This window comes from Martes martes (assembly GCF_963455335.1).
Source record: "Martes martes genome assembly, chromosome: 13".
In the NCBI taxonomy this organism is placed as follows: domain Eukaryota; kingdom Metazoa; phylum Chordata; class Mammalia; order Carnivora; family Mustelidae; genus Martes; species Martes martes.
This window is the reverse complement of record NC_137901.1, coordinates 54322066-54466244: the sequence shown is the minus strand read 5'-3', so window position 1 is coordinate 54466244 and position 144179 is coordinate 54322066. Positions and strand designations below refer to the sequence as shown.

Sequence of the window (144179 nt, the reverse complement as noted above, 5' to 3'; positions counted from 1 at the left end):
AGTGTCTGTCAGCCTAAAGAAAGAAGCGAAACAAACCAACCCCGTCTTCTGACTCCGCTTCTGCTTCCTCCTCAAGTTTGCCGGTGCCCATGTTTCTTCCCGGCTGCTTGGCTCTGAGCCAGGCTTCTTTGAAATTATGATTTGTCCAAGCAGGATGCTCATTTGGCAACAGTGATGGTTAATTTTAAAAGATTCACTAACGGATACCAAAATGCACGTTTTGACTGTAAAGACCGATGACATGAACCAAAGCTTGGCACTTGGAGCCTTTGTAAGGTTTGGTTCCTCTGTTCATTCCTTTACTTGTTCATTTGTTTATTCCACAAATACTTCTGGAAGGCTCCTCGTGAACCTGGTACTTGCTTGGTGCTAGGATGGCAGCAGTGAACAGGACAAGCCAGACCCCTCTGCTTTCCTCTTCGCCCTGTGGTTTAAGCAGGGGGACAGGCAATAAGCAAATAAATGTGATTTCTGAGGGAGATGAGTGCTCTGAAGCAGGACCAGATGACAGTGACCACATGTGTGGAAGGCTGCTTTAGGTACTGCCATTTGGGGACTTTTAACATTTTACCAGGTCCTCCTTGTTTGTACCCCTTCTCTTTAGCTGTGATGCTAATTCTCCATTGTAAGTGATCTGGGGCAGGGACACCATCTACAATCATTGCGTGTGTGTGTGGGCCTGGTACGGTGCCTCAAGGATCCCGTGTCACTGCTGAATAAGCAGCTTTTCCTCTTGCCCCCCCTTTTCCTGTGCCTTACCTTTCTTGTGATACTGCTTTGATTTGAATACACCTCCTCTTCTTTCTCATGTAAGCTTAGTTTCTCCCACTGTCGTGCTCGGATGTGGACTGTGAAACTTAGGACACTTGTGACTTAGGTTTGGATTCGTAATTTCCTAACCCTTTTTCTTAAAGAATGCTCCCCAAATTGTAAAAGCTTTAGCACTGACAAAACCTACATCCACCCCCGAGTCTGCTCCATTTTCAGCTGCCCCTTTTCTGAGGTCTGATTGTGAGTCTAGTTAACCAGAATCCAGAACCTTGACTGGGTCCCAACCCATTCCCAGTCTTCTGAAGGATCTCACAGGTGTACCTGACAGACATGCCCGAAGACTTGTGTTTATTTGCAACTTGGCTGAAAGAAGTCACCGAGCCATGGGCTGCCTGGGTAGCTCAGTTGGTTGGGCGTCTGCCTTTGGCTCTGGTAATGATTCCAGGGTCCTGGGATTGAGCCCTGCATCAGGCTCCTTGTTTGGTGGGGAGCCTGCTGCTTCCTCTCCCTCTGTCTGCTGCTCTCCTTGCTTGTGCTCTTTCTGTGTCAAATAAATAAATAAAATTCTTTTAAAAATTTAAAAAATTAAAAAAAAAAAAAGTCACTGAGCCTCTCTGAGGGAGAGATCTAAATTTGCAGAGCAACCCCCATCTTCTTCCTGTAGAATTCTTGCGATGACCAAGTGTGTGATTGATGGGAAAGCTCTTGTCGAGTTGTAAAGTTGCACACAATAATCGGCAGTCTTTGTAGGGAGTTAAGATGGCATACGTCGGGGAAAGGAGCATATTTGACTTCTTTCATCCTCCACGCCCCAGTTCTATGCCTCCATTTGTTCTCCTCACAGTGGAGTGTAAGTGTATCTTGAAGACTTACGAAGTGTCAGCATTACGCAGCTACCAACAATAGAGTGGTGAACAAAATGATCACCGGTGCCTACTCTACAGGGGCTCCATGTCATGCAGGGCACAGAGTTAAGGGATTGCCTGCTTGGCGGTGACAATCCGTCAGGACTGGTAGAGCCATGGGAGGTTGGGACAGCGAATGAGACACAGGAGGCTCTCCTACCTGGACTTGGGTGTGTGGTCCTGGAAGGAGAGGGCAAGATGTCAGACCTAAGACCTGAACAGTGACCTAGCGTCGACACATGACAGAAACAGGGAGGACCTGACTGGGTCTAGGGTAGGCTACCAGGAATGTTTGAGGTGACTGGCCCCCTCGTACAAAGGCTGAGAGGAACGAGAGAGCTAAGTCACTTGGAGAACTTGAAGGAAACTGCATCTGGCTCAGAAGCAAGACGGGACCCAGGGACAGTGGGGAGAAGATGAGACGAGCCTTGAAGACCGCTGGGTCAGAGCTCAGGGCCCCATGCTTTATGTCGCCTGGAGGAGATGTGGAGGCAAGGAGGAGTTTTGCCCTTTTGGCCCACGTGGTCAAATGTGATTTTCAGAACCGTTACTTTGGCTCTGGAAGTAATCTAGGGAATTTCCTTTTCAAGAGACAGTCTATCGATTGTAGTTAAAATGACTGGTTTTGAGTCATTTGTTTGAATGAATGAATCTGTAAACTTATTAGTAAGTCTTGACTCCACAGCCGTCTAGATTTATAACTTCGGGAAATACTTAACCTTAAAAATTTCACTTCCTTTTTCTGTAAACTAAAAATAATCATACTCCACAATAAATTAGTCCTTCCAGCAGCCCTGTGCATAAGTCCTTTGCACACAGTAACTGTCCAAGGAGGATTTCAGGGTAGTTTGGAAGTGGTGGTGGAGGTGGAGGGAAATGAATCATTGGGGAAATGTTTAGGGGGTAGAGTTTCGAGGTTTGCTGATACGTTGGGTTTGGGAGGTAGGGGAGAGGGGAGTAGCCTCACTTACTGCCCCTGAGGTTATGTCTGCTGGGGGAGGCCTGGGTTGAGGGTGGGGTTGGTGACAGGAACACAGACATCAGGAATTGGGCCCAAGGGTCCTACGGGACATCCAAGGAGAGATGTCCTGGAGGATTTACCCAGGGTTCAGCCAGCCAAAGAGGTCCAGCTTCAGGGCTGAGACACCGACTCATTACAATACAAAGGGCATTAAAGCTGGGGAACATGAGGTCCTAGAGAGGGGACTTTGGGGAAATGTGTTTCAGGAAGGAGCAGTCTCTGGGCCCCCCAAGTCTCCAGAGGATACTGTTCCTGAGACAACTTTGCGTTTAGCTGCCTCCAGGGCTGGCCAACTCTCAGTAAGGAGCTCAGAGGGGTGATCCTTCCCCCGACATGCCCCGTGGTCCTTCCAGTTCCCAGCTGTCCTTTCTCTCCCAGGCCGGGGCATCCTGAGGGAGGCGGAAACTGCAGCGGGTTAAGGAGGAGAGGAAGGTAGGGGACTAGAAGTAGTGCACGCACGTGCATGCCTGGGATACCAGGATGCTCAGAGAGAGGCTGAGAGCATGGGTGGCGAGGTATGAAATGCAGTAGGAATTTCTATCCGCAGTGTTTTATTTTTTTAAAGAAGTATATTGAGAAGCAAAGGTGACATTGCTAAAAATACCCACCCCTGTGTAGAGAAGGGGCTGTATTTAAAATTGTGACAGGCAGCTTAGTTTAAAGCACGAAGCATAGATTTGCTGCATTTTCTTTCACACAGCCCTCTTCTGGAGACTGTAAAAGGTTCTAATGGGTACTTACAGAGTGCCAGAAACGTGATGACAGCTTTTTTCGTTCCCTTAATTTGCTCCCTTTCTCCTTATGATAACAAATGATTCTACCAGTGATGAAATAGTCTTGCTCATAACTGAACAGAAATGCTGGGCCCGTCTCGTCTGTCACTCAGAGGTAAATGTCGAGGTGACCCCCAGATGGTTAAGAAAGCGGAGGATGCTGAGATAGGTTGGAGGAGATAGGACCCGGGGAGGGAGACCAACCATGAGAGACTCTTGGTCTCAGGAAACAAAATGAGGGTTGCTGGAGGGGAGATGGGTGGGAGGAGTGGGGTGGCTGGGGGATGGACATTGGGTAGGGTATGTGCTATGGTGAGTGCTGTGAATTGTGTACGACTGATGAATCACAGACCTGTACCCCTGAAGTAAATAATACATTGTATGTTAATTTAAAAATGAATTAATTACTTAAAAAAGGAATAGTGCAAAACATTTCTGATACACAAAGTGTTTGAGCCATAGTGTGGTGACCAGCTGTATAGATAACGTCCAGCTGAAGAAATCAAACATCGTCCAACGTGCTGTCTGTCCTCAAACTTCCCTCCACAGTGATGCCTGCCCCCCTCCGGTGAGCAGCCGCCCTTCTGTATTTGAGTTTTTTGTCATGATAACAATTCTGTATTCTTTTCCTTGTTACTGTTTATCGTATCACTAACTTTCTGTGGTCTTCTTTTTAAGGTTTTAAAAACCGTTACATGATATGCTGTGTATATCCTTCTGCAGCCCTTTTCATTCGGCATGAAGTTAGTGTTCAGGTACATTGACATCTGTAGGATTCCATGGTGTACTGGGAAGACCAGTCACTTTTGCCCAGGTTCCTGGCTTCTTTACTCCTCCTTGAACAGGCTTGTTCTTCCGCCTCAGAGATGATCTCCCCTCAGCCCAGAACGTTCTCCACCAGCATATTTACACAAGTTACCCCTTGTACTTAAGGCCCCATCACCCCTCACCCCATTCAACACTACCTGTTCCCCTTCCCTGCTTACGTTTCTTCATATTAAACGTATTTTACTTTTTATGTTTATTGCCACCTGCCCCACCCAGAGTATATCAGCTTTGCTTTTTTGCCATAGACCTGAGCTCTTAGAACAGTGCCAAGTATGTGATGGGTGCCCAATAAATACCTAAATGAAGGAGACATTTAAAATAGAATGGGAGACAATCCCATGCATCAGTGAAGGAAAAATCTAAGTCAATCTTTAATATTTAGTAGATCTGGTTTCGTTAAAAGTGAGTGAACTGTAAGTCGTAAATATATCCTTAAAAAGTGAGACTCCCCGCTGAGAAAGCTTGCCTGTACAGCCTGTGGGATCTTCTTGGGATGTAAAAGAATGGGTCTGTTTGCCAAGTCAAGACATACGTCACTGAGCAGTGTCATGCTTCCAGAGTGACAGTTGGGTGCCAGTCATTTTCAATTAACTTCGACTTGAGATTCTTGATGCTTGTTAGAATATAGTAATCTACCCCCTCCCCAAGAATTAACACTTCCACGTTGTCAATATCTTCCCAGACATACCATCTGGCCTGCCCCCTTTTTTTCCCCTTCCAATTTTAGCACGGTGTAAGGTAAACAGGGTTGTTTTTTTCTTACCAATGAATATTCCATTGTCTTGTAATTTAGAAAAGAATTTGTACATCTCTCATTTTCACTCTTTGTCCTGGGAAAATCAAGGAGTAGTTGGTTTTTAATTCTGAGCTCTTCAGTGAAATATCGAGTAGATAAGTGAGGTTTTGATTAGGCATGCATCTAATTAAAGAAAACTGAATAATGTTTTTCTTTTGGAATATAGTAGGAAATTACTGTGAGGTATAAAGATAGATATTTTTGTTTTCATCTATGGCAAAATCATCTATAAGTTAGTTTTAAAGAATTTCTTAGCCAAAAGAAAGTTTTTATTCCTGCTTTATTTCTACTTCTTTACAGGAAATTACATTTTTTTCTAAATGTAAGTATCATGTCTAGTCTTCAGGAGGGTAGAAATCCAGAATTTCTCCCTATTTAGCTCTAGGTGCTCAGGGTTGGTGAGGTTGAATGATCTCTCTTCATTCTTAAATTTGTTTTCAATTACAGTTGAACTTTGATCAACACTGTGAAGATCCACTTAATGCAGATTTTTTTCTGATAAATACAGTAGAGTACCATATATTTTCTCTTGCTTTTGATTTTCTTCACATTTTTCTTTTCTCTGGCTTTATTTAAAGAATGCGGTATATAGTACGTATTACAAAATATGTGTCAAATGACTGCTTATGTTGTTGGAAAGGCCTCCGGCAACAGTAGGCTACTCGCAGTTAAGTTTTGGGGGAATCAAAAGTTTTACACGTATGTTTGACTCTAGAGAGTGGTTGGTATCCCATGACCCTTACATTCCTCAAGTTTAAACTGTATATATATTTTTTCTTGGTGCCAACAGTGACTTCTTTCTTTCTTTCTTTTTTTAAGATTTTATTTGTTTATTTGACAGACAGAAATCACAAATAGGGAGAGAGGCAGGCGGAGGGGGGGTGGAGGGGGAAGCAAGTTCCCTGCCCAGCAGAGAGCCTGATGTGGGGCTCGATCCCAGGATCCTGGGATCATGACCTGAGCTGAAGGCAGAGGCTTAACCCACTGAGCCACCCAGGTGCCCCAGCAGTGACTTATTTCTGCCTGAGGCTCTAAGATCAGTGTGAGCTGGGCATGTCGGGTTGATAAAGGGGAATCGACTGATAAAGAAGATACCAGATTAGATGTTGTGTAGTTACTGTGGGAGACCCGTGCCCTCGATAATCATTCCTTATGAAGTGCATCGGTTGATGGGCCACAGGCCCAGGTTTGCTCAAGGCCTACAGGGGCTCCACTTCCTAGGATCCGTCGGTAGGTGGCTTCACAGATTTCAGGACGTCTGACAACAAACAACATGACTCGGTTTGAAGCTGATGTTCTTTAGCACGAGCACGCAGGATTCTAAGTTCCGGATCAGCAAATTTGATGTTTTGCAGCTCTCTTTTTAAAGAGACTGTGAGGACATAGGTAATTGTTTTTATGGCTTTCTGGTGAGATGGTATTGCCTGATGGAACGGTCTTGTTTCTTAGTGTTCTTTTATACTGAGAAGAGGTTGAAGTTGACCACATGTTAGTAGAAATACCAGCTTCATTATGATCCTCATAAACATTCAGTATGCATTGGCTGTTTCTCCTATAGAAAGAATCTTTTTTGGGAGATGTGCTAGGGACACTGCAATGATTTTAATGCATCTACCTGATAAAGAGAAGTTGATTGAGTGGTAAAGAAGATGTCAGTTTAGGTATCCTCTAATAATGGCAGATCGAGAAGACCTGTGTGCTCTAAGATCATCTCCTCACACCTTCAGGTTCTAAGAAGATAGATGCGAATCTTCATGTTTTGTATTAGATACATAATACCTATATAATAATCATGCACATGTATTGTGATTATACGATATACAGAACATTTATATGGGTTATAATTGTGGGAGTTTTGGATCAGATTTGTGACAGGCAGTTAGTTCTCTTTGCTTATTATACGGTCTATGTGTTTAATCCTAGCTCAGGCACTTTTTTCCTAACGGTGCAGTCATGAAAAGTTTTTTAGAGTTTCTTCACCACACGTGCGAAGTGTGGATGCTAACACTGGCCTTGGGTTTATGTGACAGCTGTGCACAGGCTAGGTGCATATCCGAAATGGGAATTGTGGTAAAGCTGACCTCATTGTGTTGCTATAAGGTTATGAATATTATTGATACTTCATAGAGTTAGGTTCAAATGGAGTTGGAGTCCATGGAATGGTGCTGATCTGCATGAAAGCTCTCCCAGGCCATGGATTTGCTCTTGGACGGACTCCTCATTGCTTTGGTTGGCTGGCCCTAATGCTCCTGGGAGGCTCCTGGGTTGTCGGGCCCTGCTCTTCTTGGGGCCAGGGAGGAACAAATGTTGAAAGGGCACAGAAGGAGGGGAACTTCTGTTACTTGGCTGCTCTTACTTTTGCATATCATTTTGAATGGAATGCAATGAAATGTGGCCTCTCTGGCCTGAAACTGGGTTTTCTGCAATGCATGATTACCAGTGAACAGTTGGAATAAGCCAGACAAGTGATCTCACAGCGTTAACATTTGTTGTGTGCCTCCTTCAGTCTGACCAGCACCTGCTGCCTACTGCTTTGGAGAATTGCTGACTTCTTTCTTGTGACTGTTTGGGGCCACCAGTACACGCTGCCGGCTTCCTGGTGGTTGCCTAGGTACCTGGGCCTTGTCAGTCTCTCTTCTCCATCCCAGCTGTGCGATCCAGGCCAGTTCAGCAGATCCTCCCTGGGACTGGTCCATAGATAGAGTGAAGGGGCCTTAACTATCTGAGTGATTGAGATACAAGAATGTGGTCTCCTTGCTTGGCCCATAGAACATGATGTCAGAGGAGAGATGAGTTTGTTTTAGCAACATAGAATCCCTGATCTGCCCTGTTTCCTGAAAATGACCGATGGAAGTCTTTTACTTATATTTGTTAATTAAGGACAATAGGAAAGCAGCTGCTGGCAGGATAATATAGTAGTGAAGAGCCCAGCCAATTACTGTCTGTATGACCAGAGAAAAGTTAAAACCTCTCCATGCTTCAGTTTCTTTAACTGGGAATAGTAATAATACCCACTTTATAGGTTTGTTGTAAGAATTAAGTAGATTCATATTTTTAGGGATATATGTGTGTATATGTAAATCATGTTTAAAATATGTATTTAAATATCTATTTGTAGGGCATTAAAAGCTATATGCATATTTTTAAATCTTTTTTTTTTAAACAAAAGGTTTTTAAAACCAAAAATACCTAGTAAGGACATGATCTTGGACAGCCTTTCTCAAAGAAGTCAAGCTTAAAATTAATAGGTATTAAATTTTTTTTAAGTTGAATATAGTTTGAAAATTTAGATGGAGAAGAATCACATTTTATTTTGCAAAAAGATTGTCCCTTTTTGGGTGTAATCTTTTTGGGTATAAATTTATTTTTTATTTTATTTTTTAAAAGATGTTGTTTTATTTCACAGAGAAAACAAGCAGGGAGAGCAGCAGAGGGAGAGGAAGAAGCAGACTCTCCGCTGAGCAGGGAGACTGAGGCAGGACTCAATCCCAGCACACTGGGATCATGACCTGAGCCAAAGGCAGATGCTTAAGTGACACTGAGCCACCCTGGCATCCAGTAAATTTATTTCTATCAGTTTGATAGTATCGATCTGTTTCGGATTTGGAGTGTTGGTTTATTGTTTTAATTGACCAAAAAATCTGATTTAAATAGTTTGAGGAAGGAAAAAAAGAATTATCACGAGGAAGCTGTGGTGGTCTAGAATGAGAGGAAGACATGGGAACCAGAAAAACTTGGAGCGATCCACTTTGAATATCTTCTATTCAGAAACCATTGTGGATGACGTTTGGTTCAGTAGCCAGATTTAACACCATTTCATGTTCAATAATGTCAGTTTACCAGTTTGTGAAATCTAGAACTATAGAAACCACTGCTTTCGCTGTAATTGTGGCCCTTGTATAATGTACACGGTATATATGTCTGTCCTCATGGAAATTTCAACGGAAATTACTCCTTTTGTATATCCCCATTTGCTTGATGCATATGTTTTGATACTGGGGTCCTTAATATTTCTTCTCTTTCATTCTTGAAATAGTCAGTATAATATGACTTGTGCATTGCAGTGAAATGAAGACATGTCTGTTACTTTAAATCTCTTGCTTTGCTTTGTTACATTTCATTGTTTACAACCCGACTCCTGTTAGGATGACTTTTAGGAACAATGTTAGTAGTTCATTGTTTCAGCTTGCTGAATGTAGACCTGGGTCAATAACCAAGGGAATAGATATATATTCTAAAGGCTTTAAACTCTAATGACATTTTATGGTGAACAGGCTAATGAAATTGCACTTGCGTATTTTTGAAGTAGAGCACAAAACAATGAAACATACAGTCTCTAAAAGATAGTCTATGGCGCATGCCTTGCATGGCAAATACCTTCTCTTATCCAGATCACCATTTATGTCTACAGAAATCCATTGGCTAAATTATTACTATAGTGTAACTGTAAATATCTGTTTGGCATTGAAAGGAGTAAATATTTCTGTTCTACAAAGATAACCCTTTTACTTGTGATAAACGCCTGATATGCATTGTCTGATAATGTTTAATTGCATTCTTGCTACAAAGTTAAATTCTTAATTGTTAATATTAAATAACAGGATTAAGGCTTTTAATGGCTAATGTTGAGTCTGTCAGTATTTCAACGTCTTATGATTAAGTTAATCCAGTAATGTTTTGAGTGCCAGCTAAATTATTTACATGCATTTGCTTATTGACCAAATTTTTCTTGAGAACCTGTTATATGCCAGAAACTTTACTACATAGCAGTGAGTGGAAACCAGAAAATTTCTGCCCCTCATGGAGCTTATGTTCTGCTATCTCTAAGCCTGCAACATCTTTGTTAGGTGGGTATTATGCCCAGTCCATAAGTTCTGAGTGCAAGTCTGAGCTTTATACTCTTTGAACATGGGGGGGTTGGGAGGGGGTGCATGTGTGATGTTATCTGGAGGAGAAATAAAACAAGTTTTTCTTTCTGTTTTATTTTTATTTATTTTATTTATTTTTATTTATTTATTTTAGTTTAGTTTTTCAATTCGTGTTGCATTTTCTAATTTTGTTCCCTTAAATAATGTACGTCAATAAGAGAGTTATGCTATGTAACATAGGTGGAGAGAAACTAGTTTAAATTGTTACTATGTTTTACGGCTGATCAGATTTCACATGCTAGTTTTTAGATTTTTTTTTTAAAGTAGAATTTTAACCATGGAAACATTGCATTTAAATTCTTGGGAAGTATTTAATTGGAGGACAAGTTATTATAATTTATCTTTAATTTCTTATTGGATTGGCAGTGACCTCAGCAAGAAAATAATATTCATGCAGGAGATAGATTATTATACTTTGGCCTTTTCTAACCAGAACATTTTAACTCGTGGGGAGGTGCTTAACCACTCTGACCTGGCTCCCTTCCCTTCTAATATGAGCCAGGCAGTTTAATTGTCTCTCCTAGATTAATACTCTATAACTCAGAAACATATCCAACTTACACATCTGGGAAATAAATCTACTGACCTAGTTTATTTGGCCTTGATTATTTTCTCCATGATTTGAAGCATATTTCTTTTGGGGGCACATCTGCTTTGACACCTTCGAAATGTTGTCAAGTCCTGTGTATTGCTATCAGTCACCGTATCATGGAGCCCAACAGTGAAGACAGAGATGAGAAACTATGTATCATAGACAAGATCTTTGACTTGGCTCAGAGGACACAACAGTGTCACTGGGAGTGGCATTTGCTGCTTTGATCCACACAGCTGTTTTGGGTTTTGGTTGTCCTGACCATCATTTGTATAGTGCTCTAGATAATGATATTCGTCATTCTAGTGATTTCCATGAAAACGGACTAGTGTAAAGTTGTGGAGTAGGCTACTCCTGGAGGATACGTTACAATAATTACTCAGCAGAATGTACTCAAAGCGGGGAGAGGGAAGGTAAAGCCTTTCTATGGAAAAACAAAGCCTGTCTGTGTGTTGGATGGACCTTGCATTGAAAGGAAGATGCTCCTACTGTCACCTCTGGTAGAGGTTCCGCAGGAACTCAGTGAGGGGACACTGCATACGTGTCCTCAGCGGGGAGCACTTTGGAGAAGGGTGTGCACCTGTTCAGTAAGAACCAACCTTTACTCTTAAAGCCTGCTTCGCACTTGATTTACTGAGATAACAGAAATTCATGGGTATAAGCGATAACTGAGTGACTATCTCCCTGAGGATTTTTGGAAAAAGAGAAAATCGAGAACCGAGATGGACACATCAGAAGTAACTGGGATGTAGGATGGGTAGAAAAATGGGAGCGTTGCATCATAATCTATCTGTCCTCCCTTACCCAGCAGCGGTGCTGAGCCAGTGTCCTGTCTCCCGGGCGGTCCTCGCACGTTTCTGCATCTGTCTACGCTGACGGGTAGGGTGCGTGCAGCTCTGCGCCGCGTGGATGGCCTTTGCTGGGAACGTGCCGTGTACTTTCCGTGAAAAACAACTGTTGAGGGTTTGTTGTTTCAGTCATGTTTTCCTCCCTTCAAAGCTTAGCGTGAGCCGTTTTCCCTGCAATTTTTCTCTCTTATCAACCCTATAATTTTATTGTATAATTCACTGTGGGATGTCACTTGACACACATCTGAGCCGACGTCTTTGCTGAGCAAACAGATTGCCTGCTAATTTGCCAAATAAACGGGTTCAGGCACTTTTTCGTGCGCTTCCTCTTTTTAACTTCTGAGATCCTCGTACCAAACGGTAAAGCTCAAATCTTTCCCTTCTAATCCTCCTCTTCATCTTCAAATATGTGTCCACGGAAAGGGGTGTTCGTTGTGGTCCTCAGCCCTCAGCGAAACGCGGGGAAACCCTACGTGTCCGGCTCGTTTCGTAAGCATTTACATCCCTGCGCTGGCCACTGGGCAGTGTTAAATATAAGGAGATCTTTTTAGCCATCGAATAAGGAAACTGTTGAGAAATAGAACTGAAAATATGCTGCTCATTCATTAGCTCATTCAACAAATATCTACTGAGTGCCCGCCGCCGAGTGCCAGGCGTTATTCTGGGAAGGAAAGATTGAGCAGTGGACCAGCCAGTAAAAACCCTTGCTGTCCTGGAGGTTATATTGTAGAAGTGAGAAACCGAAAACCGAAAAGAAATAATACATTAGTATAGAATCTGGGAGGCCCGAGAAATGTCATGGAGCAAAGAAAGCAGGGAAGAGGAATGGGAAGGGCAGGTGGCAATTTTGGAGAGCGCAGTGAAGGCCATCCCGAGGGAGGGAGAGGGAGCTGCGTTTCAGCAGAGCCCTGCAGGGGGTGCTAGGGAGGCCATGGGGGTCCGCAGGGAGAGCACTGCAGCCCGAGTGTGAGGTGGGGATGGGCCTGGCAGCTTTAGTTGCTACAAGGATGCTCACGTGGCTGGAGTGGAGAGAGGGGGTCAGAGAAGACATGGGAACACGCATGGCACAGCCTCAGCTTCCCCTAATGTGATGAGAAGTGACTCTGGGCTTCTGAGCAGAGTAATCCCCTGACATGGCCTTATATTTTAAGAGACGAATTCTAGTGGCTGTGAGACTGTGGGGAGGAAGAGGAAGGGCCAGAGAGAACTGTTAGGAGCTCAGTACCGAGATCCATGATCCCCACAGGGCATGATGGTGACAGTATCTGGAGCCATGAGGATGGGTAAGCCCTTCAAGACTGAGTGTAGGGAGAGAAGAGCAGAGCTCCCAGGATTGAGCCCTGTTGTGCTCCAGTGTCTACAGACCCAAGAGCAGTCAGTGAGGTAGGGGGGAAAGCCAGGGGCCTGGGGTCAGGAATTCTCAAGGAGAAAGCGTTTGAAGGGGGAGGTGGTGCTGCCTGTCCCCTGTGTTGCAGATCGAACAAGCAGGGTATGAGACCATGTGTATGAGATCCTTCCCTTTGTGTAAAACAGGGGAGTTTGTACACGTAGTTGTGCTTCCCTATGCCCAGAACATTTGAGGGAGAGAGGGAGCTCAAAAACCTTGACCGTGTGTCCTCCGTAGAGGCACAGTGGGGCTCCAGTAAGGGGAGAGGGAGGCTTTCACAGTTTCAGAATCATAGTTAATTTTGGAGTGCCTATAAGCCATTTCCAATATAAGGACATTTCAGTTGAGAGCACCCACTTCCTGTCCCTTCTTTTTTCTTCCCTTGGCACTGAGTCATTCTTCCTGTGGGATCATGACAGATTCTCTCCCTGTCAGACTCTCAGCCTAGAGCTGGAGCATTCTCTCCCTCCACTCCCTCCACTCCCTCACAGATAGTGAGGGCTTAATTGTGCCAAAGATGGCTTGAAATGTTTGGTGACAGCACCGTGAACCAAATAGACAAGATGATACTGCTTGTCTTTGAGAGACACCCAGCCCTCCTCCCCCACAACTAATCCTGGCTGGGATTAAGGAGTCCCATGGATCTTAGGGATTCTCCTAAAATGTTATTCACATGCATCTGGCTTAAGTCCTCCTTGAAGCCTCACTATAGTTTGACACTATTTCTGTGAAAAATAGGATTTGGGGCTCTCAACAACCATTTTACAAGTAGCATTTTGGAAATAATTAATTGGGAGTTGGGAACTTCCCAAACTCTCATTTTAACCAGTCTGATCAGAAGATTCTGCATAATCATCAACTCTTGTTTATGTCTGCTAGTAGAAATATGTAGTAAATACATACATTTGGACTGCTGAGTTAAAAAAAAATCAAATTTGTCTCACTAATTGTTTTGCTTAGGCCAATTTTAAAATGAGTTTACATTCCTTGAATGTGTACTGACTGACACCCAGGATGATAATCTAGCCGTGTGCAGTGAAATGCAGATGCTGGAAGTTCACAGTGTTGAGCATTTTTGGTTTAAGGAGTCCTGGGAGTTCAAGAAACAGTGACCTTTCTATCAGAAATGAGTTTGTTTGCTTGCTTGTTTGTTTGTTTTAAGAGAGCGTGGGAGGGGAGGGGCAGAGAGAGATTCTCTAGCGGACTCCTGCTGAGCCCTTTGCAGGGCTCATCTCATGACCCTAGGATCACGACCCTAGAAATCAAGAGGTGGACACTTAACCAACTGACCTACCCAAGTCCCCCTCCATCAGAGATGGCTTTAGAGCCCTTTTTTGATAATGGAAGAAATAAACCCATTTAATGAAAAATTCACCTGGGAAACAACCGATGAATGTCAGGAACTAGCATGAGACATGTTAGTTCCCTGTTGACCATGTGATTTCTGGCTTGAGAAATTCTCTCACTGGTCAATAGAATGAGTCGAGTGGGAGAGCTGGTCTTTATGTCCATTCCTTAAATATTTCCTTAAAGTATCCTCTCAATTTCGTCTTAATTTTGGTATTTCAAAAGCCATGAAATAGATGAGCCCTTGGTCTTAGCTGTTACCGTGTTCTTTTCAAGTAGAAGAACATGTTCCCAGATGCAGCTAGGTGTCTGTTGCCTGGGAGGAGGGCATCCATCGGTGGTGTGAACATCCACCCCAGCCTGGGGCTCCAAGTGTGAGCCACAGACTAAAGGCATCTGTAGTTCCTGGAACATTTATTAGTAAAAACCATCTTACCTGAGGAGCCTGTACCAGTTATTAGCTCTTGGGCTATGTGACTTTTTATGGGCACGTGAGGTCTGGTTTCTTATAATTGTCATCTTTTGAGTCAGAGAAATGATTTCCTGAGGTCCAGGCTGATCTCTCACTGAAACAGCAGCGGGTCCTTCCCTGGAGAGAAGACCTGCTTCGGTACATGTGTTTCCTGTGAACCCTGGGATCAGAATCCGAGGGGTGGTGGACAGTGCTTGAAAGTGTTTTGAGAATGTTTTCATTTTCTTAAAAATCAGACTTCTTTTTGTTTTAAAGACTTACTCCAATTTAGGGGTACCTGGGTGTCTCAGTCAGATAAGCCTCGGACTCTCGGTTGCCGCTCAGGTTATGAGCTCAAGGTTGTGAAATGGAGCCCCTCCTTGGGCTCTGCACTCAGTGGGGAGTCTGTTTCAGATTCTTTCTCCCTCTCTCTCTCTCAAATAAATCTTAAAAAGAAAGAAAGAAAGAAAGAAAGAAAGAAAGAAAGAAAGAAAGGAAGGAAGAAAAAGAACTTACTCCAATTTAAAGCTTGCTTGCTTCCTCTTAACTTTTCCACTTGCTACTGTCTTTGACCTGCACTATCTTTGTGGGACTGTTGGCCTTGAGGATTTTGACAGGGTGACATCTCTGCCTGCTTTCAGTTCCTCGTTGCTGTATCATTTGGGTTCGTCCTGCTGACGGGGCCTGGGAAGAAGAATTACGTAAAAGGCGAGGAGAGCGGTTGTAACTGGTTCAATACTGATGTTCTCTGCAGCTTTAAATTAGGAAGTTTCTAGTATCATTTTGAACTTCCCCATTTTTTAATGCTTCATCTCAATTTCCTACTCCTGTGGTTGGCTCAAGAGTTCATTCTAAAGCAAACTTCATGTGTAGAACAGACCTAATCACAGCAAATGGTTGAAGAACTCCTCTATTTGCTCTCCAGCCTGATTCCCGAACGGTGCTCTTCCAGCAGTACCATCTAGAAGAGGACTTTTCAGCAAGTGCCATAAAGCAAAAAACTCTCAGTTCCACCCAGCACTGAACACTCTGGCAGCTGGAAAGTCTAATTATAGGCTGGGAAGCCCCTTAGGAATTACATAAAGTGTTAGCAGAAGGACTGCATGTAAATGACAGCTGTTTGCCTTGGGCACCAGGGAACCAAAGTGCATATAGAATAAAAATAAAGTGTCCCGTCCAGCATCTGTTGGTTTTAGATACTTGTGAAAATCACCGTACTTAGTAATAATAAATTGATGGCCAATCACTGTAATAGTGTTGGCTTAAAAAGTCCTATGAGGAAGAGAACACATATATTCCTTTTGTAGATCACAATCATGTGTTTGAAAAATCTGACTCTTTAGTGCATGTTGATGTAAAGATAGTGCAGAAATGAAATGTTGTATACCTGTAATTTGGGCTGCCAGAATATTCTGGGCGCAGCTGTGCCCTGTCTGTACTAATGGATTCTAGGACCAAGGAAATCCCATCTTCTTGTCAGAAACATAAGGCATGAGAAATCGTCCGTCTGTTTTAAAAAACAACAATAACAACAAAGAACAAAAACCAACCCTCAAGCACCAATACCAGGGAAGTGCCAGTGATTCCTCGGAATATACTTCTCAGACAGCATTTTTCATAAGTTCATTAGGAAATATATTGTTTGCATTTAACTTTCATGAATATTTTGACATTTCTTGATAAAATTATAAAATACATGAATCGTGTATTTTATTACTATGTGCATTAATAGTATTCAATGCAATAAAGCAAGGTGTGTGAACCTGTCTTTGGAAAAGGCAGAAATGACTTCCGAAATAAATGATATGTATTTACAGATGGACTATAATGCTTGTGTATGAATGGAGGAAAAAAATCTATTTCAAGAGTAATCCTTATAACCTAGATTTTCACCACTCACATCACGTGATGTCTTAGTTTAGAAGAGTAATTTGAAAATACAACCAAAGAAAGCAAAAACATGTATGCCATTCATGATTGGCATCGGATATAAAAATGCATATCAGGTTTTTTGTTGTTGCTTTATCCTGTAAAGGGAAGATGGACCTCACACCATAATCAATGGTGGGGATTATACAATATTAACAGCTGTTTCAGTGAGGTTAGGGCCGGAAGGAAGAAGTGCTCCATACTGAAATAATCATTGCATAAGGGTTGATGTCAGCTATGTTGCTGCTGAGAGTTGTAATTTAATACATAAGACATACTGTGGAAAATGCTCATTTTCTTCTACTTTTGTAACCTTATAATTATGCTTTTGCCTGTATTAACCAAACCAAAGTCATTATTATTTTTTGTTGAAGTGAATTTCAAGTTTAAAAGGCAGCTTGAGCTTTGCTCTATCGTTTTTGTCATCAGATTTCTGTTAGGAAATACAGGAAAATTACCATTATTTTCTACTTTGGATAAGCTGTTATGACTATAAGTTGATATACCCTATACACATTGGGTCTAGGAATCTGAGTATATGTGAATAATGGCTAATGTCTGTGTACTTAATATGTGTTTATATGTGCCAGGCTATAAATTATATGAATTATTTTATTTAATCTTCCTAACCTGGTGGGAAGACGCTGAGAGGTTAAGTAACTTACCCAGACTTACACAGCTGATTCATCATGGCCAGCCAAACCTAAGGTCGGATTTCTGTATAGGGTTTATGCTCTTACCCTCTCTTGTACTGTGTCCCTTATAGAGGGAGACCAATGAATGGTGTGAGCAGTTTCCTGACGTAGTCGCAGAAGAGATACTCCATAAATATTTAGATGAGAGAAAAGTCTGTCCATTATCTCGGTTGCCACCTTCAGTTTAATCTGGTCATCCTACCCTTATCTTTTTTCCAGGCCCTTCAAACACAGCCCAAACATACCGGCTTTCTCATCTCTCATTACACTAGACATGGGGCCTTTCCAGCTCAGTCAATTAGGATAGACCAAGGTTATGCTGCTATCACCCCCATCTCTGTGGTTTAAAACAGCAAAGCTTGGGGCGCCTGGGTGGCTCAGTGGCTTAAAGCCTCTGCATTCAGCTCAGGTGGGATGGAGTCCCGCGTCAAGCTCTCTGCTCAGCGGGGAGCCTGGTTCCCTTCCTCTCTCTCTGCCTGCCTCTCTGCTTACTTGTGATCTCTGTCTGTCAAATAAATAAACTCTTTAAAAAAAAAATAAAACAGTAAAGCTTCACTTCTTGCTTGAGCCATATGTGCCCTGTGGTTTGGCAAGGGCTCTTTACTCACGGTGCTAACGGAGGGACACAGACTAACAAGGACATGTGAACTTACTATGTGCCTAGGACTAGGAGAAGCAGACATACTGGGGAAAGACCACTTTTTTTTTTTTTAAGATTTTATTTCTTTATTTGACAGACAGAGATCACAAGTAGGCAGAGAGGCAGGCAGAGAGAGAGGGAAAGGGAAGCAGGCTCCCTGCTGAGCAGAGAGCCCTATGCGGGGCTCGATCCCAGGACCCTGGGATCATGACCTGAGCCGAAGGCAGAGGCTTTAACCCACTGAGCCACCCCGGCGCCCAAGGGAGAGACCACTGTTAACTCGTCAGGCACTAGGCATGTTCCCTGACCAGGAGAACTTCCTACACCGCCCTCCAATGCCCAGGCACCCTGCTTAGTGCCCTTGCGCTCTACCCACGGCCATCAGTGGAGCCCCTCTCCGTGGAGCGCACTCTTGTCCCTTTGCTGTCAGCTCTGGTGTTCTTGTTTAGGTGGGGCTTTGCCCGGTGGGATGTTTGGGAATGGGGAACAAGAAGATCTGTCTGGTATCTGCACTTGCATAGCTGGCCATTTTTAACTAAATTATTTTTTGGCACAGGGAGAGGTGGTTTATGGTGGAAGTTACAACCGATGGAGATAATGGGGGAGAGCCCCCTTCTCCCTGTCTTTCAACCCCTGGTCTCCTCCCTAAATCACTGTCTCCTCTCTAGTCACTGTAATGTGTCTAAAATACGTTACTACTCCAAGTCTTAAAAACCTCTAAATTGTCCTCCGTTGCTCTTGACATATATTGAGTTCCCTTCTTGATTGGATCCCTACTTGCCCCGTTAGCCTCCTCTGTCATACTGTCCCCAGCCATCTACCTAAACCCAGATACTCTTAATCTCCACCTTGCTATCTTCTTTGGGCCTCAAATGTTTCTTTCTCTTGGAAGGAATTCCTGGTCGGCACAGTCAAAGCTGAGTGCCCCTTCTCTCCATCTCCCAGCTTCTAGGACTTCACACCTCCTGGCACGTCTCAGCTGTTTCTGAACTAGTTGCTTATCTGTGGTCTCTCTAGACCACGAGATCTTTGAGGGTGGGGATTTATGTCCATGACTTTGTGTGTGTGATTCCATCCCTCGCATTAACACATTGCGCTGTGTTAGTTGAAGGAACAACCAACAAGGCAATAGAATCTACACTAATGGCCCTGTGGTTCTTCTTCCAAATCTGCACCTGTTTTCTTATGTTGCTGAATTTGACCAGAAAGTTCATTCTAACTCTACCTCATCGCTTTGCCTTATTGAAATCTACCCTCAAATATTACTCCATTCAGAAAACCTTTTGGAATGATTTAGGATACATGTGATTGCTTACACATTCTTCTTCTCTAGCAAGGTGGTCCTCTGTGATTGCCCAGCCCTGTCCCTGGTGTGCGTTTCTACCCAGGAGGTGTTCTGTGTATGTCTGGAAGGTTAGGGTGTTGAAGATGCTTGGAAAGTAAGCTCGGGGAATCACCACTTTGATCATTACTCAATGTTTTATATGGTAAATGTAGAAAAGAAACCCCCAAAAGCTTCGGTTTAGTATCATGAAATAGAGATTACATATTTGACCAAAAATTATCTTGTTTGAATCACTATTGAAAAAAAAAAATGTTAGTCTGGTCCAAAGGCAAGTCTCCTCTCTTCAAAAATGGGAGAGCCCCAAATTGGAGCCTTTGATTACCTTTGTAAATAAGCGAATGTTGCGTAATAGGCAAAAAGCCACAGCTATTGAAAGAGCAGAATTCTGATCCTTTAACCATCTCTTAGCATTTTTTTCACCTCTGTTTTTCTAAGGAGATATTGGAAGGAGGTCAAATTAATTCACTTGAATTTCATGTCCTTTTTGTTTTTCCTTCCTTATAATGAAGTCCTAAAGTGTATCAAACTTAACAAAAGGCTCACAGCAGGCAAGAAGAGGGAGGCACATAGATGATAATCTACTGCCTGTCTTTGGGTTTATTGGGAATGAAGGTCTTTGATCAACATAGATTATCCCATTCTTTGTACTTTCATTGTGCAACTGGTATCCCAAAACTTTCGAAATGCTGGCTGCTTTTACTTGAATGAAGTGACAACGCTACAAGTATGGTTACTTCAAACACTCTTTCTTTTTGGGGAAATGATGCCTCCAATGAATTTTTTTTTCCCCTATTGATTCCTCTCCTAAACGAATAGGCCAATGGAGCTAGCATTTAAGTAAAAACTACTGTTAAAAATTTAATTATCTTTATCAGATAAAATTTGAGGGTAACAGGGCATACCATTAAAATATAACTACTAGATACATGTATTCTGTATACATTTGTTGAACAAGTATGTGATCTATGTGCTAGGCACTGGAATACAAAGCCAAGAAACTGCTTGCTCCCTGCGGAAGGAGAACCTGTGGTCAGTTTGGATGGAAAACAACAGGGCAGTGGGCCTCCTGTCTAAGAATGCGAGCACTGCTCCTGAGCACAGATGCTCATTTGGGGCTCCCTCACTGCCTGAGAATTGGTCTTGGCTTTTTGTAAGGGATCCATGTTCCACCTGGGTCCTTAAGGAAGAGAACTGGCACCTCTGGGCGCTCTTATGACCATGACTAGGCCCAGTGTATCAGACCACACCCCTTTGGACTGCAAGACCTGGGGGCCATTGATAGACCAGATATCCTATAGATGGTAGAGGTTCTCTAGGTCCACAATCCTAGCTCCGTAACAAAGTTGTTTCAGTACATGTGTAGTCATGTCATTTTAATGGCTTTCCAGATGTGCCAAAGAGTTCTTTTTCAGAAGTACAAGCCTTCAGGTATTATTTTAAAGCCAATGTTGCAATACTGGTCTTCCCCGATTTCCGTATTGAAATAATGCATCTGAGGTATGGCAGGCATATGTATGTTCTAGGAGGACAGGTACCTCCTGACCTGGGTCTCCAGGCTGATGTGAGCTGTAAGTCACTCATTTGTATATAGTTAGCTATTTTAATAATGACAGTGTATAACATGCTGCTCAGTGGTGCAAATACAAAGTAAGGCCCAATCAAAAGTGAGCTATCAGAGTCTCACATCCTCGGGACTCAGCCTATAGCATATAGATGTTACTGAATGATGGATCAGATGAATGAATGGTTATGAATCAAGGGTGATTATAAAGAGGAAGATCAGAATACTCTTTTTTTTTTTCCAAAGATTTTATTTATTTATTTGTCAGAGAAAGAGAGAGCGAGCGAGCGAGCGCACAGGCAGACAGAGTGGCAGAGGGAGAAGCAGGCTCCCTGCGGAGCAAGGAGCCCGATGTGGGACTCGATCCCAGGACGGTGGGATCATGACCTGAGCTGAAGGCAGCCGCTTAACCAACTGAGCCACCCAGGCGTCCCCAGAATAGTCTTACATACCAAAACAAAGCAGAATAATGGCAAACAACGAAAATCCTCTAAGAGACATTTATTTAACAGTGTTTGGGGGAAGAAAAAGGCAAAGCAGAACAGTTTGAGAAGGATTCCAGTTCCTTTGTGTGAGGTTGAAGCACATTCAGTTCGAGGCCTGCAGACTTAACTTTTTGATCTCCTTCAATGTAACCTTTTAGATTAGTGTGATTCTAAGGTAGCAAACCGTGAAATAGGAAAATTAATGTCTTCACTCTGGTTTCAGTTTCCAACCGTTCCTTTCTTCCTACCAGATTTAACTCTCTTCCCTCAGATGACAGTTGTCCCAGGCAGCTGCCCCGGATGGGTAAAGTCACCAGGAATGGGCGTGGTGGCCCTTTAAGACTGCCCTCAACTCTGGGAGATGATGCTCACCCGGGGAGGTCATGAGGGCGCTGGTTTGGGCCAGGTGAGGACCTGAGCCCACCCGTGCCGCAGGAGACTACCTCCTTCTCATAGGTTACTCCTAAGTCCCCTTGTGTTTATTTTCTTATCTCAGTATTAAAGCAAATTCTCAGGCAAATGCAAAACCAGTTTAAGCACTCATGAAGAATTTCACAGCATCATACAGTGTCTGATTATGAAAACTGTTGCTTTTCTTACCTTCCAGTGTGTTTGCCTGATTGAGTCTGAAGTCTGACCTCTTCTAGGGTGGTCTTTGTGACCCTAACAGGAGAGACTGCTCAGCACTCCAAAGCTGATGGCTTTGAGCAGAAGTCTCTAAATATCGTCTTTGTTCTCGCAATTAAACACAGTGTGCTTGGGTGGCTCAGTCGGTTGGGCGTTTATGGGGCTTTGGGTGTTGGCATCAGACTTAAGTAATAAACAGATCAAAGAGCTGTGATTCTGATTAGATGCTGTTATGCATAAGAAGCAGAGACATGGTGATGGGGAATAAAGGAATATGTGGAGAAAATAAAAAATGAAAACAGGAGTGAATAATTTGTAAAAGTTTTAGAATATACAGAAGATACTCCGGTGAGAGGTAGATCTTCTGTACTGGATAATATTAATATAGAAATCTTACTGTAGTTAATTGTTGTCTTTTTCCCCATCACCAGAGGAAGAACAGAGTTTGGAAAGTAGAGGTGTTTTTTTTAGTCATTTGTTTTATGCCTTTTGAAAGATAAATAAAGAATACAAAATATTTATAGGATCAGATAAGGATTAGGCTGTAGTAATTATGATTTTATACTCATGGTTCCTTGATCCCCAGAAAACTTATTTTCACCATCTTCCTGGCTAACCAAGGGCATCATTGTTCCATGTAACCTTTGTCTGAACTCTTTTTCCTCATCTCCCTCTTGAGAGAGCCCTGGAATGAGATAATTATCTCACAAGCTCTGATTTTCAACAGAGTTCCCGTAAGCACGTTACTGAAAATGGCAAGTCCACAGATGCGGTAGAGGCTGATGTGAGTTTTCTGACAATGGGGCAAGGAGTGAGTGCAACCTGACCCTTGATTTGGTTTATTAAATATGATTATATTCACACTGGCGGTCCTTAAGGCCAATAAAGCTCTAAAGGAGGAGATAATATTTGATAAGCTTTAGGAACTTTGCCCAGATCCTCACTGGATCTTTATCCTGATGTTTATTTTTTCCACTAACATTAGAATAAATTCTAGCCAGGAGATAGTAAGGAGAGGGATTGTTCCACTGGTTTAAAAATAATCATGGTCCATTTCTTGATGCCTCCTATGTGTGCTGTACTCCATTAAATGCTATCCTGTGTGCATTATTTTGCTTAATTTTCAACTATCATAAGAGGCATTTGAACTGCATTTTACAATCGATAAAAATTTATTTTCAGAGAGTTGAGGTAACTTCAGTTCACGGGAGCTGGTAAGTGACAGCTGAAGTTCAGCACTTTGTAGGAGATGCGTGACTGATACCAACTGACAAAAGTGACTGATAGCTCTTATTAGGGTCTCTCATAATATCTTTACAAATAATGTCCTTTTGGCTTTGTTAGGCCCCCTTTCGAAAGAGACAAGTCTCATGACAAATTATTAATGCTCAACATAAGCCGGGGAGGTTAACTTAGGCCTCTTGGCTCTTCCACTGTTTCCCTGTTCCTTGGTTGCCCTGTTATTTGACAAGCTTGGACAAGCCGTAGCATAACCTCCTCATAAGGGAGACACCGGCAGGCGCATCAGGGTCAGGAGAGGGGCTGAAGTGCTTTTCTGGGTAATGGACAGTTTTGCCTTTTTGATTTGATGCCTAATGGAGTGTTCCTCTTTGATCGATGTGGAGTAGATGTGTTCTGCATGAGATCAGGGAGAAGGTAGTGGTGTGTAAGTACTTGGAATTCTGGCCCCCCTCCTGGGGTGTGCTTGTGGTCTGGCTTCATTCAGCCCCAGTATCCAAACTGCCCAAACATGCAGGTTCCATGCATTTGAGGGCCGTCCTTAGCAGTGAACTTGAGGAGGGTGGTTCACTGTAGTTCTTAGGGCCCACGATCTGGAGACCCTTACGCTCTCAGCTCTGTTCTGGAGAGACCCTAAGCGAATCTATCCCAGTTGAGGAAATGTCTGTGACCGAGTGTGTCCGGAGGCTCCGGCATTAATGCCCTGATTGCCAAGGTGTCAGATATTAGATATTATATTAGATATTAGTATCTAATAGATACTATTAGATATTAGTATCTAATATTAGATATTAGATACTAGATATTAACAGTGACTGCTTTTTCTGGTCAAGGATCTGGATGTGCCTTTTTTGCACCGCAGACCAAGCCCTCTAGATGTTTATTGTGTCTCCTGTTTTGTTAAAGAATAGGCCACATTGGGTGATTTCTCAAGAGCGTTCCAAGAAATTAGTAAGGGAAACAATAAGAAACAGTGATAATGATAGTGGTAGTTTATTGGGGATCTGCTACATGCTGGATGTTTTCTCTGTGTCCTCTCCAGCCCTCCCAAGTAGCCTTCCGAGGTAGGTGTTGGCTCATTTAAAGATGAAAAACCTGACACTGGCAAGCTCACACTGTTCAGTTAATAGGTTGTAGAGCTAGAATTCTAGCTCACACCTGTCTGACATCAGTGCCCAAGCTCATTTCACTAGGTCATGCTGTCTTTCTGTGAGAAGTGATTCTAAGAATTTTAATAAACATGTTGATTGTAGTGCCATTTTGTCTAGAATGATTGTAACAGACAGCACCATTTCAAGTAGCATTTCAAGAATTTAGCAGATGGATGTCCTAATTCAGCAAGCACCATCTAACGAGTGCCTGTTAAGTGCCTGACACTCACTGTTCAAGGGCCTAGAAATCCACAGCTGAGTCCATACATTCAACAAATATTCATCGAGCACCTGCTGGGTGCCAAGCAGTCTTCTAGACAATGGGGTTACTGGCGCTTGGAGCCTCCAGTGGAAGAAAGCAGATAAAGAGCAACATAAATCGGTAAAATATTTCATATAGTAGTTTAGTGATAAATGTTATGGAGAAGAAAAGAGCAGGAAAGGAGGAGAGGCCGTGGAGGGAGTTAATAGGGAAGGCCTCACTGAGGTGGTAAATTCAAGCGAAGACTTCAATGAGGTGGGGGAATGAGCCAAGGGAGAACATTCCAGGTGGAATTGCAGGCCCTGGAGGGGCATGTCCTGCTCTTTCAGTGGAATGATGGAGAGGTCAGCCAGGCTGGCCAGAGCAGGTAAGCGGGAGAGAAGTAGAAGACTGGGGTGGAGGGGGGGCACCTGTGGATCATTTTTTAGGTAGGCCATTATGACTGCAGTTTACTCTTCCTGAAATGGGGAGTCATTGGAGGAGTTTGAGTGGAGAAGTGACATGATTTGCTTTATTGTCCCAAAGGATCACCCTGGCTCTTGGCAAGTGCAGAGGTAGGGAGACCAGTTGGAAGGATAATGGAGTAACTAACAAGCAAAGATGGTGGGCTGGATGGAGGGCCAGTGGTGTAGGTGAAGGTGTGTGGAAGGGGGGGGGGGGGCTGTGGGAGGTAGAGCCACAGGATTTACTGAAAGGACTTAATGTGAACATCTTTGGGGGGTGCCTGGGTGGCTCAGTCAGTTGGGCATCTGCCTTCATGATGGTCATGATCCTAGGGCGCTGGGATGGAGTCCCACATTGGGCTCCTTGTTTGGCGGGGAGCCTGCTTCTCCCTCTGCCTGCTGCTCTCCCTGCTTGTACTCTCTCCCTGGCAAATAAATAAAATCTTAAAAAAAAAAAAAATGTGGACCTCTTTGTTAGATTTTTTTGCAACTGTATTTTCTTTGGCTTGAGACTTCTCAAAAGATAGATTGGCCAGTGGGGTAAGAGTCAGGGACAACATGGTTCAGGGGAGAAAACTTGGGAGTTCGCTCTTAGACACCCTCGGTTTGAGATCGACTTCCAGTACAGAATGAGAGTAAAAACCATTCCTTGCCTTTCAGACTCGTGTGTCTGGTAGCAGAGACTCTCAGAAGCAAATGTTGCTACCAGTACAGGGAGATTCACAGAATGGTGGGAATGTGCATGAGCAGAGTGGTCGTCCAGCTAAGACTGTTTCTGGGGACAGGGAGACAGCATCCAAGCTGGGGAGTAGGGTCAGAGCCAAAGCATAACGCTCAGTAGTGCTTGGGGAAAGTGGGTGGATTGGAAGCTTCTAGGGGCTGTGCATTCAAGGGCCTGGGGCTCTTGAAGAACAACAAGCCATTCAGTAGGCCATGATTGCTGAAGCTCATGTTGGGAGGATGAAAGTGAGGTTTGAGGGTCAGGAAGGCTCAGGATGTGGCTGCCCTTAGTGTGGCATCAGGGAGAAGAAAGGGATGGGGAGCTATTGAAAATACTTGATAGCACAGAAAGAAATAGCCTCTCAAGTCCAAACTTGTAACAGCCCAGCCAGGGACAAAGACCAGTAGAAAACATTAGCAAGTAGGTTATAATCTGTGGCCTTATTCTGTTGCTATTTTATATGCTTTTCATAAGCAGTGTTTCTCAAGCTATAAAAATGCTATGTTCTGAGTTCTTAGCTGGAATAGTAGATCACAGACTGACTTTGGTGAAAGGTGTCTCAGATCTCCTTGAACTCAGTGTTGGCTCTGCTCCTATCGTCCTCAGCTGTCAGGGGGGCCAGGATGAAAAGAATATAGTCACGATGTTATCAGAAAAGGATGTGACCATTTGCTTAACATCCAGGGTTGGGTAAATAAGAGATTTGGCCATGAAGGCTTTGAAAAAAAAAAAAAAGAAGATTTTGGTGTATCTATTACCTCTTCTGTTGGGTGACAAGACCCTGACTTCACTGGCAAGTGCCCAGCAGTTTTTGTGGAATTGTGTTGAAAATGTTGGGTGAGCGCTAGTCGGGTGTCCAGATGGGAGTTGCTACTAAGGCAAGAACCGAAGGTGGCCCGTGAATCATAATTAGCAAGGTTTTATTTTCCCTCCTTTCTTTCTCTCTTCCACTATTCTTCCTCTCCATCCCCAACTGTCCTCCCCTGGATGGAAACCCGTTTCATTTTAAAAGTGGTATTTCTTGGAAAGAAGAGCAAATAGGATTTATTTTTCCAACTTTGAGGAAATACAATGTTCTCAACCTCACTTCAGTAATAATCATCCCTGATAGAGGTGAATAATACTCTTTCCACCAATTATTCCTGAATATTCTATTGGGAAGAAGATTGAGCAGGACTAAGGCAGAAGTATATAAGTATTTTCAAATATAGCTGATAATGGGTATTACAGATTATTAAAGTGAAGACCTCAAAATGCAAAAACATAGTCTGCCTACATCTTTTGCATAAACCAGCAAAAACCCAAAATTGTGTGTGTGTGTGTGTGTGTGTGTGTGTGTAAATGCAAAAAACAGCAGAACCGCTGACTTGATTTGGTGACAGTAACCAGAAGAAGTACACATTGATATAAGCCTTGACCAGTGTCCGTGATTTGTTATCTACTTGTCATTTTTGTTTCCAGACACAGTCGATCCACAGCTTTGGGACTTTTAATTTCCTTACAGAGCAATGGTTAGCAAACTTTAGTGGAAGACTCCCCTGGGTGCTCATTAAAAGTGCAGAAATGCTGTCCCTTACTGTTCTTAATCCAGCCCACATTTTAGAGAATCCCAGAATAGCTTTTAACAATTACCTGTGCTGTGACCTGTCACCAGGGATTCTGGTTGAATCGGTGTGGGTGGAGGCCAGGCATCTGGGTGCCAGAGGTTCTCCACACCTGCAGCTAGGTCTGGGGAATATGCAATTTTACCAGAGCCCCAGGTGATTCTGATCCAAGTGGCCTGAGTGTCCTCGGCAACCTTAAAGCTTCACTGGGTTTGTTCCATCCACTGAGTGGTGGCACCAAGTCATAGTAGTGGAGCATATCCAGGTGCATTTCAGAAGTGTAATTTTAGAAGTAATCCTTTTTTCCTATAAAGAAATTTAAGTCAAAACATGGGGAAGTCACCCAGCTGAAAGGGTATTTTAAAGAAGTGATAAATAGGTCTTTACAAAGAGAGATTTTGTTGATTTGTTTTCTTCTGCTTCTAAGACCTACTTCTGTAGAAAACCTAAAAAAGGGAGTCAACCACCCAGAAATGATCACTCTTAGTATTTTGGTTTATCACTTAAATTTTGTCTTCTCATGGTGAGTCTGGTCGTTGAATCCACAGCCTTCCACAGTTCGTAGTTAGGGCTCCTCTCTCCAGCTGTGTGGCCTCTGTTGATAGTCCCCCGTCCCTTCCATCAGGAATAATGGCCTCCCTGCTCTCAGGGAATAGTTTAATCTGTCCTCGACTGTCCGCTAGATCAGAAATACCATTGAGTGTCCAGGGAAGCCAACTGCCCTGAATCTTTGAGACCCTTTCCAGGAAGGGAGTTCCCCTGGTCAGCATGTCCAGACCAATGTCATCCTCTCTTCTTATGGGTCCCAAGTTTGCGTTTGCAACTTGTTCTCATCTCCACCTGACTCTGCTCAGATCCACATTGGGGGAGCAGATGCTCCTCTCCCAGCCTGTTTGAGGACCCCTCTGGGCAGAGAAGTCTGAAAGCAAGGAATTCCTCTGGCTTCTTTACGGAGAAAGCTTTCACCTAGACAGTTACCTTGCTTCCATTTTAAATGGACAGGTTAAAGGATTTAAAATGAGTTTCACTGTGAGAGGTTTGTAATTAAAAAAAAAAATTGTCAACATAGGAAGTGAAGCAGGTGTTGCTGTAGTGAAGGCTTAAAAAAAAAAAAGAAAGAAAACCTTAGACCATAAAGAACCTGTAAAATTTTTCTTAAGATGAACCGCATTTCAGCCTTTCAGTTTTTCTTCAACTTTATTTTTGTCTGTAGGGTTTTAAGTTAATCTCCATTGAACTGGAAATATGTGGATTTAAAAATTGAAAGAGCTGTTTATTGGCTTAGTTGCCCATTAGAGAAAAAGAATATAAATAGAACATCACACCTGTAGCAGTTCAGTCATTTTTAGTACATTGTGTGGGAAATTCAACCCCCACAATCAGAATATCCCAAGGCAGCGCCAACCGCCCCTGCATTTTTATCTGCTGAGTCACCTCAGAGGCAGGAGGCAAGAGGCAAGATGGTAGCCGAGCTGGGCTGGAAAGCTTTCATTACACAGAATTTGAGTAGCAAATGGGGAACATTTCAGTGCTTCAGGCAGCCAGTGAACAGCCCCAGAATGAGGAATGCTCTGATTGGCACCTTCAGAGAACGAGCTGAGGCACTGGTCTCAGGCAGCTCATTTGTGTGTGTGAGATCTTTTAAGAACATTCTTTGTAGTCTTCTGCCATTACCAGCCTAGAGATAAAAGCCCATGCATTATGGTAAAAACAGAATAATTAAATGCTTGGCCTCTCATTTGTATTGAAGAATGAAAAAATTAAGTCTGTCAAAACCCCAAAATGTGGGAGGTTCCAGACTGCTAGAGGAGCTCCATTTCCATCTCTGTGGGACTTGGGATAAGAGTCTCTGAATGCTTAGTTAATTAACTGCAGGATGGCAGAGATGCCATGCTATCTATCAAACTATGGAAAAAACCAAATTCTGTTAATTTGGTTTTGGAGTATAGCAATGTCCTGGAAAATGTCAAGATTACAAAGGGAAACTGTTGAAATCTGGCATCTTCTATGTGGAGAAGCTGAGAGCTACTAACTTACGGTCATTTCTTTTCAGTGCAGTAGACAGTACGGCAAAACAGCCAAGGGCTTTAGGGGTCAGACTGGATTGGGTTTGATTTTCCCAGACCTCATTTGTAGATTTGTGACTCGGTGCATTTGTGTTCAATGAAGCTGATGTTTTCAACCATTCATTCATTTATACATTTAATGACCGCTGGGATGCCTATCAAGGTTACTTTGTATGATTGGATAAGTACTAAATGGGAACAGTAATAAAAAGAGCCTAGAATTTCCCCATATATTTGATTTCTTTTTCTTAGCAATAGAAATGCCTTCCCCCCCCCCATATTTCTTTATTGATTTGATCATATGTGATTCCTGTTGTGTGAGTCTTCGGGGCTCATCTGAAGGTGTGTGTTTGTAAACATACAAATATTTACAGGCCGCCTACCTTTCTGGGTTTTTGAAAAGTCTGTTTCCTTCTTTTTTTTTCTTTTTCTTTTTCTTCTCATACTCACCACATGTCTTTCTGTGACGAGTTTTGGGTGCCTGCATGAAGCTTGCTGTAAGGAGCAAACCCCAGGGAGAAAAGCCTTGAGTCCCTTCATGCAGGTCCAGAAACTGGACAGGCCAGATCTGTGTTCTGCCATTCCTCTGAACTTACAAAGCTCCTGGATAGAAGTGAGATGCACAGTTCTGTCTTGTATTTCTGAAACTCAGAAATGCAAACTGTTTGTTCATTCACTCTTTGTTTGCCATCTGATTGCAACAGTTTTTGGACAGACAGGGAATTAGAGGACAGGTTATTTGTTCTTGGGTCATTTTGAGATGGCCATTCTTCTTGCTCTGGCTGTCCTCACCCCCTCTGGCATGGACACCTATAAAGAGAAACCTAAAGTGTGGATTCCTGGCCGGTAGCCCCAGATGTCAGGGGCTCTCTTGCCCCTCGTAAGGTGCCAAGGTTGGAGGTTTCTGCCATAACCTTTCCCTTATTATTATTATTACTATTATTTTAAATGAGTGGCTCTGTGGGACAGAGACCCGTTTCAGAAGGAGTCTGAGAGCTGTTTGCTGGTAGATGACTGTATGGAATCTGACTGTTTTAATTTATTCACGTCTATATGGTTCACACTTCATTTCTCACAGATGCAGAGTCAGATGTTGGGTAATAGAAAAATATGCTCCTGCATTAAGTTGCCAAAGATCTCTTTTTGCTAGTACGTTCTTTCCAGAGATAGAATTGGCCAACAGTGCAGAAGAAATACACTATCTCCTTTACTCTCTTTTGATTTTAGCTGTGAAATTCTTGAAAATTTTAAACAGTGGCATTGGACGTTTATACACTTGAAACGTATGTTGCTGGCTTCTTGTCAATTTGAGGCCTTCCACCAGCAACACTTGCAAAGTTGAAATGGATTAAAATTTAGGCTTGTCCATTTGAGGCTTAAATTTAGCCACCATCAGTGGAAGGTTATAAATAGTTAGGAATCTAGAGAAGCAGAGTCAGTACCAGTCACATTTTCTCTAGAAGTGACAATGATCATTTACTTTTGGTTTTCCAGGAATAAAATGGCAACCTGGGACAGAATCCCGGAGGCTCATACTAGATTAGAAACTTCTTCTTATTAAGGAAGAAATTAGTACTGTCATTATACGTGTGTGTGTGTGTATTTAGATATAAGTAGTAGGAAATACGTCTTTAAAACAAAATATAATTTTATGGTGTATTAGTGTTTGACTTATGTTAAGTAGAAGTAAAATAGCATATTAGCAATATGGAATTATAGATGAACATAAAGAAGAATAATTATGAAAAGTCCAGTTCTGGAATAAAAAGTTAAGAGCATATTTTATTGGTGTACCCAATAAAGTCATGTGGAAGAAAGAACTTTTACTCTTAGAGGCAGAAACTCAGATTTAATGCTTGGCTCTGTGTTTATTATTATATGACTTTGGGTGAGGTAGGCACTAACCTCCCTGGGCCCGCCTGTCCTGTGGTCAGAGGTGAGTTTGTGTAAGAAAACCTAAGGAAGGAGCTTAGTACCAGGCACCTGTGGGTGACCTGTGAGCAACTTTCCTTACTTTCTCAAGCACTATACCCTGTCAATTTAAAAAAATAAGTGAAAGCACAAAAGGTTTACGAGAGCTTATTTCAGCTGTCAAACTCATGAAGATCCTACATATTTTAGAAAATAAACTCTGCTTTTAGGAAGCCATATAAGGCAGTCTTTTATAAAATTTGTGGAGTATTCAGTTGAGAAGAGAAAATGCTGTGTTTGAATTATGATATACATGTTAAGGACATAATGATAGTTTCTTCCTAAGAAAGAGTAATTTATGTTTTTAAAGATTTTTATTTTTTATTTATTTGAGAGAGAGAGAGCGCAGAAGGAGAGGGAGGAGCATACTCTGTGCGGAGCAAGGAGCCTGACGTGGGGCTCGATCCCAGGACCCTGAGATCCTGACCTGAGCTAAAGGTGATGCTTAACTGACTGACTCACCCAGGTGCCCCCAAAAGAGTGATTTATGTTTAACGGAAAGTGGAGAGAATAGTTCCTATGGTTAGCTTATTTCCTCTCACTGTCTAAGGTTTAGTTTGCCATAAAGGCTGAACACGATGCTCTTTTGTATTTCACTGGTGGTCTGAAATTTCAGTTTGGATTTAATTTTTTGCTTGAAACCACAAGAATACTATGGTGATGCCTTTGGCTAAGGGAAATGAAGTCATAATCCATTCTGAACTCTCGTTCAGGGTTAGGACATAATAATGAACTGCCATTAACACAGGTATCAGGAAACTGAATTCAAATATCCCTGTTAACTCCTGAAAATAAATAGGTATTTGACAATTTCCTATCCCAGGGACAGCTCTTAGAGTAAATTTGGTGAATATCCAATAATAAATCAAAATGCTTGTCAAGGGGCGCCTGGGTGGCTCAGTCAGTAAAGCATCTACCTTCAGCTCAGGTCATGATCTCTGCATCCTCCCTCTCTCTCAAATAAATAAATAAAATCTTAAAAAAAAAAAAGTGCTTTTCAAAGTGACAAACATGTAAATATACATGAAACACTGCCCTGTGTTTTGTAAGGCAGCTGTACAACCCAGACCAAGATAGAATTCATGGATGGACACTTTAGAAATTTAAGTAAACTCCTTTGATAGCATCAGCAGGATTCTTGTGTAAAGCCTATCAAAACTCTACTGGCAGGTCTTCAGGTGCCTGACAATGACAGTGTCTCAGTGGTAATCATGGTCAGGTTTCATGGAGACTAGAATTCTCTGCCATATTGTGTGGAAAAATAGCATATAGGTACAAACGCCATTCAGCCATCAGCTAGGCTCTCCGATCAAGTCTAGAAGCACATTCTGTACCCATAAAGACCAAAGCTTTTGCTGTTCATCTGTTTGCTTTTTTTTTTCTTTTTCTTTTCTTTCTTTTTTTTGAAACTGGAGCTGTCTCTTAGACCACTAGAATACATTCAGTTGTAAGTAAAACCAGGCTTTGCTTCTCGCCTGGATGAGATGCTTTTGGAACTGATTGCTGATGGTATAGGATTCACAGATGATTTCCGTTGCTGAGGTGATGGAGCACTGCCTAGAGGAACCATGACGGAAACCGGGCCGGATGGTTGGCGGACTCCCTCCCTACTGGGGAATACGTTCTGTGTGATCTTTACACCTTCAGGGATCCCCGTGTTTCTTTCTTTCTTTCTTTTTTTTTTTTAAAGATTTTATTTATTTACTTGAGAGAGAGAGAGAATGAGAGGGGGAGAAGTTCAGGGGGAGAAGCAGACTCCCCGTGGAGCTGGGAGACCGATGCGGGACTCGATCCTGGGACTCCAGGATCATGACCTGAGCCGAAGGCAGTCGCTTAACCAACTGAGCCACCCAGGTGCCCCGGGATCCCCGTGTTTCTAAGAGACACAAGGCTTCTAAGAGGGTTTGCCTGCCTGCATAATCCATTCCCCCTGTCTTCTCAAAGCTCCAGTCAGAGCTCTGGCTGCCACTAGACGGGTGCCTCTCCTTGCCATCTCCTCTCCTGCTCTGGCTCTCTTGCTGGGACTGTTGCCAGGGCCACTCCCTGCTCTCCCTGCTCCCACCCTTATTCCTTTGTTCAGAGGCCAGAGTGGTCTTTTAAAAGTATCGGTAAGACCTGATCATTCCTCACCTTGAAATGCTCCATTGCGTTTAACGTAAAAATCCAGCCACATAAACCGGCTTACCTAGACGGTCACACTCTGGCCCTTGCTCACAGCTTCTTTTTTTTTTTTTAATTTTTTTTTTTAGATTTTATTTATTTATTTGACAGAGATCACAAGTAGGCAGAGAGGCAGGCAGAGAGAGAGGAAGGGAAGCAGGCTCCCTGCTGAGCCCGATGCTGGGCTTGATCCCAGGACCCCGGGATCATGACCTGAGCTGAAGGCAGAGGCTTTAACCTACCAAGCCACCCAGACGCCCCTTGCTCACAGCTTCTACCACATTCTTCCCTGCACCTGCTGGGTCCCAGCTACCTCCACCTGCTTTTCATTGCTTGAAACACCAAGCTCATTTTGTTCTTCGGACCTGGACACGAGTCTTTCTGGACGGTATTCTCCAACCCCGGATGACTTCACAGGGCAGATGCTTCTTGATGTCAGCATGTCAGCTTAAACTCCCCTCCTTGGAGAAGCCTTCCCTAACTGCCCAATGTAAGCAGCCACCATCTACTTTAGATTGGATTCTCGAATAACATCTGTGTGTAGCTGACAGTTTTCCCCCCTTCAATTAGAACATAGGCTCCATTAGAGCAGACACCCATTTGTCTTTATCTGATGTGTCCCCAGGCCTCAGACCAATTATTTAGGAAATGTGTGTCAAAGGAATGTATTAATGCATGAAGAAATGATGTAGCCGGTATTTCTAAACTTAACTGATAAATTTCCCACCAAAAGTAAAGAAACTTGGTGAGTGTGGTATAAATGTACACTTCCCTTTAAAATAGCAGAACAAATTCTCAGACCCGTAAGGTACTCTTCCCTAGCCTCTGGAGTTCAGGAAACCCCATTTGGGAACTCAGCTGCTTTTGTCAGAGTGATCACAATCCAGACGTCCTAGTACGGAGCCTGAATTGGTTCTCTTGCCACTCTCTCTTATGGATTTAATTTGCAAGTGGTTTGTCCTCTCAGGAACTTGCCTCTCCTATTAGTGCTGTCCCTGAACTCTGTTCTTTGCTAACGTAAGCCTAACCTCACTCCCCCATATATATAGCAGTCAGCTGCTTCTTTGGTTTATTGAAAAGTATTTAGAGGGGTTGTGGGAACAACCAAATACTCTTGGTATTTCAGAGATACGTGGGATTTTATGCCCCGGTGTTTGACGCCCGTTGGATTAGGAAATATGATGACGTGTTGACAAGATGGACATCCTCATAATCTCATCTCTGTCCATATTCTAAATGGCATTTGTTAATTTCTCTGCTTCACACATAGGTCTAAATGTTTTTGCGCTCGAAAAGCTGAAAGCTTACCAAAAATAAACCAGGTTGTTCGAAAGTATTACATAAACGAAGAGTGTTTCCTTCAGCTTTTTCGGGTGATCTGGGTATTGCTTCAGTGAGAGAAAGGCGTAATTGAGTCAGTTTAATGAAGCCTTCAGCTGAGGGTGTGGTGGTGGGGAGGCAGGCTTTTTTGCTAGTGCCATGATTGCCTGCCCTAGTTGAGTTATGCCCTGGGGGCCCGTAGGTGAGATCAGTATCTGTCCTCTTCTTTTTTTAAAAGATTTTATTTATTTATTTGACAGAGAGAGTGATCACAAGTAGACAGAGCAGCAAGCAGAGAGAGGGAAGCAGCCTCCCTGCCAAGCAGAGAGCCGGATGCGGGGCTTGATCCGAGGACCCTGAGATCATGACCCGAGCCGAAGGCAGAGGCTTAACCCACTGAGCCACCCAGGCGCCCCTGTCATCTTTTATCTTAAAGGACAGAATTTTTGTAGATTTCATGTTGTTAATACAGCAGTACCTCTGGCCCGCAGGAATCCTAGAATTTCAGAATTTTAGAACAGAAGAGAAGACGTATGCCGTTGAGGTCACCGAGCATGTGGCCCCCTCGAGGCCAGTTTGTGTCCTCCTGGCCCAGCAGGGTGCCTCTCCTGCACTTTGTTTTATCCCTGATTTCCTTTTATCTTCCTGAAGTAGCCTGTGATTTTTTTTACTTGCACCTAACGCTTAAAACTAGTCATTTCACTTGGGACAGAAGGTTTGCGATGATTTTTCTATCAGACGAGGGTTATTTCCCGTGGAAGCCCTCTGTACCCCTGCAGGCTTGTTGACAGCCCCCTTCTCTGGGCTGGCTTCTCACAACCTGGGCGCCGTGGTCGGTTGCTTCTCGGGGTCACCTGTCAGTGTGTACACTCCTTGAAGCAGGGGACTGTGGTCTTTTTTTTTTTTTTTTTTACTCTTGTTTTTTAAATTCCCAACTCTGAATTGTAGATGTGCTGTCATGACATTTTTGTCTGCGTAAAGATGGATCTTGGTAATCCTGGAAGGTTTGCAGTCATCATGGTAAAAGTAATTTTTGAATGATCGTGTCATCTTCATAGAAATTCCAGCTTTCTGCTTCTGTAATCATGAAGCCAGCCAGTAGGAGTTGGTATGTTGGCTTATAACAGTTGAAGTTAGTATGGCCAAAAAGCTTATTTGAGAAAAAGAAAACAAAACTCTCCAGTATCCCTGCTGCTAGTCAGAAACACTCAGCATCTCAACTCTGTTGTCAAGTTTTTGAAGACATTTGGTAAGGGCCGGTCCTGAATCCCAATGTTTCGTGCTTTGAGGAGTAACTCGTCTACTGCTGCCCCCATCGAGGCCTCCTTGCTTTATCAAATTGGCCTAATTTTGAGCTGAAACAACGAAAAAGTCCAGCTGACCCCTTCTGATGTTAGTGGTCCTTGTGGCTGCCAGCGTGGTGGTCTGGGCAATGCCACGAAGCCTCTTTGGCCTGATCAGACAGCCTCGCAGGACCTGACTTCTGCCTGGCTCGTCTCATCGCCCCTCATCACTCCCTACATACCCCTTATGTTCCAGCCGCAGCAGACCGCATGCTCTCACACAAGTAAGTGCTGCTGATTTTTCACACTGCCCTTGTCTGGTTAGTAACCTCTGGATAGAACTCTCTGCTGTCTTCCTCCTTTGCGCACAACTCCAGAGGTGCGGTTGACTGGCACGGGAGTCTACATTGTAGACTGAATTGGGAGTAAGGAGAGGGGCGCTCTTCCAGTCCCTAGCAGGAGCAGCTGCACAGATGGAAACCCTCCTACTGAAGTGGGGAAGACTGCAGTAGAGCAGAGAGTGTCGGGGCATCAAGGGTTTGGAGGGAAATGTGTTCAGTTCAGGTGCCTCTGAGAGAGCCAGGTAAGCGAGGTGGGAAGTCGAATTGTATATATGGCTTTGTAGCTCAGAGAGGTTCCAAATTGAGGAACTTCTATTTTGTAGTTGTCATTATATTTGAAATGAAGTGGAGGAGCTCTCCAAGAAAGAGGGTTTGGAGAGAATGATGGGCCCCAAGAGAGCCAGCAAATTTAGAAAGAGGAAACGGGAAACAGGCCATGGAGAGGCCAAGGGAGATGAGAAAAGGTAGCCAGAACAGATAGAAGGAAAATCAAGAGTGTCCAAAGCAGAGAATTCAAGGATGAGAAGGGAGGTCACCTGGGATTTACTGGCTGGTAGGGAAGTTATTGGTAACCTTACTTAGTAAGGTGTACTAGAATAATGGGGGACACTCTGGAGAGTGAGTGGGAGGGAGAGTGTGGTTGGTGACCAGGTGGAATGACAATTCCTTCCAAAAGCATGGCTCTAAAGAATAATGAAGAGGTAGGACTCCTTCTCTCCCCGCTGGAGGGGGAGGGATGGTGGGTGCAGAAGAGTGGAGTGTAAGTGAGCCCGAGAGCAGGCTGACTTGCTTTCCTGTATTGTTGCTTTGACTGTGGTTTTTGTTTTTAAAGATGGATGGTACGAGGGCTTTTTTTTTCTTCTTCTTCTACTACTACTCATAGGCAGAATCCAGTAGAAGTACCAGGGGATAGTACCATCTTATAGTTGGCTCACAATTGATGGTGGATACTATTCTGTAGTCACAAATACTGACATTTATATACTAGCCTCTTTTCTCCTATGAATTTATATTTGAAATAGAAGAGGAAAACTTGCTTTTTTAAAAAAGTTCATCCATTTTAGTCTTAAATCCCTGAAGGCAGGTAAATAGTATAAAGAGGGGTTTTTTTGTTTGGTTGGTTTTTTGGTTTTTGTTTTTGTTTTTGCAAAGTGCTTGATTATTCAGTAGGAATCCTGTTCTATGCCTAAATGACAGATATGTACATTGAGCATTTTCCTGCACGATGTCCTTGCTAGGTTGGTGTCTTTTTTTTTTTTTTAAGATTTTATTTATTTATTTGACAGATCACAAGTAGGTAGAGAGGCAGGCAGAGAGAGGAGAGAGGAGGAAGCAGGCTCCCTGCTGAGCAGAGAGCCCGATGCGGGGCTCGATCCCAGGACCCTGGGATCATGACCTGACCTGAAGGCAGAGGCTTTAACCCACTGAGCCACCCAGGCACCCCGTAGGTTGGTGTCTTTTAATATGACTGAATTCTAGTATCAGCAAGAGAGGGAGGTAAATTTGAATAGAAAAGCTAATTAAGCAGTCATGTAGTTGGGAGATGGAGATTTTAAAATGCTACTTCTAAAAGTGGAAAAGCTGAGGATAAATTGACTTTTTTTCTTCTATAGAATAGAAAATTGGAGCTGAAAAGGAACAAAGGCGTGACCAGTTTTTATAGGTGAAACGAACTAGGGATTGGGACTGTGACTTCATTTGTACCTGCATGGATCCCCTTGGAAGCTCATCACTATTTCTTAATTTCTTAGTTATTTACTAAATCTCTCCCTGGGAGAGGCGTAATGAATACAGTGCTAGTTTCTTGAAAAATGGAGGATTCCTCTTGCCCTCTTACTGGAATACTCAAAGTTTTTACCTCAACTTTTAAGCTTCAGAGTTTCTAGTCTAAGCCTTTGTTTTTTAGTTGAGGTAGAACCCAGCTGATAATGTAAACTTAGTTTCAAGAAAGGGCAGAGTTTAAGCCAAAACATTATGTGTCGTTTCTGTTTAGAATTGCAAGCGATGGTGTTCGCTTTAAGTAACTGAAATCATTGACAGCTCCATTTAATCCAAAGTGAATATATCAGAGAAGAGGGAACGTTAGACAGTAGTAGAGTTTAGTGAGCTGGAAAGGGAGATGTGCGACTTTAAGTGGCAAAGGTCATCCAGGAAAGGGAGGAATGAGCATAAGAGAAACAAAACAAACAAACAAACAAAAACAAAGCAGTGCAAATATCCTACAAATCTGCTTTAAGAAAATGTTTTGGCATTTGGGTATAAGACTAGAAGTGTCCACTCTAAAATTATGAAAATAATGAGCTAAAGTTAAAAGTGCTATATTTAGATGCTTACATTTTTAATTCTTTGCCATTTAAAAATCAGTTCCTCACTCGCTTGTATCGGCACATGGGTAGGGAAGAAGACCTAAAAGTTTTGGAAACTGGATTTACCGATGTAGTCCGTTGATGCTCTTTACCGCTAGGTATAGTATGAACTTACACCCTTTCAGGTATGTGGAGTCATATATGGATTCTCGTGAGACTCCAGAACGAACAAGCCTTACGTTTTTAAGGTTTATTGCTCTACCATCTCTCAGCCACCATGAAAGCTTTATTTTATTACAAATAGTCAAGAAACAGCAATGATTTTCATTCATTATATTATGCATGTAGTGCTGGGGAAAATAATATGCTTCAGAAATACTTGACGAGTGCATTGGTGTTTATTCAAGGTTTGAGGTTCTGTGACTTATGTGATCTATGACAGGTAAGGTATCATATGGCATGTTTGTAGGTAGAAAATAATGGTAGGTTATTTTATTTATATAGTTGATAGGTGGTTGCTGGGTTCTGTTTTGCATTTTTATTCGGCTTTTGTAGAGTGGGCAATCTGCCTTAGGGACAAGTTATGAAATCAAAGAGAAAAGCAGGTCGCAGAATGGTTTCTGACCAGCATAATAACACTGAAACTCGAAATTGGGATGTTTTTGTACTGATCTTTCTCTTTTAGTTCATGTTTGTTTATTTATTAAGGTCATGTGTTTAGAAAGATTCCTATTTAAACATGCATTGGACAGCGTTTTAAAGTTTGGAGTGCACGGAAACGTCCACCCCAGGGAAGTCTGTGCTAAAACCACATTTGTGTAAAAACTTCTAATGTTTGCAAAGACAAGGAGACTGAAAGAAGGTAATGAAAGAGGTGAGAGACTTCTGTAAGAAGACAAACCGTAAGATGATCTCGAGTTTGGGGTCTTCCACTCCCTTCCCCACACCCACCTTACTCAGTCATCACTAATTTCCAGGCCGAACCCCTTGTTTCCTGGAAGAGGAAGCAGGAGACCAAAGAAATTAAATCTGTCATCCACCCTAACACATGACAACTCATTTGCTGCTAATTATTTTCACGTATTAGAGCTATAAAGATTGTACATAGATTTTAAAGTGAAATGAACTAAAATGTTCATATTTTGAGATGTGATTCTGGTTTTGCTTCAGTAACCATTTTGACATCTAATTATTAAGTTAGAGCTATTTGCTGAAACACAGATGATAGGGAATCTCAAATATGATATTCATAGAAAATATGAGATATGGAAGGTAGCCAACATTTTAAAAATATGATTTCTATGCAAGAACTGCACTTTGGGGAAGAAAATAAAACATTTTTTTAAGGTTTTATTTATTCATGAGAGAGAGAGAGAAGGAGAAGCAGGCTCCCCATGGAACAGGGAGCCCAACCTGGGATTTCCAGGACCCTGGGCTCATGACCTGAGCTGAAGGCAGACGCCCAACTGACTGAGCCACCCAGGGGCCCCTAAGCATCTTTTTAAAATGTACTTTTTTTTAGTAGTCATTTGCGTTTTATTTTTTCTATTTTATGATCTTGTGACTCTTTGGTTACTCTTACAGAGATTCTCTAAACCACTTAAATATTTTCTTTTTGAGTTTTTGGAAAACCCTTTGACCTGCTGGTAAAAGCATTAGCATGTGATCAGACCGAGATAGCATCTATTACCTGTAGGGAGATTTCAGCTCTGAAAATTGTAACTGAGTTCTGTTTTCCATTAAACGTAGAAAACCTACTTTTTCCTCACTTGAGAGATTTTACTGTGGCTAAAGACTATAAGGAACAGTTATTACACATTCATGTATGTAGGTGGATATGATGATAATGGGGTTGTTTTATTAGTTCTTCAAATAATTATTCAAATACCTACGATGGTCCAGGTACTGTGTTGCTACTGGTACCACATGTAGAGTAGCTATATAAAAAGGGAATGCCTCTCTCAAGCTGCCACTTGAGGAATGGGGAGTTGGCCACTTGAAGAGCAGAGGAAAGAATGTTCTCACAGAGAACACCATGTCTAAAAAACCTAGAGGCAGAAAACCTTGCTGGGCTTTGCCAACTAAATGGAGATCACGTGGCCAGATCGTTGTGGGAGAGAGGGGTAGGCAGTGCCACTGGGCATGGATCTGGTGTTGAGGCCTAGGCTTGTGCTGGAAGGCCATGGCAATTAAGAGTTTGGATTTTTCTTCAAGCACATTGGGAAGCTATTAACATGAGTGCTATGACTAGATTTATGTTTTATGAAGATCAGAATAGAGATGGGCAGGAATAGACAGGGAAGAGGAGGTTTATTAGGGAGTTCAGGAAAGAAATGATAGCTTGCATGTTGGCAGGGGACCAAGTCAAGATATAGTTTGGAAATCTATGTTTTTTATAGGTATTTGTATATGTATGTGCAAAATTATATATTTCGCAAAACTTTATGTCCTGTATTAGAGAAAGTAAGGAAAAGAAAATGTCAGGGCTGATTTCTGGAATTCTGACTTGAAGGAATGGCATTGCCATTTAGTGGAGTGAGGAAGGAGAGGGAAGAGAGGAACAGACTTGGGAGAGAAAAATCTAGAGGTACTTGTGAGCTATCAGTGAGGAATGTCAAGTGGGCAGTTGGGTTTTAAACCTCAGAACAGGGGTTCAGACCAGATGTATGAGTCTATAAGCAGTTGGCTTCTGGAAGTATTTAAAGCCCTAGGAAAGTATAGCATTCGCTGGGAGAAAATGTCAAGTGAGAAGAGGAGAGAGCCACTTGTAGAGGTTGGAAAAGAAGTAGTCTATAAAAGAGAATGAGAAGGGGCGCCTGGGTGGCTCAGTGGGTTAAAGCCACTGCCTTCGGCTCAGGTCATGATCCCAGCGTCCTGGGATCGAGCCCCGCATCGGGCTCTCTGCTCAGCAGGGAGCCTGCTTCCTCCCTTCTCTCTCTGCCTGCCTCTATGCCTACTTGTGATCTGTCTGTCAAATAAATAAATAAAATCTTAAAAAAAAAAAAAAAAGAATGAGAAGGTATAGCCTGAGAGATAGGAGAAAAGCTGGAGGATGTGGTGTGTTATGAACCCCAAGGGAGGGAAACCTGCTCACAAGGAAATTCTCATCACCTGGGCTGGGGCTGCTAAGAGGTGAAATGAGATGAGGACAGAAAAGAGTGTGTAGTCCGTGACACTGTTCACCTCAGTGGGAGTCAGACTGGAGTCCTTGCAGGGAGAGGGAAAGGGAGGAAGTAGAAGACAGTGAGGTCAACAAAATTTTTTTTTATTAATTTTTATTAACATATAATATATTATTTGCCCCATGCGTACAGATCTGTGAATCATCAGGCTACACACTTCACAGCACTCACCATAGCACATACTCTCCCCAATGTCCAGCACCCAGCCACCCTATCCCTTCCCCTCCCAGCAACCCTCAGTTTGCTTTGTGAGATTAACATCTCTTACGGTTTGTCTCCCTCCTGATCCCATCTTGTTTCATTTTTTCCTTCTCTACCCCCCAAACTCCCCTCTCTGCTTCTCAGATTCCTCATATCAGGGAGATCATATGATAATTGTCTTTCTCTGATTGACTTATTTCGCTTAGCATAATACCCTCTAGTTCCATCCAAGTTGTTGCAAATGGCAAGATTTCATTTCTTTTGATGGCTGCGTAGTATTACATTGTACATATATACCTCATCTTCTTTATCCATTCATCTGTTGATGGACATCTAGGTTCTTTCCATAGTTTGCTATTGTGGACATTGCTGCTATAAACATTCGGGTGCATGTGTCCCTTTCTCCAGCTCCTTTATGTATAGGGTTAGGTTGTATACTTGAGACCTTTCTTGTTTCTTGAGAAAGGCTTGTATCACTATATTACTTTCCACTCAGGACCACCTTTGCTGTGTTCCACAGATTTTGAACTGTTGTGTTTTCATTTTCATTTGTTTCCATGAATTTTTTTCAACTCTTCTTTAATTTCCTGGTTGACTCATTCATTCTTTAGTAGGATGCTCTTTAGCCTCCATGTATTTGAGTTCTTTCCAACTTTCCTCTTGTGGTTGAGTTCTAGCTTCAGAGTACTGTGGTCTGAAAATATGCAGAGAATGATCCCAATTTTTTGGTACTAGTTGAGACCTGATTTGTGACCCAGGATGTGATCTATTTTGGAGAGTGTTCCTCGTGCCCTAGAGAAGAATGTGTATTTTGTTGCTTTGCAGTGGAATGTTCTGAATATATCTGTGATGCCCATCGGGTCCAGTGTGTCATTTAAGGCCTTTATTTCCTTGTTGATCTTTTGCTTGGATGATCTGTCCATTTATAGTGAGGCTGCTATTAAAGTCCCCTACTATTATTGTATTATTGTCGATGTGTTTCTTTGATTTTGTTATTAATTGGTTTATATAGTTGGCTGCTCCCATGTTAGGGGCATAGGTATTTAAAATTGTTAGATCTTCTTGTTGGGCAGACCCTTTGAGTATAATATAGTGTCCTTCTTCATCTCTTATTGTTGTCTTTGGCTTAAAATCTAATTTATCTGATACAAGGATGGCCACCCCAGCTTTCTTTTGATGTCCATTAGCATGGTAAATTGTTTTCCACCCCCTCACTTTAAGTCTGGGGGTGTCTTTGGGTCTAAAATAAGTTTCTTGTAGACAGCATATTGAGGGGTTTTGGTTTTTTATCCATTCTGATACCCTGTGTCTTTTGATTGGGGCATTTAGCCCATTTACATTCAGGGTAACTATTGAGAGATACGAATTTGGTGCCACTGTATTGCCTGTAAGGTGACTGTTACTGTGTATTGTCTCTGTTCCTTTGTGGTCTACTACTTTTAGGTTCTCTCTTTAGGACCCCTTTCAATATTTCCTATAGGGCTGGTTTGGTGTTTGCAAATTCTTTTAATTTTTTGTTTGTCCTGGAAGCTTTTTAATCTCTCTCTTTTTTATTTTATTTTATTTATTTATTTGACAGAGATCACAAGTAGGCAGAGAAGCAGGCAGAGAGAGAGAGAGAGGAGGAAGCAGGCTCCCTGCAGAGCAGAGAGCCTGATGCAGGGCTCGATCCCAGGACCCTGAGATCATGACCTGAGCTGAAGGCAGAGGCTTAACCCACTGAGCCACCCAGGCACCCCTTAATCTCTCTTTTTAATTTTTTTTAACTCTCCTATTTTCAATGATAGCATAGCTGGATATAGTATTCTTGGCTGCATATTTTTCTCATTTAGTGCTCTGACTGTATCATGCCAGTTCTTTTTGGCCTGCATGGTCTCTGTGGATAAGTCTGCTGCCAATCTAATATTTCTGCCATTGTATGTTATAGGCTTCTTGTCCCGAGCTGCTTTCAGGATTTTCTCTTTGTCACTAAGAATTGTAAGTTTTACTATTAGATGACAGGGTGTCGACCTGTTTTTTTTTTATTTTGAGGGGGGTTCTCTGTGCCTCCTGGATTTTGATGCTTGTTCCCTTTACCATATTAGGGAAATTCTCTACTATAATTTGCTCCAGTATACTCCAATATTCTTCTTCTTCTGGAATCCCAATTATTCTAATATTGTTTCATCTTATGGTATCACTTATCTCTTGAATTCTCCCCTCGTGGTCCAGTAGTAGTTTGTCTCTCTTTTGCTCAGCTTCTTTATTCTCCATCATTTGGTCTTCTATATTTTAACAAAATTTTTTGAGAAGCTGTAAGTGGAAAGCAGAGAAATATGGTCTAGCTGATGGAGAATGTGAGATGGAGGGAAGGCCATTTGTTTTAATGAGATGGGAACCCTTAGAACATGACTATATTTTGGTAGAATTTTAGTCTGAAGAATATGTATTAGATTGGCCCTGAGCAAGCATAGTGAGGTTCAAGGAAGACAGAAATGAATTTCTGGAACAATCCAGAGCAGTTGAGCTGTGCTCCGTGAGTTCATCCAGGAGCCCAGGTTGGAAGTGGCGGCCTTGGCATCCTCCTGAGTTTGGGGCCTCCATGACTGAGTCTGTGGTGACCAGGTCGATCATTTTTTCCTAGCCAATGAGAAAAGGAAACCTCGAGCAAGTGCCCTTGCCTTTATGAAGATGACCTAAACACTGCAGACATATTCTCTCTTTTCTCATTGGTCCAGACCTCATCACCTGACCTTAACTTGCTGTGGTCTCAAGCTGGGTGAAGGAATACCAGCTAAAACAATGTTTAATTACAATAAGGAAGATGGAGAAAATGTATTGTGAGAGGAGTCCATTTCTTCCACTCCTTGGGGTGAGGAGGGGGGTTGGATTAAAATATATTTACTTCTGTTTTGGAGCAACTGGGTGGCTCAGTTGCTTAAACGACTGCCTTTGGCTCAGGTCATGATTTCAGGATCCTGGGACCAAGTCCTACATCCGGCTCCCTGTTCAGTGGGGAGCCTGCTTCTCCCTCTTCTACTCTCCCTGCTTATGCTGTCTCTGTTAAATAAATAAAATCTTAAAAAAGAAAACACACAACTTAAAAACATACTTATTTCTGTTCTAAACCATGGGCAGTTCTTGACTTATATTTGGCACTTAATTGAGAGTTCAGCAAGTTGAATTGACTATTAAAATTGACCCTCTCCCTTCTAAAAGGTTGAATTTGATTGTAGGCTCTGGATTACACCATAATACCACCTTTCCTTCTCTCTTTTTTTTCTGTGGACTTAACACTTTCTAGTAAAAGCATACAAAAGGGAATATAATATTTACTTTGAAGATTTGCTTAAAAATCTAAAACATAAAAGGAAAAAAGAAAATGTGTTCGTTTTATTTGGATCACTATCTTGTTCAGTGTTTGGTCTTGATATTTACATATGCTTTGGGCAACTGAGCACATGCCAAGTTGATATGTCTTTTAGTCAACAGAAAGGATGGCTGGTGATTGTAAATAGGATTGTAGATTGGAAACATGGATGTAGCATTTAGCTTATGACATAGATTGGTATTTGTATGTTCCCTCTTCTTCAAGTTATTAAACATTCTCCAGCGCGTGTTGCGAAAACAGAACGAAATGGTGATTTTGCTATGGAGTAGTATTTTGCATAATTCCATATTATATTAACGGGTGTATCATTTGCTTAGAGTGTTACACTAGCCCTTTGTTCCTGATATTTTTACCATAAAATTAGGAAGGGAAATCACATGACAGTCTGGGACATTTGTTTTTGAAATAGTTACCATCTACCTAAGATAAGAAATTACTTAAAATGACATGGTAGCCACTGGCACAGCTCCTGTCTTGCTGTTTTTAGCAAAAAACTGCTGTAAGCATAGTGGTATGCCCATTAAGAGGGGGAGGAAGGAGCCCCCAGGAAATAAGTTCTTTGGTTATGGTCAGGTTCCATTCCCTCATTTGGCACATGTGGAAACTAAGGCACAAAATACTGAAGTGTCTTGACTAGCAAACTATTACAAGATGGTGGTTCTATTTTAGAAGGTGTTTTCAGGTGTAAGAGAAGATTATTGTATATTAAGCTATGTCATGTGAATCCCTCATGAGCTGAGACAAACTCCTCTTTGAACTGTCAGGGGAAACAGGAGGAAGCCAGGAAGAAGCTGCGACTTTTCACTGGTGAAGGAGGGAGAGGTGAGGCTCCCAGCCTCCCTCCAGCCCCGCCCAGGGCTTCTTCCAGTGTGGGACCCATTCCACATCACCAGCGAAGCCTCTGTTGTCTTTGTCACTGTTCACTCAAAAAGGGCGGGCAGGATTCTGAGAAAGCAAAGGAAGGGTGCTTGCTCATGGAAGGATGGCTGGTTTCAGGGGTTCCGGAGGCAGAGCAGGGGCTCTGGGTAGCGATAGGAAGGGAGAGGGAAAGAGAAAGAATATCCATTTCTGTTATTAGATTATCCTTCCCAGATATAAATCCAGCTGATGCAGAAGATTCATTTTTCTGAAATTAAATGTGTCTAAGATATGTTGTTATTAGGCCATTACTTTAATGTCATTTTCTGGCCATCTGTGGCAAAAATCTAATAGGAGTAAAACCTGGAATCATTAAAAATAAGTGTTGACTTCTAGTTAAATGTTGATTTTTGAACCATCTTTGCGGTAAATGAACATTGTCTCTTAGGGTTGTGCATAGGAAGGATCCTGTTGGATTGCGTGCACGTTTCCCTTTTTTGACTGTGGTCCTGTGCAGCCTTTCCCGGTAGCATCCTGGTTTTGTGCCTAGTTTTTGTGAAGGTAATTACACCAAGTGATGGGACCTTGCCATTTTCTGTTTGCAGAACAATCAACCATGACGACCGAATCTGGCTCAGACTCGGAATCCAAGCCGGAGCAGGAGGCCGAGCCCCAGGAGGCGGCGGGGGCGCAGGGGCACGCGGGGGCGCCGCAGGGGCCGGGGCCCGAACCCAGCGGCGAGGAGCAGCACCAGGCCCTAGAGCAGTTCCAGGCCGCAGCACACAGCACCCCCGTGAGGAAGGAGGTGAGCCCCGGGACCCAGGCTGCCAACCGGGTCCTCGCACCTGCTGGCATCACCCAGAAAACCACTCCAGGAATGTTTACTGACCTTTGCCAAGGTCTGGGCTGACCTTGGTCTCCTAGCACTAGGGGGAACTATGAGGGGTCATCTGTTTTCCCCTTCTGGTCCCAGGCAGATGGAAATTTATGCTATTTTAAGACTTTCAGTGAATGACATTCCACAACCTTGCTTGGTAACGCCTTCATTTGATTAAAGCACTTAAATCCACACTGAAATCTGGGTGGCAGGTTATTGGTTTTATCTGGGTTTACAGGAAGGTTAGACACCACACCAATGGCTTTAATTAGCCTCCTAATTTTTATTCAGGCGTGGGGTTTGAGCTCTTTTGATTCTTCCCAGGGGTCACTGTGATCCTGATGTCGCCAGCCACTTTGACTGAATGTTTAGGTGGGTCTCCTTTCCCTCCCTTATGTGCGTGTGTGTTCAACTTTATGATTGAGTCATAGTTAAGTTGTCACATGTAATGTGACTATTTCTTTTAGAAGCTTTCATACCAAATAGTGTGGCTTATGCTTGGGCTTTGAATGAATCTATATTTAAAGTATTTTGGCTTGAAACTTCAAACCTGAAATCAACATGTGTCAGGGTACCCACTCATGCTATGGTAAGCAAATCTGGGAGTCCCTGCAAATGATTGACCTTTTTCTAAGTTGGAAGTATATGTGTCAAGCTAGAAATTATAGAAGACTTTGAGAGAAGAGACACGAAATCAGCATGTTAGTGAAATTCTTTGGAAGGCACAACACAGTATTATAACATTAAACTGCGTTTACAACCTGATTATTTCTTTTCCCCCTGGTATTTATGTTCTGCTTTTAAGAAGTATTAAAAATAACATTTATTTTCATGTTCTGTAGATAGATGCTGTGTCTGATCTAAAATGTTTCATGATGGGGAGCTGGAGGTTATCCTTCCAACTTATTTTTTTTTATTTTTTTTATTTTTATTTTTTTTTAATTTGACAGAGATCACAGGTAGGCAGAGAGGCAGGAGGAAGCAGGCTCCCTGCTGAGCAGAGAGCCCGATCGATGCGGGGCTCGATCCCAGGACTCTGGGATCATGACCTGAGCCAAAGGCAGAGGCTTTAACCCACTGAGCCACCCAGGCGCCCCTATCCTTCCAACTTATTAAAAAAAATCTAAGAAGCCGTTGTCATCATGGTTTTCCTTTACCATTTCTTTTCTTTCTTTCTTTTTTTTTTTTTTTTTTTTGGAGATGTGAGGATGGTGGTGTTTTGATTGTTTTTAAACATTCAGAAACTTAAAATTACTAGACTGGGTATTTGTCCCTCCATTCTTTCCTCTTAACTCTGAAATGAAATAAATGTGAGAGTGGGAGATAATTGTTCAGAAGAAAGAATTTCTGGCCAAGATGTGACACATGTATTTTATTTTCTGGAAGTCAGATGTCTGAAACAAAATGACAGAAATGATACTAAAGCACTGTGAGGGGAAGGTAACTGGCTGAGGAGTCAGGAGGACCAGTGACTCCTGCCTCTTCCCTCGGTATTTTAGTTATCTCGGAGATCTCAGAGAATGCGATCAGCCTCTGAGCCTCTGCTTCCTCGTTCACAAGATGAAGCGATCAGAAAAGACCGTTTTCTCAGGTTCTTCTGCTCTCAGCTTCTTTGATTCATACTAGGATCCCAGTTATGCTGGAGGTGAAATGAAGTACATTTCGGTAGTCCGTGACCATGAAAACATGGGCTTGGCCAGATTTGAATTCCAGGCTATCAGTTTTATGGGGGAATTGTGGAGACTGTGCCCTTGCCCTTTTCTCTCCCATGTGTAAATGAGGGTGAGGAGACCAGGATATCTACCTCCCAGAGCTGTCATGAGGATTCCGTGAAACATAGGAGTTGCCAAAAGCGTTGATACTGATATTTTTAAATTGTAATGAATTATGTGTGACCATAGAGGTGTCACATATTTGTGACCATGTTTCATTTGAGGTCCTTGGTCTCCTCTTCTCAGGTTGTTGAAAATAGGTACGTGAGAGGCTCAGTGATGGGTTTGTGCTTTAAGCGTTTTTGGAAACACCACCTCCCTTTGAATGTTGGTGGTTTCAGGGGTGTCTGGAGTTGACCTAAAATTAGCCCAGAAAGCTTTGTCTCATGCAGATTTTATTAGAGGAAAAATGAAATTTCATCTTCCCCAATATAGAGAAAAAGTTGATTCCAGGTAGTGAGGTTTAAATAAAAATGTAGCTTCTGTTGACTTTGCCTGGAATGAGATGAAAATGTGAATTAAAAGTGCAGAAATCTTGGGATGCCTTGGGTGGCACAGTTGATAAAACATCTGACTCTTAGTTTCATCTCTGGTCATGCTCTTAGGGTGCTGAGATTGAGCCCCCCGCACCACCACCCCCCCAGGTCTTGGAGCTTGAGATTTTCTCTCTCCCTTTCTTTCTGCCCTTCCCCCCACTCATGCTCTCTATCTTACTCTCTCTAATATAAATAAATAAACCTTAAAAAAAAAAAGTGCTAAAGTCTTATGTAAGTTAGAAGCACTTAGCAAATATATGATATAAAATTCCAAGGGTATTGCGGTACCTGGGTAGCTCAGGTAAGTGGCTGACTCTAGATTTCGGCTCAGGTCATGAAGTCAGGGTCGTGAGATTGAGTTCTGTGTCTAGTTCTGCCCTCGGCAGGGAATCTGCTTGAGATTCTTTCTCCTTCTGCCCCTCCCCCACAGGCTTGCTCATGCTTGCTCTCTCTCTCTCTAAGTAAAATAAATCTTAAGAAAAAAAAATTCCAAGGTTATCAAACTTCTTCAACTAGCTTAAGGCCAAAATTGTTTGACTTTTTTACAGCACTATTTTAATACTTGGATATGAAAGACTAATAGTCACCACCCACCCCACCCCCCCAAAGAAGTTGGACCAAGTTGGTAGAGCAGGTTTTCTTTTATTTACTTGTTTTAGCTACCTCTAGCCTTCTCAACTATTTTGGCCTTTGAAGTTGTTTTTTCAATTTTTTTTCATGGTCTCTTCACTCAGCAAATTGGTCTTTTTATTCTGAAGAACTCACAACTTTGCTCTGAATTCCTGTGTAAAGTAGTGGAGGAAGGGACTGTATTTATAATCTAGAGGGAAAACCAGATAGAAAATGCCTTTATAAGCACAGAAATTCATACCTAAAATCCAAAATAAATGTATACCAGAAGATAATTTTGTGATTAGAGCATCATAAAATTGTAGCCACTAATAAGAAAAAAAAGTTGAAGTGATAAACGTAAATAAACATTTATTTTCAAGATCATGTGCTTTTAGGGGCGCCTGGGTGGCTCAGTGGGTTGAGCCTCTGCCTTCAGCTCAGGTCATGATCCCAGGGTCCTGGGATCGAGGCCCACATCGCTCCCTCTCTCTGCCTGCCTCTCTGCCTACTTGTGATCTCTGTCTGTCAAATAAATAAATAAAATCTTAAAAAAAAAAAAAGAGATCATGTGCTTTTAGTTACTAGGAGGATAGTATGTTTATGAGAGAAGAAAATTCAAGCTCACTCAAGGGGCGTAAACTGAATTTCACAACATGTCTTTCTTTGGTCTGTCAGTGTTCATTTGCAGACTAGTGGAAATGATAGTCTGGCCCATGAGTTGAATTTGCACATTAATACCAATGATGGTTATTTAATAGAGGAGAGTATTGTATGGTGACAGATGCTAGCTACACTTGTGGTGAGCACAACATAATGCATAGGGTGTTTAATCACTATTTTGTACAAGTGACACTCTTTGTAATGTTGTGTTAATTGTACTTAATGTAATATGTGTATGTAAACACACATAGATTAAAGAAGGGAGGTATAAAGACGATCGTTGCACAGAGAGATTTCCAAGCGTATTTATTGATTCAAGGGAGAATTTAACTATTCCTTAGGACATCGTCTGCCGTTCTGAGTCTAGCCTGGACTGCGTTGTTGTGCTTTGAAAGCAGATTAAAGCTTTTGGACAGATTTGATCTGCTTTTACACGGGCTCATTACAGTGAGGGGGGAAACAGACAAAAGAAGATTACTTTGTGATGAATTTCAGTGCTGCTGGCTTCATTGAATTGATTTAGAGCTGAATCAAATATTTTAATAGTTGTAAAATTACTGAGAAGATTAATACTTGTAGTTCTCCAGGCCTTAAAGTTTATCAGATATCTTCTATGTAAATGGAGTGATGTGGGTCATAGAGTATAGAAGGATCCAGTGAATGAAGGAAATAGAGTGCAGTGGATAAAATCTAAATGATTTAAAGACTGTACTGGCTAATAATACCTTTTTAAAAAGTCAAGATTCCATTTGTATCCCCCTTTGCTTAGTGAAGTCTTGGCATTTGCTAACTCTGTGCTTCTAAATTAAACCCTCAAGTCAAACTGAAATGAAGCCCCATTGGTACATTTAAATGGCAAAAGTTATTTAGGTGAAACCATTAGCGTGATAAATATCCGTGTATACATAAATGTCCATTCACGGTCTCCTGATCTAGACATCTCTCCTGCTCTGGGAATTAGGAAAGTCTACGTCTACAGGGTTCTGCTCTTGCCCGAGCAATGCAGTGTTTATTTCCTGTCTTGCAGTGAACTCTGTTCATTGTTTGCTCTTCACAGGTCACTGACAAGGAACGGGAGTTCGCTGCTGGGGCTGCAAAACAGCTCGAATATCAGCAACTGGAAGACGATAAACTTTCTCAGAAGTCATCTAGCAGTAAGCTATCTCGATCTCCATTAAAGATTGTCAAAAAGCCTAAAAGCATGCAGTGCAAAGTGATACTTCTGGATGGGTCAGAATACACCTGTGACGTGGAGGTGAGTGCATATTTAAAATTTTTTTTTTTTTTTTGGTCTAAAATATTGAGAACTGGAGAATGTTGGTATGAGACATAGAAGATGCGTTCTTGTTTTCAGAACCCTGGAAAATTATTCAGTCCCAGGTTTTCAATGCAAAATTCTTTCCAGAGTCTCTAATAGGAAATCAAATTACCAGAAGAACTTATAACGTCTATGAAATGATACAATCAAAAGAAAAATCTTAATTAAAAAAAAAATTTCCAACACTTTACATGGTAGGAAAAAAAATGGGGGCCTTAAAAAATCAAGTTTTTCTTTAATATCTTATGAGGTATCATTTAAATGAATTTACTTTTTCTACTTGAGTAGTTTTACTTCTTCTATTCAGATAATTTCATTTTTCTATTTTAAGTTATTTAATAATATCTTTTGTACTTGCATCATTGCAACTTTTAATTGGTAGGAACTTGTAAATTTCTGTACATAGCATTGGTAGATTGGTAGGATCATTTGAACCGTGAATGTCCTCCTCTTAGAGTCATTTTTTGAATGTACATCGCGTACAACCTGAGTGTAAAAGGGTCTACTATCCTTTGTTCTTTTGCAAAGAACGCGAAAATCCCTCTCCGAGAAGGAGCAGTTGAATGAGTTTTGTCAGAGAGGGTTAGCACGGCCAGGTTAACAGAGGAGAGCGACACAAACCTATCCGTAGCAGTGGAGATGGGTGGCTTCTCCCTGTGTCATGGAGAACGCATAAAGGATGTGAACTGAAACCACAGGAGTGGGTCTGGGTGTGAGCAAGCCACGGCACCTTCTCCCCGTGGCTGGAAGGGGACAGCTTGCTCTTTCAGCAAGGTAATTCAGTTTCAGGTTGAACGTTTCCTTTTTCTTTTTATCATGTTCAGTTAGCCACTGTCCGGTATGTTTTTATCTGAAGAGCTTATGCCTCCCGCCTCAGCTGCCTGTCTGCCCTTGGCCTTGCAGAGACGTCACACAGCCCTTCCCCCCAGCTCCTCCCATCACGTGTCTACACAGGGCACCTCTTCTGCTCTGTGTGCTCTGAGGCTCTCCCAGGCGCCACAGGCAGTGTACATGTGTCATCGTGCCTTTCCAGCCCTCCAAAGACCCTGCCAGCCCAAAGCCCACCCGATTTCCCATGCTTCTCTCTCCTTTCTGCTTTCTCTGTCTATACCCCCACCTCATTCCTGTTCTGTTTCGCGTAATGCGGTCCTGCACCCAGTCCTTTTCTTGGATCATAAGATTCAAATCCATTTCATGTTGATCATGTCATTTATGGTAGGATGGGGTTGGTTTACTAATTTGCAGGAACATAGAGGAAAAAAAAATTTTGAAAAGAAATTCTTAGATCAAAAGTCACTGTATCATATATTAATTGATAGAGTTGTTGTCTCCCGGTCACCTGACAAATACCAATGGGCTGTGGCATGGAGTGCAAAGCATGTTCCGAAGGTCCTATCTAAGGCGTGCCATGCACAGATCCATCTTTGACCTTTTTTTTTTTTTTTTGGCTTTGACTTTGGCAGATTTCTGACCTCAAAGTATCCAGTTACTGATTGAGAGCTTTATTCTGGAAATTGAGAGATCCAGTGATGTACTCCCACCTGGGTTTTACTCTGAAGCCTAAAGGACTTTTGTAGCCACAAGAGAGATTGTACTTTGCCAGGGTGGATCCACTTTCTGGAAAAATTGATCTAAGTGAAGCTTTTTTCTTAATTTTGAGGCGAGTCTTTCTGTTGATCGTATTATTAATGGAATAAACAGGTTGACCTGGCCATCGTCTAGTCATGGCTACCAGAGCTTTCTAAAGGAGAATCTAAAAGTTTATGTAGTGTTTTGTGTGGGGGAATAGATGCCTCAGGGCTGATTGATGAAGTATTGATCATGTGGCTAAAATTAGTTCATAGCCCAAGCTTCAAATGTATTGGGGATGTAATCTGTGTTGTTGAGTTCAGAATTTTTATGTTGTAATTAATTTTGGATTCAATTCAGTGTCACTTTTAATGTCACTGTGAGCATTTTGAGTGACATGGCAAGATTGGTCAGTTATTGTCTTTTATAATTTTTTTATAAAGTTGAGTTCGTTCGTTTGTTTTTTTTTTAAGATTTTATTTATTTGAGAGAGAGAGAGAAAGTGAGCACAAGTGTTTGTGTGGAGTGGGAGGGCAGAGGGAGAGGGAGAGAGGCTTCCTGCTGAGCAGGGAGCCCAATGCAGGGCTTAATCCCAGGACCCTAGGATCATGACCTGAGCTGAAGGCAGACGCTTAACTGACTGATCCACCAGGTGGCCCTGAAGTTGATAGATTCTTAAGAATTAACAGGGGTGCCTGGGTGGCTCAGTGGGTTAGGCCTCTGCCTTTGGCTCAGGTCATGATCTCAGGGTCCTGGGATCGAGTCCCACATTAGGCTCTCTGCTCAGCGGGGAGCCTGCTTGCCCCTCTCTGTCTCTGCCTGACTCTCTGCCTACTTGTGATCTCTCTGTCAAATAAGTAAATGAAATCTTAAAAAAAAAAAAAAAAAAGAATTAAGAGTAATTCTCTTTTCTCTGGGACACAAAATCCTTGGCCAGCAGAATATTTTCAGTTTTACAACAGACGTTGGTAGTAGAGGAAAACGTGGTCACTACTGACTGACATACTTGTGGAGAAAACAGAGAAATTTGGGCACGGTAAAGTGAAATGGATTTCTTTGTAGCTGACTGGTTGAAAAATGGATTGTGAATCAGCGATGTTCTCGAGGCAGCAACAAGATACAGCTGAAAACACATATTCAAAGTGACTGTTGATTTTAGATAGGAACTGGGGAACATAAAACCTTGGCTTGCAGGGTGCTTGGGGTGTAGTAGGTAAATGGTGTTGAAAAACATTGCCCTAGGGAAGGTGTCCTTCAGTTTTGTGCTCCTGTACACGGAGTTTTCATCAGCGTCTTGGATGAAGGCACATGCCTAACAAATAGCTGAACGATATTTTTAAGTGACTACCAGCCCACGTGCCAGAATCCGGGTTTCTCATGAAGTGGACAGTGTGTGACACAGAAGCAAAGTAGCAAGATAACGTTTAGTGGGAATGGAGGCCAGACTTCACTCTGTAAGGATCACATGCAAAATAGAAACATGTTGGGGGAAGGGGTGGTCAGACTTAATAACAGTTTGGGTGAAACTAATCTTTGGGTTTAAGTCGATTACAAAGTCAGCGTTAACCAGCGGTGTGGTGTAGCTGTCAGAAACTTCCATGCGGTCACCGTGGCTTGTGTGGAAATGCAGCGTGTGGTTTCCCCAAATGTGGCCAGCGCCCAATACCCACCCCAGCCGGGGTCCCTGGCCCGAGACATCCCATCTGCTATATCTTGTTCTTTAATTCATACAGGATAGCACTCTTCAGAGCCCCCAGACACAAGTGTGAAAACAGATTTATCTACTTGTAACCCATGCGATTTCAGGGAACATTAGCTTTCTGAAGCTCAGTTTCCTCAGAAAAAATGGGAGTGAAAATACTTGCCTCAAAATGCAATTTTTGAGAAGATTAAAGCAGATGCTTATTTTGACTACTTTCTACAACATAGCGTATTCTTAATAAGTGGTAGCTTTTTAATAATGGGAATAACAGCGAACTCTGACTTGAGCTTTTTCAGCAGAGAGTTGTAGGATGGTGAGGGATCTGGAAACCTCTTATGAAGAATGATTAGAGATAGAATGTGTTGAATAAAGAAAACATTTTCACATGTCCCCTTCCAGATTTGGAGGGGACAGCATGGCTAATTCCAGTTACTAGGAAGAGTTGGCATTGAGTGTCTGTCATAACATACATAGTTTGTTTAAGGTATAAGAAGTAAAACTAAGGTAGAAGTTTTGGGAGGTCCAAGTTTTAAGTAAACAGAAAACAAATGTTTTGTATTATTGATGTCAACCTTGTGAAAAGTGTTCTGCAGGAGGATTCCAGCAGAAACTGTAGGTGCATTTATGGAAGCCATCAGTCCCTCAGATGAGGTCTCAGACTAGACAACTTCCAATGTCCCTTCCTAGTCTAAGATTCATGGAGAGAAAAGACTCAAAAATCTGAACTGAAAAAGCAGAAGCGCCTCCATGGTTCCTGTGCCCAACATGTACAGTGGTAGGTGAATGAAGAATAGAACGCAGGAGCCATTAACATGTAACTTTCTTGCATTTAATAAGACATCCAAAAAAATGTAATCTCTATGCCTAAGTGTTCTCCCCCATGGCCTATTTAATGCCTTCACGACCTCACCATCAAAATCAAGGCTCACCTCTGCCATGCCTTCATCATGAGAATATATAGTCACATGTAAAGGACCCCCTGTGAAGAGAGAGAGAGACACACACACACACACACAGCCCTACCCTGGACTAGCACAGCCCACTTTTCTTTTCTTCTGAAACCACAAGGTAGCATTTCCCCTAGCCCCACGGTGCTGCAGTGGGACAGAGCTGATCCCACTTCCAGAACCTCGAAAAGTGAGTTACAGGATTGGTTGGTTGCTCTCTGAGCACAATGACTGAACCCTTAAGTCTTCGATTCCTGCCTCCTCATGTTTATATAGAAGCCTTTTCCAATCCGGCTGCATTTTTCATACTTCCCTCCAGCAGTAGGCTGGGATCATTGTGACATTCAGTGTTTTTCCATGTAACTATTCCCTCAATAATTTTTTCCAACTCTTAAATCTTGATCATCTAAAGTATAAGAAAATTTCATTATGAGTAAAACAGAAGAAAAGATCTTCTTACAATAGAAGACCGTCTTTTAAGCGTCTTGATCATAGATGTTTGGCCGATGTTTACATGCCACCCTTTTTTCTTGTATGCCCAGCAGAATTACTGACACTGCCATTCCCTTATTTCTCTTGGACCATTAGAGAACACCAGCAACTCCCTGTAGCCAGTTTCCTATCACAGTTGCTGTTTATGTCTCAGACATGAATTATAAAAGAAAAAATAAAGAAAAATATCCCAGTCCCATGCATTGAAGGAAATCGCGCTCACCACTTCTTAGTCGAGTTGCTTCTGTGTTCTGCGGACTCATTTTAGTCTGACTGATTAGCACACAATGTATTTCCTAATGACCATCCAATTACAAATGTTTTCTCTTATTTGGGCACCATTCTTATCTAGCCTGATTTGGTTTTAGGAAAATAAGGCAGACATGATCTGAAATTTGAGTCCATATTTCATAATACAAGTTTGTTCCTGCTTGTGTAAAATGTTTAATCCGTCTTATGGCAGAGTTTGGTTTGTTTTTCCCAACAGCCTGTTTGGGGGCAGGAGTCTAGTGCATCACTAGAAAAGCTATGGCGGGTTTACCTTGCAGGTGTGACTTTCGGGGAACTTGCTGTGTTTCTCCGTGCATTTGAAAGTCCACCGACCTCCATTTAGCCCCTAACTATTGCTGATCCAATGGTGAGAGGGACTTAGTGTTTATGGGCCCAGTTAAATTCACACAGAACTGATACCTCTGGGCAACATGCCAGTGAATCGGCCGCACTGGAGAGAGGTTTCTATCCAGATTGGGGCAAATCAAATGGAGCTACTTTGGTGCAACACTGAAGCTATAAAAGCCGGCCCCCAGGTTTGGCCAGGTCCAGGCGTCCCCTGGTTGAATGAGCTCCATGACTGTCATTTGGGGCACTCCAGGATGGTTCAGAATCCCAAGCAAGCACAGACACGGGGCAGTGAGCTCCAACAAGCATGTCTTGATACCATAGAGATGCTTCTAAGGAACCAGAGTGGGTAAGAAAATTTATGGCACCATGTCCTAAATGTGTTTTTTGTTTTGTTTTGTTTTGTTTTGTTTTTTTACCTTCTCTAACTATTCTTCAGGAAGGGACTATTTTAAAAATTTCCAAATGCTCTGTCTTGTCCATGATTCCATTAATTCCAATTCATTTTTCTATTTCATATTTCCACTTACTGGGATTTGGCTGGAAAAACAAATGCAGTGTCTGAATTTTCTAATTTGTGTAGGTTATGTGATTAAAATACCTGATAGTTGCTTTGGAAGTCCTTGACTGGATAACAGATAGAATTGCCATAATCCAACAAAGTTGATTAGAGCACCTGTTCCTTTTCATGGATTGTAAGAAATAATAATGAATTGGAAAAGGTAGAAAATAAGGATTTTTTCCAAACCAGTGCAAGTATCGTTCACTCAACACTGCATTAAACCACAGAGATTTTGAGTCTGTGTAATTGTGTAAATTCCGCTTTAACCTCTCAGTAGGTCTCTCTGCTCAACTGAACGCCTTACCACCTTGCACCATCTGTCGGATGCTGTCACTGAAGGCCTTCAGTCCGGCAGCAGCAGCTCTCCTATTTGAAGGCTGATGCCCCTGGGGACTCCTGACCATGGAAGGACTTTAATTAACTTGATTTCCTTGTGTGATGACTCTTGAGTGCAGTTATAGGAGCACAAGGACTGTCAAAACACACACTTTCTCATTTACCTGGCAGAACCAGTACTATATGGTTCCACAGTGTTCAGATTTGTCCTCATTAAGGCTTGGGTAAGAAAAACGAACACTTTTTACTAAAATTGGTAAAACTTTTCTCCTGCTTTTCATTTTTTAAAAGTAATAAATTCTCGGGGGCGCCTGGATGGCTCAATTGTTAAACATCTGCTTTCAGCTCAGGTCATGATCCCAGGGTCCTGGGATCGAGCCCTGCATCGGGCTCCCTGCTCTGCAGGGAGCCTGCTTCTCCTCCTCCCATTCCCCCTGTTTGTGTTCATTCTCTCACTGTGTCTCTCTCTATGAAATAATAATTAAAATCTTTTAAAAAAATAAAAAATAAATAAAATTAATAAATTCTCATAGTCATCCTGAATGTAGACATGGTCTGTCAAACCCTCTAAACCAGTGAATTTGGGAACCTAAGCGTCTGTGTGCATTGAGGGATGGATGCTGTGTCAAAGATAAAAATCACTGAGGAATTCTTTTGGCTTTTACTGCTCACTGTCATGTGGCATTAAGGCCTGACGGGAGATGGTTTTGCACATGTCCATAGTCTAATGTTGTGTGGCTGAAGTGCTAGTTTTGCTTTTTGACATTACTGCTCCTCTCTTCACGTTCCCAGTGTTTTCCGACCCCCTCGTGTTGCTGATTTGATGAAATGGGCTTGGCTGCTCTGTGTGCGGGCAGGTGGGAGTCACCAGCAAAACGAGCCGTTCACCTGCCCTGGCGAGCAGTCTTGTGTGTCTTGTAGTCGCTTACCACACAGTGGTTGATTTCGACAAAGATGTCCCTTCCCTGTTTGTATAATGAAGGAAACAGTCTTTCAGGTTGGAAAATAATCCTGGTTTCTACTTCTCAGCAGCCTGTGATTAGAATTTCAGATTATAGTTCATGTTTTTGTATCTAGTTTGCTTGCTTTAATTGTCACCTCCTTCAGAGTCTTCCTGCAGTTTTATCTCTGAGAGTTGTCACATGTGCTCTGGACAGAATCTTTTAAATTCCTTTACTCTGTTTGTGGCCTTATGGCCACAGACCTTTATGAGATGGTGGGTCAACCACTTACACCTTTCTCTGAGCTCAGGAGAAGGTTTGGTCTCTCAGCTGCTTCTCCAGAAATAATTCCCCTTAGCACACTAGGTTTAGCCTTAATTTGATGTGTAGGGCAAGACCATGTAAAAGAAAGAATATTTGTTACTTCAAGTGCCATTCTTGGGTGTGACAGACCGACAGCCATCCCACCTAGCATCCATTCTGCTTCTGCATGCTGAGTGTGTCTCACGCCACCTGTAACTGTCCTGGCCCTGAAGGCCAAGAAAGTGCTTCCCTACGTTAGACCAAGACATTGCTCATTTCTCTCAGGAAAAGTCTCCCAACATGGCGGACTGTCAGTCCCTCGTGTGGTGACCACAACCTCGCATTCACACAGGTTGAACTGGCCTAGCTGTTCCGGGGGTCTTCCTAGCCATGGACCTATATTACAATCTCAACACATTGCTTAGACACCTCATTAACATCCTTGTATTTTCCAGAATACATTGATCAGTATGTACAAGTAGGCACTGAAGTATTTTTTTTATTTTTTTATTTTTTTAAAGATTTTATTTATTTATTTATTTGTCAGAGAGAGAGAGAGAGAGACAGAGAGAGAGAGCGAGCACTGGCAGACGGAGGCAGAGGGAGAAGCAGGCTCCCTGCCGAGCAAGGGGCCTGATGTGGGACTCGATCCCAGGATGCTGGGATCATGACCTGAGCCGAAGGCAGCTGCTTAACCAACTGAGCCACCCAGGCGTCCCTGAAGTATTTTTTTAAACAGGAGAGTGAGTCATTTGAGTTTTAATTATTATTTGCCTTAATGCAAATGCTTTTTTCTGTTTGTTTATAACCATTTCAATCTGTAGCACCAACACCATACTATGTACAGAACCCCCCAGGGAGCTCTATTAATTTTGCAGAGGTTTCCATATGAAGTATTTCTTGAGGACCTATTATGTTCCAGGCACTGGAAACCAAATGATTCACACTTGAAGCTTAACATGGGATTGTCTTACTCATAGTGTCACACGATCTTAAATCTGAAAGGGACCTTGGAAATGATTTTGTCTTCTACCTCATTTCACTGATGAGGAAATAGGACCAGAGCAGTTCTTGGTGTGCCCAGGGACCCACAGCCTGGAACAGGTAGAGAAGGCCAAGAACCCAGATCTCCTGCCCTGTGCTCCAGAGGTCTCTTTCCTGGGGCTTCAAAAACATTCCAAGTCTATAGCTGCAGAAGGAACAAACCAAAACATAGCATTTATCCCCAACTTGGGCTTATGAAATAGTGGGATGAAATAGTGGGACGGAAAGAGATCTTCTTTTCAAATTATTTAATGATACATCAGATTCTTAAATATCTCTCTGCAATTCTGTAAGCAACTGAACTCAGAATCGATTTTTCTTAATTTTGTAGGTAATGTATGTGGTTTTGGTGTAAGTAAGGAAACAAGACCACCAAAGTATCTCCTCTGTTCACTTTCTTATCTCCTTTCTTTCTGTCTCTCCTTCCCTCCCCTCTGGTGGTGGCTGGAAGGCTTTGAAACCTCCTTGAAGCACATCTGTAATAGAAACTCTTAATAAGTGTCTCCTTTTAATAAGCTGGCAGCTTGGCTTTAGGCCTGGAGTGGATTAATTAATTAGGCCTCCCTGGGAACAAAAGGGCTCTGAGGTTATGAACAGATCCTGTCCGAGAGAGACTGGTCAAGTCTATGGAAAGAATGTCATTCTTTCAAAAACTTCTTAAACCTAATTTCTGGAAATGATTGCCAAGCCTTTGCTTTTGGTTATACTATCATGAGATAAGATACTAGGTAAAGAGTCGGACTTAGAAACAACAATGTTTCATTTTGAAGAAAGAGGAAGAGAGTTGGAGATATAGTACAGAGCTCCTCAAATTGGTATATGGAACAAAGTTCAGGCTTGACTCAGCTCTTTGCCTTAATATAGAATAATTTGGGGCAAGTTCTACAGTTAGCACAGCCCAGCTCAAAGTGAAAGGCCCATTGAAACTGAAGACCCTAGCTGTCCCTTCTGGAAAGAAGCAGTTTTCATTCTACTGGGATTTTTGTTTCACTTTTCCTGATCAATTGCCAGTTCATTTTATAATTACAGCATTTCCCCCATGAAAGACAGGTTATAATTTTCAAGATTATAGCTCATCTCCCCTTAGTTAGCATTTAAATTGATGCCTTTCTTTTCATGGAAATAGTCTTGGCCCTAAAGGAAGTTTAGGAGGGAGACTACTGGTATCAGCCACAAGATTAGAAAATCTTTTCATAGATGGGTAATAACCTGGGACCATTTCTACGTGGTGTGATAGTCTTTTGAATTTGATACCACTTTCTTGGATTACCTTCACTTTCAGAGGCAGGCATCTTTTGACTTGTCTCCTAGGTCAGAGGCCCAAGAACAGCACCTGTGTCCTCTTTTTGAATCCAGAGTTGAAGTCTAGTAGAATCCTAGGTTCTGAGCAGGAGGAGAACATGAACTTGAGTTCAGTGCCCCAGAATGTGAGTGTGTGCACATGCGTGTGGGCCCATCCACATTTCCAACAAAATACAGAAGTAGGTTCAGGAAAGACCGGTGTACAGTATGAGAATGAAGGTCCTATTGTAGGGACAGGGTAAAATATTTACAGCGAGCTAGTTTTCACATGACTCCTGGTGTTTACACTGGCTGATCCAGTTGGAAAATGAAGCACATGGTCAGGCTCTACTTGGTTTCAGGGTTTGGCTGGTACATGTGTGTTACAGACCAGTGTCATGTGAAGGGAAGTCAATATGGTGCCATGTTACTTTGGAGAATATTTTCAATTCAAAAGGGAAGGGAAAATCTCACAGTAGTATTTCAGCTCAGTCATATTTGCTGTTTGGATATGGCAATTAAATAATTCAGTAGGAGATGGGAAAAATAATGAGATAGAGAGGGGAGAAAGTTCTGCTAAGATGTTTCATAGTGATATTGACTACATGCCTTATTTTTTTTGTTGTTGTTAGTGACATACTCTGTGGCCAATCTTTATTGCAGCCATAATTAATAAAATACAACAGCCAATCTGGGCACTTATTTCAAGGCTAATAGTGCATTTAGCTTTAAATGTAAGCCTCCTTTGGGGCTACCAATACGCAAAAATCAAATTGTCATTCTTGCCAAGGTTTTATATTTCTCTCATATTTACTCATTCTCTCAACTTTTCCGTATCAGACAGACATGCTCAGGGTGTCTAGGACAAGTCACGCCAACAAAGAGAGAGCCATTTAAAAATTCTTATGTGAATGGAAAAATTAGGTTCAACTTTGACAAATTTCAACTTGCTTAAATAGCCGGGGACTTTTGCTGAGGAACCTGCCCTTTCTGTGTTTATGCTGTGCTTCTCAAAACATGAGGGTTCATTAAAGATAGAGTGGTAGAAATGTTGAACTATAATTTTTCTTTGAATCCATTCACTGAGTAGTGAAACCAACAGATTAGTGAAAAGGATCTCTTTCCTGCAGCTTTTTTTTTTCTTTTAAAGATTTTATGTATTTATTTGAGAGAGAGAGAGCATGAGAGGGGGAAGGTGGTCAGAGGGAGAAGCAGACCCCCTGCTGAGCAAGGAGCCTGATGCGGGATTCAATCCGGGGACTCCAGGATCATGACCTGAACTGAAGGCAGTGGCTCAACCAACTGAGCCACCCTGGCTCCCCATGCAGGCTTTTAGAAGTATGTTGGTGAAATGCATAATGTGTAGATGGCCTACATATTGAACATATGAATATCTAGGGAAGTATCAGATCACTTACTATGTATCAAAACAATTACTATGGAAGTAATCACATCCGACTACAGGATTGTGGTACCATAGAATAAGTTTTCACAATTGACTCTCCAAAGAGTGGAATATGGAGCCTAAGGGTATCAAACTTGGGGAAGCACCATATCATAGTAGCTAGCAGTAGACTGTGCCATCTTGGCTTTGCCATTTGTTTGTAAGTCACTCATCCCCTGAGGTCCTCCATTTTCTCATCTGCAAACCAGAACTCTCAGGGTGGTCGAGAGTGGTAATGAATGAATGTTCACTGCTTGTAGGTTTCAGGGACCCTGTTGGGCCTATAGTAGCCAGCAGTTTCAAAAGCTTCCCTAACTTTATGGAACTTCCACCCGCCCCCCAATCATAAAGTATATCCTTCGAGGCCTTGTTTATAAGAATATAAATAAAAATACTCTGTAGAGGAGTAGTTACTTTAATATAAAAATGGGATCCTAGCCTCCATACTGTTTAGAGATTTGCTTTTGTCCTTCGGTAGGTGAATGGATAAACACACTGTGTTGTAATCCAGACAATGGAATATTATTCAGTGCTATGGAAACAAGCTATCATGCCAGGAAAAGACATGGAGGAACCTTAACTGCATTTTCCTAAATGAAAGGAGCCAGTCAAAAGAAGATGAGATTCTGGAAAAGGCAAAATTATAAGAAAGTAAAAGATTAGTGTTTGCCTGAGGATGGGGTGGGGTGCTGGGCACATAGAGGGATGAACGGGCAGAGCACAGAGGACAGAGTATTTCTCATGATACGTCACCGTACATTTGTCCGGACCCACAGGAGGTACAACTCCGAGAGTGAACCCCACTGTAAGGTGTAGACGGGGTGATGATAATGAATCAGTGCAGGCTCATCAATTGAAAGAAACAAGCCATTCATGTGGGGGATCTTACTAGCGGGGGAGGCTGTGCCTGTGTAGGGCATGGAGTATGTGGGAAATCATTGTACCTGCCTCTCAATTTTGTTGTGAATCTAAAACCACTCTAAAAAAAAATCAGTCTTAAAGAACAACAAGAACAACTAAACCAGTGTCCTAGAAGCTTGTAAGGCTTGAGAAATGACCTGGAAAACAGGAAATTTGCTTTTTCTCCCACTGCCCGGCTTGAACCTCCTGAGAGCAGACAGAAGACACAGCTAAGGTGCTATTACTGTGGTGTCAGAAATCAGTAGGTGTTTAACAAGCCTGAATATGTGCTGAAAATAATTATACACACTCCATTTCGGGCTTTCTGTGCTAGTCTCTTATCCTGAATTGACTCACGTTTTATGGCGAGCAAGTAGGGTAGTGTTCCTTGGCTTTGGTAATGACCTCCCTCAAATCAGGCAGGAAAGTCTATTATGGAAGGGGCCTGACAACATCACCCTCTTCTTCCTTCATCCCTAGTCCCTGTGCAAGTTGGCGCAGAGCATTCTTTGTAGTTCAATGAAGTGTCGTCTCACTGTATTTTCTGATTTCTTACCTAGTGACACTGAGTGATGTATTTCAAGAGGCTTTTTCACTGTTCAATTTTATTTTAAGTGTCTTTAAAAATTCAGGTCATCACGGCACCGTATGGCTCAGTTGGTTAAGCATCTGCCTTTGGCTCAGGTCATGATTCCAAGGTCCTGGGATCGAGCCCCACGTCAGGCTCCCTGTGCAACAGAGCGTCTGCTTCTCCCTCTCTCTCTGCCTGCCATTCTACTTGTGCTCTTTATCTCACTGTCCAATAAATAAAATCTTTGGGGAAAAAAAAATTCAGGTACTCCTTTCTTTGCCCTTCTGGAGCAAGTATAAGATATGAGAGGGTTTTTTGTTTGTTTGTTTGCTTCTTAGCGTATTAGGAATTCTGTGCTATGCTGGGTCTTAATTAAATAACTAAGGACGCCATAGAAGAAGCCCTTCCTTTTCATGTTGGGACAGATCCTTTACTACATGGAGAACTTCTCTCTTGCTTGAAGAAATTGGGAGTGGCTGTTTGAGGTATTCTCCTGGGCTCTTCTTTCTCTTTCAGGATCTAGGTTTTGAAACAGGGCTAATGATAAACAGCAAACCTACAAACCTTTAGCTGGTTTTAAATGCCTCCTTAGAAGTTAAATCATTCTTAGTGCTGGTTCATATTAAAAATGGTAAGCATGTGTGTCACTATTTGGCAGGTAGATACTAATGATTAGAGAACGTTGGTGAACCATCCCTTCGGTGGTATTGTAAGGCAGCTCGAAGACCAACGGCATTCATGGGTTTTATCTTATTTATTTTTGAATTTCCAGAGTAATTCTAACTATGCTCAGGATAGTTACATAAGTCTGGTTAGAGCCAGAGCAGGTAAGGAAATGTGAAGAACGAGCATTGACTATAGTTGGAACATCCAGGGCACAGGAGACAGATGAGGCTAGAAAGAAAGGTCAAAGACCCATGAGGTTGGATGGGTTTGATGTACTACCTGGGTTGGGTATTGTCTAGCTATTTTGATTTTCTCTTGCTGAGTCAAAAATTACTATGAACTTAGCAACTTACAACAACACATATTTATCACATATCATATTTAGCACATTTTTTGGCTGGTTCTCCGCTCTAGGACTCATAAAGCAGAAATCACGTTATTCACTGATGGCGTCTACATCTGGAGGCTGAGGAAGGTATAGCCACCTTCATGCTCCTTCGAGCTCTCGGCAGAATTCTTTTTCTCCTGGTTGTAGGCCCGGGGTCCCCACTGTCTCACTGGCTGTCAGCCGGGGACCACTCTTGGCTGCAGAGTCTGCTCTCGGGTCCTTGCAATGAGGCCTCCTTGTCTCAGCAACAGAGAACCTCCCTCGCTTTGAATCCCAGATCTTCACATCTGTCTGCCTCCCCCTTATGTTACCAGCCTGAGAAAACTCTGCCTTTCCTTTAGGGGCTCACACAGTTTGGTCAGGCCCACCCAGATCATGTCCCTATCTTAAGGTCAACTGTGTCACATAGCATAACCTAATCATGGGAATGAGATCTACTCTATTCACGGTCCCAGGGATGGTGTAATGTGTATACACCCGAGAGACAGGGAATCTTGGGGCTGTCTTAGAATTCTGCTTCTCACAAGAGGTGATAGGGTTTCCGGGACTTTAAATAGGGGAGCTATTTGGCCATTTGTGTTTTTAAAAGCTACTTCTATGAAATAGTAATTGAAGAGGAAGAGACTTGAACCATGGGCCCTGGTTGGCTTTTGTAGCAAACCAGGCAAGAGATGCTAAGGACCCAAACTAAGGCAGTGGCAGTGGGATAGAGGGGAGGGGATGGATTTTAAAAAACTATCCTGAAAATGAGCAGAGTTGATTAATTGGTGTAGGTTGGGGATATGGATAGCGGTAAGAGACAGTAACTTATAATGACTTCCAAATTTCTGGATTGACTGACTAAATAGGCAGACATGGAATCCTGGAAGAAAAGTGTGTAGGGAATGATAATGAATTTAATTCAGAACTATTGTATTTAAAGCGCCTGGAATGAAAGTAGCAGTCTGCTATTGCAATTGGACGTATCATTCAGCATTTGGAAGAGAAGGCAGACTGGTAGGCTTTGTGAGAGCCATTGTCTTTTATACTCATTCAGATATGGGAGTGAATGAGATTGTGTGGATAGTCAATGAAAGAGTACGAAGAGCATGAATAGCGGAGTCCTGGGGAATACTGGGGAACATTTAAAGTTGGGAATGGGGAGAGCTTTGTCAAAGCTCCCCTCACCCCTCCCTCAGGTTCCTCCCTCCACCCAGTCCTGGTCCCTTTTTCCCATACCCTTATCTTATGCACTGGGTGTGCCTGAGCCCACGGGGGCATTAAATAGTGATTATGGTTGGCTGAGCATCCTTCAGATAGTCCAAAGAGAGAGTCTGTTTAGGAAAGCATTTCTTTTCTTTTCTTTTTTAAAGATTTATTTATTTATTTGACAGACAGAGATCACAAGTAGACAGAGAGGCAGGCAGAGAGAGAGAGAGGAGGTGGGGAAGCAGGCTCCCTGCTGAGCAGAGAGCCCAATGTGGGGCTCGATCCCAGGACCCTGAGATCATGATCTGAGCCAAAGGCAGAGGCTTTAACCCACTGAGCCACCCACGCGCCCCATAGGAAAGCATTTCTGATACCATTTTCTAAATGCCACTAAGTCATTGGTTGCCGTATTGAATATAGAAAACAGGAAGCTGGAGACCATCTAAGGTACCATCCCTTAAGAGAAAATTCAGATTGTCATTCCTTGTGATTGATTCTTATGCCTCCCTGCAGTTTGTTGTCAATTTCTTTTAGTTCTTTACTTTGGCTTTTGGCTGCCTCTTATACTATAGACCTTCCGTTAACACAAAGTGCTAAGGACCCTAACTCTACATTTCTTCTAAGGAATGACTGAGCCCTGATTTCTGTGAACAACTTAACAGCTATTAGGAGACAATTTCCCCTGGCATACTGAATAGTTGTGGTTTTTGAGGGACCATAATTATACTATAAACTGTGAAGCAGTGGTGTCATTCAGAAAGCTGTCTTAAAATTTGTGTCTCAAATTAGAAAAAAAAATCAAACCCTTAAGCATAGCTTCCAGGAGTTTTCCAGTTTGGGACTATGGGGATGCCCTACTCCTCACTCAGCTACTACCCCCCGACCCCGATCCCCCCTCCCTCCTGGTCCAGAGAAGAAGGGCATCTAGCGGGACGCCTGGGTGGCTCAGTTGGTTAAGCGGCTGCCTTCGGCTCAGGTCATGGTCCCAGGGTACGGGGATCAAGTCCCACATCGGGCTCCTTGCTCAGCAGGGAGCCTGCTTCTCCCTCTGCCTCTGCCTGCCACTCTGTCTGCCTGTGCTCACTCTCTCTGACAAATAAATAAATAAAATCTTCAAAAAAAAAAAAAAAAAGAAGGGCATCTAGTGCTGAACGTGGGGTTCACTTCCCTTTCTTTACAGCAGAGAAGTAAAGGATTCTTTTCCTCTCCGACCTCCGGGTTGTGTGGACCAGCCAGGACACTTGAAGCTTTTTATTTGTTTTCCTAGAAGAGGTCATGGATTCCAAGTTGTGGGAGCGTTTTGTTGGAACACATAACATTTCCATCAAAAGAGTTAGCTTCCTATAGCTTGTCGGTATGATTTCCCTTATGCAATGACTATTATGAGTATTTTTTTTCTAGATAAATGAAATGTAGGTCTTTCTCTTGCTTCTCCTGCCAAGGCTGCTCTGTTTTGTTAGTGTTGCCTGGTGACTGTTTCCTGAAATCTTGGTCCAGGATATCTCTACAAATGGCACACTAAAATGGCCAGATTAGATATTAATTCATGAAATGCTTTGATCAGCAGAGATTTCTTCTTTTCAACAAATAAGACATCCTTGCTGTGTGGGAATGTATTTTTTTTTTCCTTGTAACAGACAGCTGTGTTTAACTGGTATGTACATTTAGAGTCATTTTCTAATAAGAGTGAAAGAAAATCCTATCTCTCAGTCCTATTGCCACTTAGGAATGCTCCTCATTTTCCCTGCTGCTGTTTCTAGAAATGAGTGATGGTGTACAGATGTGCAGCCAGCACAAGGAATTGCTTCTTATTATGGTGTTTGGAAAACTGGAAAGAATAAAGGGACTTGTTATTTCTTATGGAATGCCATGGTGACAGCAAATAAAGTCACCAAAGAGCCACCACATTCTTCAGGGAAATGCCATTGGACTGAGCGTGTCAAGCTTATGAATGGTTTTAAACGATCACCCCAAGCAGAATGCTTCAGTTAATGTGTCCGCTGATTCCTTTAGGGGAAAAAAAAACTATCCAGACTGTCATGATCTGCAGACCTTTTTTAATAGTACAATGGTGTAGAATTCATTATAAGGAGAAAAAAACACCACCAAAATTGGAAATGTAATTTTTCTTTCCCAAAAATACATTTTACTTGGGGCTTCTATTATTTATCCCCTGCCATGTTCTAGCAAGGACTTAAGGTGTTTTGTGTAAGTGCAGAGAATGTAAGAAGAATAAAATAAATTCACAGAAAGCAGCACCAAGAGAAAATGGAGGAAGCCAGGAAGGAGGTTAGTCCAGAAACACGTGTTCTGAGCTCTCTAACTGGCCCTGGGGAGGAAACCTGGACGCTCAGTGTCTGTACGATAGAAACACCCCAGTTTTCAAAAGTTTCCAAAGAAGCATGTTTTTTTTCCGAGTCCAGTTTTCAAGAGAAACGCTGTCTGGCAACTCTCTGTGGGCTTTTTCCAGTAGATGATAAAGTCGTAATGATTGTTACTTCTCTTGATCTCACCTTCAGTAAGCACTAAGTAATGATTGGTCGGTTTGAGATTATGCTTCTCGCTAATTATTCTTAGATTCGGTGCCTTTTACGTTGTCCGTTTATTGTAGAACTGTATTTTTAGTAGCAGGCCTCGGGATGAGAGTGACGTCGCTCAGTAGAGGTGAGAGCTTCATAAAGACATTCGCAAAGAGGGTATCACCCTCCTTCTGCAAGAACGTGGGCCATGGAAGTACCTGAGGTTAAGGAAATACTTGAGGTTAATATTGGCTCTAGACCATCATAGAGTCAAAAAGATGCTCCAGGCCCCCAGCACTACTTTATAGAGCATGACTTCAATGATTTCAGCTCAGAAAAACCTTTAGAGCTTCAGGAATATCTTACGCACTCTTCAGAACAACCTCAAAAACCGACTGTGTGCCCAGCTACGTAAATACTCATCATCTCCTTTATTGGAGTATTAGCTTTGAGCCTATTAAATATTGTGGTTGCCACAAAAATACAGACTTCACTTCTAGAACAGTTTTTAGATGACAAAACCAACTACACACTGAAGAGTGAACTCTCTGCAGTCGGCAGCTTACGTTTTGTTTATCTGTCTCCTCTCCCATCGTTAGATGAGGGAGAAGAGACTAACCTTCCTACGTTTCCAAGAAGTTAAAATAAAATTTTAAAAAGAGAATCCAGAACACACCCCTGTACGGTGCCTTGATTGCTGTCCACATTCATTGCGAGACCATGCCTCCTGTGCACGTGCTGTGAAGACACAGGTGTGTTGAGAGCTGGAAGGTCGGGCTGATCTAATCAGTGAAGTTAGGGAGGCCCCTAGAAATGACGATCCAGCCTTAATGTTTTTCTGTTTCAGAGCATGGGGTAAATATCAAATGAAAGGAATGGACTGGAACCCCCGCACCTTGCGGAAAACTTGAGAAATGTATTAGCAAGTTAACCTGCAACATTTGTAGGGGATTCTAAAAATTAATAGGTTTGCCATTTGTGGGGATAAAGCACTGCCTTCATGCAAAAATAGGAGGGAAAAAAATCTAAGACTCTAGATCTGGCCAGGGTAGATGATACCCACATGGTCGAAAAATATAAATAAATTGGTCATGAACAACTTTCAAAATTGAGAGCAGTTTTTGAAGAAATTTGAAACAAGAAATCAACCCCAGATGCTTTTATTTCACTTGATTTTCTTTGCTATTGAGAAAAATTAATTCTGCTTCGTGCCTGCTGCCATAATATGTGCGGGGAACCCAGTCATGAGGTTAAAGCTGCTTCCCTGAGAGGCTAACGTTGACACGACTCAAACCATAGAGAAACCAGTGGACAGCTGTCACCCTGACCCAGGCGGAGCAAGAGCTGTGTGAGCATGTCTGCTGGCATTTGAGCGAGCCCTGGAGGTCAGGGATGGAGTCCTGGAGAAGGGCTGCTTGAGAAGAGAACTAAAAGACTGGCGCGTAGAACATTCCAGGGCACAAAGATGGCTTGTGCAGACCTCGTTGGGCAAGAGGAAGCCTGAGAGGAGGAGGAGCTGAGGGAAGGCTGTATGGAGGAGTTGGGGGGGGGCGCTTTGTGGCGGGGAAGCTGAGGAGGCAGACAGGGCATTCCAAGCTGTGGTGGGGTCCTACCAACTTCACACTTGGGCTGGCTGTGTCCCAGACCATCTCTCCCTCCTGAATCTGAGAGTCAAACGCTGGGCTTTCCCACATAAACTCATCCTCCCTGAGATTTTTAATGTAAAAACAGAAGTTAAAATAAATGTGATAACATCTCTGGGGTGAGCTCTTTGGAATTTGACTTCACATCCTACAATGCATCGTGGATCACAGGCATTTTGCTGCCCATCTATCCTTGTTAAGCCCCGGGGAGAGTAGGTGGGCTGGCTTAGAGTACCAACAGTAGAAGAAGGGGGAACAGCATCCAGTGCCCCTGGGAACATCTCAAAGTCTCTTGGCCCCAGACCTCCCAGTTCAACCCCTAGTGCACGTAAGCGCCAGAAAAGATAGCTGCTTTCTTGTGAGTTCAAGAAAAAGCAGAACAAGCATGTAGTATTTTACTCGTTGCTTGACTACAGTGTTTTTCATTTTCCTATGAAAAGAAAAAAGAAGTTATAGGTGCTTGTTAGAGCAAAAGCCTGTACATACCTACTCTAAAAGCAAATTTTCTTGGTTCAATTTGCCGGATCATTTCAGTTTTTATGTGATTGTTATTTACTACCATATGCTAATACCTTTTCTTTTTTAAACCCCAAAACTTAAATAATCATCTTCTTTTCAATGAACAGCAGTGACTAGCATTCTTTGGAGGTTAAACGAGCACTTAGAACTGCTGCAGTTTAAAAAAAAAAAAAAAAAAAAAAACTGCTGCAGTGAGAGCGACCTCCTGCCCTTCTAGCTTTTCCTAACTCTGCAGGCCTGAGACAGGCCCTGTCTGGTCTGGTTCTAGAATTAGGATCAGGTCTCCCTTCTTAGCTGGGCTGAGCAGGCTTCTCCCCACCCCCATACACAGGAGTGCCCACTGACATGCAAAGAGGATTAGTTCGGGCTTTTCCGGATTGTGAGCTCAGGCAGTATTAAATCAGGATGCCTCCATAGAGTGTCAGAAAACAGTACCGACCTTTGACCCATAGAGCCAGCTGTACCCCAGAGTGCTGCATACGAGATACTACACGTGTCAGAAATAGTTGAAGGAAATGTATATAAAATCAAGATACTTTAAAAAAATAAAATAAAATCAAGATACTTAATGATTGAAAAAATCCCCCCCCTCACCGCCACCTACTGGCTTTTAAGTACTAATCCAAATTACATGTTCACATGAAGACAAGATTGCTGTAAGTATCACTTGCAGTGAAATCATCTGTTTTTTTCCAGGGGTATGTTCGTAGTTCGTTATAAGTCTTTCACACATTGTAAGAGCATTTTAATTTATAAACTAATATTTAACTGGTAAAATGATGTGATTATATTTTAAAAGTATGTGAGTAGCTTATATAACAAGCTGATATCCTTCCTCCTCCTCCTTCCAGCCTTGCCCTCTGAACAGGCTAAAACAGTTGACAGAAAGGACAGAGGTTCTCTCACTACCTATTTGTTGAAAGCAATGACAGTATTATTCTTATGTTGTTTTGATCATTGATGCCTTCTGGATTTGAAAAGTTAGTGACCGTGCCGCACATGTATACTCATTACATTGATATTATTAAAACTCGTGTTTTCATTATCAACATTTACATTTCCTAGGGCTTTTTATTTGACCTCATGAATTATAAATCATGATACGGGTTTTTGTTTGATTCCCTCCCCCCCCAAAAAAAATTGTCTTAAGAAAGAGATTAAGGACTTCTCTCCCAGGAAGGAATTCTCAAAGTTCCACACCATTCAGAATTAGACCCTGTGGTTATTTTACATGATTCAGATTTGTTTCTCTTTCAGACATTCCTCTTTCTTAGGCCTCCTTTGCTGCATTCGTTTCGCACACTTTGGCTTAGTGACCTGAATCCTTACCCAATTAACAGCAGGAAATGTTGTCTGATAGTTCACCGCCAACATCTCATATGGGTGATGTGAAACTCTTTGTAAAAAAAACCGAGCCCCATGTCTTTGCCGGCCAAGGAGACGCATGCTTCACCGGAAAGCTATTATCTACCACAGTGCATGTCTCTGAACACAAAAGTCTGATTTCAAATAGAGGCTGAAATTGCTTTCACAAATGAAGGCAGAAACAGATTGTGGCTGAGTTGAAAAGGGCCTCTTTTTAAAAAAAGTGGAGAGGCTTCCCGTTCAGGAAGGGACTCCTGTCACCAGTGTATCTGTGTACTGAATCTCAGTCAAAACATAGGACAGCTCTGTTGCATTGGAAAAATTCATTCTGGTCTTGCCAGGACTGTGGGCCATATGTAGGATTATATATAACTGTCTTGTGTCTCGGCCTAGCATCTACCAAAATATGCCAGTATACCCAATATATATTAAACATTTTGTGTGCGTGTGTGTGTATGTAAATGATGATTGAATGTATACCCAGTTTATGAATAATGATACTATTTTTCAACAATTCCTCAGTTGTACCTAGATGGTGAGATTTGTTTTTCACAAGAGAAGCGGGATGATTTCACTGCAGAAAGAATATGCTTCCAACAGCATGTCAGTCTCTACACCAGGTCTCAGCACGAGAAATCCCAAGTGTACTGGGCTCCCTATACAAAGGGCCTGGCCATGGTCACCAGCATTTACTGGCTATTGCTTTCCATGAGCTGGGTGATACGCTTTCCTGTGTTCGAGCTGAGGTATCGGTATTCTTATTTTGTGATGAAAGCAGTGAAGCTCAGAAAGATAACTGACTTGTCTAACCTTCGAGAGCCAACCTCTGTAGAACCAGGGGTCCCATCTCAGAGCTGACTTTGTATTCCTCACTCAGAACAGAACGGTGAAAAAAGAAACTCAAATAGATTAGGGACGCCCATGGTAAAGATGTTTCAATAGTGCCTGATGAATTCTAATCTCTGGACAACTGAGACAAGGAAGGAAATCACTATTTTGTTTAAAAACTTCCCAAGATCAGGAAAGAGTTTCAATATTCCTCTTTTAACAGGACACGGCAGCTCATCGTTGCTAACTTAACGGAGCGCGAATGTGGCAGAAAAATGACTGATGATGGGGTAGTTGTGATACAGTCATTGAGAAACATTGGTTTGAATGAGATGACCCTCATGGCTTGCTGAGAAAACCTAACTGCTCGTGGATTTAAAGAAAGGTTGAAAACATACACAGCATCTGGACCAAAGAAATTTTGTGTCTGCCTCTCGTGTCCGCTGTCTCTGAGAACACTGCCTGGATCACATGTGGGATCAGTACAAAGGCTGGAAGATCCCATTAAATCCTGACCCTGTAGGAGTAGATTCGGGCAGTGGCAGGGTGGATAATACTGAACTAATTACCAAACCAGGCACTGAATGTACATGTAAGCCAGAAGCCTAAAAAGGAAATAGACACATGAGGCAGCTGCTGTCATAGCTTTCTACTTAGACCTTCCCAGCCACCGATCTCTGGAAAGGGATTTTGGACTGTTGTCACTGACCACACACCATACTCTTTTATTCCTCCATTGACTGCAGCCACTTGGTATTTTCCAGGGGTGGATTTAAAAAAAAAAATAAAATCCATTTTCCACTTAAACTTCAGGGCAGACAGCGTTAGAGTGTTTTTCTACCAAGAATCCAAAAGAGAAAAAGGAAAACCCAGGAAAAGCTGACTTCCCTAGCGTCCAGGTGTCTGGTTTGGGCTCACGATCTGGCCTAGTTGGCTGAACATTTCAGACAGTCCTGAACGCCGGGTAAGTTGTGATGCGATCAGAAATAAAGAGAATTCTAATTGACCTTTGGAAGGAAGGGAAATAGAAAAGCATTCAGTGCAGAAAAATGCAATTAGGGAAGGAAGCATGAAAAAAAAAATGATGGCATTTCGCTTCAAGATTTAATCCAAGATAATGTGAGGGAAGATTATTCAGACTCATGCCATTAGCGCTTATCAGGCACATATGTTGAATGCCTGCTGTATCGGGGAACAGTGCATCAGGAGCACTGAAAGATGGACAGTTGGCTGTCTTCGGGGAGCGGAAATACAAGTTCACAACCTATAACAATACATGGAAGTATTTAATTTCCAGGAGAAAATCCGTGATCCATTTGAGGAAGATGTATGACAGAATAAAGTACTTCTAGCATTGACACACCTTCAAACTTCAAAATAGCCAAAATGAGGTACAAAAGTGTCAGTTTTCCTAAAAGCTCTCAGTAGCAGACATTTTCCTTTGTATTAACACAAGTGGTTTTAAGCCTAAGCCAATATATAACAAGAGGGTCACCCCCCGCCCCCGTTTTCAGTGTGGCAGTTTAAAGAAATGCATATATAAATTCTGAGGAGACTTAAAAGTGCACGCGCGCACACTCTGGTGCCAGTTTTGGTCCCCGTCTCCTTCCTGAGAAAGAGACTGATGATGAGCTCCTGTTCTCAGGCAGAGCTGCTTGATCTGCCTCATTTTCTTCGTGATTGTGCAGCTTCGGAGAGATAATAACTGTAACCATCTTCCCGAGCAAGGAGATCATATTTGACTTCACAAATTTCTCGAATTTCAGTGTTTAGCCTTTGCTGGAGGAGAGCGTCCCTTGGGCCGATTCGCAGGTTTGGGAGACTGAAGCCTAAGCCATGTTCTCTTGTTAAGTCTCGTGCGGATGCTTAGTCTGTGCTGCCGTCTCAAGCACAGGTTAAGAACTGGCTTCTGGAGATGGGAGCATCACCGCCATGCTCCTTTCAGGGACACCTGCAGAAGTAGCTCATTCCAGGTCACCTGAAGTCATGTGTGAGGAGCTCCTTGCTTGGCCTTCCCCGAGCTCAGAGCTGTGTGTTTGCTCCTCCCAGTCACCACCCTGACCTGCTAGGGAAGCCAGTAGTGCCTCTGCTCTATTGCAAAAGGGGAAACCAAGACCTTTATTGACCTATCCAGGCTTATTCTTTAGTAATGCAGCAGTTCTTAAGTAAAAGTCTATATTTAGCTCTACAAAGGAAGTAAATGCCATCCCTTAAAAAAATGAAAAACTCAAACATTTCTAGTTTGCATATTTTATGCATGGCTTAAAATGCAAGTTTTCTTAATGGTTTTGTGGTCGATTGTTTCTCATTTGCATCATTTTATTTCAGCATTTGGCTGGTTTGTCGTTTCTTTTTTTCTTCTTTTTCTTTTTTTTTTTTTTTTGTTTTTTGTTTGTTTGTTTGTTTCTTGGGAACTTACATTTCTTAAGAAAATGTGTTGGATTAGATTTTAATCATGTGTGTATATATGTAAATTTTATCATAATGCAGCTGTGAGTGTTGGTACAAGAGGCCAAGAAGAAAACTGCTTGGGGGCTAAGCTCAACCAGAAGAAGTTACACATTTTCTCAAAAAAAGAAAAGTTGCTGTAGAGTCCTCATATTAAGAGTTTCAAGTCATAAAAATAATTTAACTTAAAGTGAACATTTCAACAATGATTGTGTGAATCGCCTGGGAATCTTGAAAACACGTAAATGCCTGGGGCCCAGCTTCAGAAATTCTGGTTTGATGAGATGAGTTTCTGGGCATTGGTGTTTTTTAAATACTCCCAGGATCCATGGTTGAAAACCATGAGTTTAAAATATTGCCTCTATGACATTGGTTATAATATGCTAGTCAAAAAAATTTTTCATGGAGTTTTATCAAGTTACCTTTTCTTTTTTTTTTTAAAGATTTTATTTATTTACTTGAGAGAGTGAGAGAGAGTGCATGAGAGGGGAGAGGGTCAGAGGGAGAAGCAGACTCCCTGATGAGCAGGGAGCCTGATGTGGGATTTCATCCTGGGACTCCAGGATCATGACCTGAGCCGAACATAGTCGCTTAACCAACTGAACCACCCTGGTGCCTCTCAAGTTATCTTTTTTAATTTCTCAATGGTATTTGACCAAAATGAAACTCTACAAAAGGAACATACAGGAAGCATGATGCCTCTAGGGACTGTCTTTATAGTCCGTAGGCATATAAGGTACAGGTACAGAGAGACAGCAGGGTATGGAAAGTGCCCTCTTTGGGCTATATAATGCCATAATGCCCAAAGGAGAGAGAAAGAGAGAGAAATCATATGAGGTTGGGAGGACAGGAAATGCTTTAAAGAAGTGGCCCCGGAGAAGCCTCATGAAGATGAGTGACAGGTGACCAGCAGGAGGCAAAGTGGAGCAGATGGGGACACTGAGAGCATCAAAATGGGGAGTGGCTGCAATGGATTGAAACCCATCAAACCTGTTTAAATCCATGAGTTCCTAGTGATCATCTAAAACAAAATTTCTAGTTGGTGGCTTTGGAAGGATGATACTAGAAGGAGGATCTCATTATCTTAAAATTGGACAAAGGAAAAAAGGAGTGATCATTGATCTTGACTTTCATCATCAAACTGCGTTTATGCAACAAGTAATACCGACAAAAAGAAGTGTCTCCTCATAGACAAACTCCCAAGTAGTAAATGCAGGAGGCATGATTAGGATTCAGATATACGCATCTCACAACCTCACACTAATGGATCTAGGGCAGTGATCACCGGTGACTGCCAGTATCACGAAAAAAAGGCAAGAGTCGTTTGATGCCTCCTGATGAAATTACACAGCATCACTCAGTGGAAAACAGTCAAACCAGAATTGGATCAAGCTTCTAGATGTGACTGCCAGGTTTCAGGAAATACAGGAGATGGAGGAACACATTAAATTATACCATGGAGATGCAGACAGAAAGGTCTAGATGGAGAGACCTCTGCAGGCAATTGACCTGGTCTCTTAAATTAATTTCAAGGATAAAATGAAGATAAATGGAGAACTTGCAGAAGGAGGCTGGAGAGTACATCAGCCTTGGACTTCCCAAACTGAAAAAGAAACAAAAATCTTTGAAACAATTGGGAAAATTAAAATACAGTCTCTAACTTACGATGATATTTAACTTACAATTTTTTGACTTCATGATGGTATGAAAGTGACACACAGTCAGGAGAATCCATACTTCAGTTTCTGAGTTTGGATCTTCTCTTGGGCTAGTGACTTGCCCATGATGCTGGGCATAGGCAGTAGCAACAGCTCCCTGGCAGCCGGGCCAGCATGAGGGTAAACAGCCGATACACTTACAGCCATTCTGTGTCCATGCAGCCATTCTGGTTGTCACTTTAAGCACGCTATTCGCGCAACTATCTGAGATAATGCAGTACTGGATTATAGAATAGGTTTAGTGTTGGATGATTTTTGCCCAACTCTAGGCTCATGTGAGTGTTCTGAGCACATGTAAGGTAGACGAGGCTGAGCTATGATGTTTCATAGGTTAGATGCGTTAAGTGCATTTTTATTTATTTATTTCATTTTTTAGATTTTATTTATTTATTTGACAGAGACACAGCAAGAGAGGGAACACAGCAGGGGGAGTGGGAGAGGGAGAAGCAGGCTTCCCGCCAAGCAGGGAGCCCAATGTCAGGCTTGATCCCAGGACCCCGGGATCATGACTCAAGCCAAAGGTAGATGCTTAAGGACTGAGCCACCCAGGCACGACTTAAGTGCATTTTTAACTTGGGATATTTTCTTTTTTTTTTTTTAAACTTAGGATATTTATTTTTCTTTTTTAAATTTAAGATATTTTCAACTTACACTCAAGTTTATAGGGTGCAACCCCACTGTAAACCGAGGAAGATCTGTACTGGTTAGATATTTGATGATAAAGGCTGCTAATTTTGTTTAGATGTGATAAAAGTATTGAGATTACATTTTTTTTAAAAGATTAGAGAGAAAGAAAGAGTGTGGGGAGGAGCAAAGGGGGAAGGAGAGGGACAAGCAGACTCCATGCTGAGCTTGGAGCCCAATGCCAGGCTCGATCTTAGGACCCTGAGATCATGACCTGAGCCAAACCCGAGAGTCAGGCAACTCAAAACTGAGCCACCCAGGCACCCCAAGGTTACATTTTTTGTTTTAAAGTAGGGTTACATTCCAAGACAGAAAGTGATAAAATTATTTGCTGAAATGCTTCAGAATAACCAGGGGAAGGATGAGTTGGGTGGAACTCTAAATGACCCAGAGTTGTCATCCTCAGAAGGCATTTGTTGAAACTGGGTGACACGTTTGCAGAGCTTCATTATATCGTCCTCTCCACTTTGGTATATGTTTGAAACCCCCCATACTAAAGTGCTTGAAATTAATTTTTTAAAATTACTCTTATAACGGACAAACAAAATGAGCAAGTATTATTACAGACTTGCCAAATGATGCTGGTTGATGAGCAGTACATTGAAAACCAATGTTTTACAGACTGTACTGTTGACAATACTGAATGACCTTGACCTTTGACTTGGTGGGAAGTTTCACTGATGCTACAGAAGAGCTTAATTCGTTTGCTGTATTTGAGTGGTGATGGTGGATGGATGGATCCTCTTGAATTTAGTGCCCAAAGCAAGCAGAGCTTCTGAACCTCAGCTGTTTCATGGTCTTGTTGCTCGTAGTTTGGATTCCCTAGTTGTGTGATGTTGAGCCTGAGCAACCACTTCGATGCGTCACCCAGCTTCTGCTTGTTACCAGATCATGGTGGGTTCGCTTGCAGGGGTTCCCGGTGTGTAGGTACATAGGATGAGAAGCATGGCACCTTTTCCTGGAATGATTTTACTTTGACCATTGGTATGTGTTGCGACTGAAGTTTTTGATTTCTCTCGAATATTTACATTGAATAAAAATTTTAAGTTTTCATTTACTCCTGGTAAAATCATTTGGAGCTTAACTCTGTTAACTTTTTAAAGTTTTAATAAATTATTAACAATTTAAAATAAGATAATTATACAGTAAACATTACACATTAAAAAATACATTAAGTATTTTTTACATTAAGTAATCCTCTTTTTTTTTGAGCAGTTTTAGGTTTACAGAAAAATTTAGCAAAAAGTAGAGACTTCTCATATAACCCCCTCAAACTCCCTTCTCCCGCCCCCTTCCATATTTTCAACATGTTATATCTGTCTGCTGCATTTATTATAATTACTGAAACAATGTTGAGATGTTATTATTCATTAGAGCCCATAATGTAATTAAGGTTCACTCTTTGTACATTCCATGGGTTTGGACAAATGTATGATGACATGTATCCACCATATAGTACCATTCAGGATAGTTTTGTTGCCCTGACAATCTTTTGTGCTTCACCTACTTGCCTCTCTCTCTTCTCTAATCCCTGGCAACCGCTGATCTTTTTACCGTCTCCATTGTTTTGCCTTTTCCAAAATGTCGTATAGCTGGAATCATACCTACAGCCTTTTCAGAGTGTCTTCTTTCACTTAGTAGTAGGTCTTTGAGGTTCCTCCATGTCTCCTCATGGCCTGATAGTTTGTTTCTTTTTAGTGCTGAATAATATCCCATTGTCTGGATAGTAACACAGTTTGTTTATCCCTTCACCTACCGAGGGACATCTTGGTTGCTTCCAAGTTTTGGCAGTGTTTAATAAAGCTGCTAAAAGTATCTACGTGTAGGTTTTTGTTTATACATGAATTTTCACCTCCTTTTTCTAAGTACCAAGGAGTATGATGGCTGGATCATATGTTAAGAATATGTTTAGTTTTTTAAGTAACTGCTAGACTGTCTGGGCACCTGAGTGGCTCAGTTGGTTAAGCGACTGCCTTCAGCTCGGGTCATGATCCCAGAGTCCTGGGATCGAGTCCCACATCGGGCTCCCTGCTCAGCAGGGAGTCTGCTTCTCCCTCTGACCCTTTCCTCTCTCATGCTCTCTCTCACTCTCTCTCTCTCAAATAAAAAAACAAAATGAAAACAACAACAAAAAACAAAACAAAAAAGCAAAAACTGCTAGACTATCAAAGTGGCTCTGCCATTTTGGATTTCTTCCAGCAAGGAATAAGATTTCCTATTGTTCCACATCCTTCCCAGCTATTAGTTTTGTTTGTGTTTTGAATTTTCGCCTTTCAAATAGGTGCATAGTGGTGTCTTGTTCTTTTAATTTGCAATTCTCTAGTGGTATTTGATGAACATCTCTCCACGTGCTTTTTTGACACCAGTATGTCTTCCATGAAGTAACTGTTTAGATCTTTTGCACAGTTTGTAGTTTGGTTGCTTTCTTATTGTTGAGTTTAAGAGTTCTTTGTGTGTTTTGGGTACCATTCCTTTATCAGATATGTCTTTGCAAATATTTTGTCCCATTCTGTGGCTTGTCCTTTCATTCTCTTGAAGTTTTTCTCTTTTGACGCACTTCTAACATTCAACACTTCATGAGTCAAAATGGCAAATTTTTAAATTAAAATAGCTAAGAAGGAAAGTTGTTCATAATGCTTGGGGATTTACCATTCTTTAGATATAAAGTCTCTGACTGTTGGGCTGTAATATCTCCATTTACTTTATCAGAAACATAAACAATTTTTTAGTGGAGAAAAGAGGACAGAAAGAATGCAGTCTACCATTAGTTTATTACTCTAGGAAATCAAAATGGACTTTTCTGGATGTTCAGGGATTGATAGTGAATGGTATACATGAACTATGAATGTCCTTGAGTCAGAGACATGACTTAACTCACATGAAACAGCAAACAAGACTAAAAACTATTATCTTCTCTAGTTAGGTAAATTATCTGTTAATTTAGAAAAACCTTTGTCAACATTGTTTCCTCAATTCTTGACTCACTATGGCTATATATAAACAAGCCAATGACAGTAAAGTACTTAGATCTGATCACTTAAGGAATATCATGTCTTCAGCAACCAAATATTTAAATTCTTTAAATTCAGTCTAATCGTTGAGCTTTAGTCAAATATGTTAGATGCTGTTACCTAAACATACACAGATGTCAATAAGTAGAAATACTAGCCTTGAAAAGTTGAACGGTGTGCAAAATAATAATAATCTGAGTTAGAAGAATCAAGGATTTAGGAGAGTTAGGAGTGATGCTACCTAGGGCTGGAAAATTAGTCCAGCTCCAACCACTGGCATTGTTTCTCATCTGGTGTGTGAAAGGATGCCGAAGCCACAGCCAGGCTCCATGAGAGAGAGCTTTGTAATCATTTGTAATTTTGCCATGACACAGGGGACCCAATCATAGTGAAGCCCATGACAGCCTTGCTTCATAGAATCTTATATCCTCACTACAGGGTGAGAAAATGAAGACCCAAGTAATTTAAAAGGCTTTTCCCATGTCACCACCTAGCTGGTGGCTGTGATATTTAGCAGGTAGGAATTTTACTATTTACGTATAACCATCTATGGTAGAGCCTTGACTACTGATCTTAGTTCTTAGGGGGGAAAAACAAATAAACAAACTCCAGTGTGAAGAATGGACCGCTATGTAATTGTCTTAAGAACGATGGTGTTCAAAATATGTATAAAATATTCAGTAAGAAAAAAATCTGGTCTATCCAAGAGAGAGCTATGAATCATTAGTAGAAATCAAATTGCGAGAAGCCAGAAAAGTAAGATCTAGTTAGTATAGCGGTCTGTGCTTGAGCTAATCCATGCCACCTGTTAGACAAAGGCAAGAACACAGCAGCCAGAAGACAGCTAATTAAAACAATGCCCAAGGCAGCCTGCAGCATATTCAGAAATAATTCTACAATCAAGGGGCTGCTGGGTCAGAGAATAGAGGAGGCTCTGTAGAGAAAAGTTATTTATTTGTATTTGTTTTGTTTTACTTTTACTCATTGAGAAAGTACTTGGGCCAGACACTGATGTGTGTTTTGGTATGTATGGGGGATGTCGTATGTGTGTGTAATATTGTGGTCTAGCTAAAGCAGTTAGGTTGTAAGCAGGTAATTAACATCTAAAGAAAGAGCAGGATCTGTTACTACTGAACTACTTGCTGGCACCATGAGGAGTTGTATATTTGCTCCAAGAGCAAAATTGCATACAGGGTAAGTTCTACATTATGGATCCTGCTGCTTGTTGGTCACTTGGGCTACAATAGCTAATGTTTATGGAATGCTTGATATGTGCCAGCACTAGGCCCAAGTTTGAATACTTTGTTTTATGTTAATGTCATCCATTCCAAAGAAGGAAGTAGTACCATACCCATTTTACGGAGGGAAAAACAGAGGTTCACACAGCTGCAAAGAACATAATGAAGATTCAAACCCAGGTTAATCTGCTAAAACCACCACTGGCAATTACATAATACTGCTGCTCTCATGTAACTTCTCTGAACCTCTGTGTTCTGATCTGTCAACTGAAGATAATACCAGTAGAACCCATTGGAAGAGCCAATTTTTTTAATGAAAACTTTATAATCTGTTAAACATTATTCAGATGTGATAAGCTGGTATTTATAAATAAAAGATTTAAACCAGTGAGCAGCATTTCATTGTCCTACCACTTATTCATATCCATTGAACAATGTTATTATGTAGTTTTGCTAATATGTAATTTATTTTCATGCATTATTAAACTTTTTACAAACACATCATTGATTATTTAGCTAACCACAATTTAGGCTTTCCTTTTCTATCATAGATTTATCTTTTTTCCTAAATAGTCATGCTTCAGGGGGCTGAGCAATTAACTTCCAATATAATTACATTTGCATAGTAATACACAGCACTTAAAGGTTTCTGAATACTTACTATTTTGGCATGCACACTGTCTATCAATTTTTACATCTCTCATTGTTATTACATTAAATCTTAAAGGCAAATATGCTTAATGCATTAGGTGTGAAGTGTTGGTAAGATACAAAGAAAACATAGTTTAGTTTAACTGTTGCCATTTCATCCATCTCAGTCTCCAAGGCCAGGTTGAAAGACCTTTGAAGGATTCCATGAAAACGTGATACTGGGTATCACAGTAAATTAAGCTGATAGATTTTTTTTTTTAATAAACTTATAATGTATTATTAGCCCCAGGGGTACAGGTCTGTGAATCGCCAGGTTTACACACTTCACAGCACTCCCCATAGCACATACTCTCCCCAATGTCCATAACCCCACCACCCCCTCCCCCCAGCAACCCTCAGTTTGTTTTGTGAGATTAAGGGTCTCTTATGGTTTGTCTCCCTCCCGAGCCATCTTGTTTCATTTATTCTTTTCCTACCCCCCATGTTGCATCTCCACTTCCTCATATCAGGGAGATCATATGATAGTTGTCTTTCTCCAATTGACTTATTGCACTAAGCATAATACCCTCTAGTTCCATCCATGTCATCGCAAATGGCAAGATTTCATTTCTTTTGATGGCTGTATTGTGTTCCATTGTATATATATACCACATCTTCTTTATCCATTCATCTGTTGATGGACATCTAGGTTCTTTCCGTAGTTTGGCTATTGTGGACATTGCTGCTATAAACATTCGGGGCTATGTGCCCCTTCGGATCACTACATTTGTATCTTTAGGGTAAATACCCAGCAATTGCTGGGTCGTAGGGTAGCTCTATTTTCAACTTTCTGAGGAACCTCCATGCTGTTTTCCAGAGTGGTTGCACCAACTTGCATTCCCACCAACAGTGTAGGAGGGTTCCCCTTTCTCTGCATCCTCGCCTAAGCTGATAGATTTTTATTCCTCAGAAGATTACCTTTCTCCTTTCTGCAAGTGACAGCGTCATGCTAAAAAATGTAGCAATAATATCTATATCTCATATTTATAAATAAGAACTAAAATCTTTAAACTTAACATTTTATGTCTAATAGGAGGGATTTCTCAAAAAGAAATTAAGAGAAAGTAGAACACTAATGCAAAACTGAAATTTGTGACACACACACACACACACACACACACACACACACAAACCCACAATAATAAACTAATGAAGGTAACAGAATTTCTAAGTAAGGGTTGGACTAGAAAGTCTTCAGGGGAAGTCTGCCTAAGATAAGGAATAGGCTTGATTCTTCCCAGGCTCCAGATCTGGTCACATCAGGACTGAGTTAGGACATTCTGAAACATGGCTTTCATGTTGGTCCTTTGTATTTTTGACTCTCTAGATTTTTATATTTCACAAGATGTTTCAGACTTCCAAGCCGCACATCATTTCCCCAGCTACTTCTGTTTAGAAATCATCCACTCAGGCCCCCTGGGTGGCTCAGTTGTTACGCATCTACTTTCTACTCAGGTCATGATCCCAGGGTCCTGCAATCCAGTCCCGCAACGGGCTCCTTGCTTGGCGGGGAGCCTGCTTCTCCCTCTCCCTCTGCTGCTCCTCCTGCTTGTGTTCTCTCTCTCTCAAATAAATAAATAAAATCTTTAAAAATAAAAAAATTTAGAAAACCATCCATGGGTTACTGTCCTTAGTAGCACAGGTGAGTTTTGGTTTTGTCTGTTGGTTGTAGGGACACGGTTTTGTGGGTGTCAACCCACTTTATTGAACCTTTTCACTAGTTAAAGATAACATAGTGATCACACGTGGGCGTCACATGGTATGTTAAATTTTACCCATTTTTATCTGTGGCAATTGAGAGAATTTTATGTGTGTTGATTTGTTCTGCTTTGTTTTCCACAGAAACGCTCCAGAGGCCAGGTGCTGTTTGATAAAGTATGTGAACATCTGAATTTGCTAGAAAAAGACTATTTTGGGCTTACGTATCGAGATGCTGAAAACCAGAAGGTGAGGATTAAAAGCCATACAAAACGTATGTCTCGTACTGCTCGTTACTGTAAGAAAGGGAAGGAAAACTAAATCGGTAAATTGTTTTCTCTGCTTCTACTCCTCTGTTTACTCCTCTGAGTCCCTAAATGCTGTTAATCGCCTTATTTCTTTATAAAAGATATTATTGACAACTACCTTTAATCTTGAATATTCTGGAAAGAGAAATCCCGTTTTTCACGCCTGAGTTATTTATGGTTCTAGGAAAGCATTTTATATGGTACTTTTTTTGGGTGATGTATTTCAGTGAATTTTTTTTTTAAGGTTTTATTTATTTATTTGACAGACAGAGATCACAAGCAGGCAGAGAGGCAGGCAGAGAGAGAGGAGGAAGCAGGCTCCCTGCTGAGCAGAGAGCCCGAGATGCTGGGCTTGATCCCAAGACCCTGGGATCATGACCTGAGCCGAAGGCAGAGGCTTTAACCCACTGAACCACCCAGGCGCCCCTATTTCAGTGAATTTGAGCCCGTGAAAATCAAATACGTTGATTCTTACATAGAAAACATGTTCCCTGACTGCTGTCCTCTTCCTAATTCATCTTAGTATGCTTCCATATTCTTACAAAATCAGAATATGACATGGGTCGTTTGCTGACCGGAGCCTTGTCTAATGTATTCAGCAGGTATTTAATGTTTAATTTAATACTTCTATAGACTCGTACACCTGAGTAATGCAGTCTGCTCGGGGCTTTGCCTCACTAATTCCCACAACTACCTGAAAAATAAAGAAGAGGAAACTGTTCCTTTGTGTTCGTGTGAGGAACTAAGTCAAAGAAATTTTGCTCATAGATGTTATTTGTTTTGATGTTGTGCGATGACTCATACTTAATGCCTACTCAATTCACTGAACAATGTCTAACTTCGTTATTGAACATCTGAATTTTCTGATGAGGAAAATAATAAATCTCAAGCAGGTGTTTGTTTGTTAGGCAAGTGCCTAAGAATCTATAACCTTGGAAGTCACTTTGTGGGCCTGAATGGCCAGGACATCAGTGGACATTGTGTATCTTTAATTTATTCTAGTAACTTCTTTGAACATTGAATCCACAATTTTTTTTCCTCCTCTGTTGCTGTACTAGCTCGAATCTTTGAAGGTAGTGTTGTAAAAGAAAGGAATTTTGTCACGCATGAATTGTGCATGCACACACACATTTTCTCATTAGGTTCGTGCCTGGGCCCTCACAGGGCCTGGTGAAGAGCACCAGCTGTGGGGGAAGGACCCAGCTTGGAGGGCCTGCCAGTAACCATGCACTTTGAAATACGCTTAGTGCGTGATCATCATCAAGTTGTTTTTATTCATCTCTAGTTCAAATTCAAACTGTCATTTCCGTTTCAGAATTGGCTGGACCCTGCTAAGGAAATAAAAAAACAGATTCGAAGTAAGTTCTTTTGGATTATTTTACATGGTGATGTGAAGATTTTCAGAGAGTGGGGTTGTCTGAATTGGTAGCCCATACCCACACGGCTAGTGTGAATACAGTATTTTTTAAAAGACAGACTAAGGTCTCAGATTTTATCTCTGACAGGTTGGTCTAGCTTAAATACCCATTTTTAATCATCACAGCTTGGGAATTAAATGACTATGACATTTGACCTATTCCCCTGCATGTTCCCGGAATGTGCAATACGATTTAATCAAGTGATGCTCCAGTTGGCAATTAACCATTTAAAAGCTCCCAACTTAATTATTAATGTTAAATTAAGCCTAACTGCCACAAAAGTAGAAAAGTCAAGCTAAAGGTGGTAGTTAGTGAATGGTTTAGAAATGGAGTAACAAGTCAGATAGAAATTTACTATCTGGTAACAACCTCTTTCCTTGGTCCCTAAAGGCAAGTTAAGAAATCCATGTTTCCAGCAATTGCAAGGGCAACCCACAAAACTGAAACACAGGTAGCTAGTAAGTACAAGACAAGTTGCTGAATCTTACTAACCATTCAGTGCACATTAAAACAAGATACGTTTTTCACTTACTCAGGTTAACGGAGATTTAAAAGTTTGTTAATGCACTGCACTAGCAACTATGGACACAGCTGATAGAAGGATAAATTGGTACAACCCTTTGAGAGAGTTTCAGTATTAAATATTTGTTAATTTAATATTTTATGTGTTATTTAATATGTTTAGTATATATTATAATTCAATATTAAATTTAATATTAATAAATATTCAGTCTTTATTAAAATTTAAAATGTGCTTATTCTTTAACCCTTTGTATTTTATTTGTACAGACTCATCCAGCATATGTATAAAAGGGGAGGATGTACATATGTGTACATGCATGAAAATTTGTTATAATATCATTTGCAATAGCAGAAAACTAGAAGCAACTTAAATATCCATTTATAAAGAATGGATTAAATCAGTCATGGAATAACCATACCTTGAAATACTAAGCAACTATTTAGAGAATGAGGTAGAATGTGTTTTAGTTCTCATTAGTGAGACAAGTGACATCTGTTTAAAAGAAGTTATGCATATATATATATAAATATATATATATACACGTATACATACATATACATGCGTATGTATATATGTAATAAATTTTGGAAGAGCGCAAAAGCTGTCAGTAGTAAGTACCTCCAGAAGTGGTACCACAGTATAAGGGGTTAAGAAAGAGGAATTATTTTTTATTTTAACCTTTTTCTGTAGCTCTTTTACTATAGACATGGATAATCTTTATAACTGTAAATAACTAGTTAATTTTTAAAGCGATTTTTTTGTCAATAAACTTGATAAATTTTTCAAACAACTAAATCTAGTTGAAGAATAAATTTAAGAGCAATACGTTAATGAGAATGTCATGCCCATGGAAGTTTTCAACAATTTCCTATTTAAAAAGAGCAAGTATTTCCATTGCCTTTGAATGTGTTGAACTATCAAAACACATCAAGTACTAATAACAAGTGGTAGTGAGCATTTTGAAATGGCTTAATAGAAGATAGTCTCTCCAGAAAAAAAAAAAAATGCTCTCCTTCTAGATACTACAGAAACTGATGGTTATGTATACAACTAAAACATCTTTACCACATTTTGAGAGAAATTTGATAATCAAGTTAGATAAAAATAAATTGGAATTGAAACCAGGGACAGCTCCAGATGTGAAAACACTCCTTCTTTTTGTTCCAAGAGCCCTAATAAAAAATGTAAGATGATGAATATGTTCTAAGAATCCTTCTATGGATTTACTCAAAGCAGATGTGGTGAATATGTATCCTATTGTGTTGTGTACATAAAGTTCTCTGTAGTCATCTAATTAATGAAATGCTGTTTCTTACTTGGGTGATTGATAATTGCACTTCCTTTGAAAATATAAATATCTGGGATAAATCACAATATTGGCAGAAGAAAAGCTATATAAATGTTAGTTTTCTTATCTGTTGTTAATGGAATTCTTTTTTTTTCCCTTCACTTCCCATTTGTCCTATCTCCCACCTTCTGTGGGCCCGATCTCACCACCCTGAAATCATGACCTGAGCTGAAACCAAGAGTAGGACGCTTAATCCACTGAGCCATCCAGGTGTCCCTCCTACCTTCTTTTCTAAGAGAAGAAAGAGGACAGTCAGAACATGAGATTTAAAGGGTATTTTCGCCATGTAAATTAGGCTAATGATAACATAAAGAGAACTAAGTGACAGTCCTGAAGATAAAGGAGGAAGCGAGGATAATTCCAATTTTTTAATGGAATTTGTTATTTTTATCTGTATTCCTTATTGTTTCCCATGCACCCAAATGCCCTCTTTCTGTAAAATTTACGTTCTACCAAGGCAGAGAACTATTATCCTATCTAACAGAATTATTGTACCATCACCTCCTTTTCCTAAATATAAATGATAACAGGGAAACACAGATCAAAACCACAATGAGATATCACCTCACCCCATCAGAAAGGCTAAACTCAAAAAGACAATAGGAGGGCCTGGGTGGCTCAGTCTGTTAAGTGTCCAACTCTCGATTTTTGACTCAGGTCACAATCTCAGGGTCACGAGATTGAGTCCTGAGTCAGGCTCCACCCCTAGGGGTGGAGCCTGCTTTAATTCTCTCTCTCCCTCTCCTCCTGTTCCTTCCCCACCCACTACCAACAAACAAGTGTTGGTGAGGATGTGGAGAAAAGGAACCCTTGTGCACTGTTGGTGGGAATGTAAGTTGGTGTACCCACAATGAAAAGCAGTATGGAGATTCCTCAAAAAATTGAAAACGGAAATACCATACGATCTAATAATTCCACCACTGGGTATTTACCCAAAGAAAATCAAAATAGTAATTTTAAAAGATGCATACACCCCTGTGTTTATTGCAGCATTATTTATAATAACCAAGATAATGGAAGCAGCCAAAATATCAATAGATGAATGGATGAAGAAGTTGTGGCAGAATACTACTCAGCCATAAAAAAGGATGAGATTTGCCATTTGCAACAACATGGACTGACCTAGAGTGTATTGTGCTGAGTAAAATAAAGCAGACAGAGAAAGAGAAATATCCTATGATTTCACTTACGTGTGGAATCTGAGAAACAAAACAAACAAACAAAAGCAGAAAAAGCAGATCCACAAATACAGAGAACAAACTTATAGCTGCCGGCGATTGGTGGGGGAGGGATGGGCAAAGATGGGTGAAAAGGGAAGTGGAAGATACAAGACTTCCAGTTATGGAATGAGTAAGTCACAGAGATGAAAGATAGAGCTTGAGGAATATAGTCAGTGGTATTGTAGTAGTGTTGTACGGTGACACATGGCAGCTATGCTTGTGAGCACAGCATGATGTCTGGAGTTGTCAAATCACTGTGTTGTACATTGGAAACTAGTATAACATTGAGTGTCAACTATACTTCCGTTGATATGTGTGTGTATAGACACACTTGTATAAATGATTAAAGGATGTTTCCATTCTTTTCCTGCTGTTGGTGCATAGAATGTCTCTAGATGAGATCTTCAAGAGAATGGCGATCAACCTGATAGAGCTTTTAAGTTACAAACTGATGACAAATAGAAAATTCTGAAACTGAAGAGTTTGCTCTTATGAGAAAAAATTATAATTCTAGTCATTTTTTATGCAGACTCAGATGTTTAAATTTCTAAATATACTGTATTTAATATAAATATATTTATGATATAATTTCATAATATGGAGTATATGATCTATATACTGTATATAATAATTTATAGTAATTTTATGCTGCGAATGCAGCATACTTAAAGTTTCCAAGATTTGGCAGCCATACAATACTAAAATTAGAATTTTTTATAAGAATCGACTCTCTTCAGTTTCATAGTTTTCCATCATAAATTTGTGACTCGAAATCCTGTATCGATATACAGAAATATCATTTTAATGCATTCAGGTGGTTTCATTTCCTGTGTCTATCCAGGGCTACCATCTGAGTGGATTCGGGCTTGCAGGCCCATTCATTACAAAACCATGCCTTCCCACTCAATTTGTTTTCTATCAGATTCTTTATGGGGATATACATTTGAACTTTAATCTGCCTCTCATTAATTTCAAATCTTACGCCTTATTTAACTAGATTTTTTCCTCTTGATTAGGGTGTAGACTGTAGTTTTTGAAACTTGCCACTCTTTAAAAATAATACCCCACAAAACCTTGCAGTTATTTGGGTTATAACCTCATGAAAATGGATTTCTTGGGATTGGTGATTTTCATAGTATGGTTCCCCAGCCCACCTATACTCAAACCACAAGGGGGTTGATTAAAACCACAATTCTAGGCCATATTTCCTAATCTCTGGAATAAAAGTCTCTGGGTGGAGCCTAGAAATTGACATTTTTAACAAGTACCTCAGATTCTTAAACCAACTATAGTTTGAAATTCCTTTTCCTGCCCTGAGGATTTTGCTTTGAACTATTTTTCTTATTCCTTTTTTTTCTTTTTTTAAGAATTTTATTTATTTGGAGCCCATGGGTGGCTCAGTCGTTAAGCGGCTGCCTTCAGCTCAGGTCATGATTCCAGGGTCCTGGGATCAAGCCCCGAGTCGAGCTCCCTGCTCAGTGGGAAGCCTGTTTCTCCCTCTCCTACTACCCTGCCTGTGTTCCCTCTCTCTCTCTCTCTCTGTCAAATAAATAAAGTCTTTTAAAAAAAGTTATTTCTTTTAGAGACAGAGAATGTGTGCATATGCAAATGAGTGGAGCAGCAGATGGGGGAGGGAGAGAGAATCTGAAGCTGATCCAGCACTAAGCGTAGATCTGGATGTGGGGCTCGATCCCACCACCGGGAGATCATTACCTGAGCCAAAACCAAGAGCCAGACATTTAACCAGCTGAGCCACCCGGGCACCCCTCTTTCTTATACTTTTATTATGTCAAAGTTTATCTTGAATTTATTATGAGATTGTTTAATTACATTGATCAACCACTCACTGGGTTCAGGGCATACTTTGAAATGGAGAAAAATGACAAAAGAGCAATAAATCCATTTCCCATAACTAATCCGTTAATTTTCATTCCAGTTGCTTGGGGGGAAAGCCCGCTCTCATTTATGAACCTCACCATTGGCAAGCAGTAAAGGGATCCATTTTAGCAGAAAGTGCCTAGGAATCAATAGGAAAATAAAAGCAGATCAGACCATTTTTTGATTAACAAAAGGACCTGGAAAAAGCATCGCTAGAAATATGGGAGTGAGGGATAACTTACAATTCTTAGAGCCTATGTTTCAGGAATATTTTCTGAGTGATTTAAAAATGATAGCAAGCAACCAGTGATACATGGCTTTATGCCAGTTCTTTATAAGCTACCTCAGGCAGTGATCCTGCCGTGTGGAATTTTAAGTGGATTATGAATAGTCGTGTTGAGAATAAACTAGACTAATAAATGTAACTATGCTGCTTATGACAGAAATACAGGTAACCTGTGCAGCTAAGTATTTGCCTCATACTCAAGAGAATAGCCCAAAGAAAGAAGCTGGTACTTAGAATTCTACCCCTTTCTTCTGAATGTTTGCAAACGACTCGTGGAGCAAATGGAGTTTCCAGAAGTCATTTAATGGGGAGGAGTGAGTGTTGGGCATCTTAGGGGGATAGTTGAGGCATAAGAGCTGGAGTGTGAAATCACAGAGAGAAAGGAGGTGGCTACAGCTCGTGGTATAGATCAAAGGCCTCCCGTATGGAAGCCAAGGAGACTGGGAGGAGTTTCTCAGTAGTGCCTTCCAAATATAAGCGGCCCAACGCTGCTTTCCTGGTCATTGTGTGGGGAGAACAAACGTCCCGCGAAGGAACACCCAGACTTGAATGAGTTACTGCCTTGAAAGCCCAGAAAAAAAGAACGAAGTGAGTACGATGAGTTCAAGTAGGGATGAGGTGGAGAGAGAGTAAATGTACAAAAGAAGAAAATGTTTCTCCATATTTATAGTGATAAGCCATACACCAGTAGAGACCGTATTAATAAAATGGAGAGCTTCGGAAGGCTTCATGATGCTTCGGGTGTAAGTGTGGGCAGCACGGAGAGCAGGTGACTGTCCGCTGCCACCTGGTTGATTGTTTTCCTTGCGGGAGAGGAGGCTGTAAGGAGAGGCCATGGGATCAAGAACAGCAACGTGTCGCGTCAAGAGCACCGGTCTGAGTCCTGGGCTCATAAGGAGGTGGGGGAATTTGGGGAAGCATTGTTCATGCCTTCAGGCATCTCTTGAATGAACAATTTCGCCAAGGAAGAAAATTTTCAGAAAACAAAAATATCTTGAAACTTTCCTTGACGTGTATTATAATGGGATGTGACCTGTAATAACAAAGCAGAAAGGACAAAGCAAACGGGATTATGTCTGTACCGTTGGTATGTGAGCTATCTAGAATTTCAGAGCAGTAGAGCCAGTCAGTTCCGGACTTGTCTGTCAGCATTATCCTTGTCATTCACGTATTTTTCCCCTCTTCTAACGGCTCACCTTTTTCCCTGAGAAAGGGAGGAAATGTAATCAATTTCCAGGCTAGTTAGAAGCACCAATAATGGATTTGGGGCAAAGATTAAGGACTAGATGAAGTTTCAAACATACCTGGATTTCGTGGAATTTAAGACTTTCCCGTTTTCCACGGAAGAGCCAATGTTGCTTGGGAGTTAGTACTTGGACTTAAGGCGGTTTTCACTATCAGAATAATAAGTAGAAAGGGATTTTCTGAGTTTTGATCCTAATTTTTCTCTCATCTCTGCAGGTGGTGCTTGGCACTTTTCATTTAATGTGAAATTTTACCCACCAGACCCCGCCCAGCTATCTGAAGATATCACCAGGTATTTGAAAGTTGACTCTGAAAAAGGCAGGCTTCTCTTTATTCTCTGGGGAAGAGCATGCTTACATCTGGGAACCCTTCAGTCATCCACGCCAGAAATGGCAAACCAAAGGCAATGGAGCGAGAGCAAACATCTGATGAGAAGATTTGCCAAATCGTATCTGTTCACAGTTGAATCTTTGGTGCTAAGCTGATACTTCCGTCTGTCTGACCTTGGCGGGAAAACTTGCAGAATTGAGATACTGTCATCCACCCACCACCGTCAAATTGGATGGGATTCAGCCTTACGGGATACGGCAGTTCCTAGTGCTCCTGCTCTAAAACTCAGAGTAAAAATGTGTCTTTGGATGCTTCTGCTGTTTATATAACCAGTCTGATACACGACAGCTATTTTAAAAAATCAGGCACCAAATGCACACAGAGGAGAGTTTACTTTCTCTGCCCTGTGTGTACAGGAAAAATGATTCATTCATTTGGGGGAAGGAAGACTGAAGAAAGGAAACTAACGTAAAAATATCCTGGTGCAGTGACTTGAGCTTTGGGTGTGCGAGGAGATCCCTTTAGGAGGCTATCCTGGGTTTGCCATGTGTTCTAGGCTCCTTGGGAACTGCTGACTCTCTCACCCTGCTTGGTAGTAAGTTTACAGCCAATCAGAGTGACATTGTGCAGCGCGAACCGAATTTTCTGCGTAAGCCTCACATGCTTCTTGGAGGCCTTTTCAGAAAAGGGGAATTATTCCAAACAGCTCCAATCACTGGCTAGGTGTAAAAATAGTTCCAGCAGACGTATTAGGCAATGAGTAAAAGTAATAGTTACAAAGGATTTTTTTTATATTTTTATTAAATCTAGGAAAATGGATGACTTCTTATTTAAAGATACTTTTAATAATATCGAAGAACCACTTAATTGTGGCTAATTTATTGGTTAAAGAGCCACATATACCTGACCTGTGATGCATGGTTCCTTTCTATTTGTGCAATGTTTGCAGAGCCTGTGGAATGTGTAGAAACTTCTGTATCTGTATTACATGGTGTTCTTTATATCAGCTTAAAATCGCATTTGAAGGGGGCCTTAAGACTTTAATCATTGTCTTCATCTTCAGCAGATTAACAATTTATTTCTTATATGAACGGTGCAAGGATATTTTATTATTATACCTATATCCTGGGGTATGAAGGGTTTTTTTTTTTTTTTTTAAGATTTTACTTATTTGACAGAAAGAGAGAGAGAGAGATCACAAGTAGGCAGGGAGGCAGGCTCCCTGCTGAGCAGAGAGCCCGATGTGGGGCTCGATCCCAGGACCCAGAGACCATGACCTGAGCCGAGGGCAGAGGCTTAACCCACGGAGCCACCCAGGTGTATTATTAAAGGGTATTATAAAGGGTATTACTAAGAGTTATCAAGATTAGCACTTACCTTGGAGTCTCCTCCAGTTAGTAGTCTATCTGTAAATCTTGAAAAGCAAGAAGCAGAGAAGATAAGTCAGCTATCAGTGGCGATATCTGTATATCTTGGCCACATTAAATGGGAAATATCTCTTACTCCTTGCGTATAAAGCTGTTTACTTGTAGGGATGAGGTGCTCAGATTTTAAAGTAGTAATTCTTCAGAGTTAGTCTTCATATCACTTGGATTCGAGGAAGTTCTCTAAATAAAAAAATGAGGACTGGAAACGGGAGCAATTGTTTGTTATTATGAAGAGACCATGGCATCAGGAAGGCAGGAGTAGGTGCAGTCGATGGTGCTGTAGCTGGTGAGTTCGCTGAAATCGGCTTTGCTCACATGGCAGGATGCTTAACCGATGCAGCAAAATGACACTTCCTTAAGGCTGGTAGAGACTTAGTAATTGCATTTAGCTGCACCATTGTTATATGATAATTCCCCCAACCAGAGATTTCAGGGAGTGTGTTGGGGGGGATCATTGATGTGGATTTTGAATGTTAGTTATTTTAAAACATGTTAAAGAAATATGTCTTAAGGTTTCTTCTACTCAGTGCCATTAATAAATAAACTTATTTTTAATAAATAAAAATTTTAATTTTATCTGTATTAATAATTAATAGTAATACTTTACTAATAAATAAGAATTATTAGGAGCATTGACTTGCCTCAAGATGCCCTTTAATATTGCATTTTATAGCCAAGTATTTTCCCCTTACATCTAAAGCAAAGTAGAGATGCTAGGAAATTTGTCCTAGTGCGATCATTCCCCAGGAAGGAATGCTTACAGAGTAATTTGTACCAAGTGGCCTGCTTTTCTCCTGTCCTCATGCTGGATTTTTGCTTTGTCTTTTGGCTCCTGGAAGGTACTACCTCTGCCTACAACTGCGAGACGACATCGTGTCCGGAAGGCTGCCCTGCTCCTTTGTCACCCTGGCCCTGCTGGGCTCCTACACCGTCCAGTCCGAACTTGGAGACTACGACCCAGATGAATGTGGGAATGATTACATTAGTGAGTTCCGCTTTGCGCCAAACCACACGAAGGAACTGGAAGATAAAGTGATAGAGCTGCACAAGAGCCACAGGTTAGTGGCAGAAAGCCTGAGAACATTCGTTTTGCTTGTGCCTTGATGGGTGAGCGTCCCTTGTATTACCTGCTCTTACCAGGCTGAGTTCCAGGGGCATGAAGGCTGGGACCGTAGCAGACTGAGGTTCCGTATTTTGTATGGTTCTGGGGTAGTTACACTCTCCCTCTGGTATTCTGGTTGTTGCTCTTGTTTAGAGAGAGAGAAAGAGTGGGGGGAGGGGAGTGGGGGGAGGGTACATGGAGAGTGAAAGAGAATCTTAAGCAGGCTCTACACTCAGTGCAGGGCCTGACATGGGGCTCGACCTCACGACCCTGAGATCATGACCTCAGCCGAAATCCAGAGTCAGACACTTAACTGACAGAGTCACCCAGTGACTTTAAAAGCTGTTTTCCTTGGGGCAGCTGGGTGGTTCAGTTAGCTAAGCGGCTGCCTTCAGCTCAGGTCGTGATCCCAGGGTCCTGGGATCCAACCCCCGTCAGGCTCCTTCTCAGTGGAAAGCCTGCTTCTCCCTCTCCCTCTGCTGCTCCGCTGCTTGTGCACTTGCTCTCTCTCTCTCTCTCTCCCCACCTCTCTGTCAAATAAACAAATAAAACTTTAAAAAAAAAATGAAAGCCATTGTTCTTGTTATTGTCTGCCACCCCCTTCAGAGCATGAATCTGCTGGTGCCTCTATGGGGTTTGCTTATGAGATAGCAAGGCTAAGTGGGAAATTTTGCAGTCCTGCCAGGTAAAAGAAAATCAGCATTGTGACTTTTTTTTTTTTCCCCTTATCAGAGGAATGACGCCAGCAGAAGCAGAGATGCATTTCTTGGAAAATGCCAAAAAACTGTCCATGTATGGGGTTGATTTACATCATGCCAAGGTATGCATTTTTTAAACCCCAAACTTCTACTTAATTTTCTTTAATTCAGTGTTGTTATTACTATAAGCTGGTGATTTTTTACTTCCATCATTAAAAACTTTGGGGATCCAAATCTGTGTTTGCTTTAAGGCCCACTCAATGATAAGGCAAATTCAGCTGAGATTTTACTAAAGGGTTTGCTCTGCATGTCTCAAACTCCCATAGCTCATGGCCTCAGCTACTGAAAGCCCTAGGTAGGCAAAGCCTCAGTTTGCCCCTTGGTTCAGTTAGAAATTTATCTTCACATAAAAAGCTCCTAACGCAGCCCCCTTCCCTGTCACAGTTTTATTTCCCACTTTGTGCCAACACGTGCCTTTTGCTTCTGCCAGATCCTGTCTCTGCATCTTCCCTAAATATGCCCGTCCTTGCCTAAGCTGTCCTCCTCCTTTCTGTCTACCTGTCCCAACTGTGGCCAGTTGTCCAAGACCCACCTGTCACATCTCTTATGTGCCAAGTACTGTTGGATGCCTCTGTTCTGGATGCTTCCCCCGGGCACTCTGCAAATTCACGTCAACTTTAAATAGCTCTCTCTAGAACTTAGGTTCTCTGACACATAATCAGCGCTTTGAAATAAGTTTGTCATTTTAGTTCAACTAAAATTAGGCCCCAAAGCTAAGGATTGCCTCGTTGATTGGTGATAGGCAAAATGTCAAAGCTGTATCTTGGCCACAGAGTCTTTTGAAGTTGGAACTGGACTGTAGGAGGGTTGAGGTTGTGAGGCTGCATAAAACATTTGACTCCAGGTCGCACTTTCCCAGAATCTCTGTATTTTTCCGGAGTGAGAGAGTGAGTATATGGACTGTTCACCTGGTATTTGAGCAGCTGTGAATAAAAGTACTGTAGAAGCACAGACAAGCCTTCTGAAAACTTCTATCCAAAGCATACGAAATTTGTTAGGATCTTAGGGATGGATTCTGGTCTTTCAGTAACGTCAAAAAAAAAGATCAGTGCTTGAAGTTCAAGGGTAGTTCCTTCTGATTTTGGCTATCAAGAGATTGTCACTCCTGTATAGGAACATGCCCTTATTACTGATGGACCGAGCAGTCACCACTATCATGGTTTGGGACCCGAAAGAACATGCAGGTAATAGGCTTAGAGCATGCGAGTATCTGACACAGTCAAGGTTGGGGCCAAGAAATGAGGAGAATTTCAGCTGGCTCTGTTCAAGCAAACATCTTGAGGACCCATGGGAGGGAAATCTGTGGTCTGTAGGCTCCACTGACGCTGCCAGTGGGGCCACTCCCTGGTTGGCTCTTAGAGAGCAGACCGATCCACCCTGTGTTTGGACAAGAAAATGGCGGCCATCAAGCACATATGAGTTTGATGGGTTCTGTCTGTGGATCATTTCGTACATCATACAGGGTGAGCATGTTCAAGGCCTGAAGGCCTGAACACAAGCAAAATCTTGGAGACTTGGCTGGGACATCCTGGGGATGTGCCGGGACATTGACTGCCAAGCTTTTTGACATTTGTGTGTAATTACAACAGCAGGTGTAGCTCTGTTTACTTGCCAGTTCATTATTTTATTTTTTTTCCACTTATTTTTCACTTGGATAAGAAAGTGTTTTATATTGTATGCTGTATAAGGTTGGAAGAGGATTTAAAAAAGAAAACGAGGACACGCACGGACACTGTTTTTCTCTTCAAGTTTTTCCCTAGGTGGCTAACAGATAAGGGGATAAGAAGGAAATGAAGTTTGCCTGAAAATTTGAGTGAATTGAAAGCTATTTTTGAAGTTAGGTCACACTCAATGATTCACTTACTGCCCGGGAAAAATAAACAAAAGATTAGGGCTTACGTTTGGGAAGGGCAACTCAGGATTTATCAGTGTTCCTATCAGTACAAATAAAATCACTTAACATTGCTGTAGCTGCTAAATTAAAATAGATCGCTGCTTTTTCATTCACTAATATGATTCGAAATCATGCCAATTAAAAAGAAGGAATTAAGGAAGCACAAATGCAGCCTATTTTAGGATTTCATCTGAATATTAAGTATAACGAATATTCAGTTGTGGACTCCCATTTTCTCCGGCAGCCACAGTCCATCATTTCAAGAAGGAAATTTACTGAATTAAATTAGAGCGAATTTCCGGTTGTAAGTGAGAGGATTCTCTTCTGTGGATGGTATGAAAGGCCCTGAGCTTTAGGGCCCATTTAGAAATTCTGAATTGTGATCTTGGACTCTGTGGCTCTGGATCAAGAATGAACAACATATTATGAAATGAAGGTCCCTTGTTTTGGAAAACCTATCCTACATGCTTCATTTTTTTTTCTTAGGAAGACTGTCTCTGTTCGTTTGTCACTTACTGTCAGCCTAAGTAGGCTCAGTCAGAGTCATTTACCTCATATGAGATTCTGAGATGTAGATAGGTAGGTCTAAATCCCTGCTGGATATCCCACGGACCGAGTGATAAGTGAATGACAGCGAAGTTGGAACAGTGATTTTAAATTAAGGGACTAGTCCACTCATTTATTTTAATTATGATAGACAGAGACTATCCAGATCTTCCTTCCGTGTTCCGCACTAAAGGGAGCATTAAATGTGTCAACATATTGATAGGGAAACACACACATCCCCAAGGAAGACCGCCGTGACAGCTTTCAATACGAAAGACGTATCAAGGGGCGCCTGGGTGGCTCAGTCATTAAGCGGCTGCCTTCGGCTCAGGTCATGATCCCAGGGTCCTGGGTTCGAGCCCCGCATTGGGCTGCCTGCTCCGTGGGAGGCCTGCTTCTCCTTCTCCCATTCCCTCTGCTTGCGTTCCCTCTTTCACTGTATTTCTCTCTGTCAAAAAAAAAATAAAATCTTAAAAAAAAAAAAAGGAATAACAATATAGGTTAGAAATTTAGATCTACACAAAGAAATGACATGCATTAGAAATAGAAGGAATGAAGGCAAAGTAAAATATTAAAAAAAAAAAAAAAAGTATCAAGCCAACGTCAGGACGGCGGGCTGTGGCAGAAGACTGGATATCCGAAGTATTTTTTTGTCGTTACTGGTGGGTTAATGAAGTGGAAATGTTCATCCAGTTTAAAACCCCACATATCCCTGACATTTTCTGTCTTCGTTTGCCCTCTCTTCTAATATGGTACAGCTGCTCTCAAGCAGCGTCCAGTCCTGAGCACGAGGAAGTGGGTGTTCACTGCCATCCCCCTTGCTTGGGGTGCGCAGCTGAGGACAACAATATGAGGACAACAATATGGGGGACACACAGACGTGTGTGGTGGTGGCGAGCCCGAGACGAGCGGTCAGCGGGGGTTTCCTACTCTTCCCGGTGAAGGATGCTGTCTTCTCATTATCTGGAGACACTAATGGACGATTTTAAAATAGATACTAGCGCAAGAGGCTTTAACTCCGTATTTATCAGATAAAACAGAAAGCGAGTCAAGGAGCTTTTACTCCCAACAGTCCTCCCTCCATGCCTGCATTTTTGCTCATGGTGCCGGGAGGGTCACTGAGCAGCCCCGGGGACAGATTACTCGGTTCTGAAGGATCAATAGTGCCAGCTACACTTCGGCCTCAGGCTCTAATTCTTCCATTTGCTTTTTCAGATTAAAGCCCTTGATAAATGGTCGGCAGTTTCTGGTCTTTGAATTCTCCTCAAATTTAATTATGCTGTAATATCCTGCCATCAAGTATTTCCACTTCTGTAGAGTAATTTCATATCTAATGGAGTGATCCATTTCCCCGGTGAAATATTTCATTTTAATCCAGTTAGATCGTATTTGTGGACTTGCATTTCCCAGAGATGGACCGAAATACTTATTTTGGATTCTGGAAATACTCGTTTTATGCCTTGCACTGACAAGATTTAGGAAGTAAATTCCCACAATATGGATGAATCAGAATCTCCTGTTCGGATGCTTCCATTTCCCTGTCCCCTCATCGCCGCTGCAGAGGGACTCAGTGCCAGGGGCAGTTGTGACAATTAATGTGACAGAAGACCTCAGCTTTGCTTCTTAGGTGCCCCCTGCTTCCGACATCCAGTAAGACCAGGACGTGGAGATTGAGTCTCACACACAGTCCTGCCGTCTGTCCTTTATCCTTCCCATGCAGGGTCACTGCACATGTTCCTTTTACCCCACTTTCACCCAAATACAGCATTTAGGAGGCATTGGCTGTCCATGCAATGTCTCCTGAGCTTTATATGACCTCTCCGAAGACCTCCGAGACTTCTCATCCCACATCCCTAGAAAACGACCTAAAGATGAAACGTGCAAGTAGCAGACAATCCTGTTATAAATATAGCGTGCTCCCACTTAAAAAAGAATACTAGAGAGATACAGAGAATGTGTCTCTATTTATGTATGTGACTCAGTTCCCGTTATGACTGGGCAGTGTGTGTGTTAGAGACATGTTGGGGAAGTATGTTCCTACTTGAAAAGCCTATTTTATATTTGAATTTCTGACCTTAATGGTGTATTAAAAAAAGATCAAGGCTCTTTTTTAATGGAACAAACTCCAAAATACTCATTAGAAAGGACAGGGCCTCTCCAGTAGTACACGTAGGAGTCGAAAGCCTTGCCTCTGGAACCAGGCTGCCCATAAATCCAGCTGGGGTAGGCACTTAACCTCAACACGCTTTAAAAGTTTCCTCATCTGAGTGAAATAAGTCAAGCAGAGAAAGTTAGTTATCATGGTTTCACTTGTGGAGCATAAGGAATAACACGGAGGACATGGGGAGATGGAGAGGAGAAGTGAGTTAGGGGAAATCGGAGGGGGAGATGAACCATGAGAGACCGTGAACTCTGAGAAACAAACTGAGGGTTTTGGAGGGGAGGGGTTAGGGGAATGGGTGAGCCTCGTGGTGAGTATTAAGGAGGGCACGTATTGCATGGAGCACTGGGTGTGGTGCATAAATGATGAATCTTGGAACACTGAAAAAAAATTTTTTAAAAAGTTACCTCATCTGTAAAGTAGGAAGAGTCCTAGGAACTATCTCAGAGTCTCCTAGTGAAGAGTAAAGGAGTTAACGTTACACACGTGTGCACTGGTGACAGCCGTGCCTGGCGCTCGGTCGTGAGACCTGTCTCTCTCGTTTGTACCGTCATCAACACGTCATGCGGACGGTGTCCTCTCTGTGCAGTACTTACGTCATGAGCCATCAGTGAGCCAGTTCTACACTCACACGTCTCCACAGGGATCAAGATCTTCGTTAACAGCCGATTATTTAGGGGGAACATATTAATAAAAACAACAAAAAACGACAGGGTTATTTTTCTTATTGAAATTAGAGTCATCGGCAGTCAATTACAGGTTCCTTCACAGAATGCTATGGTGCGTTAAGTGCCACCCTCATCCCACGTGGAAACCTGTGAAATACTGACCCAATGTTTCTTGATGCCGTTTTCCAGGATTCTGAAGGAGTAGAAATTATGTTAGGAGTTTGTGCGAGTGGTCTGTTGATATATCGTGACCGCCTGAGGATCAACAGATTTGCCTGGCCTAAGGTCCTAAAAATTTCGTACAAACGGAACAACTTTTACATTAAGATCCGGCCGGGAGAGGTAAGTCACCGCCCCGCAGTTGGTGTATACATTGGCAAGAAAAGTACCCAGTGGCAAACAGAAATGTAAATTGCCAGCTCCCAGGTTCTGAGCATCGTGGGACATGGTGAGTTATGTGTCCATGCCTACGAGAATTTTTTGTAGGTTTGTTTGATATATAGCAATAAGTAAGATCTTCTCTTCTTCTTAATGGTCTGGTTCTAATTTTGTCCCACTGCATAGGTGGAAAAGTTTTTATTTTTGCAGATTTTAGCGTAACCTCAAGATACATGGATAATGTTCCATCTATCTCAGACCAAAGTATAAAAGAAACTCAGAGGTACTAAACCTTTTGTGAATAAAGAACAGATTTCTTCCCGTCTGTCCCTGTTTTATGCACTCATGCCCTTTTTGTACTCCAAATCAGCTGGCACGCTAGCACGAATAGCATTGAGACAATGTAATCAAAGTACAAGAAAGATTAGAGGAGGAGACACCAAGGGTAAATGATGCAAATGTCTCATTAGCCTGGTACATTTCTGCCTTTTTCTTTTATTCAGAAAGTCTGATGGAAAAAAAGTAAAAGTTGTTGACTAACCACATTCATAGTGGTTTACACATAATAGATGGTAAATATTTCCTATTATCTCTGTAACAGATGATAAATAAATATACCCAGTTTCTGATGAGCATAGGTATTCTAATGGAGACAGTCAGAGCTCTAAGGTTACAGCTCGTCTGTGTCTCTGAACATTTTCTGGTACAATACAGAATTATTCTCTATCTTCAAAATCAGCCTCTCCATTGGTGGAAAATGTAATTAAAAATCAGGTTATATGGGATGTAATGAACAGCATGGTGACTATAGTTATAATACTGTATTGTATCTGAAAGTTGCTAAGAGAGTAGATCTTAAAAGTTCTTATCACAAGAAAAAAAATCTGTGTGTGGTGATGGATGTGAGACTTATTGTGATCATTTCGCTATGTATATAAACATCAAATCATTATGTTATACACTTGAAACTAATAGGTTATATGTCAGTTATACCACAATTAAAAAATTTTTTTAAATCACATTATAGAGCAAAGAATCATGTTTATGATTCCCTGTAAATATAAAGTCAGACTTGTCTGTGAAGACTGAAATAATCTGTAAGCTTTTCATGGACATATATGAAATAATTTTTTATATTCACTAAAATTGCGTATAAAACTTAAAACCAATATATATTCAATTCACCAAATATTTACAAGTGACCGTCTGTTTATTGTCAGGCACCATGGTGGGCATTAGAAATAGAACGATAAATCTGACGTTGTTCCTGTACTTAAAGGACTTTCTGTTGAGCAAAAAACAGTCTCATGTACTTAGAATTGTGTCGTCATGATACATTTTGCACATATAATACTGTGCAGACGTGGGGCAAGCGTGCTGTGGTGAGGGCCCAGATGGGACAGCTGGAGAAATACATCAGGAAACAGTAGTGAGCCATGGAAGGTTTTAGAGAGGGTATGATATGCTAGACGAATAATTTGGAGTGAAACTTAGCAGCTTTGCGATGAGATATGCCAAGACCTCAACCAAGGCAGAGGCCATGAGAATAGAACAGAAGGAGCCAATGCGAGAGAGGTTTCAGAAACTGAGCCTGTAGGTCTTGGACACCAGATGGAGGAAGCAGCAGAACAGTGGAGGGAATCCCAGATAATGGAAGGTCTTTGGTTGGCAAGAATGAAGTTGGTGGACATGACATTATTAGACGAGGGGAGAAAACAGGGAGAATTTCAGGAAAAAATGAATTCTGTTGAGATATATTTTCATGGGGTGATTCTTGCATAGTTAAGAGATAGAGGTCTGGAGGAGTCATTAGCTGCATCCATTCTACTCAGGGCCTTGGGCATGAAATATATTACCCAAAGAACAAGGCAAGTTAAAGGAAAAGAGAGACTCTAAAACAGAGACTCTGGGTAACATCCATTTTTGAGGTAGGGGTAGGCAGAAGAACACAAGCCGATGAACCAAAGCAGCCAGAGAAAGGAGAGAAGAGGCAAGAGCCATCACGAACGACAAGGAGACGAGATTCTGAGTACGTGGTACACCAGCTTGGCCAAATGTTACAGAGAAGGCGTGTGGGCTGAGAACTAAGAAAAGTGCATCAGACTCGACAGATCCCATTGTGACACTGAAGAGTTCAAGCAGGTTGTAGGAGCACCTTATGTGGTGTATAAGGTCAGGATGAGGTGGGGAGGGAAGTAGCCAAAGCTGCTCCTTCCTGACATTTGTCAAGGAGCAAGATGGGGTTGTGGTTCAGGCAGAAGCAGGATCAAAGAAAGTTGGGCTTTTCCCCTTCTTTTTTTGCAGTCATATATATATATTTATATAGGCTTGAGAAGAATGAGAAAAAATTTTTGGTGTCACGAAGGCTTTGAAGAAGTCGAGACACGGAGAGATAAAGCACAGAGAGATAGATGAACATTCAGAACTTGCAGGAGCCTCTGTCATCTTTGGTCTAAGGAGGATAGCAGCAAGAAAATATTCCCAGCTTTTTTGCAGGAGAGAGCAAGTTGATTGTTCTTTTTTTTTTTTCTTATGATTTTATTTATTTGACAGAGAGAGATACAGCCAGAGAGGGAATACAAGCAGGGGTAGTGAGAGAGGAAGAAGCAGGCCCCCCACTGAGCAGGGAGCCCGATGCAGGGCTTGATCCCAGGACCCCAGGATCATGACCTGAGCTGGAGGAAGACGCTTAACGACTGAGCCACCCATGCACCCCAAGCTGAGTGTTCTTTAAAACCCCTGGCTTTAGCATAGTGTGTGGTCCATATTAGATGCAGGATGAATAAATGGAGGACGGGTTAGTCACAATCCATAATACCCTGGCTTGTCAACTCAGTGGGGCTCTTGGCCAATAGTGATTGTTAACCACTACTACTACATGTGAACATCCAGAGTGAGCACAAAATTGGGAACGGCAGTTGTAGTTGGAATAGCTTGTGATGTATTTCCCGTTCTCCCCCTCAACCCCACCCACCCCTAGTCCCACTCAAATAAGAAGTAGAAGGCAAGCATAGTTATCTCTCATATGCCATGCATAGGGCTCCTCCCCTGGGTTCTTTGCTACATGAATTACTTTTTTTCTATTGACTGTATCAGTAGTCTGGTTGTTTTATGTTCCTTTGGAAAGATTTTACTGTTTAAAATGGTTGCCCTCTGGTGGCCTGATGCATACTGTCTTCAGAAAATAAAAAATCCCAAACATTTGCAATAATGATATTAAAATATATTACTCAGGAAGTCAGATATTTCACTTTGAGAAAGCAAATGGCTGATAGATAATCTCTGAGTTGTACATGCTGAGAGATATGAAACTGTGTTCTCCCAGTCTGTGATCGTACATAACACTATCAAAAGTTGTTAGTGTTTAGCATGGTAATCCAGAGGGGAATGCAGAAACAGAATCAGCAATATCTGATACCAGGTCATCAAACACCTAGGAGGTATACCTATTCTCTGACCAGATCCTGAGAGAAAAAGTCAGCCTGAGAATGCTACAAACATTTTGCTCATTCCTGTACATTCCAGTTGAAGGCACGATGTCACAGACACATCATGAAAATAAGGCTTAAAAATGAGATCAGGACAAATTGGTCTCTGGAAGAAATCCAGATATCCTCTTTCTTTTTTCATTTAGTTTTCATAAAATCCATACTTGTCCATAAAACATTTACTACACATTATGTGGTTGTCTATGTCTGCAGCATTTTAAAGAGAATAGATACAAGGTGGTTTTTTTTAAATGAGTGAAGTTGTAGAGCGAGAATTCTGCATATAGCCCTTGATTTTGTGAATAAAGGAAACTTTTGTGGGGGGCATTCTTTTGCAAATTATTTGCTTTTATGTTATTTATAATTGCAAACTTGACTTTACTCTTCAATGTTTTTTTAAATTTAGTTTGAACAATTTGAAAGCACCATTGGGTTTAAGCTGCCAAACCATCGAGCTGCCAAGCGTTTGTGGAAAGTGTGTGTCGAACACCATACATTTTTCAGGTGGGTAAAGATGGCTTTTTTTTCTTCCTAAAGAAGAATTAGTATGTCAAGCAGAGAAAGTCAATTACCATATGGTTTCACTTACTTGTGGAGCATAAGGAATAACACAGAGGACATTAGGAAAAGGAAAGGAAATGTGAATTGGGGGAAATTGGAGGGGGAGATGAAGCATGAGAGACTGTGGACTCTGAGAAACAAACTGAGGGTTTTGGAGGGGAGGTGGGGGGGGATGGGTGAACCTGGTCGTAGGTATTAAGGGGGGTGCATATTGCGTGGAGCACTGGGTGTGGTGCATAAAACAATCTTGGAACACTGAAAAAAAAATAAAATTGAGATGTTAAAAAAATTTTATCAACCAACTTTAATGGAGAAAAAAGAATCAGAATGATTGAAATCGCTTATATTGTAAAAATCTGTTAGAAAGGAGAATGTGGAAACATGTCCTTTCTTTTCCTTCCAGTTCATGGTCACCAGATTTTTTAATCAATCCTAAAAACTTCAGACTGAAGGATCTTCCTTAATTTGTCTTATGTTTATATGCCTTAGGTCCACTTTCTTTATTACCTTTAGTGTCTTTTTCATTTTTATAAGATGTCCACTTCAAGGATTTAGCCCATTCCTTACTATTTCAGTCATTTCTCAAAACCCTGGACTCCTTAACTTACTTACTCAGACTATCAAATTTGTGTCTATAAAATAGCAAGTTATCGCTCTTCTGCTTCACTAAAGTCAGCTTGTTAACTGCTCTTCGAGTTTGCAGAATCATAGGCTCCTCAGTTGTGTGAGATGAACTCCAGTCCATGAGTCCCCCACTGTACCTACAACCCCCATCGTATGTATAGCCTCTCTGCAACTCCTTGCTTGATACATACTGTGGGAACTGATTTTTTTCCCCTATAAAATCATATTCATCGAATATGTGATGTGTTAAACCTTTAGCACACAAAGCACTTTACCGTTGATTTAAAAAGTGACGGTAGCCTTCTCTATGTTTGACTGAAGGGTCTCTCTGGTATTTTTTCTTTAACATCTCTAGACTGTTGTTACCAGAAGCACCTCCAAAGAAGTTCCTGACTTTGGGCTCCAAGTTTCGTTATAGCGGCAGGACACAAGCCCAAACAAGAAGAGCCAGTGCGTTGATAGACCGCCCTGCCCCTTACTTTGAACGCTCATCCAGCAAACGCTATACCATGTCTCGCAGTTTGGATGGAGGTAGGCGTTACTTACGAGCCCTTTGTGATAAGAATCCCAAATGGCTACCCAGAAATAATGTGAAACCATCATAAGATTTCAGTGAACACAGATCTTCGTGAACAGTATGAAATGAAAAGCACTCACCGGTCCACGGCTGAGTGGCACGTTTTAACCCCCACCCTCACAAAAAAAAAGTGCCTTGGTGAGTCTAATGTCTGTTATTAATAGTCTTCTATAAAATTCCGTAAAAGAATGGTACTAAGGGAATGAAGAGCATAGCTTTCATAAGCTGGCACCCCGAATTCGGAGAAAGATGCTCTCATCCTGAATATAGTTGTCACATACTCTGTAAGTAATTTGGTTCACTTGCTGGCAGATCTGAAATGATTATCGGGTTTGTTTTAGTCAGTTTGTTTCAGAAGGAGGACTGTGTCTGTTTCTACAAAATTTTTATGGATAAAATGTGACTGTTACCAGTCAGTGCATGATAGCTGATAGAAAGGATGACATTCAGATAATAATAGATCCAAGTTGAATCCTCCTGGTTAATATTAATTACTACCGCGGATGGACTGGGAGAGCATCGCCATGTAAATGTTCTCCACTATGAAGTCAAATGTGTAAGTTCAGCAAGGGGAGAATTACTGAAATAACAGTTCTAAGGAATGACATAATTGTGAGTCCCGTGGATTTTTGTCGTATGTGACAGTTTCGTGTTGCTGTCTAGCACAATGGCAGCTACAACACACGGCAGCTATACTACTGCTACTACTACTACTAATATAATACTAATACTTCGAAAATGAGCCATGGCCAAGTCTCTGTTTTCTCATTCCAAGCACCTAAAGATTAGTTGTTTTATAGAAGACCTATTCCATGGATTTAAAAGGAATTAGATGTTTCTAGCATGTGTGTACAATTTGAATAATAAAAAACCTAAAATTAAAATAGCAAAAACAAATGAAAAATAATGAAAAGTTACAAATATGTGGGATCACCGTCGTCCTTATCTTTTTTGCCACCACGCCTCATAGTCCCAGTTCCCTCTTCCTTTCACCGTACGCCACTGTGGCTCCTGGGGTGACATGCTCCCTGAATCTCCTGTTGAGAAGTTTGTATTTTTCTAATGAAATATTTCGAAACAGTCTGTAGAAGAAGTCAAAATTGTATCATTAGAGCTGAATCATGTACGTTACTAGTGACGTGAACATACACTTCCCTGGTAGGTAAATCCGGACTTAAGTCTACCTGTGTAGCGGTTAGAGAATGGTTTAGACTCCCCAGGTCTCAGTTTTAGTCATCACCTATAAAATGGGAGCAAAGCCATTCGCAAAGAGTGAATGAGACAGGTGTGACAGCATTCTTGATAGGTGTCATAATAATTATGTTCATAATTATTCTTCTAGGCTTTTGCGAGCTGGCCTAGGAATTTGATTGCCATTCTGTAACTTCTAGTAGTTGCTTCTTTTTGAAATATCTAACTTGGAGCCAAAGTTTTGGAATAAAATGTTTATTAGGACCGTTTTGGGTTGAAGATGCTGAAATACTTACTGTAACATTGAAGCTTTTCTTAGTGCTTCGTTCCATTTATTCTTCTTTCACTTTGGAGAATCGCTATAAACTGTGTGTTCTATAAGGCAGTGTTGGGGGGAACTTTTGTAAAATCACACTTTTTTTTTTCCTGGAGCATCATCTACTTTGTTCAGTGATGTGTATCCAAGGGAACACATTTGTCATGAATGTCGTTTTCCTCATGACCTTTTGTGTGATAATGATTGTTGACCAGACAGAAGATAATTGTGAAATAAATGTACTAATCCCATGCTGTCTCTTCCTCCCTGCCCAAAAGTGATGTTAGTATGTGTTGTCTCTCACTCTTTGGGGTCCTGCTAGTTCTAGTATGTTCTCTCTGCTGCTGAGCTGGGCGCTGTGGCTGCATGTTGGAACACAGTTGCTTTTTGCAAAGTTGCATCTTACACAGAACAGCCTTACTGGCCCCTTGGGGACTTGCTTCTCCTGGCAGCTTTTTCATCAATGTAAGGAAATACAAAATATCTTAGTGAAGCTATCGTCATCAAACAGTTTAGCTAATATAAAAGGATTTTGAAATATTTTCTTACATTTACATTTTAAACTTCCTAAACTGTGAAGCTGATTCTCTTTTGCCCAGGATTAGCTACTGTGTATTTGAGAAGCATCGTTTGTAAGTTTAAATCGGTTGTATATATCTAAAACCAAAAATAATGCTTACCCCACTTTAAAAATGTAACCGAATTAAGCATCTTTCACTAAGACATTTTAGCTGAGATGGAAGGCTGTGTCTTATATCTTTTATGTTTGCATGCTTTACATTTGCATGAATTTCATTAGCACCATTTGTCTTATCGTCCCAAAATATCAGAGATGAATAAGTCTATGCATATCATGGTAGTCTGTTGAAAGTGCAGTAGAAATTAAAACATTTCTGCACTTGAGCTGAAAGGAGTTGCCATCCAGACTGTACAGTCTTTCCAAAGAAAGATTGTAGGAGTGATGGACTCCTTAACCATTATTAATAACAGTGATTGAAAAACCCAATTCAGTACTCCTTGGTGAATGGCACTTCCCAAAGATATGTTCAAAGTCAAGTGGATGGGAGCAGTTGTCCACTGCAAATTCCGCTGTTAGTTGTGGAACTGGCCACTAGTGCTTGGAGCTGGCATCCAGCCAGTTACTCTGCGGGGTGACAGGCTGGCAGAAGCCCAGCCTCCCAGCCCTCCACCACATCAGCCCTCACACTCCGCCTCACCAGGGAGCCCCAGAGTTATTCCGGCAGCTTCCAGCGAGCAGCCTTTAAGTCATTTTAAAACAGTGGTCAAGAAGCTTCCGAGAGACAAGTCTCTGCCTGTGCTTAGATGCAGGTACCTGCAGCGCTGACTTGCCTTTTCCAACAGACGTGGGTAGGGGTCCTTTTTTCCATAACGGGACAACCGGTGGTGTTCTTCTGCCTCCTGCCTTAACTATTTCAGACGTTTTTCTTCCATTGTATTTGCTTTTAGCGTCAGTGAATGAAAACCATGAAATATACATGAAGGATTCTGTGTCTGCTGCAGAGGTTGGTACTGGCCAGTACGCCACAACAAAGGGCATCTCTCAGACCAACTTGATCACCACTGTGACTCCCGAGAAAAAGACCGAGGAGGAACGGGACGAGGAAGAGGACAGACGGAAAAAGGCGGAAGAAGTCACGCCGGTTGCGGCAGTACGGCACGAGGGAAAGGTACATCACCCAAGCTCCCTCCTAGCGCTTGCTTAGAAGAACTAATAATTCCAAGGATATAAACCAGGAAAGTGTTAAGACTTAGGGTAATTCGCTTAGACCTTGAACAACTAATAATTCTGAGGATATAAACCAGAAATGTGTTAAAACTTAAGGTAATTCAGGGTGCCTGGGTGGCTCAGTTGGTGAAGCAGCTAACTTGATCTCAGCTCAGGTGTTGATCTCAGGGTCATGAGTTTGGGCCCCACATTGGGCTCCACTCTGGGCGCAGAGCCTACTTTAAAAAAAAAAAAACTTAGGGTAGTTCATATTTCAGCATTAGTCACATTCATATTATCAATTTTTAAATTCTGATTTCCTCTTGTCGCCATTTTTCTTCTGAAAAATTCTTTCTTAACTTGAAAATTTTTATTTTAACTGATGTGCTGTGTAAGACTTTCAACAGCTGTCCTGTCTATATATCTTAAAAATGCATTTAGTGCCATAGGACACTTTTCTGTTTGGGCTCACATTTCAGAACTATCACTAAAACTGTTTTCTTTGTTTCTGGCCCCATTCTCCTCCCCTAGTACTGTATATTTTTCTAGATATACAGTAATCACATTGCCATTCTTCTGACTGCAAGACTGAGTGACCATAGCCTGTGTATTTATACACTATTTCCTCTCTTAGTCTAGGATTATAATCTAATCATCAAAGTAATGAGCGGACATGTTTTAAAAAGAGATATTAAAGCAGAACATCACAAGGGAAGATGGAAAGTGAGTTCAGCAACAATTTCTCCAAGGTGTTTTCTTCATCAAATTTTTAAGCTTCATTTCATCCCAATATTTATTTATTTATTTTTACAGTATGTTGATTTTTGGTAATCTGGCACTATAAAGCAACTTTTCAGAAAAATGGAAGAGAAAGCATAGACAGCTTACTTTGGGGACAGGGTTTTATAAGTAGCACAGCAGCTCCCTAAAAGTGAAAAAAGAAAAAAAAAAAAGAAAGAAAAAACTATATTGGGAGGTTAATGTGTGATGATAATGGAAAAAAGAGAGTGGCTCCTGGAATGTACAGAGTAAAAAAAAATACCAGAATAAAAATGCTGTAAAACTCACTGGTTATGCTAAAACTTGCCTAGATTTGACTCAATGTGTTCTTTTCCTATATCAATATTACCTCTTAAATATAGATTTATGTGGCAAGGACTTACCTGGGGCTCAAAATAAAAATGCTCCTTTTGATAAGAGCTATGCAGTGAAGGGTAGCTCCACAACACAGCGTAGTTATGTCCGAATATTCCACATAAAATGCTACCCACCGTGTTGTGAGAAGATCATTTATTTGCCAAACACAAGAACAGGGTAGGACATGCCAGCAAGGATATTTAATCATTTTTGCTGGGAAAACATGACTTTGGTCCGAATTTTGTTTTTACACTCTTATTTTCCAGTTAAGTCAAGGCAGCTTTTAAATAGGAAATAAGGAAAAGTGTCTGCCTGAAAAGCAAATGATTTCCACACTTTCCTGAAATCATCCATGCCAACTGACAATTCTCATGGATGCGTAACTGTGATTAAAGTGGCACGTTAAAGGAAATGACTTTTAATTGGCTCAAAAAATAGACCTAGGAAGTCTCTTTATTTAATTTGAAAAGCCCCCCACTTACATAAAATATAGCACTAAACCATCATCACTTTTGCCACTTACGGCATGGGAACATAAAAAGACAAAAAGCCCTCACTCTCATTGTCTGAATCTCTGAGAAGCCAGCTCTTTGACCCAGATGCCTGCAGAAGGGCTGTGCCCCAACCCTTGCCCAGGTGGGGTCGATGCCTGGCTTCATTTTACACGGTACACAGCTATCTTTTAAAAACCACTTGAATAAGCAGCATGGAAAATTAAACCTTCATTTTATTCTTCTCCATCTTCAAAAAGTAACAAAGAGGATACTCATTTTTTAGCCAAAATGAAAGTGTATCACTGAAAATAGGTCTTAAAAGACTGGTCCCCTAGATTCCTCTGAGAGGAGGCCTGTTTCCCAGGTTAATGATCACCCCAGGTGACTGTGCAGCTGTCCACCACCAGGGGAACAATAGTGTGCACACAGGAGTCAGCTTGTAACTTTTATATTATTCTCCGTTGAATGAGATGTGTGCAGGGTCACATTTAAAACACAATGCTTAATGTCAAATGCGAGGATTGAGAAGAGACTTACTTGCCTAAGACCTAAAAAGAGACACTCCTAAATTCTAGCATATCCACAATACTGTTTTCTCTGTGCATGTTCTAACCCTCTGTCTTTATATTTACCAAGTCAGGATTGAGAGCTACAAAGCAGGGTGGGGGTAATTTCCACGCTAGCAAGTCTCTAGGCAAACCACGCGTGTACGTGCTCACGCACACACATACTCACATCACCCATGCAGCGGGTCCCAGAGAGCAGCGGAAGTCTATCTTCAGACTCTGTGTGACCTTGAATTGAACTCCTGGGGCTGCAGCAGCTTCCGAGCTGTGCCAGGTCCTGTTTGGAGCTTGCTGGCTTCCCTTCTTCCCCTCGTGCTCAGCAACCCTCCACCACCTGCAAAGGAAACTGGCTGTGGTCAGAGAGGCTGCCAGGGCCAGAGAGGATAGAAAGAATCTCTCTCTCCCTCCAGAAGCCTGAGCTCACCAGGAGCACTTTTGTGGCGATGACTGCCTTCATCATTCTGTGATGGCTTCAAACCAGGAGAGTTAAATATGGTGATTACTTGCTCAGAAAAACCAGAAGACTGGGAAATTGTACCTATTATTTATGGACCACAAATAATACAAACTAAATGCTTACAAGCCATATCACAAGAAAGCACATTCTTTTTGCTAGTTAGCTTGTTGAAACCCTTATTTGAGTTTAAGTTACGTTTACATCATGGAGAAAAGAGCCAAAGTAGACGTTTTCAAAGGAACCTAATTGTTCAGGGAGCTGAGTTCCTAAAATGCTAGATGTAGACTTCCCCGAGTGGCACAGCTTATCAGACGGGAGTGGGGCCAGAAACTTCTTGATTCGGAAACCCACCTGTTTTGGATATAAATGACTAAGCGAGGAAAGGTAACGCTAAATTTGGATCCATTTTTATTTACTTATTTTTTAATCCAACCAGACTAGAGTAACAGATCTGTTAGCTGGAGATCAGGAGATGTTATTGAAAGTCTTGATTTTAAGTTCTCAGAGGGTTCTATTTGCTCTCAAAACCCTACAACTGTCTGGAGTTGTTGGTCTAAACAAACTTGTTAGATGGTATGAAACATGTAGATTTTGAGATTGCCCACTGCGATCGTCTGTTCTGACTTTATAAAAAAAAGCCCACCCTGTATTTGACAGTCTAATGGGAAAACGGTAGCCGTTCGTGGCAGCCTTGGCATGCAGCTTGAATACTTTAAGTACGAACAACCCTAGAGCTAAAATTCTTGTTTTACAATTTTATATTGATACCCATAAGAAAATTAACTAATTGCAGTTTTCTTTTTGTCCTTTTGCACCTCTGTTTGCTGCTTTCTGTCTCTCTCTGTCTCTTTCACATCAGTCACCTGGGCTTGGCACTGACTCATGTCCCCTATCCCCCCCATCAGCCCATCGTCCCCCTGCATCCCCCCCAGAGCTCCGCAGGAGGTGTAAGGAGAATGAGTGCCAAGCCCCGGGCTTGGAGGCTGCCAGAGGCACTGTGCTTGTGCTCGGAGAGCCCGCCATGGACTCTGACCCCAAGGGGAAGCCATCCTTAGGGGACCAAGATGTGGCTTTTAGCTACAAACAGCAAACTGGCAAAGGGACCACCCTGTTTTCCTTCTCCTTGCAGCTCCCGGAGTCATTCCCATCTCTTCTCGATGACGATGGGTATCTCTCTTTCCCCAACCTGTCGGAAACCAACCTCCTCCCCCAGAGCCTGCAGCATTACCTCCCGATCCGCTCGCCCTCCCTTGTGCCCTGTTTCCTCTTCATCTTTATCTTTCTGCTCTCCGCCTCCTTCTCAGTGCCATATGCCCTCACTCTCTCCTTCCCTCTGGCTATGTGCCTCTGCTACCTGGAGCCCAAGGCGGCCTCCTTGAGTGCCTCACTAGACAATGACCCGAGTGACAGTTCAGAGGAAGAGGTGTGTACCTCGGCATAGAACACACTTCCCTGTCGTGGTCGGGGCTTTGGTCCGAAACAATGTTAGGCGCCTACTGCCATAGTGGTCCTACTTTCAGAGCCTCATTTATTGTCTGTGCCGACATGTGAGAGGTTTCTGTGTGTTGGGGAGTCGTTCCCCCCACCCTGGCCCCCGGGTTAGGCACAACACCATGTGGACAGAGCAGGCTGCATCCAGCCCGCTGAATTCTACGCGTGATGAAGGACTTGGAAGCCTGTTTTAAAGAACCCGTTAGCTGTGTTAAAAATCAGGGTTAGGTTAAAGGTCTGGTCAGTCACTGGTTCCTAAAGGAAAGGGACGTAGAAGACCAAGAAAAAAGTTTGACCCAGACTGATGGAGTGTTCCCAAAATGCATCCTGGCATCATGGTACGTCCATAGCGCCGATACCAGTGGATAAACAACCCTCACAGCAAGGTGGGAATGACCAGCCAAAGGAGGTGGGTCTCCATCATGTGGGTAGCTTCCCCCAACTCTCAATGCCTCTCTTCCCTGGAGATCATGAAATGTCCCCAGACTGTCTCTGTTACTCGTGGAGGTGAGCCAGATCCCAAGGGTGTGTTGGGTCAAAAAAAAAAATGCTTGAGTAGATGAACAGGCCCACGTGACCCCAGTCGTTGGAAAGGCCACAGAGAGCACCAGAAATAACAGCAGTCTTCAAACACAGTTGGGAAAAGGCTCCTGGAAGATGTCTGCTTGCTGTAAAAATGGGCTGGAAGTTCATCAGTCCTGACAGGGCTAACGCGTATGTTGGATGGCAGTGATCCTTTCAACTCCAGCACAAGCCAAAAAATCCACACACTCACAGACAGTCTGGAAAGGTCAGGAGAGCTGGCTAGGCCCCTGCAGCTCTCAGCCAGGCATGTGCTCAGTGGGGAAAGGATGGGGCCGTCAGCCTCTTTCTGAGAAGACATGCCACCTGTCCGTCTCCCGTCCCTCATCTGAGCCAGTGGGTGAGTTGACATGGTTGCTGGTAGCTTTTCCTCTTAACTGCTCTCCTTTCACACCAGTCCCCTGATGTGTGAAGAGCCCAGCAGTCCCTTCAGACAGAACGCAGGGCAAAAGAACAGAAGCAGCCAACAGAGGGCCTGGCTGTCACCTACCCTCCTGCCCACAACCTCCCCAGGCTCTTCCAGCTCTTCTGTTCTCACAAAACGAGGCTTTTTGTGGCAGGAGACAAGCCCAGTACTTCCAGCATTGAAAAGAAAAAAAAAGTGACAAAGTCAAAGCAACACTAAAAAAAAAAAAAGTCTATTCATTTTTCAACTCAGCCAGGAATCATAATTTGAGCTGCACCTGTGGGTGTGTGGAATTGTGAGGGTGTGTAAGTATCTATATTTAGTGAGATGATGACCATTTCTTAGCAGCAGAAGGAAGAAATATGGGAATGGTCTCACAGATGTTTCAAATAAAAGTTTGCCCTTTTCAATTTGATACTGCATTAAAGCCCTTTTCAAGGTTCTTGGTATGACTTGGTATGACTTCGCTCCAAAGTCTGTGTGATTTTATATATTTACTATAAAACTATTTTCATACATGAAAAATATTTTAAGAGAATGAATCCTAGGCTTTAATGTCATCATTTCTCACAAGAGTAATGTGATCACATAACGTGGGACTAGAACGTACAACCTGAAGAACACAAGATTATCTACAAAGACCGTAGTATTAGCTGGTTTCCAGCCTGGACGTCTAGTTTTCCTTTAGCAGTGGAGTTAGTCATCTAGCCAACATAAAGCAAAAAGATTGCCATTTTCTGCTTTTCTGAATTCTAAATAACTGAACTTTTCTGTAGCAAACCACACAGATCTTGTGCCTAATCCAGGGTATACATCTTGTTGTAATCAGTGCATGAAAATTAATGTTAAATTTGGGCATGTCTGCATTACATCAGCAAAACAAATCACAGCAGTTACCCGATGCAAGCCAGTGACCACGTGACTGGAGCTTCCCAGCCGCTAACTCTCCCTGTTACTGCAAAGCTCTGAGACCCTGAGCCAGCTCTGGCCACTGCGGTCTTACCCCTCCTCTGCATCCCTGGTCACCCATGACAGCTCTCCTAACACGAGACCTCGCGTGTGGCCATCTGTTCGGTGTCGTCTTTAACCCCAAGTGTTAAAAGCTATGCTCTCTAGTTCAGGCTGAGCTGGAGGACTCCTATGTAGGTCATTCCATTAAAAAAAAAAAAAAAAAAAAAAAAATTGTTGACATGGCCTCTTTTATTCTCTAGGCTTCAAGCACTTTGGCAGCTAAATGGGGTGACTTCATGTAACATACGGTTTAGCTCTGTCACGTTCATTTTGTAAGAATCACTAAATCACTAATGAATGTAATTCTTTTCAACTATTTTATCATCACTGCTTACATTTCTCATGTATTGGAGTGACTTGATTAGTTCCAACCTTTCTCAAGAGGGAAACCCAGTGTGGAAAGACAGAATCATTTCAAACTTATAAAGCTGCTGACCAATAATATTTTTTTTTCTTTTGTACCTTCAAGAATGGTCACATAACAAAGGGCACAGAATATTAAATCATCTGTCAAGAAACATAAGCTGAATTTAGCTCGCCATACAACAGAATCACCATTAGTCTTTATGTGTCAATTTGTGAGGAATATTTTCATAAAACAAAAAAGATTCAAATTTGGAGGCGAAAATTAATAATCAACTGATTTTTGACATTTTAATTTGTGTAGACACAGAATCATATGACAGTTCGTGACCCATTATACATTTCATAGCTTTGTTTAGTGGTAGTATATTACATAAATAATATATAAAAAGCTACTTTTTTCAGCCTTTCTTCATTAACTATTTATTGATCATCACTATATTTGTTGAATAACCAACTACATGCTCAGGAAGAATTTAAAGGAGTTGAGATACGGTCTAGACTATTTTTTTGTATAGCTAGAAAAAATGGTAGTAATAATTTTATAATATAATGTAATAATTATATAATATTATAATATAATAATAATATCAACATACGACAGTTATTATAGGCACTTTTGGGTCTGCATGTGTCAGGCCTTGTAGAAAGCACTTAATATCCATTACCTGATACAGTTAGGGCTGTTATTTTTTTCTCCATTTTGCTGGAAGGAAATGGGGATTAAAACATGAAACATGTCCAGTGTGTCACAGATTTCAATAGCAAGGATTTGAGCTCATGTCAGCCTGACATCAGAGCCCTCACTCTTAACCAGGGCTGTAATCTAAAGCCAAGATGCTCCAGGAGATTTTCAAGCCACAAGGGAGATTATTATGTAAGAGGAGAAATACTTTCAAGCAGCTTGGAAGTGTTTCACAAAACTAGTTAGCACACCAAGTGCCAGTCATTCCTATTTATTCTTGAAAGCCTGAGGCTTCTTCGGGTTATTATACACTTGAACAATAACCTGTCTCTCTCCCCCTATGTCACATTGGCTATTCCCTAGGCTGTCAGTCGGGGAAGCCATGCTAACACCATAGCAATGATCACCCTCATAAGAAAATTACTAGCCACTCCTCCCCGCCCCCTACCAGGTGTTGCGAAGGTGGTCATCAGGTCATGAAAGTGTGTCCGCACACATTCTTTACCAAACTCCTGAAAATCATGTTCTGCTTAGTCATGATAGCTGACCCCCTCAGGTGCACATGCCAAACATGAACTTCAATGTATTTTCTTTTAGGAACATATAAAATGGAAATTTGGGATAGCACCAAGAAATCCGCCCAACCAGAGTTAAGTTGATATGACCATCCCTGTCCCAGGCATCCTTCTTGAAATTCCTTGTTGTTAGGATTGAAAGATTATCTGAAGAGGCAGGTTCACAAGCTTACAGCTCCCAGTTTTTATTTTTGTTTTCAAAATATTCATTGTGTATCTTTGCTCCAGGGAATTTTATTAGTGATTAGTTGACATTTATGGAGGGAAAGTCAGTTTATAATATATTACGGCATTTAAATGTCCCATCTGTGATGGCTGTGGTTCTGTTGTACTCCAAAGAAAATAAGTTTCTGTTTTAAACCATAAATCTCTACAAAACAGCTTAAGAACCCAGTCCTGAAATGACTATTATAATTTCCCCTTAAAAACTTAGGCTCTGTCAAATGCTGTGCTTTGTTTTATTTGTTTACAAGTAGATGTCTCTCTCTCTCTCTCTCTCTCTCTCCCTCTCTCCATTTTTTATTAGTATTATAATTTGCTTCATTTGGATGGTTGTTTTAGAAACAGATGTTTAAATATCTACTTTGATATACTACTTTATATTGGAGGGTGGGGCAAAATAAACACAACAGTTAGTCTGTAAAAAATCTAGTTAACACCACTACTTGGAAACTGAGTTATACTTTTCACATATAAAACATATGCCTGTGAGTCACTGGCATGTGCTTTTTATAAGTAATAGGTAATGCAGACAGCCTGATGGTCATAAATGGGTATAAATTATCAACATGTTATAAATGAGGGGCTGAAAGTCCAGTGACTGTTATAGTAGCTTTTAATTTAAATTGACATTTTAATTTATCTTTCAAATGTGACATATTAGTAGAATCGCAAACATATATAAACATTGATTTTATTTGCATTACACATTTTTAAGAGATCTTTCTTGGGGTTTTAGTTAAAAGCGGGGGAAAGAATGACAATTTGGTTTTCCTGAGACATGAAACCAGACGAGTCAGCTTGGCTAACGCAGTTCCTGTGGTTCCCGCAGGCTGTGTGCCGCTGGTCTTCCTCCGAGGGGCTCTGCTGATGAAACCCAGCTCCGGCCTTTCTTTTGCTCTTGCTTGAAACCTGCATCCTTGTGGGAAGGTAGTTTGATACACGTCACAGAGAAAGAGAGTGAACTGTTTGACCTGTGCCATGCCCTATTTGACCAAATGGGTTTGTTTTCTCTTCCTGCCTTCCTCCTGGACCCTGGTCACTTCTGTGATCAATAGACCGACAGTGAGCGCACAGACACCGCGGCCGACGGGGAGACCACCGCCACTGAGGTTGGTACCATCACTGCGGGCGGCTGGTGGCTGCCCAGCGCAAGTGCCTCATGAACGGGGCTCTGCATTTAGGACCTTTGCATACTAGGTTTTATGGAGTGGAGAGAAATTCTAACTTTGAAAGGAGGAAGGAAATGTATTCTGTTGCCTGGGTCAGTGGTTCTCAAGCTCTGGGCTACATCAGAATCCTCCAGCTGGGTCCCCTCATGTTTCTTGTGCAAAAGAAGAAGGTCTGGGGTGGGATTCTGGGATTTGCATTTCCAGCAAGTTCTCAGGGCTGTTGACTCTGCCCATTTTCGGATCACATTTTGAGAACCTTTGGCTAAACCGATAATACCTTAAAAAAACAAAAAACAAAAAACAAAAAACAACTTATTCCCCTTTCCCAAGTGAGAGGCTGTCTGTGTGTGAAAGCCGTGATGAGTGAGGAGGAGGGTTACAATTAATTTAATTAGCTTATTTACTAAATACAGATATATTTTTAAATCCAAAATGGCTGAATAATAATTATTAAAATAATAATAATACTTCTCTTATTTTTGTAGACCAGATGATATAACCTAGGTCATTCAAAAGAAATGGATTCTCTAAGGAAGAAGAAATTAGCAAATTACTGTTAGTACTTTATTTAAAAAAAAAAAAAAGTGATCACATTGAACAGTGACAGGAAACAGACTGTGCTATCCTTTATCCTTTATGAATTCTTTAGGATAAATAAATGTGCGTGCTTATGTTGTTTTTCGAATCTTCTCCACCCATAACTAAAATTTCTGTAAAAACAGTATAGTAATGGAAGCCAAGATGTACCTTTCCTGAAGTTCTCACAGAATTTATCTTCTACTTTGTGGAGTTGTTTTTTTACATCATCCAGTTAGAACAGTCTTTTCTAGTAGGACCTTCAGGAAAAACTAAAAATGTAAATAGTATCTGTATAATACTTAATTGAAAATATCCTCAGAAAAACTTCTTAAAATGGGAGTTTTCATCCTTGGGAAATGCCAGAGTACAACCCAAAATTTGGAAATCATAATTTTTTAAAGTTAAAAATCACAGCACTGGCATTGAAAAAAAAAATAATAATAATAACAGTATTGTAGGAGCTGTTATTGTACTGGCTGGCTCAGTCAGTAGAGCATGCCACTCTGACATTTGATCTTGGGGTGATGAGTTCAAACCCCGCATTGGGCATAGAACCTACTTGAAAATAAATTAAAAAAAAATAATGTAAAACAATAACTATCCAGATTCTTTTAAGCAGTCACAAATAAATGTATTATAAATTAATAATTTTCTGTGTCAAATTAAAACAAAATTACATCTTGATTTGATAAGAATTATTTGTTACATGTAGCTACTTGTTAATTCAGTAAACTTCATCAGAATCTGAATGTGTGCCATAAATGAAAAATATTTTAGTAAGACTCCAAATTTCTGTAGCAGTTCTAAATGTTGTTCCATAACATTTGAAGCGTGCAAACATTTACATACAACATAGGTAACTATATGGAGCTTAAAAATAAAACACAGAGCTGTGTGCGCACCACACACTTGAGAATTAGTGTGTTGCCAGCCCTGTGTTAGGGTTACCTGTGCCCTCCCGCACTTTTTAAATACTTGCCCTGTCTCCTCTCGGGGGCCAGGACAACAGAAATGCAGGTGAGGCTGCTGGGTGGGCAGTTTTCCCCATTGGCAGATAAGGGGGCCGAGAGCAAGATAGACTGATTCATTTCAGGCCACCTGTGCAGGTGTCTCCTCAAGACTTCTCACCTGTAATTACCCTGAGGGCCTCTCTATGGACCTCAGTCAGAGTACCACCGGCGAGACACACAGCTTTACCACTGCCTGCATATGTGGGTTGGCTTAGTTACCTCGTTCCTGGTACCCAGACACTAGTCCAAGGACTAAACAGATCCTTGCAATTAGAAAAATCAAGATAATGAAGTGGCTTTTAGAGAAATCTGTTGTATTTTTTAAGAACTCAACAATGATCCTGTCTACATCTTTAAAGAAATGTTGGTAATGTTGAAGGTAGTTGATTCCTTTTTTTTTTTTTCAACTTTCTTAGCTTATATCAGCTTCCTTCCTTCCCAGATTTATTTATTTTTAAGTATATGGATTCAAGAAATTCATGGCTCCAAGAAATTCTTAAATGTGGGACCCTCAATGTTAAATTCTTTGAGCCTTGGTTCTCTGGCCTACAATTTTTCTATAATAATAATAGCTATAACTTCCTAGGATTATCAAGAATCATACATCCCAAGGGAGCTGTCATTATTGGGTAATCCTAACCATGCTTGTGAATTTTAGTTTTAAGGTGGCTTAAAACATTTGTAGTGTGCATTAAGGACAACCCGCCAAACCCTAGCTGTCAACTCCCACTTACGTGTGTATGCTTATCACACTCAGAAGTCTCCAGGTGACACTGTCAAAGACCCACCAAGCAAGGAGTCTTTTACTCCTGTCGTCTTAATAAGCATCATAATTTGTGTGTGAGAATGTTGTGGCTTGCATATAGGAAAGAACTAGCATCCATATACAAAAGCAAACTAGTACCCCCTCTAGCAAGGTTCTATAGACCATGGTTCTTCAATCGTAGTCAATTACATGGTAAGACATTATTTCCCACTCTTTCTTGATGCTGGCAGTCGGACCAGGAGGAAGACGCAGAGCTCAAGGCACAGGTAGAAAATTAAAAATAAAACCAAAGCAAAGATCAGTGTGTGATAAGTCACTGTGCGTCTCCGGTGTTCCAGCCTTCCAGCATGCTCCGTAGGCGGTTACCCGTGTTGTCGGTGCACTGTGGAGGATGGCATTTGTTCCCGTGACTACCGTGTCCCTTACCTTTCCCTTTCTTCTCCACTTTTTTCAGAATAGTCTGATTAAGCGAATAAAGGGTGAAAATGTGTATGTCAAACATAGTAATCTTATGTTAGAGGTTGGTATTGGTATATACCAGTGCATGTTTGTGTGTGTTGACATTTCTTCAGTGGTATACCTGTGGGCTCATACAATGATGCATGAACTGTGTGCTCTCACCTGGGAATAAGTGGGGATACCTTCTCAGCCTACTCTGATTCCTTCCTTTCTCCTAGATTTAGATCCTTTTTCCTGTGTGTGTTTATTTTAATTTTTTTTCTGGTTACATGTGAATTATACTCTTTCTAGTTTGCCTCTTAAAAAACTTTTGATTTTTATGCTTGCGTGAACTAGATTTTTTTTTTTCTTCTCTTAGAAATGTCACATTTTCACCAAAGTGCTTGTGGTAGTGTCATGAGCCCTGATCAGAATTCTTTTATTTTGACTACTCATGAGATTGACATTACTTTAAAAAAAAACAAAAACAAAAACTCAGGAAGACGTGTAAAACATTGACTGTTGGATTCTTTATGTTCTGAATGTAGGAGCTAGATAAAACTCAAGATGACCTGATGAAACATCAAACCAATATTAGTGAGCTGAAAAGAACCTTTTTAGAAACCTCCACAGACACTGCCATCACGAATGAATGGGAAAAGAGGCTTTCTACCTCCCCCGTGCGACTAGCCGCCAGGCAGGAGGACGCGCCCATGATCGAACCGCTGGTCCCTGAGGAGGTCGGTATTTGGGTGTTGGGGTGTCATTGTCTTCCGGTCGCTAGACGTGCTTCTCTGCAGGGCCCGCCCCTAGGGGACGGAGTCGGCATAGACAGTCCCACCACTTGTCTGCGTATAAACAGAACTGACATACTCAGGGCTCCAGAGAAAAGCTGTGGAGTAGAATGATGTGGCGGCTGAGGAGTGAGGAGTCCCATCTCCGGGTGCTTGGAATGAACAAGGAGGCTCAGGGAAGCTCTAGTGCATGCAAATGGGTTTGTTCTAATGGTGAACCTAGATTTCACAGCTGGAGAAATTGAGATACTGTCTTAATGAACTGACACTTTTTCTGAAAAATGCTTTCTCTGCTGCATTAAGAAATGCCCTGAACACTCATGAGTGTTTCACATCAGTTGCAAGATCAGGCGTAGGGAGATGGTCTAATGTTTGACTCAACACCGATCTGAAGTTGACAGAATTTCGGGACCTGTTTTACTCTGGGACTGCTACACCAGACTTTTACTGGTATAATCCATGTGTGATTCGATTTTAACTGATTTTTTAAAAATATACATAACATTATTTTAACAGGTTTACAATCAGTTTTTATTTGATTTTTTTTTTTAATAGAGAAAGTAGAGGGGCCAGAATGTCTTTCTTAAATACGAGTGCTCCGTGTTGGAAAATTCTGTTTCCAGAATTTAAACAGACTGTGAATTACAGTTACAGACTGTGAGGATTCAGCAGATCCTATCTGGGGGCTCCCATTGAGGGACCCACAAGGGTCAGTGGTGCTCGTCTGTCCCCTATTAGACATCATCTTGCTTTTTCTTTCAAAAGAAGTAGTTTTTTAATAACTGCATCTTTCTAGCATCATGCTGATTAACATTTTTTCTTATCAAGACTCCCTTATCAGAGCGTATTTGTCCAGAAAGCTGAGCTAGAACAGAAGAAAATCAAAACTTGGGCCTTTATGGGAGAAAAATCCTTTAAGCTGTAGTCTACATGCAATGTTTCAGTCCTTGCAGGGAAAAGAATATAATGACACTCATTTTGATCATTTTCTAAACTTCCCTTGAAAGCTACTTATCAAAAGTGACCACAGTCACTATGTTCATGATAATTCTAATCCCAGCTAAAATGTGACAAGGTATATATCCATTTGAATTACTTTGAAAGGGGCCCTTTTATACGGAATAGATGAAAAATAGTGTTACCGAAGTATTCTTGTGGCATTACACACCGTTCCATTCAGATTACCTTAGTAATATATAGTGAGCTAGGAGTAGTGATTATATTCTAAGAAGATCATGTGCATTTACTATTAAAATGGGAATTTTATTTATCCAACTTTCAAATAATGATAAGTATCTATACTTATATACTTAATAGCAGATAAGTAGCAAGGATGCCCCAGAGCATCGCTCTCTTGACTTCGGAACATAGACAAACCCATATACAGGGCCCACCAAACAGGAAGGATAGATGTCTGGTCCGTGAAGGCCTCTGGGTATGTTTCTGTCCACAGATACTTCCCATGACAGTCTTTGATGATGCCCCTAGGCTGAGTCTATGTTAGAGGTATATGCCCTTGTGGTCACTTGAATACTGAAATTTTCCAAATTCCAGCCATAATGCAATACCCATTAGCACTTTCACAGTGCCAAGTATCAGCCTTTTTGTTGACGCAGGTGGCAGTCTTACAGCACGGAAGCTTAGCACGGCTGAGCCTCCCAATTCACGGATTCTGTAGCTGCACATTCACCTACTTGCTGAAATTCACCATAACCCTAAAATCAGCCTTAAGGACACTTTCCCAGTCATCTGCAGATGGACACAGAGTGGTGAAAACTTGGTGTCTCAACCATGCACGTTCCAAGCTATGGTTGCCCAAGGCCTACCTGTTTCAGTTCTCATACTGTACACAAATGGGCTTTTGAGGCCTATTTGGTGCCACGTTTCTGTGTCTCCATGGGTGATTTTGCTGTTTCAGATGACGCCCAGACCTACAGGCCGGAAGTATGAGCTAGTGTTCCTAAAAGCACAAGAAAGCTGTCATGTGCCTTTAGGGAAAATATATGTGTTAGAGAAATCTCATGCAAGAATAAGTTAGAGTGCTGTGGCCATGACTTCAATGTTAACAGATCAATAATATGTATTAAATAAGGAGTCTTTAAACAAAAACATACAAAACAAAGTTTTGTATATTGAACCATTGATGACGATATCATGACCAGAGGCTCACAAGAGCCCTCACCATGTGTTTCCCATAAAATCAGTGGTTCAGTCTCCTCTAACTCACTGTTGATGGGGATTTTATGGAACGTAACTACCACGAATGACTGGAATCAGCTCTGCTTGTGCATTTGTCTGCTTTCTAATCCAGCTCTGCTCTTGCAAGTCAGGTTTTGCATGGGCCTCGAATTGGGAAACAATCAATCAATCAAACAAAAACCATTCACCATGATCTTCTGGTTATGGAGATGGAGACTTATCTTTCATTCTCTGAATCTGACTTCTGTGACTTTCCATCCAGGCCTTGGGGTGTAATTCCATGTGCATATGAAAATGACCTATAGGAAGTTTTAAACTTTTTTTTTTTTAAAGATTTTATTTATTTATTCGACAGACAAAGATCAGAAGTAGGCAGAGAGGCAGGCAGAGAGAGGAGGAAGCAGGCTCCCTGTGGAGCAGAGAGCCTGATGCGGGGCTCGATCCCAGGACCCTGGGATCATGACCTGAGCTGAAAGCAGAGGCTTTAACCTACTGAGCCACCCAGGTGCCCCTATAGGAAGTTTTAAAAATATTGAGGCCTGGGATCTGTTAAATCAGAGATTGATTTCCTTTGTCTGAGCTGCACTCCTACATAGTACTATTACTTAAAAGCTCTCCAGGTAATTCTAACGCACCTCCCAGTTGAGAACGCCTGGCGCAGAGAGAGGCAAGCGTCAAGGCTCTGCACAAATCCCTAATCCCCTGGGAGTGAGTCATAACTGTACATTTTGCATGCCGGTATAAGGGCCTTGCTTCCCAATTACGATATTCTGATGAGTGTTGAACTAAAAATGTGTGGAGCATACAGCTAACTCTCTTCTAACCCGTGATGAAAGTAAACATTTCAGTTATCAGCCTTTCTTGTTATCAGCATCTCTTCACTTTAGCTGAACAAACCGAATTGAGGTTGACCATCTATAGGCTTTTAAGATCTATCCCTTATGTTACCCTTTTCTCTCAGCGGACATACACAGTTCAGATGCAGACAGTGTTGATACTTTCGTTATAGACAAACAACTTTGAAATTAGTTGATGTCAGATAACAGGATGTGCTAAAAACCACTGTTTTCCTGCTATTACTATTATTATTATTTTGGGCTTTCATCTTAGGGATAATATTTAGCTCAGTGATTATAATTAGAGGCCTGGCAGTGATATTCTGAAAAGTACCTATAATCTTGACCTTTCCTTCCTGTTTCTTATTTCTCTGTGAGAAAGAGGCTGCAATTGAAAGTAAAACAAACAAAACAAGACAAAAATCCGTATTTAATGATTCCATGTGGTACATTTTGTCTTTTTCCAATACCTTTCTCCAAAAGGTATTTCCCCCTCAGAAATCTCTTACTTTCTCTTCATCAAAAAAGGGGCATAGGAGAACAATGCTATCAAAATTTGCCAGTGGGTTCTTCAGGAGAATTTACAAACGTTTATAGGCGGACTATTAAAGGGAGTACCGATAAGTTTGTACACACATAGGAATAGTAAATAACTCTCATTAAATTGTATTGTTTACAATAAGATTTATTTTAAAAGCTCTTTCCTCCTAGAAACTTTGGGCTTTCTGTTAGGATTTTTTAGATTACTTGTCCTAAATCCCCTTTCACTCAGTATTCTATGGAGCTGGATGCTATACACAGAGATCGACGCAGCAGCTAGTATATTGCCACTTGAATTTTTCCTACTTACTACTGAAAGAAGTGATAAAAAGTAGATAAAAGGGAGAAGCTGGTTGCTAACACAGCATATTTACTTTTCAACGTTTCTTTTTTTTTTTTTTTAAGATTTTATTTATTTATCTGACAGAGATCACAAGTAGGCAGAGAGAGAGAGAGGAAGGGAAGCAGGCTCCCCGCTGAGCAGAGAGCCAGATGCGGGGCTCGATCCCAGGACCCTGGGATCATGACCTGAGCTGAAGGCAGAGGCTTTAACCCACTGAGCCACCCAGGCGCCCCACTTTTCAACGTTTCTTAATGTTCCGTGTGAAAGCATGACTTTGAGTACTTAATTTTTCACAAAGATATTTTGAAGTTGACTTTTTAAAGTTACTTGCCATCTTATAAAAGTTCAAATGAAGCTATGAATTTTGAGTATACTTTGTGGAATAAGAAAGGAATAGATCGAGGTCTGACTGGGTTTACTCAAGCTAGTAGCTGAAGGCAGTGGCCCGTGTGCATCTCCTCGCCCGGGATGAAGCCCCCTTTGGTGGGGAATGCAGCCAGGTGTTTGTCAGATGTAGGAGTGAGGGGTTTTTATCTCACTTAATTTTTTTTTTTAAATCTTCACATTTTCTTCTATTCCTCATGTCTACGGCTTTGCACATGACTGGCCTGGACACTGTGTGAATGCCAAGGAGCTTTCTATTTGCTCTTGCGTGTTTTGTGTTTACGGAAGTGGGAAACGTGTCGAGTCAAACACTGGAGCTTCAGAAACTAACCTGTTACTTTGGGGAGGTGATCATGAAGCATTGAAATGGTTTCCGACCACTTTTCAAATTCATAAGCAATAATTCACTTCTTCAGAAAGAGATGAATGACTGTTAATACGTACGACACAGTAAAAGAACTCTCTTCCTAACTTGCCTTTTTTTGGAAACTGTCTACTTCCTCTTCTCCAACCCAACCCCCTCTATCCAAACAGACCAAAGAAGAAAGAGACATTTCTGAAAAACTTATATTTTTGCAGCAAGGAAGCTCTCCATTCCTTGAGTCTCAGGTAAAAGACAAACATAAAGGAATTGCCCAGAAGAGAATTGCTCTTCCGATTTTACTGTCATTGAAATGTCTGTAGCTTTTACTTTCCTTTTTACATTTACCTCGCTTAAAACGAAGGTAGGTGTGTCACGTTTGCTTGGATTCTGGGGAGGGGAAAAGGGAATTTTCTTACTTTATTTATCAATTAGCCATCATTCCTTGATGGGTCTTGCTCTACTGTGATATCTGTGTTTGCTCACGGAAGCATTATGGTGATGCTTTCTAATATTATATTTGGACTTTTTACTCTCTGTTTTACCTATAGAGTGATACTAATTTAGATGACCTTGACTGATGTTGAAAGTTCTGAACTCTTACTGGTTTTCCCACTAGCCGAGTCTGATACAGAAAATGCAGGAAGGAGACTCTACGGGCTCTGTGGTTACCTCTCGCCAAATCATTTTCCAGAAAACTGTCCCATCGACCCTAGAGGTTATTTTTCACTTCATTTCCTTTAATCCAGCACCAGCATGTAAACCGATCTGTAATTACTGTTCTTAAGGCACACGCATTTCAAGATTCCCGTTTTTAGGCTAAGATAAATAGGCAAGTAGAAAACGCTGTAGCTTAAAACATAAATCAGGGTGCTCACCTGCCCCTGGTTTCTCGTCCCCTCATGATCTGTTAGAGTAGTCCACAGCCTGTTCTCATCCTGGTAGCCTTCTCAAATACAAGTTTCTTAACTCACTTCTTCTGCTGTATCAGAACTAAGTACTGAGGAAAGTGGCAAGGAAACTATTCAGATAATGAACTTCGCTTGTAAATACGATTGGAACACAGTACAGACCACTATGAGCTATTGATAAGAGGCTCCAACAATGCCCCAGTGGTAGGAGGTACTTCTCGGCTGTGCCTTGAGTAGGGCACGCTCAGTGTTTATTGGATAGTAGGTGCTGTAGTGAGTTCGATCCCCCAAAGGAGGAAATAGAATTTACAAACAAAATGGTTTTCATGGAAATTCACGGGATGCTGGCAAGTTCTTTGTGAAAACAGCAGATATGAAGTGCAGTATTATACATGTCCTGGAAAACGGTCTTTTTGTGCCCATACAAGCTAAATGACTTGTACAGCAGCTTCAGTAATATCATTTCATCTTGAAATGTAGAATGATCAGATGCTTAGCATAAGGTCAGATAGAATCTGGCAAACATTTACCCTCAAGGTACGCTCCCGTTTAAAGAAATCTGCAATTACAACTCTACATGCAGACTGTGTTCCAAGTTGAAGGTTAGGGTTTGTAAATTTCAGATAAGAAGAGCTTTGCGACCATAATCATTAGACATTAACACTAGCCCCGTGCGGTCACATCGCAATGTAGCTTTTGCCCTGGTTTTCTTAAAGGATTCTTATTTTAGAAATGAGACCATCAGAATTTCTAATTTAGCTTTTATATTTCAAATATAGGGCACAGAGGATTGGGTTATTGTAGACAAAGTACCCACTGAGGTAGTTGACGGTGATTCGAGAAAGATTGTGACTTACAAGGTGGTGACCGTGAGCAGTAGAAGCGGTGACATCCCCGCTGATCTGTTAAGATCCGGTGCCCTTGAAATGCAGAGCTTCGATGACTTGGCCCGGGAAATGCAGTTGAGAGGAGAAAGCAAACAGAAAATATACACTCTGGGCAAATCCTATGACACAGTATCTGGGAAGATCGTTACCATGACTGGAAAAGCCAAGGAGGGGGAGAAGGGAGTGCAGCCCTGCAGTCTAGAAGCCTTTCAGAAAACAGACAGAGGATTGTCAGAGTCCGTGAAGGTCACTCCAGTCATGGCCGATTACGAGGTCCTGGATGCCGTCCCTGATGAGAAATCCAAAAGGGGACCTGAGGTCCACACCCCCAAACGGAAATTGTCTGAATCCCTGGCTCCCATCCAGGAAGCCGAGTCCCGGCGGCCAAGCCCCGAGGAAGAAGAGCTACAGAAAGCCCCGATGCTGGGCCAGGACACAGGGTCCCACGCGGGGCTGGACAGCGTACGCCTCAGCAGGACGGAGCTGCTGCCTGAGGGCGAGGTCTTGAAAGTGGGGCTCTTTGGTCCCAGGCGGAAGAGCCTGTCTGAGTGGAGATACTCCCAGGAGCCGGCCGTCACCGTGGCCACTGCTCATTACGTTACCGAGTCAGCCACGTCCCGAGTTGTGGTAACAAGTGCCTTTCGTTTGGGCCACCGTTTCAGATTCCAGCATGACGTTTTTTTGAGGCAGTGCCCTTCCACCCTCAACTTTTCTGTTCCACTTGCTGTTTGGCTTTATGTTGAAAGCAGCCGACCCAAGCTTTTTAATTTTTTTCATGGTCAGACAATACTGCGCAGTCCAGTATGAGCATTAAAACACTTTCCGTTTTATTTCCAGCTCCCCGATCCCGAGATGTGGTAGTGCTGCTGGGGCTTGCAATGAAGGGAGAATGGTCTGCTTAAACCAGCACCACCCATATCCTAATAACTCTCTCCGCTTTACCAAACAAGAGCTCATGGTCACCTCAGTCTGCTATTTTATTTCCCATTCTTTTCTGTTTCCAAAATCTGTATGGTAGATGCCCACCTCCCTCCTCCCGCCTTCCTCCCCTACAGTTTTGTCTAACCGGCTGTGAATGTGAATGTGCCCGCCTATGTTCCTGTCTCTGTGCTTGACTGTCCCTTTTTTTGTTCACTCAGACTAAACAGTCTTCTGCTGAAAAGCTCATGGATGGCTCTGAAATCTTCAGTTTATTAGAGTCTGCAAGAAAACCAACAGAATTCATAGGAGGGGTTACTTCTACTTCTCAAAGCTGGGTTCAGGTGGCCAATTGCTTCCTCTTTGGTGTTCCTGACACTGCCTAGTTGCCTTTCTTTATGCCTTTTTGGTGTGTGCACGGAGGTGTGGGTGCGTGCGTGAGTGCGTGCGTGCGTGCATGCGTGTGTGTTTTGCATCCAAATGGCTTTGCCTTAAACACCTCAGAGTTCTCTTTGGTGGTTTTCCTTTAGTGCCTGCTTGGCATAGCTGTCATGTGCCTTTCGTTGCATCCCTAGAACTTACTTCAAATATTCAAAAGGCAGTCATGTTGAAAAAGTTACATAGCATTTAATTTTTTTAAGCATTTTATGTCATCCGTTAGGTCTCAGAAAGCTGCCACAACTGATGGGAACACGCTACAATGCTTTCATTTTGTTTTGTTTTCATTGCATTTTATCTGCATCCTGTTTCATTTGCGGCTATCCCGACACAGCAACAGAGGCTCGATTGGGGGTGTGGGGGGTAGTGTCAGGGCAGGGGGCACGCATCCGAGATCCTGGTGGGAGGAATGAAAGCTAATTTATATTTTCTGTAAGCATTTCTGGTCATAAGCACTTCACACTGGCTTTAAGCACCCTGGTGAGTCGCTGCTTTGGTTTTGATCTTTGTGGTTTGACCTTCGGTTTGTGGAAGGTCACCCTGACACTGCAGTCCTTTTTCATGCAGAAAACGGAAACCAAGACGGGGTCCAGCAAGACCGAGACGGAAACAAGCCAGCACCCCGAACCACTTAGCACCGAGAAGGTTGTGCAGGAAACCGTGTTGGTGGAGGAAAGACATGTGATGAATGTGCATGCGAGTGGGGATGCTTCTTATGCAGCTGGAGATGACGTGGATGCTGCAGCCCAGGCAGCATCTGCCGACGCTTCTAGCTTAAAAGGGAAGGAGGGCTCTGCTCTGATGGAGGGGGCTAAGGAGGAGAAGGGGAAGGTGGCCGATAAAGCTGTCCTCGAGCAGGAAGAGACGGCCACTGCCTCCCACGAGCCAGAGGAGCAGCAGAGTGCAACAGTCCACGTTTCTGAAACTTGGGAACAAAAACCTCATTTTGAGGTAACTAGCAGTTGACGTTCCTTTCGGCACTGATGTAAACTGATCTGTGAGTCCCTGAAATTTGGTTAAGCATAAAGGGGGAGCTAAGTTTAACTTTCTGCCTTTTCCAAGTGCAGTTTGTTTCTCCTCTTATTTCCCTCTTGCATGGCAATAGGGTCTCCATGCTGGTTTCCATCTTTGGGGGTCCCATGCAAACATGTTCAATGATGATTGATAATGTGCAGCTCCAGGAAATGGTTCCTACCTTTGTTGTAATTATTGGGAGTAAACCCAGGGACTGCATGGCCAGCCATAATAGTAGAAAATTTGATAAATTTATTTTTGATCGATGTACTTCACCAGAAGGACCGAAAACCATGCTTGCCCCAGTACCAAATGCCAGAACTTTGTTCTTTATCTCTTTTACTGAGATTCCTGAAGTATATGGAGGGGGGAGGGGTGGTTAATGTCTTCATATTTGTTCCTTCTTTCTAAGAAGTTATTAAATAAAAGGCAAATTGATGATTTTTGATCTGTTAGTTTAGGCAAAAGAGGAGGGGGGTCATTAAAAGAGTTTCTTCAACATGTCCTCCAAAATGCTTTCCTTTACCTGGAACATCCCATGTTTAAAAACAAACAAACAAAAAAAAGTCTATGGAATTTTGAAAGACTGACCTGGTGTCTGCCTCATTCCTCAACTTACCCTCCCCATGTTATACATAAACATTTATTTCATACTAACCTGTGCTTATCCATACCCACTGCAGGGTGGGGGGGGGTGCACCAAAATCATGTCTTTGTGCAAACTGTAATAGCATCTCTACCTACTTCCCATTGGCCCAGTCATCAACTGTGAAGACAGAAACCATCAGTTTTGGCAGTGTTTCACCAGGAGGCGTAAAGCTAGAAATTTCTACCAAGGAAGTGCCAGTCGTTCACACGGAAACAAAAACCATCACATATGAATCATCCCAGGTAAGAAGTCTATGAAGGCCAGAGCCCTGGCACTTTGTTTTTCCCCTTTAATGGCTGCTGCATTTAACTATAGCTCATGATATTTAGTTTGTGAGACTCAGAGGACCCAGCAGCCAAACGGTGTCTATCAAGTGTGATAACGGTAGTAATTACAACTTTATTACTGGTCCGGAAGCCTCAGGTGACTTGAACAGGTCTCCATATATCTCAGAATATGGAACAAGGCTCAGGAACCTATTTCCCTAGCCAGAGATATGGGAAAATACGAGCTCAGCAGACCCTACTCACATTTCTCAAGTCCCGGTTTTTTTAACAATGGTTAATTCTAGCCACGTTCAGGGTCATCTGTCCCGAGAGCCACAGCTCCCGAGTGTGGCGTGAACTGCACGGTGACTGTGGGAGATGACTGAATCACGGTGATGCCCCGACCTAACGAAGTATTTGAGTGTGGCGTCTGTTCCTTCCCTTTGTAGGTTGATGCTGGTGCTGACTTGGAGCCAGGCGTGCTCATGAGCGCACAGACGATCACATCTGAAACCACCAGCACCACGACCACCACCCACATCACCAAAGTAAGTGGAGCGGGAGCAGACAAAAGGAAGTCATTTACACGGAGCTATTTCCCAGTTGGGCTGTACAGGCAGTTACGTGACTATCCGGAGGCCCAGATAGCTATGTTAGAGCTTTCACGCTCAGTCCGTTTATGGGGCATTTGCCCCTATGTGCTCATTTTTTTAGGAACATGCATTCTGATACCCTTTGCTTAAATGGAACTCCAGTCCTTGGCATATGGTAGGTGTTCCAGAAACACTGGCCGGCCACACCCAAAGGACTCTTGAGAGCTACGCTTCTGAAATTAACGATTTTAAATAACTGCCAAAGAATTGTTTCAACTCTTAATGAGTGCCATTAGTTAAAACTCTGTTAGGGTTTCCGGCCATCGCCCCCACTGAAGAAGGATTGTTCCTCCCGGTGGGTATATTTGTAACACTTGTCCGTCCCTCGCAGACTGTGAAAGGAGGCATTTCAGAGACGAGAATTGAGAAGCGGATAGTCATCACAGGAGATGCAGACATTGACCATGACCAGGTAAGTGTGCATGAGGATGGTAAATACCCGGGCAGAGAACCAGAGAGACACTGGTCAGCCCTGCTCTTCCCAGTGTTGTTGTTCTAGTCCATCGTGCCATGTAAACAGTTTTCTGAATTAACTTTTCAGTACGCAACGTACGATTCCTTTTGCGATCATTGTACCTCATTTGTGAATGACGTATATAGATCTAGCTCGTAAGTCTCCACCTCGCTACTGATCATGCATGTTCCACCTCCTTTTTTGTCTTTGCCCTTCTGTGATTTCCTGGGGATAGGCGCTGGCTCAGGCAATTAAAGAGGCCAAAGAGCAGCACCCTGACATGTCAGTGACCAAAGTAGTGGTCCATAAAGAGACAGAGATCACACCGGAAGACGGAGAGGATTGACCCCAGGTAAGAGGCGACGTTGATTCTCTAGGCTTGGCCTTGGCTGGCATGTAGCATGGGGCACTTCCCCGTCCTTCCCGTGCCGCCGCCTCCTCCTTTTTTCTCTCACTGGCATTGGGAGGCTGCTCACCGAGGGGCTGCAGAATTGGTTTGTGGGTGCTGGTTTGTTTCAGATTTGGGAGTTCCACACTGTGGACTTTTTGCATATTCTGCCAGCTAGAGGATCAAGAAAGAAGCAGTCTTTGCTTGCATGGTCTCGCTGGTGTTTCCTTTTCATTCATGCCCTGTGTTCTTCGTTACCCAAATTCAATTCAGGAATCAGATTTGATTTCACTTGCCATGTGGCCTAATCGGAACGAAGGCCACTTTTTTTCTAAAAGATACAATTTGTGTGTTCCAAATACCAGGAAAATAAAGCGTACCCCTTTCTCCTTTTGACAGCAACAATATCCCATTTCACTCTAAGCTTTCTCTGTGGCTGTGTTTGGTTATGCTTCTGTTTATGCTCTCTTTTTGCTTTGTTTCTGAATTTGAAACATGGGCATTCACTTTCATTTTGGATGTCTTATATTTTCTGTGTTCTTTGGGGTGTTTTTTTTTTCTCCTTAGTGTAGCATTATGTCTCGGGAGGAGGCAAAAATGCAGTCTTGTGCTCCTGCTTTTCTCTAGAAAGTGTGTGCATGCCTTTCCAGTGGCTGTTTGGCTGGCATTATGAGCAGATAGCGTCTTCTGTGTGCGCACAGACTTGTTAAGCACACTCACACTCACCTGCTGTGCAAGAACTCACAGGCCCAGAGCATCCCCAGAGGGCTTTGAATGCTGAATGCAACCATTGAACTACTTGCACCCTTGGTTATGTGATGAAAGTCACTTAAATGCTTCACGTGTATAAATGAAATAAAGGAAGTTCTCTAACGTTGGTTTAGGAATTATAGATTGAGTAGCAGTCTCTCTTAAAGAAAAAAATACAAAAGTCACGCATTATTTTCAAATTAAAAATATAATTTGGAAGACAGAAAGCAGCCAAAGGGTTCTCCAGCGAGCTTCAGCCACTTGGGTGGTGGTGTAGTTATGTAAGAGAACGCGTATCATGGACTTGTGCTGGAATTTTACAGTGTGTTGGCAAAAAGTGCATGTAATAACCTGCAAGAAAATTTTGTTTGTGGCCTTAATCTGAGGAAGACTCTCGGGTGTTTTCCAAGGAGTAACGGATCCAATCTCTTTCCTACAGGAATAACTTAGCCTGCACATGAATCCAGTCATGCAAACCGTTAGGAAAACCAGAGCCTATATGGAGTTCCCTCTTCTAACCCAACTGACTTGTATCTGCCCATGGAAAATTTCAATCCAGAAGAACTGACCTTGACCATTAATAAAGACACTGGCAGAGAGATCTTCCCATAATAAAGCAATCCGAATCAGCATCACAAAACTGATATTGCATGAAGCAACGATAAAATTACAAAAGAGTAGCATTTTTAATTTCCACCAAGTGTCTAAGTTTTCAGCTATACCTGCACGTTCATAACCAACAATATAAACCGTGATCTCATGTAACACATAAACAATTCATGCCTTTCATAGTTTATTAAAGTCTAAACAAAAATCGCAATTTCTTAGGTGACAGATCTTTTGTTTACAGACAAATGAAGATTACCCTAAAATGCTAGAAGCTGTCTAGGTCTAATGTGTCAGGTTTATTCCAGATTAGATGTGCCAATAACCGAGTTTATTCAGTAAACAACTTGAATCTTGTACTTGTCTCACCTGGTTTTATTACTCTCACCCATACACAGCAACGACTCTCAATCCTCCAGAAATATTTAATGCTTACAATCCTGCTTTGTGTATCTAATTGAATTCGTTATAAGGTAGTACTGATTTTAGCATATTAATGTGATTTCTTCCTTGTTCGCTTTGGTCTGCGTCCAACCTGGAAAGCTTCCAAGAGTTCCCTAACAAGCCCTAAATATGTAAATTGTCATTATTTGGGGGAAGAAAACCTGTTTCTCTTAGTTTACAATATTATGAAATTTCACTCCAGAAAGATCTGTTGGGCTTCTGTTGCATTGTTTTCTGTCTTCATTTCTTCTTCCTTGTGTTTTTAAGTTGATTTTTCTTCTTTTACTTGAAAAAAAAGTTTTATTTACAAATCTGGTCCATATTTACAATCTAGTTCAGAGCCAAGCCTTAAATTGTACAGAATTTCCACTGTAATTAAACTATTTAGTGTTTAGTTATAAATAGCCTTCAAAAAGATATATTCTCCATTACACTGTCAACTGCATCACACAGCCCATGGTGAATGTATGTTTCTGCATAGCGAAATAAAAATGGTAAATGCATTTAAAGCTGTGATTCTCTGTGTGTAATAATTTCAGTATGGTCTGCGTTTAGCCAAGAGGGTAGCACTTGCATGACGTCAAAGGCCTCATTCATCTGCCTTGTGTAGAGCGTGTCTTTTTACAGGACAAAATGTGTCTGTGGTGACATAGCGTGTGGACCCTTCAAGGTACGGGAGACAAGAAACAGAAGATACACACGTACGTGTTTGGTTACCTAGGAAGGCCTTAAAAAGTACAACTAGTTACCACAGAATCTCATTTTCAGGGTTAGGTTTTTTATGAAGAAAGAGATTCTCCTCTAAACCCAGTGTTTCTGGGCGCTTACAGTCTACCAGAGAGACCCCTTTCTCTCACACGTCAGCTCCACAGCAGAACAGATTAGCCGCGACATTCTACGAGGGCCCTTGCGGTGTGTTCCCACAGCTCAGTCATCTCAAACTGCTTCAGGCCAGGAGATCTACCACCTAACTGCTGGCCTACACTAGCACACCTCACGTGCTGTTTCTTTGTCAACTAATTTTCTTAAAACTCTTTTCCAGAGAATTACTGGATACGACCCACATGTCTTCGTCTTAGTGGGGGAGCCAAATTCTTACCATTTACCTGCGAAGACGTTATCTGCTGCTCTTACTGTCAGTACTGTGTATTCATTTTAGGTACTGAAGCATCCTTTTACGTTTGAAGACAATCAAAAAACGTGTCGAGACCATACACAAAAATGAACTCAAAATGGACTAAAGACCTAAACGTGAGACCTGAAACTACACAAGTTCAAAAGAGAGCACAGGCAGGAATCTCTCTGACATCAGCTATAGCAACATTTTTCTAGATATGTCTCCTGAGGCAAGGGATACAAAGCAAAAATAAACTATTAGGACTACATCAAAATAAAAAGCTTCTGCAGAGGGGCGCCTGGGTGGCCCAGATAGTTAAGCCTCTGCCTTCTGCTCAGGTCATGATCTCAGGGTCCTGGGATCGAGCCCCGCATCGGGGCTTTCCCCTCTTTTTCTCTCTCTGCCTGCTGCTCTGCCTACTTGTGACCCTCTCTCTATGTCAAATAAATAAATAAAATCTAAAAGAAAAGAAAAGAAAAGAAAAGAAAAAATCTTCTGCAGAGCGAAGAAAACAATCAGCAAAACCGAAAAACCACCGACTAAATGGGAGAAGATATGACATATCTTATAAAGGACTATTATTTAAAATACATAAAGAAATTATACAAATCAACACCAAGAAAATGCCAAATAATCTGATTTAAAAATGGGCAGAAGACGAACAGACATTTCTCCAAAGACCTACAGATGGCCAACAGACACATGAAACAGTGTCACTCATCATTAAGGAAATGCAAATCAAAAGTATAACAAGATACTACCTTACATCAGTCAGAATGGCTGAAACAACACAAGAAACAAGAGTTGTTGGCAAGAATTGGAGAAAAAGGAGCCCTCATGCACTTGGTGGGAATGCAAACTGGTGCAGCCACTATGGAAAACAGTACGGATGTTCCTCAAAAAAATTAAAAATAGAACTACCCTATGACTTAGTAATCACACTACTGGATATTTACCCAAAGAATACAAAAACACTAATTTGAAAGTATATATGTGTATCCCTATGATTATTGCAGGAATCTTTATAATAGCCAAATTATGGAAGCAGCCCAAGTATCCATTGATAGATGAATGGATAACGATGTACTGTGTGTATATATGTACTAGAATGGAATATTACTCAGCCAGCAAAAATAATGAAATCTTGCCATTTGCAACAACATGGATGGAGCTAGAGTGTAGAATGCTAAGTGAAAGAGAAAAAGACCATATGATTTCACACGTTTGGAATTTAAGAAACAAAACAAACTAACAAAGAAAAAGACAAAAAACAGACTCTCAACTATAGAAAACAGACAAGGTTGCTGGAGAGAGGGGTGGGGGATGGGTGAAACAAGTGAAGAGGATTAAGAGTACACTTGCCATGAGGAGCATTGAGTAACGTATGAAATTGTGGAATCATACAATTCGTACAATTCAGGTATCATACACCTGAAACTAATATAACACTGATAATTGGAATTTTTTTAATTTGAGAAAATAAAAAATTTTTTGAAAAAAATTAACTTTTTGATATGAAAATGATCATTAGCCTCCCAAGGATGACTGTACCCAATCCACTTAGTTTATATCCATCAAGTTGCCCCCACGTTTGTTTTAATTTTTTAAATATTTAACTATAATTGACATATAACATGCTTCAGGTGTACCACATAGTGATTCAATATTTGTGTGTATTGTGGAATGATCACCACATTGTCTCGTTAACATCCATCACTATACATAGTGACGAGTTTCTTTTCTTGTGGAGAACTTTTAAGATTTACTGTTTTAGCATCTTACAAATATGCAGTACAGTGTTAACTATAGTCAACATGCTGTGTTCACAGTTTTAAACCAAATGGAATGTTTTCATGTTTTTCTGTCCCCAGCAGTAAGTGCTTATTCCTTTTTATAAACTTACATTATCAGAGAAGTTACACATGTTCAGCTTTCTTTCCTTCTATTATGCTCTTCATAATTTTTCCAGCCTGCACCCACTGTTATTGGGGGTTCCAGACCACTCCCACATACTTGGGTATTTATGACAGCAGCGCCCAAAATCTAGTACCAAGGTCAGTATCTGCTTTTATTGCTGCATAACAAATTACCACACAATTAGCAGCTTAAAACCACATGCATTTCTATCTCCCTGTTTCTGTGGGTCAGGGGTTGGGGCCTGGTCCCACTGGCTTCTCTAAAAGGCTACAGTCGAGGTGTCAGCCAGGACTGGGGTCTCATCTGCTAGCTCAACTGGGGAAGGATCCAGTCCCAAACTCTCTATAGTTGTTGGCACATGTCATTTTCTTGTGGTTGTGGGAGCCTTGGAAGCTTGCTTTTCAAAACCAGCAGTGAAGGGGGAGACTCTAGAGTGTGTCTGCTAGCAAGACCATCTTCTATAATGTAACATAATCAAATGAGTGGCTTCCCATTACTTTTGCCATATTCTGTTGATTAGAAGCAAGTCGTAGGGTTCTGTTGACAGCACTAAAAAATTTAAAATTTAGATTTGGAGATTATTAATCACTAATATTCCCTAACTCAGCAGTTTTAAATTTAGATTCCTCTAATATATGAAATTGGCTTATGCTCGTTGCTGTGCTCTCAGATAATCTCAGAATATTCTTTACCCTTTACTACGAATACAGAAAAATGTAGCATTGCATTAGGTGTGAAAAAGACCCTGGAGATTACACTTTCAGAAACTGAAGAATTCCACTTGGCTATTTGCCCCCACAAAGAAGAAACATTTGTTTCTCAATTTGCTATAGGATTCAGGTTGTAAGAAAAAAGAATCTATGCTTCTCTCAAACGAGCCGAAAAATGACTTGGAAACCTAAAGGCAATATGGTGCAGCCCTTGGTAACTGGCATTTTCCTGCTGATTGCCCAGGGATCTGAAGAAACATTAGTTATTGTGTTGCCAAAGTTAGAACCATCGGTAGGATACTTTCTCTGGAGTCCTGGAGTGAATTGCTAGGTCCAGATAATAGCCTTCCTTTAGGTAGAATGCTCCCTGCTTTCAGATGGAGCCCCCACTTGTGTGCTGAGCCCTCAGCTTGTGGGACACCCCTGCTGTTTTAGCATTGAGATTGGTGGATGGACTTCTGCTGATGGTGACATGTCCACTGCCCCAGTCAGAGAGCCGAGGGCGATGCGAACAAGATGGAGATTTTAGCCAGTTTCACTCTCTCAAAAGATTTTTCCCATCCCTGTCTTTTATATTCCTTTCAAATTTCACAGAGTCACCACGTCCCTTCTGCTTGGGCACAATAAGTTAGATCACACACCTTGTAGGATAATTCAGCCCCTCCTTTTTTTTCCACAATTACTATAATCAATTTCAATTCTGCTGACTTCTTTCTAGCATAGCTACTATGCAATTAATATCAACCCTAGCAATTTTTAAAAAATTAACATAGATGCCGGAACATGGATCCAAAATTGCTTCTGAATTATACATGAGAGTTATACATACCTTTCATTAAATGCTTTTTTATCCTCCTCACTATAGTTAATTAACCAGTGGTCAGAAGTGTCTGTCTTGGATTGCCATAGAGGTGGTCTCATGTTCTAATGAGCATTTATTAAGTAAAATTGGATTATTTTGTGACAGGCCATTGGGGTGTGTACCATTGTATTCTCAAAAATGACATTTCATTTTGACAAATCGTTTATCAGAGGTGATTAACTCTGAAGAAGGGTAAGAAAAGGAGCTAACACTTCCTGATGAGTGTGATTGCTAACACACGCACATGCACACACGATTACCTGTTGTGTTTCTTTGAGACAAATGTGATCTTCTCAGAGATCGGCCACGTTCTTGTATTACAAGCTTAAGAGCTTATCAGCCAAGACAGTATATGGATTTTTAGAGCACCCCATATACAACAAGGAGGAACCAGAATACTTTTTTGCCTAAATTTCACGTTTGTTCCCCTTGAATAATACTGAAGTCAAAATGCCCTCTGAAGACAAGCATCATTTTCATTCCAGGCTTGGTGAGGAGCCAAAGCAGAAGCCACTTCTGGTGGGAGGTGTAAGTTGGTAGATTGTCTGCTGTAGGATCAATAAACACGGTCCTAAATTTTTTACAAAGCTTTTGAACCGGCAAATCCACTTATGGGGATTTTTCCTAAAATAAGACCAAGTTGTTACAGGAACTAATGTACAAGGATGTTTAGCTCAGTGTTGCTCATAAAAGTGAAGACATTTAGACAGTAAATACCCAGCAGTGGGAAATTTGTAATAAATAATGGAAAAGACATAAGATGGAATACTGTACAACCAGCAAAAATTATAAAATACGAACCTCATAGAGGAAATCATCCTAATATGTTAAGTGTAAAAGTGGATAAAACAGTTTATACATTATGGTGTTAAATAGGTAAAAATGTTTACACCCAGAAAACTCATGGACGTGTACCAAAATGGTAGCACTGCCTTTCAGTATCTAAAGGCAGAGCATATAGTGATTTTCTTTCTTCCTTGTGCTGTTCTACTTTTCCAGTTTCTTCAAGGGTCTGTGACCATTATTATGTATTTTTAAAAAAACAGTTTCTGAAACAATACCAATAATTTTATTTAGAGCTGAGAATAATGGGGAGTGAGAGATAAGTAAATGAGAAGAAATTTAGAAAAGTGACTTTGCCCTGGAACTTCAAAGCCATTATTACAATCACCAAATGTTACAAATGCCTTTTGTTAAATACGAACTTCTTTAAGTCACATTCTAATTAAAATGGTGACAGATGAGTTTCTGTTACAGATAATGAGGTTATTTATAGCAACACTTGATGCTGGATCTTTCTAAGTGAATAAGCTTTGCCTTGGATGCACAGTGTAGGCAGCATATTTGCTTTTTAAGGGCAGTAGTTAGTAAACCATAAAAGTAATTTTTCAGTGGTTCCATGGCATAATTGAAAGATAGTGCTTTCCTGGGTTTCCTTCACTTTGGCTTCCCTCTGCATAATGCTGGCTATCCCTAGCCTCATACTTTAAGTAAGCATGGCCTTAAAAAAAAATCAGTCAATTAAAAAAAAGACCCTGGGGACGCCTGGGTGGCTCAGTTGGTTAAGCCGCTGCCTTCGGCTCAGGTCATGATCCCAGGGTCCTGGGATCGAGTCCCACATCGGGTTCCTTGCTCAGCAGGGAGCCTGCTTCTCTCGCTGCCTCTGCCTGCCTCTCTGCCTGCTTGTGTGTACTCTCTCTCTGACAAATAAATAAATAAAATCTTTAAAAAAAAAAAAAAAGACCCTGGGTTCAGCAATCCTGTGCCTCGTTCACTTACTAACTTTGTTACTTTAAGCCAGTAACTTAGACCCCTAGAGCCTCAGTTTACTCTTGGTTATAAAGGGAATTTATAGCTAACCATGAAGATTATAGGTGAAAACCTTTTAGTTCCACAAGAAAGTATATGACCAAGGAGCAACGTATGAGAAAGTTCTTTGTAAAATATAAAACGGAGTTTGATGGGATGACTTCATTTTTTCCCATCTTTTCTTCCCTCGATGCTGTGCATTGCTTATTCTGTACATGAGAAACCAAACTGGTTTATCTCAGAAATAGCTAATTGCCTCTGTGAGAAAAAAATGTCCCTCAGCATGGGGAAAGAATTCGGAACCTGCAAAATCCTTTTCTCGTTATAATTCAAGTGATATGAATGACTTCAGCTCAGATCTTTCCCTATATCAGGGCCGATTTACACTTTGTTCAGAGTGGCAAAAAAGAAACGTGTAAGTTGATTACCCTCGTGCAGGTGGTTCATGTTTTTCTGTGGGGAGGATAGCTAATATTGTCAGGGAAACAGTGACTATGAAGTAGCTGGCACAATGCCTAACAATATTAAGAGTATAAGTGTGCATTGACTCCAAAACCTAAACATGCAGGT

General features: G+C 41.6%; 1 protein-coding gene across 2 annotated transcripts; it reads left to right on the top strand.

The window, feature by feature from the left end:
• Positions 1 to 47023: 47023 nt before the first annotated feature.
• EPB41L3 (erythrocyte membrane protein band 4.1 like 3) lies at positions 47024 to 137708 on the top strand (the record flags this gene model as incomplete). 2 transcript variants are annotated; one of them, XM_080821459.1, is made up of 22 exons in its annotated part: positions 47024 to 47212; positions 51862 to 52059; positions 85580 to 85684; positions 87059 to 87101; positions 93878 to 93953; positions 96258 to 96476; positions 97253 to 97340; positions 102737 to 102889; positions 106820 to 106917; positions 107954 to 108129; positions 111150 to 111370; positions 114922 to 115485; positions 120453 to 120506; positions 123376 to 123441; positions 123908 to 124099; positions 131754 to 131876; positions 132538 to 132921; positions 133744 to 133875; positions 134349 to 134447; positions 134884 to 134964; positions 135242 to 135358; positions 136584 to 137708. In XM_080821459.1, 21 exons carry the CDS (start codon positions 47024 to 47026, stop codon positions 135350 to 135352), a joined length of 3372 nt encoding a protein of 1123 aa, XP_080677585.1. In that variant the 3' UTR covers positions 135353 to 135358; positions 136584 to 137708. The 2 variants fall into 2 exon arrangements, with proteins under 2 accessions (XP_080677585.1, XP_080677584.1); XM_080821458.1 differs by lacking the exons at positions 114922 to 115485; positions 131754 to 131876.
• Between the last annotated feature and the right edge of the window lie 6471 nt (positions 137709 to 144179).